The sequence below is a fragment of the Phocoena phocoena genome, chromosome 8 (genome assembly GCF_963924675.1).
Source record: "Phocoena phocoena chromosome 8, mPhoPho1.1, whole genome shotgun sequence".
In the NCBI taxonomy this organism is placed as follows: domain Eukaryota; kingdom Metazoa; phylum Chordata; class Mammalia; order Artiodactyla; family Phocoenidae; genus Phocoena; species Phocoena phocoena.
Window position 1 is genome coordinate 62,091,099 of NC_089226.1, and position 144,179 is coordinate 62,235,277.

Below are 144,179 nucleotides of genomic sequence, written 5' to 3' on the forward strand. Positions count from 1 at the left end.
GAAAAATTCTGAACAGATCAGATATTTTGAAAGAAACTGGTCAAGTTATCAAAGAAATATGACCTTCACAATAACAACCCAAAAGTTTCCTTAAATGAATTCTTTCAGATTTGCAAAGAACAGATTATGTGATTCTATTAAACTATTCCAAGGCATATAAAAGAGTTATCAAAAATTTTAAGAAACTCAGGAAAACACTGAGACAGCAAAATCAGAAAACTACAGATCTATATTACTAATGAATATTGACATAAACTTCAGAAATAAAGTAAAATATAAGGCCAATAAAATGCAGCAACACCTGTGTTTATAATCTACTGCCACACAACTAGTTACTTCAAAACTGAGTGGCTTAAAACAATAATTATTATCTTTCATGGTTTCTCTGGGTCAGAAATTCACAGGTAGCTTGGCTGGGCAGTTCTGGTTTGGATGAGGTGATGTTGAGCTGTCAGCTAGTGCTGTATAAAACTATACATATAAATAAAAAGAAGATTCACTTTATACAAATTTAAGTTATATAAACAAAGAAGTCCTTAAAAGTAAAAGGCAAGTGATAACCTAAAGAAATATTTACAGCATATAACAAATGGCTTCCATATTTTACATACTGAGTACATTCCATCAAATGGAAACAAAAAATTCAGTAGGAAAAAGGTAATTTGAGTCAATTTATCAAAGAAGTAATGCAAATGACCAATAAATATATGTTGAAAGTGGTCAATCTCCACTTTATTTATCTCCCTGATTATCCTTTCATATTATGTCAATATTCATATTGACATAATACAGTCAACAGTAACACAATCATAGTAGGGGACTTTAACACCACACTTTCACCAATGGACAGATCATCCAAAATGAAAATAAATAAGGAAACACAAGCTTTAAATGATACATTAAACAAGATGGACTTAATTGATATTTATAGGACATTCCATCCAAAAACAACAGAATACACATTCTTCTCAAGTGCTCATGGAACATTCTCCAGGACAGATCATATCTTGGGTCACAAATCAAGCCTTGGTAAATTTAAGAAAATTGAAATTGTATCAAGTATCTTTTCCGACCACAACACTATGAGACTAGATATCAATTACAGGAAAAAACCTGTAAGAAATACAAACACATGGAGGCTAAACAACACACTACTTAATAACCAAGAGATCACTGAAGAAATCAAAGGGGAAATCAAAATATACCTAGAAACAAATGACAATGAAAACACAATGACCCAAAACCTATGGGATGCTGCAAAAGCAGTTCTAAGAGGGAAGTTTATAGCTATACAAGCCTACCTTAGGAAACACGAAACATCTCAAATAAACAATCTAATCTTACACCTAAAGCAATTAGAGAAAGAAGAACAAAAAAACCCCAAAGTTAGCAGAAGGAAAGAAATCATAAAGATCAGATCAGAAATAAATGAAAAAGAAATGAAGGAAACGATAGCAAGATCAATAAAACTAAAAGCTGGTTCCTTGAGAAGATAAACAAAATTGATAAACCATTAGCCAGACGTATCAAGAAGAAGAGGGAGAAGACTCATAAATAGAATTAGAAATGAAAAAAGAGAAGTAACAACTGACACTGCAGAAATAGAAAGGATCATGAGAGATTACTACAAGCAACTATATGCCAATAAAATGGAAACCTGAAAGAAATGGACAAATTCTTAGAAATGCACAACCTTCCAAGACTGAACCAGGAAGAAATAGAAAATATGAACAGACCAGTCACAAGCACTGAAATTGAAACTGTGATTAAAAATCTTCCAACAAAAAAAAGTCGAGGACCAGGTGGCTTCACAGGCGAATTCTATCTAACATTAGAGAAGAGCTAACACCTATCCTTCTCAAACTCTTCCAAAATATAGCAGAGGGAGGAACACTCCCAAACTCATTCTACGAGGCCACCATCACTCTGATACCAAAACCAGAGAAAGATGTCACAAAGAAAGAAAACTACAGGCCAATATCACTGAGGAACATAGATGCAAAACTCCTCAACAAAATACTAGCAAACAGAATCCAACAGCACATTAAAAGGATCATACACCATGATCAAGTGGGGTTTATCCCAGGAATGCAAGGATTCTTCAATATACGCAAATCAATCAATGTGATACACCATATTAACAAACTGAAGGAGAAAAACCATATGATCATCTCAATAGATGCAGAGAAAGCTTTTGACGAAATTCAACCCCCATTTATGATAAAAACCCTGCAGAAAGTAGGCATAGAGGGAACTTTCCTCAACATAATAAAGGCCATATATGACAAACCCACAGCCAATATCATTCTCAATGGTGAAAAACTGAAAGCATTTCCACTAAGATCAGGAACAAGACAAGGTTGCCCACTCTCACCACTATTATTCAACATAGTTTTGGAAGTTTTAGCCACAGCAATTAGAGAAGAAAAAGAAATAAAAGGAATCCAAATCACAAAAGAAGAAGTAAAGCTGTCACTGTTTGCAGATGACATGATACTATACATAGAGAATCCTAAAGATGCTACCAGAAAACTACTAGAGCTAATCAATGAATTTGGTAAAGTAGCAGGATACAAAATTGATGCACAGAAATCTCTTGCATTCCTATACACTAATGAAAAATCTGAAAGTGAAATTAAGAAAACACTCCCATTTACCATTGCAACAAAAAGATAAAATATCTAGGAATAAACCTACCTAAGGAGACAAAAGACCTGTATGCAGAAAATTATAAGACACTGATGAAAGAAATTAAAGATGATACAAATAGAAGGAGAGATATACCATGTTCTTGGATTGGAAGAATCAACACTGTGAAAATGACTCTACTACCCAAAGCAATCTACAGATTCAATGCAATCCCTATCAAACTACCAATGGCATTTTTCACGGAACTAGAACAAAAAACTTCACAATTTGTATGGAGTCACAAAAGACCCCGAATAGCCAAAGCAATCTTGAGAAAGAAAGACGGAGCTGGAGGAATCAGGCTCCCTGACTTCAGACTATACTACAAAGCTACAGTAATCAAGACAGTATGGTACTGGCACAGAAACAGAAGTACAGATCAATGGAACAAGATAGAAAGCCCAGAGATAAACCCAAGCACATATGGTCACCTTATCTTTGATAAAGGAAGCAAGAATATACAGTGGAGAAAAGATAGTCTCTTCAATAAGTGGTGCTGGGAAAACTGGACAGAATGAAATTAGAATGAAATTAGAACACTCCCTAACACCATACACAAAAATAAAGTCAAAATGGATTAAAGACATAAATGTAAGGCCAGACACCATCAAACTCTTAGAGGAAAACATAGGCAGAACACTCTGTGACATAAATCACAGCAAGATCCTTTTTGACCCACCTCCTACAGAAATGGAAATAAAAACAAAAATAAACAAATGGGACCTAATGAAACTTCAAAGCTTTTGCACAGCAAAGGAAACCATAAACAAGACGAAAAGACAACCCTCTGAATGGGAGAAAATATTTGCAAATGAAGCAACTGACAAAGGATTAATCTCCAAAACATAAAAGAAACTCATGCAGCTCAATATCAAAAAAACAAACAGGGCTTCCCTGGTGGCACAGTGGTTAAGAATCCATCTGTCAATGCAGGAGACACGGGTTCGAGCCCTGGTCTGGGAAGATGCCACATGTCGCAGAGCAACTAAGCCTGTGTGCCACAACTACTGAGCCTGTGATCTAGAGCCCGTGAGCCACAACTACTGAAGCCCAGGCACCTAGAGCCCCTGCTCCACAAGAAGAGAAGCCACCAGAATGAGAAGCCCACGCACCGCAACAAAGAGTAGCCCCGGCTCACCGCAACTAGAGAAAGCCCAGGCGCAGCAACGAAGACCTAGCACAGCCAAAAGTAAACAAATTTTAAAAATTAAAAAAAAAACAACCCAATCCATAAATTGGCAGAAGACCTAAATAGACATTTCTCCAAAGAAGATATACAGATTGCCAACAGACACATGAACGAATGCTCAACATCATTAATCATTAGAGAAATGTAAATCAAAACTACAATGAGATATCATCTCACACCGGTCAGAACGGCCATCATCAAAAAATATACAAACAATAAATGCTGGAGAGGGTATGGTACTGTTCTCTATGGAGAACAGTATGGAGGTTCCTTAAAAAACTAAAAATAGAAATACCATATGACCCAGCAATCCCACTACTGGGCATATACCCTGAGAAAATCATAATTCTAAAAGAGTCATATACCAAAATATTCATTGCAGCTCTATTTACAGTAGCCAGGACATGGCAGCAACCTAAGTGTCCATCAACAGATGAATGGATAAAGAAGATGTGGCATATATATATATACAATGGAATATTACTCAGCCATAAAAAGGACGAAACTGAGTTATTTGTAGTGATGTGGATGGACCTAGAGACTGTCATACAGAGTGAAGTCAGTCAGAAAGAGAAAAAGAAATACCGTATGCTAACATATATATATGGAATCTAAAAAAAAAGAAAAGAAAATGGTCAGAAGAACCTAGGGGCAAGACTGGAATAAATATGCAGACGTACTAGAGAATGGATTTGGGGATACTGGGAGGGGGAAGGGTAAGCTGGGACAAAGAGAGTGGCATGGACATATATACACTACCAAACGTAAAATAGCTAGTGGGAAGCAGCCGCATAGCACAGGGAGATCAGCTCAGTGCTTTGTGACCACCTAGAGGGGTGGGATAGGGAGGGTGGGGTGGAGGGAGATGCAAGAGGGAAAAGATATGGGGACATATGTATATGTATAACTGATTCACTTTGTTGTAAAGCAGAAACTGATACACCATTGTAAAGCAATTATACTCTAATAAAGATGTTAAAAAAATACTCATGCTATCCAAACATACTTGGAAAAATGTCCATATGTTAAATGAAAAAATTAGACATATAACAGCCATTCATACATTCAACAAATATTCATTGAGTGCTCACTATATGCCAGGCATAGTTCTATATACTAGGAACATTCCCTGCCCTCATGGAGCCTATCTGTAATGATTCAAATTTTTTTATATATACTCATCTCTTTATATATGTATCTTAAATTTATGTTTGCATATTTGTACATATGTGTATGTGTATGTATGCATACATACTAGTATTTGTACGGATTAGTGAGTATGTATGTATATTAAGTATTAAATAAAAGGCTCTAAGTATTGATAAATACATCAAAATGTCAATAATGGCTGTGTCTGGTTGATGTGCCGTGGACTCTGAGTGGTACACAAGAATAAGTAACCAGTTAAACATTAACTGGCCCTCCAGAGTATGGCCTTACCTTACACATTCATACTTACGTCTCTACTGCAACTAGCCCGGTTTCCTTATTTGTCCCCTTATATTCTGCCTGAGACTAAATGATGGTCTTCCTGTCTGGAATGATATCTTCCAATTCATAGTAATTATTCAACTCTGAGTTCCTGTTCCTGTCTTTTACTTAAAAGTGCCACTCATTCCAGCACTGTTTAATGTATGATAACTTTAGAAATTCTTATTAACCTCATGTGGTTTGTTTCCCCAAGGTTAAGGAAAGACATTTTTGTATTTATTCATCTCGGGTCATCAAAAACAGTATGAATTATATAGTAGGCTTGAATGACTGGCTGACTGAATGAGTAATTGCTGGGAAAAGACACTGGGCAGGAGGTAGGGGCTTGCTGCATAGGAGGCTTGAAAGCTTCCCAGGCAAAGAGGAATATGTTCTATTCAGTCTGGTCCATCCATCCCCGTGGCCACCTCCACTACTCCTGCTATCCATGGAGAAGCCGGGGGCATTTTATACATGAGAAAAGACAATCCAACTCACCTGGGATCAGACTGTGAGGGAAATAGTGACCATTCCTTCCTCCTTTGTGCTCCTTTTTGGGGGAAGCGTGGAGTGTTGAGAAGGCTGAGCTGAGGGAGAAGAAAGGAGGAATGAACGACTGGGCATCACTTGAAATTCCCAAACTCACTACAATCCCCACGTACTAACTGAGTGTTAACCCCCAAATCTCCCAGACAGAGGTTAGAAAGAGCCCAAGAACATTTCTGTTCCCTTTCAAGCACCCGAAAGGAGAGCTGTACGAACTGGCACTCAGGACCTTATTTCTGACCATCTAAGAAAAGTACAATTCTAGTTTGGGCATGAAAACAGAATTTGATCTCACAGTTTAGTCCCTCCAGGAATGAAGATGCTTTCTATGTAATTTAACCTCTCTGAGCCTCAAAAATTTCCTAGTTTATTATTAACATGTACAATTTTTTAAAAAGATTGGAAAAACAGCAGCACACTTAAATAGTTCTTTCTAAAAGTATATTTTAAAAGTTTTGTTCAATCAGTTAAGTAGAAAGGTAAATTCCATCACCCTCTCCTACTTCTTACAACATAAATACTGGATTTACTATTAGATCAGAGTACAGAGTCTTAGCAAAAGATCCCAGATCTAGGGCCCCCAGGACATAATCATAGTCTCAACTCTATCACCAACCACTTGTAGAACTTCGAAAAAGACCAAACTTCTAGACCTCGTAGGGCCTCACTTTCCTCACCTGTAAAATGGGGGCATGAGTCTTTGCCACCCTGGTCCTCCGTTGCTGATTACAGGTCCCTGGGGAAAATGATAAACAGTTAAGAGCCCTCTTTCCCTAGAGAGAAAAATGCTTCATGGTGTCCCAGGTGCAGGGCAGGTTTGGGCTCCCCGTACGCACCAAGGGCCGCCAGAGTTTGTACATCTGAAGCTCCGGATTCAGACGTACAAACGGTTCTCGCGGAGCTGGATCCCGGCGGCATCGGCTGCTGTAGCGGAAACACGCGCGGCCTCCGTTCCGCATCCAGGCCTCCGTTCCCCATCCAGACCTCCGCCCCAGCACCTCCCGGCCCCGAGCACCCCGGCCCCAGGACCCAAGCTGCCTCTGCCTCCTCTCTCCTTCCCCTTCTTCAGTTTAAACGTGGGGAGGGCGGCTGTGAAGAACCCACCTACACTGGTGTCCGAGATTTCTAAGCCGGAGCGGCTTCTCGGCCCCCGGCCCTCCCTCTTCTGCCTCTCTTCCTGCCACAGCTCTCCCCACCCTTGTCCGCTTCTGGCTCGGTGCTCCCGAGAGTCCGCGTCACTTACGGAGCCTCTGGAGAGGGATGGGGACCGGCCCAAATACACCGTCTAAATAAACAATGGCCGCAGCCCTGCTAGACCAAAACCGAAGCCCCAGGCCTCGGAGTAGACACTTGGAGCGTTCCCATGGAGACGGGAGGAGGCGGGGCGGGAAAGGAAAACGCCGGAGAACGTGGCTCCTGATTGGCCAGAAAGAACGAGGTGCGACCTGGCCTTAAAGCGTCAGCGTTCCGGGGTGAGAGGACCGTGTACTATGGCCCTCTGAACCGAGGATGGGGCTGAGCCCCCCAAGATACTAACGTTAACGGGACGGTTCTAGGTGTTTTTAGGGCCCCTGGGAAGGGGGGTCAGGGCTGGGGATTCGGGGAAACAGTCACCCTGGGGGGCGAGGGGTGGTAACGCCTGCTGTCTCGCGCACTCGGCGGAATGGGCAACCCACTAGCTCTGGCTGTAGCGTCGTCTCTAAATTCGAGTCACACAGCCGCGAAGAGGGCTTTTCAAATTTCGTTTTATGGGGGCCCGCTTCTCTCCTGCTAACTCGCTGGTCGGGTGGGGCTTTCCTCCCTGATCTCTTCCTGCCAAGACCTAGGCTTCTCTGCTACCATCATTTTCTCTCACCTGGATTATTGTAATAGACTATTAACTGGTCCCTCGCTTCTTCTATTGCTACTCCAATCCCCTTCATGAGGATCCTGGATGATCAAAACATAATTGTGATTATTCACTTTGCTCAAAACCCTTTCTTGGCTCCCTCGCTTATTCCTAAGTGAAAGCCGAAGTTCTCACAGTGACCTATATGGCCCTACATATAGGGCCATACTTTTCTCATCTAATTCCTTACCTCTCTGACTCCATATTTCATTATTCTGCTCCCTTTTGCCGTATTAGCCATTCTGGCCTAATTGTTGTTCTTTCAACTTGTCCTGTTTGTTTCCACATCAGTCCCTTCTTACATTCATGAGGTGTGGATGGACTCATCCACTGTTCTAGGTGCTGGGGATACACAGTGAACTAAATGGATAAAAATCTTTATCCACTATGGAGCCATTCTATTTGGTGGAGTGAAGTGGGATGGGGAGAGAGCATCAATAGCCAACGCACAAAATTATTTGTTGGGTGAGGAATTCAAGATGTGAAAAACAGAAAAATATAATTCAAATTGTGTAACTCAGTGTGTGTGTGTATCTGTTTGTGTATGTTATTGTGAGTATAATTATACAAGCATGGAGAAAAAATGCAAAAGGATACATTCCAGATAGTTGATATTCTTCATGTGGTTCATTTATTGGGAGAGATCACTGTGAGTAAAGATAGGAAGAAAATTGAGGGCCTATAAGTCTCTCAGACTCTTAGTAAAAAAGGAATTTCATGACTTTTACGTGCTTGTGGGAGATAAGGGAAATCACAAGCTTTCTTATTTGACAAACCTCCAAGCATTTTACCTTCTATAACACAGAGATGTCATTCATAATATTATTATCAGAAGAACAAGGACTACAATCACTCAGAATTCATGTTAGATGTTAAAGGTTACTTTCACAAGGCATTGCAATACTTTCAAAAGCCCAGGTATCTTATAGTAGTACTTCATACAACTAACACTTTCAAGTGCAATATAAGGAGAAATACAACAAGATGGTAGCATTATGAATATCTATGCAGATCTCCTTATTGCACAGCAAAACAAGATGGATATTCTATTACTGATTTCCACTTTTCACCTTGTTAGATTAGTTTTATGAAGAAGAATGGTGTCTCTCCTTCCAGTTGCAAGGGCTTGTGGAGACATCTATAAATTTTTTCAGAAATGCCGTTTCCCTAGTAGTTGTTAATTAATAAGACTTGCATTTCAATTTTCTTATTTAGCTTTTCAAGGAAAAAAGGCATGGTGCTTGCTTCAGCAGCTCATATACTAAGGAAAAAAAAAGGAAAGAAGGCATGGAAAATTAAATTTTACCAAAAGTAATAGAGAAAAGGCAAAACAATTTTTTTAATAATGATGCAATAAAGGGCAAACATGTTCTTCACGGGGCTTTTTTTAGTGGGAGAGCTAAGTCAAAAAGAAAAAAGATTGCACTAAAATGAATGATATAAAATGTAAGCATTCACATAAAATCAAATATTGTCAGATATATGTAAATAAAATAAAAATGTCTAATTCATTTTTACTAAGGTACAGTTCTGGGACACTCAGTTTGTAAAACTTCATTTCTTTAACAGTCTCCTCAGTTTTTAATTTTTTCATGAAATAAATGTGTTCTATTTCATGGTTTTTTATGAGCATGTTAGAAATGGTTTCATAAGCAAAACCTCTAACATTCATAGCTTCTCTTAAGATGTATGGACTTGTGAATAAAATATTTAGCACATTACCTGAAGAGCTATTATATAACCAATCCATATAGTAGGCTGGAGCCAAACGAAGAGAGTGTACCTTGTTTTCTCTCACCCTCACGTTGTTGGTTATCCTTTTGAATTAGTTTTTAAATGAATCTTTACAGTCTAAGGCTCTGATTTCTGAGTGATTGAGGTTGTTGGATCCATCTTGCCAACTAGCAGGCCTGCTCCCTTAGTATCTGCTGCCTAGAGTGGACATTTACTCAATGACAATGGATGCTGACTCCTACTTTGCCAATAAGGTTTAAAGCTCTCTGTGAAGATTCCAGCTGGAGAAGTGTTACCTTAAATGAGGCTATGGACAACTCCACAATCTCCCAAATCTTGCTATGTCAAGAGGAAAAAAAAAGGGGGGGGGGTCTTTAGAATGGGTAATCCCCATCCTAAGAGGACACACATTTGCCCATTTAATCTGAGGTCTCTCATCTGAGAGTTAGACGATTCTAATTGCTGAAGCTGCTGGATTTATTAGAGTCTAAGCCAACGTTGAGGGACCAAGGCCATAAATTTACACAAGAGATTTGGGATTTGGACGAAATTCCACTAACTATATGTCAACACAGGGTCGTGATGACCATGATGCCTGATTTACTCAAATGTCCTCATGTCTATCAGGCAGACTCTTGCCGAGGGCCTCTGCACTTAGATATTTCCTCCCCCTGGAATGCTCCATCTGCATCGCTCAGGCCCTCACTTTCTGCAAATGTCACCTTCGCAGAGTGTCTTCCTTTTCCACCCAAAGAGAGATAGGACCCACCTCCTAGCCCTCACCCCCAAGCACTAGGTCCCTTATCCACTGTTTTCCTCCTTAGCAATGATCACCATCTGATACACTGCAGTTGGTTATCTCTACTCCTTCAGTAGAATGTAAGCTCCATGGGAGGTGTGGGGGTCTGGGGGAGGGGGGCGGCAGAAAATTTTGAATGTTTTGTTCCCTGCGAGAGAAGGCCCAGAAAACTGTCAGGCACGAAGTGGGTGCTCAACAGTTATAGGGATTATTGGATGGATGAATAAGGGGACGCAGCTTATTAGAAGTCAGCCTGTCTGGGAAAGGTCATCCGTAGCTAGGGTCCAACTCCCAGACTCTCTCTTCCCCACATGTTACTGGTTATCGGGAAAAGGAGGCTGTGTGCCCCAAGGCGTGCTGCACACAGAAGATCCTGTAATGAACGGTGTATCTTTTCCCGGGAACAGGGCGTGGTAACGCGGGTCTAAGACGCAGGCCAGGAGCGGGAGAGTGGGAGCAGCCCCTTGCCCCGCGAGCCAATGGGAAGAGACTCTCTGGGCCGGGCTGTGAGGGTCCAATCATTCCGGGCGGCCCACCCAGCACTCCGCGCGCGCTAGCTCGGCTCGCAGCGCCTGAGGGAGTTTTGGCGTAAAGGGTCAGAGAGCGAGTTCCCCTTTCGCAACAGACTGCAGGTAACTCTTGAGCCCCTCCCTTCCCTCTTTCTTTTCCCTCCTGGGTTCGTGGCTTTCAGCGCTGGAATTGAACCTTCGCCACCAATGCCCACCGTGTGACCCAAGGTATGGAATGACCGTCCTCTTCTCTGCGTGTATTTTGCCTGCTCTAAAATACAAAGTTAAATCCCGTGAGCGTCTTGCCAGTGCCCGAATTCTGTGTGGAAGACAAGAAAGGGCAGGCAAACTCGGCCCGAGGCCCCGGGGGTGGAGAACGGTGCAGGCTCGAGGGCGCCGGCGGTGACCGGGCGGGAGAGGCCACTTCCCAGGTTCCAGTCCGCTGCACCTGGGGAGGCGGTTAGCCCGGGACCGGGGTGCCCACGTGGGTAATGAGTGCAGTTTGGGTGAAGACCTAGTGTAGCCTTTAACTCGCGGGCAATGCCCGTTTCTTAACTCTCCTGATGTCAGGTGGTATGATTATCCCCACTGTCAAGAGTTCTGATGAATTCAGGCACGGTTCTCTCCCCTCTGCCTGGAGCAGGTGTTTATCCTTCAACCCCAGAATCTTCCCTCCACCTGGGCTCCGCCGTTATTCCTCCACCCTGTGACGCCTCCAACCCCCTCGCCCGACTGGAGACCGCTAGCCTAAAACTTTGCACTCTCTATGCTCCTCGCTACCAATTGCTGTCATTCCTCTTCTAACAGAGTTCTAAGAAGAATAGCGCATATTTGCTCCCTGCGTCAGTCACCCTCTACCCATAGTAGTAGCATCACTCCCACTCCTTCTCCCCCAGCAGAGACCTAAAATTGCTCTCTTGGGCTTCCCTGGTGGCGCAGTGGTTGAGAGTCCGCCTGGCGATGCAGGGGACATGGGTTCGTGCCCCGGTCTGGGAGGATCCCACATGCCACGGAGCGTCTGGGCCCGTGAGCCATGGCCGCTGAGCCTGCGCGTCCGGGGCCTGTGCTCCGCAACGGAAGAGGCCGCGACAGTGAGAGGCCCGCGTACTGAAAAAAAAAAAAAAAATTGCTCTCTTCACAGAGGGTTCCACTGAGCTCCCACCCTCCAAATTCAAGTACAGTTGGCAGGCATTCATAATCTCTTTGAGATTTGACAAATTGATATTGCCCCTCTCACCTTTTTATTTTTCCACGTATTTAAGTAATGTATTCTGGTTAAAGAAAGTTGTTACAAATTGTCCTAAACCCAAAACACAACAGTAGTTAATACTTTGATATATTTCATCCATTTTTTATGCAGAGGTTTCAATTCCTTAGTTGTAATCCTTATGCTCCTACCATTTGCTTTTAACCATGCACGTGTTGCGTATTGCTGTATGAAGAGATCATTTTAATGGCTGAAAAATCAAGTGTGTGCCATATTTTTATGCATTTATTTCACTAATCATCATTAAATTTTAATTTGTTGACAATTATTTACTCTTCTATTATGCACAAAACTTTCTCTTCTGTATTTGGAATTCTTTCCATTGGATAATTTCCCATAGAGAAGTTACTGATTGAACAGTCATGCATATTTTTAAAGTTCTCCAGAGCTGTGAAACCTGCAGCTTTCCAAGAGTGTACAAATTAACATTTACACTAACAATATCTGCTTCATTCCATTCTCATCGTTATATGGTATTGTTTCTTAAAGTTTATTTTTGCCATTTTAATAAGTGTGGAGTGATATCACCTGGTTTGTATTAGTTTTGGTATCTGCTTAAGTTTGAACATTTTCTGAAATACTTGTTAGCTATTTTCCCCCTGTCTGAAAAGGTTATTTACAATAATTTTATTTCAGTGCTTTTCTAATATATTTGTATTATGTCTTTTGGTGATATGAACCTTTTTAAAACCATATTTTAGAGGGGATGTAACTCATATAGAAGACTGCATAAAACATAAATGTGCATCTTAGTGAATGGGTGATCCCCAGTGATCATCCATGTGAACCATCACCAGGTCAAGGAATAGAAGATTACTGTTACCATACTACACTATACTAACGTATTACCATTACTGTAGAGTGCCCAAGAGCCCAGGGGAAGCTTCCTGATGACAAATCCCCCCCTCCCTGCAGAGGTAACACTAAACCGATTTTTATGGTAGTTACTTCCTCACCCCAGCCCATTTTTAAAATATGGCTTTAACACTTACACATACATCCATAAACAGTATACCAGTTTAGTTTTCTATTTTTTAGTTTTGATATTCTTATAAATGGAATTATATGGTATATAATCTTTTGGGGTTTGACTTCTTTCAGTGATGATGTTTGTGTGATTCATCCTAGTGGCATGTAACTACAGATCATATATTTTCATTGCTCCATAGGATTTCATTCTATGAATTTACCAGTTTATTTATTGGTTCTACTATAGGTTTGCTCTTGGATCTTTTCCAGTGCTTAGGAATTACAGACAATGCTGTTATGGCTATTTTCGTATGTCTCTTGGCATATACCTGCACACACACATTTCTGTTAGGTATGATATATTCTGACTGTAATTCCTAGGCCATCGTGTATGCATAAATCCAATTTAAAAACAACCATCTGACTTTAGAATAGTTTTAGATTTATAGAAAAAAGAGTTCTCGTGCACACATCACCCAACTTCCCCTATTTTTAACATCTTGTATTACTAAAGTATATTTGTAACAACTAAAGCAATTAATTAAAACTATTAATTCACACTTAGTTCAGATCTCACTACTTTTTTTTCCTAGTACTCTTTCTGCCCTTGGATCCTTTCTAGGATACCATATCATCAATACTTTTAGGCATCTTGTCTCCTTAGTCTCTGCTGGTCTGTGACAGTTTCTCAGTCTTTCCTTGTTTTTAATGACCTCGACATTTTTGAGAGTTACTGGCCAGGTATTTTGTAGCATTTCATTTAGGTTTGTCTAAAATTTTCCTCGTGGTTAGACTGGGATTATGGATTTGGGGGAAGAATATCACAGTGGTTATATGCCATTCTCATCAAATCACATCAGTGGTACACACTGTCAACAGTGACTTATGGTTGATGATATTAACCTTGCTCACCAGGCTAGGGCAGAGTTTGTCAGGTTTCTCCACTTAGCAAATCACTAAGAATGAGCCACACTCCTGGATGGGCGTGGGCTGGGGTTAAGATCCACCTCCTGGAGGAAGGAATAGCTACATAAAGTATTTGGAATTCTTCTGTAAGTAAGATTTGTCTCTTTCCCCCCATTAATTTATTCATTCAGTCATTTATCTATATCAGTACAGACTTATGAACATTTGCTTTATACTTTAGGTTATAATACTACATTACTCACTTTTGCCATTGGAAGCTCTTTTGGGTTGGTTCTTGTATCTTTTTGACCTACCTCATCCTTTTCTTTTCCTTACTTTCTGGCATAACAAGAAGCTTTAGACTCAGTTTGTATACTCCCAGCTCTAGAATCAGCAGTTTCTCCAAGGAGCCCTCATTCCTCTTATTGGAGAATGGTATTAGAAACCAAGATCTGGGTCTGGGTGCGTATCTCCAATTTTACTAGTTAATGCCAACTGTTCTAAAGTGGTTTTACTAATTTAAAATTCAACTCATTATTTGTCAAATTTCCTAAAAATATTTGCTGTTTTCAGTTTACCTCTCGTGTTTGAATTCCTATGGACAAGGATTTTTAATTTCAACATAGTTAACAATATATCTCCTGATTCTTGATCATTTCCCTTATTGTGTCCAAGCTGGTAAGTTCCTCATTTTCTAAGGCGTAATGAATATGCTCTGCTTTCCGCCCTCTTGTTTGAAGTATTAACAATGTACTGATTTATGTATCTGAGATTTATTCTGAGGATACTAATTTTTGTCTGAATGGTTTACAAGTTGTCCTAATAATCTACACCGAATGCTTCCCTTCCCAATTATGATGTTTCTTCTGTCATACATTACAATCTCATGGGAATGCCTTTTTCTGAGCTATCTACTCTGTTTCTTTGATTTGTTATGGTAATGTCATAGAGAAGGGCTGATGAGTTGTGTACGAAGCAGTAGAGGGTAAGGCTTTGGAATTGGTTTCAACTGGGGCAATTCGCTGCCCTGGGAAGATCTAGCAATGTCTGAAGACATTTTGTTTGTCACAACTGTGGGAGATTGAGGGTCCTAACGGCATATAGTGGGTAGAGGCCAGGAAGGCTGCTGACCATTCTACTATGTACTTACAGTATCCCCCAAATAATTATCTGGCAAAAAATGTTAATAGTGGTGAGGTTGAGAAACTGCTATAGGAGATTACAGTGGCCCAAGAAAGGAAATCAGACAGGAATGTATGAAAAGGGTGGGAATATCCTATTTCCTAAATAAAATGTAACTTCTCCAAGACCTTCTCATCTCTACCCTTTATGGAAAAGAATTCCTCCTTCCTTTGTGTTCTGGAAGTGCTAGAGCTCAGAGGACTGCCATTACATATTTAGAGGTCTTCCCTTTCCCCTAGCCCGGTGTTCAGCACGGGGTCAGATATCAGAGCATAGCCACACAGATTTCATTAAATCTGAATTCCCAGTGTCTGGGAAAATAAAGTGAAATTAGAAGGCAAGTGGTACCTAGTAGAAAGAGAATGAATTTTGTGGTCTGATAAGCTACTTGTCAACTCTGTAACCTGGGCAAGCTTCTTAATTTCTGAGTCCCTGTATCTGTAAAATGTGGATAAAACCAAACTTTTGGGACTAGAGAAAATTTTCATAAAGAACCTGTCACAGTAGATCCTCAACAAACATGGTAATTATTAATATGTGCTGAGTGAATATTATTATAGGTGGTAAAATTACATCAGTAAATTTGCAAATTGAAATAGATCCTCTTAGGCCGTGGGTTCCCATTTTAGTTCAGAACATTTTGGAATTTATGAATGCCATCGCAGAAGAGGAGCCACACCAGACAACATCTGTTTTCCTCTCCCCAAAAATGTAAACAAAGGAAGACCACAAAATTAAAAAAAAAAAAAAATTCCTTCAAGAACAGCATAAAACCTTTGGGAAGGAAGCCAAAGTATAATGTACTCTCTGTCAGAGTTGTAGATATCATATAGTAGAAACCCAGTAGGATTCAGAACGTACAGATCTTGGCTCAAAGTTTCACCTAGAAAGGCAGGAGGAAAATGAAGGAAGTATGGGATATTATGAGAGCCAAGGGGGGACAAAATATCAACAATTAAGGCATTGTTAAAATAGTATTATATGTATGGCACCCTGTAAATTAGGTGCATGTGTTATCTTCCAATCCTTGTGGAGGTAGGTACTGTTATTTTTCCTGCTTACAGATATGAAAATTGAATTTTAAAATGGGTTTTACAAAAGGGTGGTCATTGGTCTGAGCTATCTCAGTGGAATTGTGGTAGCAACAGTTAGATTGCAGGGGACTGAGGAGGTATAATACGTAAAGTATAGAAGACTGAGGACATTTGACTCTGAAGATGAAGGGGATATGAAGTGAAGGAAACATTCGTAAAAGACTAAAGTGGACTTGGGCGTGTTTAAATGCTAATGGGAAGGACTTAGAGGACAGGGAGAAGTTGAGGCTAGAGAAGTGAAGAGAGATTTCTGATGGATTAAGTCCCTTAATAATTCCTGACTCTAATGAGATTCAGGGGTGAAGGAATGAGCTATAGAAAAGGGGCTAGAGCCACCTTCTTTTGTTACAGGAAAGAAGAAGGAAAAGATAGGCTCCCATGCAGTGATAACTGTACATTACATGTCACATTTTCCCTCACCTACTGTATTTTGTATGTTCTGGAGGAATTTCAGTATTCCTTTGAAGTTTCCTCAAATTTTCTCCTTTTTGCTTCTTTAAAAAAAAAAATTACTGGGCTTCCCTGGTGGCGCAGTCGTTGAGAGTCCGCCTGCCAATGCAGGGGATGTGGGTTCGTGCCCCGGTCCGGGAAGATCCCACATGCCGCGGAGCGGCTGGGCCCGTGAGCCATGGCCGCTGAGCCTGCGTGTCTGGAGCCTGTGCTCCGCAACGGGAGAGGCCGCGACAGTGAGAGGCCTGTGTGCCGCAAAAAACAAACAAACAAAAAAATTGCTATGGAACCTGTTTTGGTCAGATCCTAATCTATAATCTAGATTATTTCTGCAGTCCAGTCAAAACAAACGAAACCCTAAAACAGCCGATAGCTCACAGTTTACTGTAGGAGAAAGTCCTGATTTACTTTGTAATTTTCAGATAATTTACCTTCTGTTTAAGAAGTAAAATCTCCCTCTGTACATTTTTACTTGTCCCATCAATCTTATCCAATCCCATTGGCAAGAGTAGGGGGTGGCATATGAAAGGCTGGAAAGGAGAGGGGGTTGGAGAAAGATCTAGGTTGAGTTCTAGCTGTACCACTTACTAGCTCTGTCTCTTTAGGCCAATCACTGAAGAGGAGACGAGGAACTTGAAGATACGGTTTAAATGATTGCAGTACCCGTGCTAAATAAGAAATTGAATAAGGCTCTTAAGATGGCTGATAAATAAGAGGAAAACAGAGGGCTCAAAAGACTAGGATTTGATAGCATTTGAAGAACAGTCACCATGGGAGTGAAGGCATGAAACTGCTCTATTAACTGGAAGGTATTAGTTTAAGAGTTTAATTAATTTAAGGGACTCTGCAGAGTTTGGGTAGCTGCTGATGATAAAGTATAAGTGAGAGCATCAGAGTGAAATGCTAGAGTGGAATGAGGTCATGGGTGTTGAGGTGGGCGAGAATGCTGTTTGGGAAGGGCTTTAACTCTGAGCTCACCCAGAATAATTGTGGTGTTGGGGAGTGGATGTGAAAGTAGCTTGTGAGCTAAGAATGCAGATCTTCAGGGACTAGTATGGATTTGTGACCAGAGATGACATGACAAGAGGTAAATGGTGGTATATGCCAATGGTGACACATGAGCTTCAAGAGTAATGATGGGGGTACAATAACAACGTTTTATAGGCTGAGATGTATGTTGGGTGTTGGTGGGGGAGAGAGAGAATGAAGAAATTTGTCAGTACTTAGTAGGGGCCTGTTCTGAGCCAGTTGATATAGGAACTCTCCCTTATTTAATCCATACCACAGTCCTCTGAGATTGGTTCTGATATCCTTGCTTTGCAGAAGAGTAATGAGAGATGAATTGCCTTTCTTTATTTCTTACAGCTCATAAGTGTGGGACTGGGAGTAACTCTTGGGAAGGTGGAAGAATCATAGATTGGTCTATATTAGAAGAATGTTTTTATGATAGAAAATGTATTACAGTGGACAGGAAGTCAGTACTGAGCCTGATACAGTAGGCTTCAATACAGGTTTGTTGAATTAATATATGTTTTTAGAGGTATTTCATTTTCTAAACTTACTTTTCCATAGGCCCCATTTATTCCACATTCTTTTGATTATCTTTTCCCCACTGAAGCTTGAATACTGATCCCTGGACAAGATGACAGATTTGTCATCTTCCTCCTTCTTTTCTGATTTGGGGCTGCTACTGTATTTGGAGGAGCTAAACAAAGAGGAATTAAATAGATTCAAGTCACTCCTAAGGAATGAGACCACGGAACCTGGATCCTGCAGGATACCCTGGTCTGAAGTGAAGAAGGCCAAGCGGGAGGATTTGGCTAACTTGATGAGCAAGTACCATCCAGGAGAGCAGGCCTGGGGGGTGGCTCTCAAAATCTTTGGCAAGATGAACCTGAAGGATCTGTGTGAGAGAGCAAACGCAGAGATCAACTGTGAGTGATGCTGGACACACTTCTACGGGTGGAAAGAAGGAAGTGGTTCCTGGAGCCCATTGGTTCTATGAGAGGGACTTGGGGATTAAACCATTCTGTGGGACACAGGCTCCATGGTGCTCAAGTACGTTGGATCGTTTGAGGAACACTAAACAGGCTGGAGGGTTCTGAGTACTGTTATTCAGCCTGGCTCCTTAATTGGGGGTAATTCATCCATCTTGTACCAATTAGAATGATTAAAGGAATTGAGTGAAAAGAATTGCCCCATCTAGTGCCCCTTTGCCTAAACTACAAATAAAGTCATAGGTTGGCCTAAATTTTGAGGACACTCAAATATGACCTTGAATCTTTGCTGAAATATGAGGAATGGGCAAACAATTATTAAGGGACATGAGGCAAAACAGTAGTTTTAGTCATTCCCAGTGTGAAATTCTGTAGACATCTAAAATTCCTTATTCGTATACAAGGCTTTAGAGCTCCAAAATGTATATCCATTCTTTCTTTTTTTTTTTTTGAAGTACGCGGGCCTCTCACTGTTGTGGCCTCTCCCGTTGCAGAGCACAGGCTCCGGACGCGCAGGCCCAGCAGCCATGGCTCACAGGAGCAGCCGCTCCGCGGCATGTGGGATCTTCCCAGACTGGGGCACGAACCCGTGTCCCCTGCATCGGCAGGCGGACTCTCAACCACTGCGCCACCAGGGAAACCCCATTATTTCTTTTGAGCCTCACCATATCCTTGTGAGGTCAGTACAGTCGAAGAAACTTAGGCTTAGACTAGACTACTTGCCTTAGAGTTACAGGGTGGGAAGCGTGGCAAGAGGTATCATGCTTCAGTGTTGTTCACACCACATCACTTCACCCTCAGCTGAGCTGGTGGAGTCTGAGGCTTTGTTGGCTCTAGTTTCTTAAACCCAGATGATCATAGAATTGGACACTGAGGAAAATTCTGGCCCCTGTTCTGGCCATCACCAAATTCTCCTTGTTTTTGGTAAATCTCACGATCCTTTTGGAACCTGTTGCAGGGACAGCCCAGACTGACACCAGAGGACACTGGGGCCAGAGAGGTACAAGGTGATCAGGAAGCAGTGCTGGGTAAGTAGATGGGCTTTTTGTCAGATTTGGGAGGTTTGTGCTTTTGAAGCATCATGGGGGGAAAGTTATCTCCCAGGGGACCTTTGTTCAACCCTTGTTAACTTCTTGCAATATCCTACCTGTTCTGTGATTATTGTTCAAAAAGAGTTGACAAAACTGGCTCTCTGGACAAAGTCAGAAACAGAACCATGTTAATTCAGAGCCTCAAAAGAGCAGTATTTGGAAATGGCCAGTCAAAAATTGACAGTGTGATGAACAAAGGTATCTTGATATCTTGTTTTATAGACTGAAGAGTCCCTGAGCTGGCAGTATTTGGCTTTTTGCGTCTCCTCTCTTCCATTAGAAATGATGCTGTAGGGACTTCCCTGGTAGTCCCTAAGACTTTGCCTTCCAATACAGCAGGTATGGGTCTGATCGCTGGTCGGGGAGCTAAGATCCCACATGCCTTGGGGACAAAAAAAACAAAACATAACACAGAAGCAATATTGTAACAAATTCAGTAAAGACTTTAAAAATGGTCCACATCAAAAGAAAAATCTTTATATAAGCAGCTCATGCAGCTCGATATTAAAAAAACAAACAACCCAATCAAAAAATGGGCAGAATACCTAAATAGACATTTCTCCAAAGAAGACATACAGATGGCCAAGAAGCACGTGAAAAGCTGCTCAGCATCATTAATTATTAGAGCAAATCAAATCAGATTAAATTAATGCAAATCAAAACTACAATGAGGTATTACCTCATACCAGTTAGAATGGGCATCATCAGAAAATCTACAAACAACAAATGCTGGAGAGGGTGTGGAGAAAAGGGAACCCTCTTGCACTGTTGGTGGGAGTGTAAATTGATACAGCCACTATGGAGAACAGTATGGAGGTTCCTTAACAAACTAAAAATAAAATTACCATATGACAGAGCAATCCCACTGCTGGGCATACACCCAGAGAAAACCATAATTCAAAAAGACACACGCACCCCAGTGTTCATTGCAGCACTATTAACAATAGCCAGGTCATGGAAGCAACCTAAATGCCCATCAACAGACGAATGGATAAAGAAGATGTGGTACATATATACAATGGAATATTACTCAGCCATAAAAAGGAACAAAATTGGGTCATTTGTAAAGACGTGGATGGATCTAGAGACTATCGTACAGAGTGAAGTAAGTCAGAAAGAGAAAAATATCGTATATTAACACATATATGTGGAATCTAGAAAAATGGCACAGATGAACCGGTTTGCAAGGCAGAAATAGAGACACAGATGTAGAGAACAGACATATGGACACCAAGGGGGGAAAGTGGCAGGGGGTGGTGGTGGTGGTATGATGAATTGGGCTATTGGGATTGACATGTATACACTGATGTGTATAAAATAGATAACTAATAAGAACCTGCTGTGTAAAAAATAAATTAATTAAATTAAATTTTTTTTAAAAAGTAATGATGCTGTAATTGAGTTCCAGGATGGTGACAACTAGTCTGAGTAAAATGTTATTTCTAGGACCAGGTTTTCTCAGTCTTAGTTCAATACCATTTCCAGTCCCCCTACTTTGTTTTGAATTCTATATGGCTGAATTCTATGTTATATAAATGAATTATAATACAAAGAAAACTGGACCAGCTTAGCTCAGCTATGCTGCTTTCTAATGGGCTACATTATTTCATTCAAGAAATAATTGAGGGTTCTCAATTTTATTCTAAGCACTAATAAATAAAAATTTATTATTGTATTAAATGATTTTGAAGACAAGTTCCTGCTTGGACCTTAATTTCTGATACAATATAAGGAAGCTTATTTTTGTGGTATAACTGACCATAAATTTAGGAAGCCAAGGTTCTACCTCCATAATTTACTTTGGAAAATTTGGAAGATAGATAAAAGTATAATGAAGATAGTAAAGATCATCCTTATAATCCCAATTTTTTAAAAGTACAGCACTGTATGATATTATATCATAAAAAGAAAGAGTGTCTGACTTCTAATACCATACCTTCCCCTGGGGGAGAACTAAGCATAATTTAGTGGGATATGAACTTTGTTAGCTGTTTGCACTGAATGCCCTAGTAGAACAAAGAAAAGAATTATATGCTTTAAAAACTAAAGTAATTCCAGCTTGAGATATGTGCTGTGAATGGAAAATATACTGTGTTCTGAGAATGTACAAAAGAGAGAACTATCTGTCTTTGGAGTTCAGAGAAGTCTTCCCGGAGATAGTGACATTTAAATTGAGCTCTAAAGAAGGAATCAGACTGAACTAGGAAAAGATGTAACTATATTTTCATTCTACTTGGACACTTGGGAATTTCTTTTCTTTTCTTTAAAATATTCTTCAGGCTATGCTTCAATGCTCATTTCTTTCTTTCTTTTTCTTTTTTAGTTTGTACCTCTCCCTCACCTATTTCTAAATTCCTCCCATCTCCCACCCCTCTGGCAACCACCTGTTTTTCTCCATATCTATGACTCTGTTTCTGTTTCATTATATTTTTTCATTTGTTTTTTAGATTCCACATATAAGTGAACTTGTACAGTATTTGTCTTTCTCTGTCTGACTTACTTCACTTAGCATAACACCCTCTAGGTCCACCCATGTTGTCACAAATGGCAAGATATCATTCCTTTTTATGGCTAATATTCCATTGTGTATATATACCACAGTTTCTTTATCTGTTCATCTGTTGAAGGGCACTTAGGTTGCTTCCATATCTTGGCTATTGTAAATAATGCTACAGTAAACATAAGGGTGCATATATCTTTTTGAATTAGTGTTTTCATTTTCTTTGGCTAAATACCCAGGAGTAGAATTACTGTATCGTATGGTAGTTCTGTTTTCAATTTTTTGAGGAACCTTCTTACTGTTTTCCATACTGGCTGTACCAACTTACATTCCCACCAGCAGTGCCTGAGGGTTCCATTTTCTCCGTATCCTCGCCAACACCTATCATTTGTTGTCTTTTTGATAATAGCCATTGTGACAGATGTGGGGTGATATCTTATTGTGATTTTGATTTGTATTTTTCTGATGATTAGTGATGTTGAGAATCTTTTCATGTGCTGTTGCCCATCTGAAGTCATCTTTGAAAAAATGTCTATTCAGGTCCTCTGCCCATTTTTCAATAGGGTTTTTTTTTTAATAAATTTATTTATTTTGCTGCATCAGGTCTTTGTTGCTGCACATGGGCTTTTCTCTAGTTGTGGCGAGAGGGGCTACTCTTCGTCGCAGTGCACGGGCTTCTCATTAGGTGGCTTCTCTTGTTGCAGAGCATGGGCTCTAGGCGCGCGGGCTTCAGTACTTGTGGCACTCGGGCTCAGTAGTTGTGGCTCGTGGGCTCTAGAGCACAGGCTCAGTAGTTGCGGTGCACGGGCTTAGTTGCTCCACGGCATGTGGGATCTTCCCGGACCAGGGCTCGAGCCCATGTCCCCTGAATTGGCAGGCGGATTCTTAACCACTGTGCCACCAGGACTTTTTTTTAATGTTGTGTTGTATGAGCTCTTTGTATAGTTTGGATATTAACACATTAATGGATATAGTATTTGCAAATATCTTCTCCCATTCAGTAGATGGCCTTTTTGTTTTGTTGATAGTTTCACCGTGCAAAAGCTTTTTATTTATTTATTTATTTATTGAAGTATAGTTGATGTACAATATTATATGTCACAGGTGTACAATATAAGAATCATAATTTTTAAAAGTCCATTTATTGTTATTATAAAATATTGGCTGTATTCCCCGTGTTGTACAATATATCCTTGTAGCTTATTTTGTATGTAATAGTTTTTACCTCTTAATCCCATACCCCTATAGTGCCCCTCCCCCCCAACTGGTAACCATTAGTTTGTTCTCTGTATCTGTCAGTCTGCTTCTTTTTTGTTATATTCATTAGTTTGTTGCATTTTTTTAGATTCCACATATAAGTGATATTATATCTTTCTCTGTGTGACTTATTTCTCTTAGCATAATACCCTCAAATGCAAAACCTTTTTAAAAAAAAAAGCTTTTTAGTTCGATGTAGTCCTATTTGTTTACTTGTGCTTTCATTTCCCTTGTCTGAGGAGGCATATCCAAAATAATATTGCTAAGACCAGTGTCAAAGAGCACACTGCCTATGTTTTCTTCCAGAAGTTTTATGGTTTTAGGTCTTAACACTTAAGTCTTTTTAAAAAAATTTTTATTGGAGTATAGTTGATTTAAAATGTTGTGTTTCTATTGTACAGCAAAGTGATTCAGTTATACATATACATATATCCACTCTGTTTTAGATTCTTTTCCCATATAGGTCGAGTTCCCTGTGCTCTACAGTAGGTCCTTATTAGTTTTCTATTTTATATACAGTAGTGTGTATATGTCAATCCCAATCTTCCAATTTAATCCTCCCCCACCCTTTCCCCCCTGGTAACCATGAGTTTGTTTTCTACATCTGTGACTCTATTTCTGTTTTATAAATAAGTTCATCTGTACCATTTTTTTAGATTCCACATATAAGCGATATCATATAATATTTGTTTTTCTGTGTCTGACTTACTTCACTCAGTATGGCAATCTCTAGGTCCATCCATGTTGCTGCAAATGACATTGCTTCATTCTTTTTTATGGCTGAGTAATATTCCATTGTATATATGTACCACACCTTCTTTATCCATTCCTTTGTCGATGGACACTTAGGTTGCTTGCATTGCATTTAAGTCTTTAATCCATTTTGAGTTTATTTTTGTATATGGTGTGACAAAGTAGTCTTTTGCATGTCAGCTGTCTACTTTTCCCAACACAATTTATTGAATAGGCTCTCTTTTCTCAATTATATATTCATATTTCCTTTGTTGTAGATTAATTGACCATATAAGTATGGGTTCATTTCTGGGCTCTCTTTTCTGTTCCATTGTTCTGTGTCTGTTTCTGTGTTAGTACCATACTGTTTTGATTACTGTAGTATAGTCTTAAGTCAGGGATTGTGATACCTCCAGCTTTGTTTTTCTTTTTCAAGATTGTTTTTGCTATTTGGGGTCATTTGTGTTTCCATACAAATTTTAGATTGTTCTGGTTCAGTGAAAAATGCCCTTGGTATTTTGATTGGGATTGCATTGAATCCGTAGGTTGCCTTGGGTAGTACGGTCACCTCCACTTTCTGGAGAGTTTTTATCCTAAATGGATGTGAATTTTGTCAGAAGCTTTTTCGGCATCTATTGAAGTGATCGTATGATTTTTATTATTTAATTTGTTAATGTGGTGAATCACATTGATTGATTTGCAGATACTGAACTCTCCTTGGGGATAAATCCCACTTGATCATGGTGTATGATCCTTTTAATGTATTGTTGAATTTGGATTGCTAGTGTTTTGTTGAGGATTTTTGTGTCTGTGTTCATCAGTGATATTGGCCTGTAATTCTCTTTTTTTGTGATATCTTCGTCTGGGTTTGGTAAGAGGGTGATTGTGGCCTCATAGAATGAGTTTGGGAGTATTCCTTCCTCTGCAATTTTTTGGAATACTTTCAGAAGGATAGGTGTTAACTCTTTTCTAAATGTTTGATAGAATTCTCCTATGAAGCTATCTGGTCCTAAACTTCTGTTTGTTGGGAGTTTTTTATCACAGTTTCAATTTCAGTACTTGCAATTGGTCTGTTCATATTTTCTATTTATTCCTGGTTCAGTCTTGGGAGATTGTACCTTTCTAAGAATTTGTCCATTTCTTCCAGATTGTCCATTTTATTGGCATATAGTTGCTCGTGGTAGTCTCTTATTCTTTGTATTTCTGCAGTGTCCATTGTTAACTTCTCCTTTTTCATTTCTAATTTTATTGATTTGAGCCCTCTCCCTGTTTTTTTTTGATGAGTCTGGCTAAAAGTTTATCAATTCTATTTATCTTTTCAAAGAACCAGCTTTTAGTTTCATTGATCTTTGCTGTTGTTTTCTTCATTTCTATTTCATTTATTTCTGCTCTGATCTTTATGATTTCTTTCCTTCTACTAACTTTGGGTTTTGTTTGTTCTTCTTTCTCTAGTTGCTTTAGGTGTGAGGTTAGGTTGTTTATTTGTGATTTTTCTTATTTCCTGAGTTAAGACTGTATTGCTAGAAACTTCCCTCTTAGAACTGCTTTTGCTGCATCCCATAGGTTTTAGATCATCGTGGTTTCATTTTCGTTTGTCTCTAGGTATTTTTTTATTTCCCCTTTGACTTCTTCATTGACCCATTAGTTGTTTAGTAGCATATTGTTTAGCCTCCATGTGTATGTGTTTTTTAGTTTTTTTCTTGTAGTTGTTTCTGTGTCTGTTTCTATGTATTAGGTAGGTCAGTCCTAATCTTGGGGAAGTGGCCTTATTTAGGAGCTGACCTGAGGCCCAGTAGCACACTTCCCTCTGGTCTACAGAGTTATATGCTCTAGTGGTGACTCCTGTCTGGGCTGCATGGGCCCTTCTGTTGTGGCAGGGCTACAACAGGCCACATGCCTACTGTGGACACACAGGTAGGCACGGCTGGCCCCTGGCCTGGTTGCTAGGTCCTGCCTAGTGCAGAGGCTGCTGGCTGCTGGTGGAGCTGGTCCTGGAGCAGCTGGCTGCATGGCCTGGGGGGTCCCTGTCCTGGTGCTGTCCCGCTGGTGAGTGGGGCTGGGCCATGGGTGGCCGGCTGCAGGCCCAGGGTTCCCAGAGCTGGTGATGACCTGCTATTGGGTGGGGTTGGGGCGTGGTGTGACTGGCTGCACAGTCTGGGCTGACCTGTTGGTCAGCGGGGCCGGATCACAAGGTGTCTGGCTTTGGGAGTACAGGGGTGCCAGGACTGGACCAGTCTGTCCTGGCACCCCTGGGTGGAGCCAGGTCCAGAGGTGACTGGCTGTGGAGCTCTGAGGGGTTCCAGGGCTAGTATTGACCCACTAATGGGCAGAGCCAGGTTTGGGGTGGCTGGCTGTGGCCTGGGGGTCCTAGAGCTGGTAGATGAGGGCAGGTTCTGGGGCCAGTGCTGGCCCACTGGTGGTTGAGGCTGGATACCAGGGATGCTGGCTGAGGGGCCTAAGATATCTTGGAGCTGGTGTGTCCACCCGCTGGTAGGCAGGGTCTAGGGACTGGTGTCTTCCCACTGGTGGGGGTCTGGGGGATGGGTCCTGGGCCAGCTGGGATACTCAGGGGGGCCTACGGCTTCTATCGGCTTGCTGGTGGGTGAAGCTGTGTCCCTATGTGGTTGCTGCTTGATCTGGGGTGCCCCAGGACTGGTGCCAACCAGCTGGTGGGCAGGGCTGGGTCCTGGTGCTAATGAGCTAGGGGAGGGACTCCAAAATGGCTCTTGGCAGCACCAGTGTCCTCGTGGTAGAAGGAACTCCCCAAACAGCTGCCACCAGTGTCTGTGTCCCATGGGTGAGTCCCAGTTGCCTCCTGCCTCTCTGGGAGGCTTTCCAAGATCAGATACTAGGTCTTACCTGAGCTCCTTTCAAATTACTGCTTTTACTCTGGGTCTCAACATGTGAGATTTTGTATGTGCCCTTTAAGAGCAGAGTCGTGTTTCCTACAGCCCTGTGGCTCTCCTGAAAGTAAGCCCTGCTGCCTTCGAAGCCAAACGTTCTGTGGGCTCATCTTCCCAGTGCAGGACCCCAAGGGTGGGAAGCTCGATGTGGGGCTTAGCCGTCTTTCTCCTTGGGGAGAATGTCTGCAACTGTTCATGTCCACTCATGGTTTATCTGTATAAAGTGGATGATTTTGATCTGTAGATTCAGATCTGTGTTCAGTTCCTATCTGGGTATTATTGTTAATTGTTGCCTGTGTTCTCCTTTTATCTGGATGATGGCTCTGTTCTCCACATACATCCTCTTTTTTCTCTGTAGAATAGAAGTACAGGGAAGAAAAAAAGTATTTCTGGAACGAATCTAATTTTTATTTTCCATCATTAATTTCTGCATTGTGGGTTCTGTTTTTTCAGTTTATAATGTGGGTTTTAAACCTACAGGAATATTTTTGTTTTATTTACATTCTTTTCTCATTTAAACCAGCTGTACTTTGATTTCAGCATGTATCACTTCTTGGTCCTACTCTAAGTGCAATATTCTCAAGATTGAAAATCATAGAATTAATTCTGATCATGTGTATCTTCTGGCTCCCTTCTAACTGATTTAGGTGGCGGAGCAGAATACAGAGTTCAAATAAGGGAAAAATTTTGCATCATGTTAGATAAGAACCATTTGCTTGGAGAATCTGAAAACTTCTGCCATGAAATTGCTCAGGAAGGCCGAGAACTGTTGGAACGTTTGTTTGATGAGGATGTCAGAACAGGTGAGCAGCCACAGACCGTGATCCTTCAGGGGGCTGCTGGAGTTGTGAAGACAACCTTGGTGAGAATGGTAATGTTAGACTGGGCACAGGGAAGCCCCCACCAGCAGAAATTTACCTATGTTTTTTATCTCAATGCAAGAGAAATGAGCCAGTTGAGAGAGAGAAGCTTTGCTCAAATGATATCAAAGGACTGGCCCCGCACAGAAGGCCCCATGGAAAGGATTCTGTCCCAGCCGAGTAGTCACCTTTTTATTACTGATCGTTTTGATGAACTGAACTTCGCCTTTGAGGAAACTGAGTGTGTGCTGTGTACAGACTGGACCCAGGTACACCCCGTGTCCTTCCTCATGAGTAGTTTGCTGAGAAAAGTGAAGCTCCCTGAGTCGTCCTTATTGGTGACGACAAAACTCACAGCTTGTAAAAAAACATAGGTAAAAAACATAGGTAAATTTCTGCTGGTACGGGTTGCCCTACCTCAGGGTTGCCACACCTCAGATCATCAAACATTAGATTCTCATAAGGAGCTTGAAACCTAGATCCCTCGCATGCGCAGTTCACAGTAGGGTTTGCGCTCCCGTGAGAATCTAATGCCGCAGCTGATCTGACAGGAGGCGGAGCTCAGGCGGTAATACGAGCGATGGGGAGCGGCTGTAAATATAGCTGAAGCTTCGCTCGCTTGCCCACCTGCCGCGCACCTCCTGCTCTGCATCCTGGTTCCTAACAGGCCACGGACCAGTACCAGTCCATGGCCCAGGGGTTGGGGACCCCTGGTTTAAATGTTTAAGCCCTAACTTTTTAAACGTAAATAACATGGGATATAAGACAATACATTGATTTTGCTATTTTAATTTGAATAGTATGAAGAAAAAATGGTAACAGATTGTTGTAAGAATGTAATTTATTTTCTCTCTTTGAAGTTTAATTTCTTTAGATGTCTTTAGATAAACACAAATTACTAATTTTTTTTTTTTTTTGCGATGCACGGGCCTCTCGCTGTTGTGGCCTCTCCCGTTGCGGAGCGCAGGCTCCGGATGCGCAGGCTCAGTGGCCATGGCTCACGGGCCCAGCCGCTCAGCGGCATGTGGGATCTTCCTGGACCGGGGCACGAACCCGTGTCCCCTGCATCGGCAGGTGGACTCTCAACCACTGTGCCACCAGGGAAGCCCCAAATTACTAATTTTTAAAATATTACATTATTCCAAGTTTCCAAAATCAGTAAGTTTAGAAAATATATTCAAGTTAACATTAAGGAGAGTATAGCCACTGTTAGTAACCAAGAATTTAGCAAAACAGTATTATATCTCAAGCTTGACCCAGATAATATAGTGTTTGTAATATTGTCTCATTCCAAGATTTATAAGATCCTAATTTATAAAGATGTTAGTTATTTAACTCATTTAAATTATACACCCAGATTTATATTTATATTCTTTTAAATATTAACATAATTATAAAGCAGAAACTAACACATCATTGTAAAGCAATTATACTCCATTAAAGATGTTTTTAAAAAAACAAACAATAAATATTAACATAAGTAATGATTATTTGACCTATAAGGGAACTGTAAGGGATTTAGGAAATTCTTTAGTTTAGACTTATTGTTAAAGAAATGCAAAGCCTTATGTGATCTAAGAAAACGTGTGCATTTTTATTTCTCACTTTAGTAAAATCAGGGAGAAGTCCCATAGCCATTTTAGGTCTCAAATTTTAGACCACATTGATTTATCTAATGATTTACCTTGCTTTAGAACAGGCCCATGAAGCCTGTCTTACTAATGTAAAAGCTCTTTCTCTTGTGAGCACCATTCCTCTGGCACCTGTGGTGCATTCGGCCCATATGTGGGGAACACATAACTTCTGCAACCATACTGCTTTAGCAACAACTCCATTCTGCCATATCTCAATGTCTAGTTCATATCAGAAAAATAATCTCACACTCAACAACAAGAAGTTCTTGGGCAACCTGAAAATTAAGCAGCAGGCATTTTTAGAAAAGAAAAATATATTCAGACAGCTGTTCTGAATATAATAAGAACAATAAAATCAATCAATAAGAACAACAAAAAAATAATCATTATAATGTGCTTACTTTGAAGGGGCTTTGGAAATGTTCAGCCCAGGGCCTCGTTTTAGTAGCAATATTAAGAGATTATAGGGCTGGTTCTCCAATAGGACCCAAAAGTAAGTTAATGTATCTCCTCCGTTTCGCTGGTTCATATTTAGGGATAAGTATGGAGCCACAAACCTCAGCTTTCATCTTCCCTTTTGACTGAGTCACTGGTGATTGATGTTACGTATTAATATAAATGAGACTGGACCTTCAAACTCTAGGAAAGGAAGAATTATATATATTTTTTATTACCTTAATGCATGTGAGAGGAGAGTACTGATGATCTTTATTTCTGCTTTAACAAAATTCTTTCAATATTTGTAACATGTAGGAATTCCAAAATATCAATTTGAATATTGCAAGAGAGACACATTTTTATATAAGACAATCAAAATTACAGACTTAAAAGCACTTAAGGGTTGTTTTCACAAGACATAGCAACAATTTCTAAGGTCCAGGTATCTTGTAAGATTCCTTTGTTATGATAAAATAAAACACAGCAAAAATGTTCTTACAAAATATTTTCTGACTTGTAATACCATCTGCTTTTCTTTGCAGATGCAAGGGAAAGAGGGAACATTTTCTTTTCATGAGGCTGAGATTTCATTCATAAAGCATTAGGAGGTCCATAGCTGAAGTTCTATTAATTGGCACGAAGAAAAGAAGAGAGTTTGAGAAGCTCAAACTTATAATATGGAAAGGATAAGAGCAAAATAGATTATGAACAAAGGGATTCGGGGGCATGTACTGTTTATATCTCCAGTTAGAAGCATTTTTTAATGTTTTCAGTACCACTTCTATTTCTTGATTCACAAATGAGCTACATTTTGTTTCATTTTTGTTTTGTGTCCAGGTATGTTGGAACATTTGCAAGTTATAGTGCCTGTTTTTAATTGATGATTATTAGTTATTACTCTTCAGGGTTCCCCCCACCAAATATATCTTGATCAAATTCAAAAGGATTAGAGCATTTAAAATACCCTTATGTAAGGCAGTACATTTAGTATACCTCGATCATACAATTTCCAGTATGTTCGTTTAATCTAGGATTACAGGGGCTAAATATTTTACCCTTTGAACTCTTTCGAAACTTTTCTGACTTTTTATCATGGCAACACATGAATACAATTATTTAGACTCAATTCTGTACACTTAATTTTTAATCAGTGTATACTGCTAGTTTTTGGTTTTGTTTTCTTAAACTCACCTTTCCCACTGTATAAAATCTTAGTTTTGATTCATTGCATGATTGGGTGGTACAATTTTAAACTAACGTTTTCATGCAATGTGTGTGAATGATACATTTTGTGACTTCCTTTATGTCCTTTGACTGTCTTCACAGATGAATGACGTGTGTCTTGGTCTTAGGCCTCCACTGTGTTCTTCACACTTTGACTTTGTTACATTACTTTTTTCTAGTGTTCTAAAGAGAAGTCTAAGGATAACCTGACACTTCAACCCCTTAACTCCCTCCCACCTTCCCAGACTTTCTCACTAGTGTTCTCAGGATTTTTTTAAATTACTTTTACATTTTATTACTTTTGATCTGTGGGAAACCTTTCTTTATTCCCCTCAGAAATGATTTCTTTAAATTGGTTTTTTTAAATGACGTCAGGGCTCACTCTGTTGCACGTGCTGTCTCTGTCTCTCTTTTTTAAGAGCATCTAATAGTCATTAGTTGTAGCTCTGTTCCTATATAACTCTTACTTATTTTTTGTCCTCTAAATCTTTTTCCCCCTTCCTTCTTGGGGAGTTTCGCATATTTATTTATATTGATTTTGCTTTTCATTTCTTCACATTCAGATTTCAGTTCTCTATTGTTTGTTTTGTTTTGTTTTGTTTTGACTTTTTTTTTTTTTTTTTTTTTTTTTTGAGGCATGCAGGATCTTAGTTCCCCAACCAGGGATTGAACCTGTGCCCCTTGCTGTGGAAGCGTGGAGTCCTAACCAGTTGACCTCTAGGGAATTCCCCTGAGCTCCACTTTTGATGTGGTATTCTTGTTTCACAGAGTCTTCCTATACATTTAAAATGTAAAGGAAGCATTTCTAAGCACTTTCTTCTGTTTCCTAGTTTTCTGGGTTTTATACATGTGCTTATTTTCTGTCCCTTAGTGTAATGTTTTCTTTCTGTTAAGCTTTAATATTTTATCTACAGGTCCCATAATATTGGAGTCTCTTTTCTGTCTAGAAGAGCTCTATCCAAACATAGTTTATAAGATTTCCCTTGTTTCCCTAGTTGCCTACCTGGCTGCTGATATAAACCCTTTTGTATTAATCTGCTCAGTCTCCCGTAACAGAATACCCAGAATAGCACCGACTTAAACAATATAAATTGATTTCTCACAGTTCTGGAAGCTGGAAGGTCAAGATCAGGGTGCTGGCATGGTTGGTTTCTGGTGAGGCCTCTCTCCCTGGCTTGTAGATGGCTACCTTCTCATTGTGTCCTCACATGGCCTTTTTGTGCGTGTGCTCACTCCTGGTGTCTCTTCCTCCCCTTATGAGGACATCAGTCCTATTGGATTAGGGGTCCACTCTTACAACCTCATTAACCTTAACTACCTCCTTAGAGGCCCTGTCTCTAAATACTGTCACATTGGGCTGGGGGTAGGCCTTCAACATACAAATTTGGGGAACAGTTCAGTCCATAACAACTTTTCAAAGCAAGGTAAGGTTTTCAGCCTTGAGCCATGTTCTAGGTCATCCACTGAGGTCTAATTCTGGACTGAGGAGGGAGTTTCTCCTGTTCCTACCTCTCTATACCCTGATTTTGACGTAGAGAACCAATTCTCAAGGGACTCAAGTTGGTAAGTCCTTGATTAATGGGAGTAAATGGAACAATTCCAAGTTCCAGGAATGCTCCTGCCTGTCTCTTCTTTCAAATAGCTGATATTAGTCCCAGCCATGGTCAAAGCCCAAGTCGTCTCTAAGTATGAGTCTCTGAAAATAGGGGCTCTACATGTACTTCTTATTTTCTTCTTCTGTTTCCCTTCCTCTTTTACTTTATTTTTAGAAACATTTTATTTTATTTCTGATTTACTTCTTGTTTTCACTGTTAAGGACAGGGTTGCTCAGAAAACATAGGTTGGCTCCCATGAAGAAATGAGCTCTTGGCAGACAGTTTTGTGGTTGCCACAGCTTTTACGTCTGATTTCCTGCCCACCTCTATTCTGTTTCAGAAGTCAAAGAATGCAAGGATACAGCCATCCTCCAGTCCACCTTCTTCCAAGTTGTAGTTAAAGGAAATTTCTCCCAGATTAAAAAAAGATTATAATTTGAAGATATTTTTAAATGCTTGCATACATATTTCGTGGGGGAACTGGGGAGGTGGGGATGGAAGAGACAAGCTTCCTCCCCTCCCCTCCCTAACTCTCTATCAGAGCCCTGTGCTTTAGTTAAATCATTCTCATTCTGTGTAGGGAAGCTGGATTTTCAGAACAAATCCCAAAGACTGGGAAACCACGCCCTCTGGCTGGGTGAGTGGGGGTTATCATTATTCTCTGAGGAGTGGTCATTTCTTTTTTTCTGTATTGTTTTCCAGCTTGGAATCAACCCTGCGACCTAACTACGGTTTGTTGCCGAAATATCTCTAAGGCTCTCATCAGAAGCCAAAGCTTGTTATCTCTGAATCCATCAACTAATAATCTCTTGGATGACAGAGTGAAGATGTTGTGCGAGGCCTTAATGCATCCAAAGTGTAACCTAGAGAGATTATCGTGAGTCTTTCTGTACTATTTTCTATAGATTCATTTTGTTCAGTGTTGCGTAGCTTAATTCTGACCTGAATGGGGAAACTGCTTGGGTCCTGACATTAATTGGCTCCTTCATCAATCCTGCAAGACCTCCTCCTTTTCTTTTTCTACCTCCCTTCCTCTTTCACTTGACTTGTAGACATCTCTTTATGATTGGCATCTTATTTTCATTGTTTTTGAGGCTTATCCTCTCTCCTCCTATGTTTTGTTTCATCATACCCTGTCCATAGCTGCAATGGAATTCATGATTTAAGTAGGTTTGATGAGGTTGCTTCTATAGTAGAGATGTAGGGGTTGTGAGTACCAGCTAACTTCCCTGTGAAGGAGAAGAGAAGGATGCACTTTGGGAATTGACCGATCCCTCCCCGTCTGTCTTTCTCCTTCAGCTTGGAAAGCTGTGGGCTCACGGTAGCTGGTTGTGAGGATCTCTCTTTGGCTCTCATCAGCAATAAAAGGCTGACACGTTTATGCTTGGTGGACAGTGTCTTGGGAGATAGCGGAGTAAAGCTTATGAGTGATGCCTTGAAACATCCAGAGTGCACTCTACAGAGCCTTGTGTGAGTGTCTGCTAGTTGTCATCCTTCCAATATAATACACATTTTGAAATATATTTAAACTGGGAAAATATTATGGACCTATTATGTCCCTTGCTTTTTCCCCAGAATCTTTAATGATAATGATGAGGATGATGATATTAATAGTCGCCATTTATTTTGTCCTGACTTTGTGCTGGGCCCTGCGCAAAATTTGTTTAACCTGAACAGAAGTACCTATTGGTGTCAGATTGGCCACCTGAGTTCTAAGTGCCTCACTGAACAGGTAAGGAATGTGAGGCTTAGAAAGGTTATGCAGCTTTCATAATGCTTACAAGAAAATGATGGATTTAGGACTAAAGTCCACCCATCCAACTCTATATTCTGGGCTCCAAACAGGTAAATATATATCAATATGATGAAACAAAAACCATTGAATGCGTTACGTGGTATGGCTGGATCATGGTGTGATTATACTGTTCGTTGCTGTTACGTAACTTCCTAGACATGGAATTGACGAGTCAGAGTTTTTTATTTTGTCGGATATGGTTAAACTGCCTCCAGATAGATTGTGTACATTCCCTCAGCGGTTTAGGGGCTTACATTTCTAATATCTTCACTTTGTATCTATAAGCTTCTTTATCAATATTAATTAGATAGTTGAAAATAACTCTAAAAATGATTTGATGTTGAATATCTTTTCGAATGTTTTTGGCCTCTAGTATTCAAGGAATTGCCTCTTCATAAGGCTCAGTTTTCTCCTGGATGTTTTCTGTTATATATGTTATGGTATTAGTATCACATATACATTGTTACTATTATTTTTTATATATCGTAAACAACTTACCTAGCACGTTGCTGTATTTCTAACTTTCTTTATGGTCATTTTAGGATATAGATGTTTACAACTTTTGTGTAGTCAAATTATGACTCCTCAAGACTTCTAGGAGTTTTTTCATAATTGGAAATACCTTTTTTAAAAAGAAAACCCACTTATGTCATCCTTTGCATATTCTTTATGATGTAATTTTTAACATTTAAATTTTAAATTATTCCAAATTTATTTTGTTATAAGGCTTAAACTTACTTTCCCCTGTATATTAGATCTGTTGTCCCCAAATCATTTATGGCATAATGTATCTTTTCCCTTCTGATTGGAAATGCCACTTTTCTTATGTACGAAAAGTCCTTAGTTAATTATGGTTACTGTCATTCTACTCCATTTGCCTGCTCCTGTGCTCCATAGAGCTACTTCTGCAGTAGGATACTATATTTATATACAGTGTAAGGAAGTTAACATATTATTTATAGTAAGACAGATTCTGAAGAACAAGAATCCAGTTTGTAGCCCAGTTTGGCGCAAACCTAAGGATCCCAAGTGAGCCAGCCAAAGAGGCAATGGGGGAAGAGGGCATTTCATTTGACATGGCGTGCTGTCAAGTAAATATGGGATTGTAACATGAAATCTCTTCAAAGATATAAATCTCTAGGCAGTAGAGCAATGATTCCATCTCTCCTTACACTGTCCTTCCCACAGGCTGAGGCATTGCCATTTCACTTCACCCAGCAGTGAATCTCTCTCAAGCTCCCTCCTACGCAACAAGAGCCTGACGCATCTGGATCTGGGGTCAAACTGCCTACAGGATGATGGAGTAAAGCTACTGTGTGATGTCTTTCGGCATCCAAGCTGCAGTCTCCAAGACCTGGAGTAGGTGTTCTGTGACCTTACTTTTGTGTAGCTTTATGTACTGTGAGGGCAGGGGAGATGCGGAAAGAAAGGCTGGGAGCAGAGTTATTTGTCAGAGAAAAGAATACACAGCTGATTCCCTCTCTCTCATTCTGCCTGAGACAAGCTGGGGAAATCTATTCATCAGATTTTTCTAAAACAATTACCACAGTAATTACAGTCAACTTCCCTCATTCCCTCAGGTAGGGAGGACCAGAGACATCAGGCAGAACGGTAGCCATTTCATTTTTTCCTTGGTTGTGCTCCAGGGAGTCTACTGTGTGTCTTCTACCTTACATCCATGAAGCCGAAACTGTGCTCTACTAGTTTTTCTTTCTTAAACTCAGGTTTATAATTAGGTCAACTTTGAAAGAAACTGGGAATGAAATTTTTAAAAATATCCAACCATCCAGTCATTCTTAAACAGCAACCATTTTTATTCCTATTATGTTCTCCCTTGCTCTGGGAGTGGGTAGACATACATGTGCATGATATGTGTATATGTAATTGTGATTACTGTGTAGACATGACTTTGAGGTTTCCTTTTCACATGATAGTATTTCAGAAACACATTTAAATGCTTACATACAATTATCTGATTCTTTTAATGGCTGCATGATGTTTAATATTTCATTAGGTAAATATTGTGGCTCGAGTGAAGCAAGATAGAAGTGTCGCTTAGAAATCTCACTTTCCCACTAGGGCCTCCCATGGGACTAGTAGCGTGGGTGAGTCATTATGGGTCTAAGCCCAACATTGTTTTTCTAGAATGATAAACTGATGATCCATGGTATACCCAGAAGTGTTTGGCCTGACTGGACTGACTCATGATAACCAAATTTCCAAATGAGTTTAATAGTTGATTGTCACATCTGTAAACACTAAGGTGATTGAACTCTTGGATCCAATAAGCACCTGTACTTCCTCTGGGAAAATGTATATGATATGGGTTACAATGTGATTCTCTGGTTTCCTTGATTATTATTCATGAAGTAAATTATTATTTACTTTACTTATTATTCATGAAGTAAATTATTATTTACTTCATGGTGTTTATCATTAAATCCAGTGCCTTGGGACTTCCCAGGTAGTCCAGTGGCTAGGGCTCCACGCTCCCAGTGCAGGGGGCCCGGGTTCAACCCCTGGTCAGGGAACTAGATCCCACATGCATGCTGCAACTAAGAGTTTGCTTGCCACAGCTAAAGATCCCACATGCTGCAACTAAACATCCTGCATGCTGCAATAAAGATGGAAGATTCCGCATGCTACAGCTGAGACCCGGAGCAGCCGAATAAATAAATAAATAAAAGATCACGCTGTGTATTTAAAAAAAAGATTAAAAAAATAAATCCAGTGCCTTCATTTCAGCTACAGAGATATAATTTCTAAGTGACCTATGCACACAAGATGTTTGCTTAGCCTACTTTTCCTCCTTAGCATTGCTGTAAACACACAGACCAATTTGTACTTCCTTAGCTACTCTCACAGCCTCTCAGGGTGCCACTGCTCTCAAGCCATATTTACAACAAATATGAGCTAGATGCTGAGGGGGCTAAAGGTTATCTCTGAGGTTATGCTCTTGTCCTCAGGTAACTCACAAAGTGCAGACGGCAGGGAAATAAATATAAAGCCAACTATATATAGGTTCCATATGTTGTTAAAAGGATATGGCAGAAGTCCCAAGGAGCAAGGAATGGGACAGAAGACACTGAGTTACTTTAGTCTTGAAAGATAAAGAGGATTTTGTTATGTGCAGATATTCTAAGCAGAAGGAAAGAAGAGAGAAGAAGGGGGGAATGCAGATAGATGTGATATATTTGGGGGAAAAATGGAAGTGTATGGTTGGAAAATAGGGTGGGAACAAAGTATGGAAAGATAACACAAGGCCAGATTGTGAATGCTCTTGAATGCCCTACAAAGGACTTGAAGGAAATACCTTTTTGTATGTAGCTTCTTTCTTCTTCAGAAATATGACTTTTAGATTACTGGACAGAATTTTTATCTCAAAAATATATTAGCAACTGAAGGCATAGAGATCTGTGAGTTCCTCGGGAAAGTTATATCCATTTTTTTTTGGTATTGATAGAAGTAAGTGTTTATACCCTTGATCTGGGAAGCTTACTAGAAAACAACCTATTTGTGAGAGAAGGCAGTTTTACCTGCTGGCTTTTTTCCTGCTCATTAAGAAATCTCATCTGTTTTTACTAGTAGTGTTAGACCTTCCTATGTGCACCCTAGGTTATAGATAGAAAAGGCTCAGAGAAAAGGCTCAAATACCTGGGCATCTCTCCAAAGAATAAACTAATAAGACCTCACAGCTGAAGATCTCACCTCTCTTTTTTGTTTCTCACAGATTGATGGGCTGTGTTCTCATTAGTGCATGTTGTCTGGATCTGTCTTCTGCTATTTTGAACAACCCAAACCTGAAGAGCCTGGACCTTGGGAACAATGACCTGCAGGATGATGGAGTAAGAATTCTGTTTGAGGCTTTGAGACATCCAAACTGCAATATTCAGAGGCTTGGGTGAGTTCAGTTTTCCATTAGGAAAATGATACCTATTTGGTGGCTTATACAGCTAGCAGAAATTTAGCATATGGAGAGACGATGAAAAATAAATGGGGCTAGAAGGTAAGTTATTCTCAGAAATGAGAATCTGAATTTCATATATACGGATCAGTATATTACATGTTATTAGTATAGAAGCCATATTTCACATTTCTTTGTGTCCCCCTTAGTACTTTGGAAAGGGTATGTATTAAGTAAATAGCACTTAATTTAGGTCTTCCATGTTCTGTCATCCTTAGATATTCCATCTGTCCTTGAATTAATTTTTCTTATTAAATCAAAGGTTTTACTAATCATTTTCTATCTGGAAAAATGCTGTCTATGGTCTCAAGGAGCTTGCAATCTAATAAAATCTCATCCTATGTTCTGAGTACTTTTTATGTTCAATGATGTATTGTTTAGATTTTTATTTTCTTTTTAAATCTTGAACTGATTGATATTGGCTAGTACATTTTTACTTATACAGCATGAATTATTGACCTCTGGGTCAAGAATTTTGCTCTACATGTGGGAAGCCTAGACACTATGATACGTCTTCCTGGCTCTTCCAAGAAAGTGCTGCTTTTCTATGTTTCCATTGTCAATTTATATATGTATTTTTCACAATTATGATGTAACCTTGGGGTCTAAATTTTAATTTTATTCTGCTTGTAACCTAATAAGTTAGCCTATTACTGTTGAATGGATGCTGGCAGGAGATGTAGAATCCTATCAGAGACAGAGGACTTCATTACTCAGAGTATAGCCCCATAAGCATTGGGCATGTTTGTGTCAGTTTCCTGAGTGCCTCAGGTCCCACAGGGTCGATGTGGAAGTCTTGGATGGATGCCTCCACATGCAGTGGGTTGCATTCCAGGAGAGGAACACTGAGTTTGGGGAACTCACCATTTTATAGCAAGCAGAGAGCAAGCCTGCCCTTTGTCCTGGAGGGAGACATTTCTCCATCCCTCAAGGTTGCTCACTGCACACACATCCTAGGAAACAGCCAGGTAAAGTATTGTCAGGGCCTTGCATTTTTGTCAGTACAACATGTGGGAGAGTGAAATACCCGTGGAAGAATGTCTCCCCAAAATATCCAACACTTTTCTGACACAATACAGTCTTCGCTTCTGGTGAATTTTCACGTGGATAAGCCACTCCACTGGCCACTCTGATTAGTCTGACCAACAGAAGCTGGGACTAAATTTGTTCAGTTTATCTCATGTGCCATTTCATCAAGGCTACTATCAACAGGACTCCGAGCACAGGATGAGGCCGAATTGTCGTATTGGTTTAAACCATGCCCCAGGGTCCTGGGCTCAGTAGCTGAGTAACACCAGGAGGAACAATGGGTCTGGTTTTCCATTACAACTCATGAAAGGGAATTTAGAATGACCTGCTGCTCTTGGTGTCGTTGGCAGGAAATAGAGGAGGCCAAAGATGGGCCAAAAACAACCCCTTCCCCGTTAAAGAGCCATTCAGTGGTCTACACTTCCCCACACGCAAACACAGAACCTGAAGGTGCACAGGTCGCTCCAGTGTGGGGTTTGTTGTTATATTTGATTTGGGTCACCATTACCTTGATTTGGTTATATCAGGTGGGCAGTGCCACTGAGTAGTTACAACTGCTTTGTTTGCCGTACGTGACATAACCCACAGCTGTTCCCAGCATCAAGAGAATTTTATGAATTTGTATCAGTCAGACTGAAACAAAGTCATACTGTGTCTATACACACGAGAGGGGTCCACATTTGGGATCTGCCATTGATGGCCTCAAGCACAACAGAACAGCTCAGGGCCTGCCATGTCTATGTGAAATTTTCCATTCTCATAGCATGTGGACAGCATGACAACTGGGCAGTGGGTCAGGTTGCCAGCCGCAGCTGCTGCTTGACTCAAGCGGACCACATAATTATTTTACCAGGCAGTCGTGTTGGATCTAGGGTGGAAAAGAGAGCCTTGGCTGTTCTCCCCACTCCCTGAACCTCTCAGGTTCTAAGGTGCTCCTTCCCCAGGTATTAGTGTTGCTAGTCTTCCCCCCAGCCATGAAGTCAGTGTGTCCCACCCCAGTGTCCATAACTTCGCTTTTTCTCTAATCATCTGCCCCTGGCACCGAGGCCTTCAGTCCAGAACACTCAGGTGGGAAAGGGACAAAAGCAATCTTACAGCATTTATAGAAACCCATTGTATTGCACATCTTGGCTTGTAAGGGGAGTTGTCCAGCATTGTACTCAATCAAATGACCATTATCCTCATGACCTAGAGCCTTGTCAATCCAAAAGAGAATCCAGGGGCTTCCCTGGGGGCGCAGTGGTTGAGAGTCCGCCTGCCGATGCAGGGGATGCGGGTTCGTGCCCCGGTCCGGGAAGATCCCACATGCCGCGGAGCGGCTGGGCCCGTGAGCCACGGCCGCTGAGCCTGCGCGTCCGGAGCCTGTGCTCCGCAGCGGGAGAGGCCACAGCAGTGAGAGGCCCACATACCTCCAAACAAACAAACAAACAAGAACAAAAAAACCCAAGAGAATCCAGGTATCTGATCTGAATGAAGTTTGAATCCCAAAGGCCCTTTTTGGCTGGCCTGCCACCTGGAGGGTGTACCGATCAGGGTGACCTGGAGTTGCTGTTAGGGAAAGAAAAGCAGCATGCCGAGGAATGGTCAGGATACAATCCTGAAACTTCAAAATAGTTTTTTATAGAACCTTCTATCCCTTTCATCCTAATCATTACCCAGGAGGTGGCCAAAAAGAGATGAGGCATTTCAGGGGATAGCCACATTTAGTGACCACACTGCCCCACTAAGGAATGTAGACCAGGAGTTGGTGAGGGAGGTACAGTCAGTAATCTTTTTGATTTAATTTTGAGGGGCCAGTCCAGAGATTTTTTGCATATCTGAAACTGTCTTAGTTTTCTATGAACTTGAATCGCAGCTTGGTTGTGTTCATCATATTCTGGTTATCCTCTCAGAGTTCTACAGTCTATTCCCTGCGAGCATTGACTCTAGCTGTAGAAAAGTCTGAAACCAGCTGATTCTTCCCCTTCAATATCCTTACTGGTTAAAAAGAAATTTTTTTTTTTTTTTTTGCCTGTAATGTCCTTAGAATTTCTTCTTTGGCCCAATAATTTGTCTTGTGTTGAATTTTCTTTATCAGTATTTTTTCTCATATGCCATTTAAGTCTGACGATTGTGCTCTTTTTCTGTAGGGTTTCCTATCTTTAGATTCTGCTTATCTATTTGTCTTATTTTTTTCAACATGCTTATGTTGGATCTCTTTTGTCTGTATTCCTTATCCATAATTTTCTTTAATCTTTTAAAACTCATTCTTCTTTTGCTGGATTTTTCTAACTCATCCTACATATTCCTAAGTGTATTTTTAGCAGTTGTGACTTCTTTTTGCTTCTTTTAATGTGACCTTCATTCTATAATTTTTATTTTTCTCTTCTGTTACTTTTAAGCTCTGCCAAATTATATTTTAAACATTTTCTTTATAAAATATAAAATACAGAAAAATAAATAAAACTAATATTTTAAAAAAGCAAACGTGTACCTAATCACACTCAGATTAGGAAATTGAATTTTCCCAGTAAACTAAATCCCCCTCAATCATCCCTCCCAAATCACAGCCTCTCTCCTCTTCAAGCAGTAAACATCATCTTGACTTTTATAGCAGTAATTTATGTGTCTTCCTTTACAGTGAACCATAATATATGTAATCATAAACAATATACTTGAAGTTTGCTTGATTTTGAACTTTATATACAGGGAATCATACTTTATGTATTCTTTTGTGTTATGATTTTCTTTTTGCTTAATGTTATGACTGTAGGAGTCATCCGGTTGTTTCACGTGGCTGTTCTCATTCATTTTTATTGCTGTAAAAGATTCCAATGAATGACCATATGATAAACTATTGCTATCCTAAAACAACTAGACTGCCAGATACTTCTCTGGCAAAAACAGGTTTATTCGGGATCGGCAGAGCATCGTAATTTGGGGACTGTAACCATGATGAGCCATGTGCAAGTCTCCACATGGCAAGGAAAGGAGAATGCGTTTATAGAGAGGAAAAGGAAGCTGGAAGGGCTACAGTAAACTAAGAGTCCATGGCTTTTCACTGGCTAAGTCCTTGCCAGGAAAGTCCTTCTTCCAGTTGGGCTCTGCTATCTTTGCAGGGTGTGAGAGCTCCGTCTTCTGGTCTCCCAATTCTATTTAATTGAGGTTTCTGTTTTATTAGTTCTCCTCTACTATAGAACCATTCCATTGTTGGTGGACTTTTGGGTTGTTTTCATTTTTTTTCTTTAATGATTAGTGCTGCTCTGAGTATTTTAATACATAAATTGTGAGATGTGTACACATTTATCTAGGGTAAATACTTGAGTGGAATTGTTATACCATGGGGAAAATCCCCAAGGATTGTACCAATTTATTCTACCACTGGCAGTGTGTAAGAGTTCCTGTTGCACTCTATTCTTGTCGATTTTGTCAGACTCAATTTTTTACATTTTAGCCAGTCGGGTGTGGTTTTAGCATATGGTTGTGTAGGACTGAATTTATTTCTTCCTTGAACTTTGTAGAAATTTCTGGTGAAGCTATATGATCTGGAGTTCCCTTTTTGTGGAGAGTTTTTTGACTTCTCACTCAATTTTTAAATAATTATATATTTATGTAGGTTTTCTCTTACTGAGTAATTTTTGGTAAGTGATATTATTCCTGTGATTTTATCCATTTCAGCTGAATTTTAAAACTTACTGGCAAGTGTCTAGTATTATTATATTATTAATCTGCTCAATTTCTAAATCATCTCTAGTGTTTAGATAGCTAGTCATGTTTCATATTTCCTTCTTTTCCAACAGGCTTCAGGTTATGATTTTCCTTCACATCACTGCATTAACTTCACCAGACAAGTTTTGATATTATCTGTAGTGTTTTCTTATTTTGAGTCTAAAATAGTTAACTTCCCTTATGACTTCTTCTTCAACCCATGGATTATTCTAAAGTGTACTCCTTAATTTTCAAACGTAAGAGGGGTTTCTTATTATCTTTTTATATTTAATCTCTAGCACTGTAGTTTGAGAACATACTATGCATGATTTCAATTTTAAAAAATTTGTTGACATTTATTTCATGACCCAGTTTTTATATGTGTCCCAAAGTGTGCTTAAAAAGAATATGAAGAGTTGTGGGTTGCAGTATTTTGTATCAGTTAAGATTGTTAATCCTGTTGCTCAAATCATCTGGTAGTTTTAGTGATTTTTTTCCCAGATAATTCGATTATTGTGAAAAATATGTTAAAATCTCTGTTATAATTACAGATTTGTGTATTTCACTTTGTAGTTCTGTTAGTTTTTATTTTCTATATTTTGAGACTTTTATTAGAGACTGCAAATTTAGAATGATTATGTTTCCTGATGAATTCTTGATAACCTTTTATGTCTTATAATGCTTTTAACCTTAAGGTTTATTTTGTGTGATATTTATGTACCTTGTGTCGTAATTAGTGATATTGTTGCTCCACCACATTAATGTGTATTCCATGTGGGCAGTAACTGAAAAATATGTTTATATACTCAGCACTTATATAGGCACTCAAATGTTGAATGGCTAGATAAACAGAAGGTGAAAATTAAAATTAGTTGGTAGGGGGGATCATCAGGTCCGAAAGGCTGAGTTTAACATACTTCATCAGTTCATGGTATTATGTATATATTTTTTCAATTTATTTTTTTATTGAAATATAGTTGATTTGCAGTGTTGTATTAATTTCTGCAGTACAACAACGTGACTCAGTTATACACATATATGCATTCCTTTTTGTGTTCTTTTCCATTATGATTTATCCCAGGATACGGAATATAGTTCCCTGTGCTATACAGTAGGACGTTGTTGTTTATCCATTCTATATGTAATAATTTGCATATACTAACCCAGAACTCCCAGTCCATCCCTCTCCCACCCTCCCTCCCCCTTGGCAACCACAAGTCTGTTCTCTATGTCTGTGAGTCTGTTTCTATTTTGTAGATAGGTTAATTTGTGCCATATTTTAGATTCTGCATGTAAGTGATATCATATGGTACTTGTCTTTCTGACTTACTTCACTTAGTATGACAATCTCTAGGTCCATCCGTGTTGCTTCAAATGGCATTATTTCATTCTCTTTTATGGCTGAGTAGTATTCCATTGTGTATATGTGCCACATCTTCTTTATCCATTCATCTGTCGATGGACATTTAGGTTGCTTCCATGTCTTGGCTATTGTACATAGTGCTACTATGAACATAGGGGTACATGTATCTTTTTGAATTACAGTTTTGTCTGGATATATGCCCAGGAGTGGGATTGCTGGATCATATGGTAATTCTATTTTTAGTTTTCTGAGGACCCTCTCTACTGTTTTTCATAGTAGCTCACCAATTTACACTCCCAAACCAACAGCACAGGAGGCTTCCCTTTTCTCCACACTCTCTTCAGCATTCGTTATTTGTAGAGTTTCTAATGATGGCCATTCTGACTAGTGTGAGGTGGAACCTCACTGTAGTTTTGATTTGCATTTCTCTAATAATTAGCCATGATGAGCATCTTTTCATGTACCTATTGGCCATCTGTATGTCTTCTTTGGACAGATGTCTATTCAGGTCTTCTGCCCATTTTTCGACTGGGTTGTTTATTTTTTTGTTGTTGAGTTGTATGAGCTGTTTGTATATTTTTGAAATTAAGCCCTTGTTGGTCACATCGTTTGCAAATATTTTCTCCCATTCCATAGGTTGTCTTTTCATTTTTTTATGGTTTCCTTTGCTGTGCAAGAGCTTGTAAGTTTGATTAGGTCCCATTTGTTTATTTTTGTTTTTATTTCTATTGCCTTGGGAGATCGACCTAAGAAAACATTGGTACGATTTATGTCAGAGAATGTTTTGCCTATCTATGATCTCTTCTAGGAGTTTTATGATGTCTTTTATATATTTAAGTCTTTAAGCTATTTTGAGTCTATCTTTGTGCATGGTGTGAGGATATGTTCTAACTTCATTGATTTACATACAGCTGTCCAACTTTCCCAGCACCACTTGCTGAAAAGACCATCTTTTTCTCATTTTATATTCTCGCCCCCTTTGTCGAAGATTAATTGACTGTAGGTGTGTGGGTTTATTTCTGGGCTGTCTGTTCTGTTCCATGGATCCAGTTCATGGTATTATATTCTCTTTGGTTTATGCAAGGGCTTTCTGTCAACTATTGGTTGGTTGATTAGTTGGGTAATTTATATCCATTAACCATGTCCCCTTCTCACCTATAGGCAACTTACCTAATGTGTTTGAAATATGCCATAGAACTATATGTACCTTATAAAAGATGCAATGTTATTTTTAGAGGTATGAAATTTTTGCATAAATGGCATGGTGCCATTTATATACCTTACCTTTTTTTCCCTTAATTTCTTTAAAATACACAGGACATTTAAAAAAATATATTAAAAAAATTTCTTTTTCATATTATTTTTCATTGTGGTTTATCACAGTATATTGAATATAGTTCCCTGTGCTATACAGTTAGGACCTTGTTGTTTATCCATTCTATATATAATAGTTTGGACCTGCTAGTCCCAAACTCCCAATCCAACCGTCCCCGACTTCCCCTCCCCCTTGGCAACCAAAGACTGTTCTTCATGTCTGTGAGTCGGTTTCTCTTTTGTAGGTAAGTTCATTTGTGTCATATTTTAGATTCCACATATAAGTGATATCATATGGTATTTCTTTCTCTTTCTGACTTACTTCACTTAGTATGATAATCTCTGGTCCAACCATGTTGCTGCAAATGGCATTATTTCATTCTTTTTTATGGCCAAATAATATTCCATTGTATATATGTACCACATCTTCTTTATCCATTCCTCTGTCGATGGACATTTAGGTTGTTTCCATGTCTTGGTTATTGTATATCTTGCCTTTTAACACTCAATACCATATTTCTAAAATCTACTTATGTTGCTCCATATATATATATATATATATATTTTTTTTTTTTTTTTTTTTTTTTTTTTTTGCAGTACGTGGGCCTCTCACTGTTGTGGCCTCTCCCGTTGTGGAGCACAGGCTCCAGACGTGCAGGCTCAGCGGCCATGGCTCATGGGCCCAACCACTCTGTGGCATGTGGGATCTTCCCAGACCGGGGCACAAACCCATGTCCCCTGCATTGGCAGGCGGACTCTCAACCACTGCGCCACCAGGGAAGCCCGATAAATGCTTCATTTTGTGAGCAGCTTGCGGGATCTTAGTTCCCTGACCAGGGTTGGACCAGCGATTGAACTCCGGCCCATGGCAGTGAAAGCACCAAGTCCTAACCACTGGACTCCCAGGGAATTCCCAATACATGCTTCTTATCAAGGGGATTTCTAACAAATTTTCAGATAAAGGAAAATTCTTTTGCTTTTTAAACTAAATTTCAGAGCATTACAGAGGAAGATAACTTTTCCATTTCATTTTATAAGGTTAAAAAAACTTCGATAATAGAACTTACAAAGATAAATTTACAATTGAATGCCACTTATGAATATATATGCAAAGATCAAATATATTTGAAAATTAATTCTAACAGTTAAAATATACCATGATTCTTATGATTTATAACAGAAGTACAAGAGAGGACAAGTATTAGTTGACTGATGGAGAAAGACCAAATAACCACCTTAATATATTATATGTTGAAAAGGCATTTAATAAAATTTAGTCTTTTTGGTCAGGTACTTCCATAACATAAGGACTGTTTACCCTGAGCTAACAATATACTAGAAGCAATGCCACTTACATTTTGAAAACATGCCTGGTATCACTGCTATCAGTGATGACCAGGATTAGGGTGAGGCAAGTGAGGCACTTATTCTCAGGGTTGTGCAAGTTCAGGGTCAGACACTGTCTTTATTTAAATTTTTAATATTTGGTTATCATGGATATTTTTGCACTAATTTTGATTTTTTAAAATATTCCCTAAAATATTATTTATCTTGATTACTGATTTTTTTTTGGCATCTCCTCAAATTTGTGCATCAGGGAAACCACTCCCCTCACCCTAAACAGAGCTCTGTGTTAGGGGTGGTTTGCAATTTTATCAATAAATAGTGTAGTTAAGGAGTCAAATAGGATAGTCAAAGAATCAAATAGGGTGGTCAAAACAAATGTTGGATTTGTTGATTCTTTACATTTTGTCTGTTTTCATTTTATAAATTTATTTTGTAAATTCTTATTTTATCATTTCTGTTATCTTTGAATTTTTGTCAGTATGCTAACTTCTTTTTTTTTGCGTTACGCGGGTCTCTCACTGTTGTGGCCTCTCCCGCGGCATGTGGGATCTCCAGGACCAGGGCACGAACCCGTGTCCCCTGCATCGGCAGGCAGACTCTCAACCCCTGCGCCACCAGGGAAGCCTGATAACTTCTCAAGTTAGATTCTTATTGACTTCCAACCTTTTCTTTTATTACAAGCATTAAGAATATAAATTCCTTTCTATTTACATTTTAGCTGAATTCCCATGCTTGACCATGGAGTCTTTTTTGTTAATTGAAGTACAGTTGATTTACAACATTATATAAGTTTCAAGTGTACAACATAGTGATTCACTATTTTTAAAGGTTATACTTCATTTATAGTTGTTATAAAATAATTGGCTATATTGTTGTACAATATATCCTTGTAGCTTATTTATTTTATACATAGTAGTTTGTACGTCTTAATCCCCTGCCCCTATATTGCCCCTCCCTTCTTCTCTCTCTCCCCACTGATAACCACTACTTTGTTCGCTGTATCTTTGAGTCTCTTTCTTTTTAGTTATATTCACTAGTTTTATTTTTTAGATTTCACGTATAAGTGATATCATACAGTATCTGTCTTTCTCTCTCTGACTTTTTTCACTAAGCATAATACCCTCCAAGTCCATCCAGTATATGGAATATTTTAATTAGCATTCATGTCCAAATATTTTGATTTACATGAATTTTTTTTTCTGTGACCCACATGTCACATAGAAGTGTGCTTGTACATTTCCAAACTTAGGCATTTTTTTAACATCTTTATTGGAGTATAATTGCTTTACAATGGTGTGTTAGTTTCTGCTTTATAACAAAGTGAATCAGCTATACATATACATATTTCCCCATATCTCCTCCCTCTTGCATCTCCCTCCCTCCCACCCTCCCTAGCCCACCCCTCTAGGTGGTCACAAAGCACTGAGCTGATCTCCCTGTGCTATGCAGCTGCTTCCCACTAGCTAGCTATTTTACATTAGGTAGTGCATATATGTCCATGCCACTCTCTCACTTCATCCCAGCTTACCCTTCCCCCTCCCCGTGTCCTCAAGTCCATTCTCTACATCTGTGTCTTTATTCCTGTCCTGCCCCTAGGTTCTTCATGACCTTTTTTTTTTTTTTTTAAGATTCCATATATATGTGTTAGCGTATGGTATTTGTTTTTCTCTTTCTGACTTACTTCACTCTGTATGACAGACTCTAGGTCCATCCACCTCACTACAAATAACTGAAATTCGTTTCTTTTTATGACTGAGTAATATTCCATTGTATATATGTGCCCCATCTTCTTTGTCCATCCATCTGTTGATGGACATTTAGATTGCTTCCATGTCTTGGCTGTTGTAAATAGTGCTGTAGTGAACACTGTGGTACATGACTCTTTTTGAATTATGGTTTTCTCAGGGTATATGCCCAGTAGTGGGATTTCTGGGTTGAATGGTAGTTCTATTTTTAGTTTTTTAAGGAACCTCCATATTGTTCTCCATAGTGGCTGTATCAATTTATATTCCCAACAACAGTGCAAGAGGGTTCCCTTTTCTCCACACCCTCTCCAGCATTTCTTGTTTGTAGATTTTTTGATGATGGCTACTCTGACCCGTGTGAGGTGACACCTCATTGTAGTTTTGATTTGCATTTCTCTAATGATTGGTGATATTGAGCATCCTTTCATGTGTTTGTTGGCAATCTGTATATCGTCTTTAGAGAAATGTCTATTTAGGTCTTCTGCCCATTTTTGGATGGGGTTGTTCGTTTTCTTTCTATTGAGTTGCATGAGAGGCATTTTTAAAGTTACCTTTTTGTTATTGTTTTTAACCTAATAGAGTTCAGATAATGTGAAAATGTTGTTTGAAATTAGTTAAGATATAATTCATGGCCTAGTATATAATCAATTTTCTATGTGTGCTTGAAAAGAATATGTATTTTCCCATGACTGAGTGTGTGCACATGTGTATATATCCATTGAATCAAGCTTTTTAATTATGCAGTTCAGATCATCTTGTACTAATTTTTGTTGCTCAATCTATAAATTATTGAGAACATTTTCTTTAAATCTTTTAATATGATGGAAAAGTTTTTTTTCTTATAGTTCTTTAAAATTTTCCTTTAGATATTTTGAGGCTATGGTATTGGGTAAATGTGGTAGAGGTATGTCACAGGCAGCTTTGAGCTCACATGCTTTCAGCTTAGCAACCAAGGGGAAAAGATCTCTTTTATTCCCCTGCTTTAGTTTAAAATGTCTTCCAAAGACTCTGATTCGTCCATTGTGGATCCAGTGATAAAGTTAAATAATTTTTGAGGATTTCAAATCATGGCTCTTTCTAAATCATGGCCCTTTGGTTAAACAAATGCAAAATGAACTCTTGTCAAAGAATATTATCAATTCATTAGTAAGGGAACCAGTGAGATGCAGCTTTACAAAGCATTTGACGAACAAGTGTTTATATATCCATCATGAATAGCGTTTAAAAATTTTTAAATTTTATTTTGGAGTATAGTTGATTTACAATGTTGTGTTAATTTCAGGTGTACAGCAAAGTGATTCAGTTATAAATATACATATATCTATTCTTTTTCAGATTCTTTTCCCATATAGGTTATTCCAGAGTATTGAGTAGAGTCTCCTGTCCTATTACAGTAGGTCCTCTTTGATTATCTATTTTATATACAGTAGTGTATATATGTTAATCCCAACCTCCTACTTTATCCCTCCCCTCCACCTTTCCCCTTTGGTAACCATAAGTTTGTTTGCGAAGCCTGTGAGTCTGTTTCTATTTTGTAAATAAGTTCATTTGTATCCATTTTTTTTTTGGTTCCACATATAAGTGATATCATATGATATTTATGTGACTTACTTCACTTAGTATGATAATCTCTAAGTCCATCTATGTTGCTGCAAATGGCATTATTTCATTCTTTTTTATGACTAATATTCCCATGTATATATGTACCACGTCTTCTTTATCTATTCATCTGTTGATGGACATTTAGGTTGCTTCCATGTCTTGGCTACTGTGAATAGTGCTGCACTGAACATTGGAGTACAAGTATCTTTTTGAAGTATAGGTTTCTCTGGATATATGCCCAGGAGTGGGATTGCAGGATCATGTAGTAAATCTATTTTTAGTCTTTTAAGGAACCTACATTCTGTTCTCCATAGTGACTGTATCAATTTACATTCCCACCAACAGTGTAGGAGGGTTCCCTTTTCTCCACACTCTCTCCAGCATTTGTTTGTAGAATGAAAGGCATTTTTTTTTAAAGTTAGAATAACATTGTAAGGTAAATACAAAACTGATTGATGTCCTACAAGGCAATAAATGATAAACTTTGGGATTATCTTTTCCATCACAGAGGAAATTTGCACTGATCGAGGACAAGAATTATTTGCATTGCTATCAGGTCTCTGTAAGATAATCTTTATGCTTACAAAGTTGTGAATCTTCTGATCAATAGAATTGAGAGTCAGAGAACTGTTAAAACATAAGCAGAGGCAAATCAAAAATTTTAAGAGTTTATTTAAAGAAAAAACTAAATAGGGCAGTGCCAAACCAGAAATGTTTAGGAGCACTCCACCGGACAGGAGCTAAGGGAAAGGCTTTTATAGAGAAGAGGCAGACGCAAAACTGGAAAATTATTTGACTGGCTAAAGCTTAAGCGTTTTCCTTATGTGGAAAAGCCTAGTTGGCTGTGATTGGTTGTCCTTAGGTTTCGATTTCTTAACCTTGAGGCATATATAGGTTTCTGTTTTGGTTTGTTTAGTAGGCTGCTAAGGTATTAGAACCACCTCAGTCTATTGGTCTCCTTGTTTAATCTGACATAAAGATACACACCCCTAGAAAATCAGATAATCCCCGGCCTGCTAGACAATGCCTAGAACTACAGTGAAAGGACACTCAGTAATACCAGTAATACCTTTTGCCAATTTTTTTTTTTTTTTGCGATACGCGGGCCTCTCACCGCCGTGGGCTCTCCCGTTGCAGAGCACAGGCTCCGGACGCACAGGCTCAGCGGCCATGGCTCACGGGCCTAGCCGCTCCGCGGCATGTGGGATCTTCCCGGACCGGGACACGAACCTGTGTCCCCTGCATCGGCAGGCGGACTCTCTACCACTGCGCCACCAGGGAAGCCCCTTTTGCCTATTTTTAAGTTTTGGATGATTTTTCTTAACAATGCTCGCCTCTTAGTGGATCTCAACTCTGGTTGGTGATTTGGCCACCAAGGGGACATTTTGGTTGTCACAAGTGAGGGTTGCTCCTGGCATCAAGTTGTGTTCCACACCTCAAGTGGATCTGAAATCAAAGGATTTGGGATTTAGTCCTGTTACTATCAGTTACAGGTTCTGTGATGTTGGCAGATATTTAGTATTTTCACACTTCGATTATCTGTAAAATGGAGGCTAAAAAAATATTTATGTCTCACTAACATTCTTTATTCTTAGCTGGGGAGAAAATGAACTTTGGGTTGAAGGAGGAGGGAGAAGGTCTGAAGGACAACCATCTATACCCTACTGTGATACTGTGATTTATAATAAAATAAATTATAGTCTTTTTCCACAGTTCCTGGCTCAGGGCTCCCAAAACCCTTAGAATTTCCTCATTGATAAGAACAATGGGAGCACCTTTTGTTCTAATATTTCATCTTTTGTCCTCAGTTTCTGAAATAGCTTCAGAGCCATACAGGTGAAAAGGGTAATCCATAACAAGCCCTTTCAGCCACACCTGAGTTGTTTCTGAGGTGACAGTGGGAAACCCCTTATGGATGGTGGAGCTGGTTGCCAGGGGAACCAACCAGTTAAAGGGTTGGAACTTTCAATCACACCTTCTGTAATCAGGGATGAGGGGGTAGGTGTCGAGGTTGACTCAGTCACCAATGGCCAGTGATTTAATCAATCATGCCTATATAAAGGAGCCTCCATAAAAACCCAAAAGGGAGGGATCTGGAGAACTTCCAGGATGGTAACCAGAACGCATACACCTGCCAGGCCTCAAACTCCTTGGGGACAGAAGCTCCTGCTGTGCAGGACTTAAAGCCCTATGTGTCTCTTCATCTGGCTCTTCATTCGTATTCTTTACTGTCGTTTGTAATAAACCAGTAATCTAGTAAGTAAATTACTTTCCTGAGTTCCGTGAGCCACTGCAGAAAATTAACTGAACCTCAGGAAGGGGTCTGAGGTCCTCGGGTTTATAGCCAGTTGGTCAGACACACAGTTGGACTTATGACTGGCATCTGATGTGGGGGCGGTCTTGTGGGACTGAGCCTTTAACCTATTGGACCTGATGCTATCTCCAGGTAGATAGCGTCAGAACTGAGTTAAATTTGTGGGACACCAGGTCATCGTCTGAGGCGAATGGAGTTCATTGCTTCATGGTGTAGGAAAAAAACACATATCATACCTTGTATCATAAGCACATTTAAGAGTGAAAGAGAAAATTATAATGGATAACTAGGTTGAAAAGATTCCTCTTTCTAGTCTCCTGCTACGGTTTCTTTAAGGTCATGATTTCCTGTCTGGTCTCCTGGTTTCTCATACTGCATTCTACTCTATATTGTCTGCACTACTTTCAATGTAGTTTTCTTTAAAAACAAAACAAAAACCATATTGAAGTCTCTTTTCCCTCTCCTTCCACCACTAATGATTACATTCAGCCTCATCTTTTGTCCCCTAAACACAACGTAAACCTTTGACAACAGTACTTTCAAACAGAATAACACCCTAAACTTTCAGTTTATCATTTTGTGTGTTTTCTTATGCATATATCGTTCCTTCTAATATTTTTCTTTTCCTTCCTTAGTCTTCATTTCTTTATTTTGTAGATCATCACAGAACCTCTACCAGAAAATAAATATCCTTCTTTAAGAGCAGAGGAAAGGGTGAAAATGAACAGGTTCCTTTATAGCAACAGAGGGAAGAAAGACTATTGTTAGTACTTTTGTCTTTCAGAAGTAATTAATTTTTTAATTCAACAGCCCCCTTTACTGTTTGTCATCACCTCAGAATCTCTTTCACCTAGTACAATGCCTGCCTTAATATCAGATGTTCAAGAAATATTCTTTGAATGAGAGAGTAAGTGAACGTTACTAGAGCTGGACCAAATTCTTCGTATTCAAAAGGCTACATGATTTGGTTCAGCTTTCCAATATGTCACTCTCCCCTCTCACTAAACAATGTAATTTCTTCCCAGTTCCTTGTGTGCTCCAAGTGTTTCACCCCTGGTCCTTTGTGCAGTTGCCTACTCTGCTCTTCCACTCTTCATAGATCTGGCTGTGGACCATCCTTTAAATATCTCCTCCGGGAGGTTGAGTGCTCTATCGTAAGTACCACCCTCTCCCCTTTTCCTAACAATGCATCGGTGTTCCTTCCTTTCCTAGCACTAACACAAAGATTTCCTTATTTTATTTCTTTCTGTCTGTCTTCCTCACCACAACCTAAGTTCAATAAGTTCTCTGGTTCACTGTTGTCTCATTAACATAAACCCAAGTGTGGTAGAAGGGGGCTTGTTATGAATAACAAGACATTCCTTTCACCTTTATGGCTCTGGAGCTATTTCAGAAACCCATGACAAAAACCAAATATTAAATATTTCCCATTGCTCTCATTGCTTAGGAAATTCCAAGGGTTTTAGGAGCTGTGAGCCAGGAACCATGGGCCAAGACAAAAATATATATTTATTATAAATCACAACATCACATCTATTGAACTGTGTATCTAAAAATGCTTAAGGTGGTAAATTCTATGTTAAGTGTATTTTACCACAATTTTAAAAATTAAGAAGAAAAAGAGAGGGTGCCCAAGCTTCAGACTAACTGGGAAGCTCCCTCCTCACTGTCAAGGAGTTTGTGTCATGGTATAGAGTCGTGAGATCACTCTGTGTGTCCGGATGGTTGGATCAGAACTCAGTCCCTGAAGATACTGGGGACAGATTCAGGGGCCCAGGCTACAGGCGCTGGTGCTGCTTCCAGAGAAATTCCCCTGACCTTCCTAGTAGGAAGGATGGGGATCTCATTCAATTGATTTAGGGATTTCTACCCTGAGGAGATAGGGACCTTCAAGACGATTCCTCGTGTTCTGAAACTCATCCTTGTCAGGGCGTAGCCCTTTGCAGAGATTTTTTTTTGTTTTTAATTTTTAGAGCGAGGAGTGTTATTCTTTTTTATTTTTCTTGAAATGTCATCTCTATTCCCTGATGGTAATACATTTTTTCATCTTGGAGCGCCTCTGCCCCCTAAGTCTCCATCTAGGGTACCCTGGCCCAGTTACTCTCTTGGAGGATACTGGTGCCAGTGTAGCCAGTGAAAGACTCCATAGGGAATGCCCCCACCCCCCTACCTGGTTGTAGCTCGTTTGGTGGACCCTTCCTTGTTCACTGGTATTCGTACCTTCATTCATCATTCAAATCTACTACAGTTTGCTGCCAGTAGTTGTACAAGGATTGAAAAATAGTATGAGACATTCTTTTTCATGGGTACGTGGGGCACAGTGGGTAAACACACAAAATACTCATCTATTTAATGCCTTTTTATAATTTCAGATATTATAATTATTACTTTAAAATATTTCAAAATGAGCGGCCCAGACCACGAGTGTAGAATTTACAAAGACCATGTATGTCAGAACCTCTTCATTGTAGTTGCTCTGTAGTTGGCCAGGCAGAAATTTGGGGACCCATTTGCAGCTGGCCGCTGAAGTGAGAGCAGTTTTGTTGGAACTGAGGCCTTAAGCTGCATGGTCTGTGCTAACTCTAGGTACATAGTGTCAGAAATGAGTTGAATTATGGGACACCCAGTTGGTGTCAGAGACTTGAGGACTGTTGTTGGGAAATGACATACCATCGCTCCCTGATTACCACAATAGATTCCAGGCCAACTACTAACTTGGGAATTCCCACAATCCCCCTCAGGTTCTATAATTCTCTAGTATGACTCACAGAACTAAGGAAAGTGCTATACTTATGATTATAGTTTATTATAAAGGATACAAATGAACAACCAGATGAAGAGCAAGTTGCGAGTGGGGAGGAGTAGATTCACAGAGCTTCCGTTCCCCTTCCAAGTACATGATCCTCCCAGCACATCCTGTGTTCACCAGCCCAGACGTTCCCTGAACTCTGTTGTTTAGGGTTTTTACATGGGGTTTCATTTCATAGGCAGGATTGATTAAATCATTGGCCATTAGTGATTGAATTCAATCTTCAGCCCCCTTCCCAGAGATCAGGTTCTAACCCTCTAATCTCATGGCTGGTTCCTCTGGTGACCAGTCCCCAACCTGAAGCTCTCTAGGTGCCCCGTTAGGAGTTTCCTCAGGTGTGGTGGAAAGGGTCTCATTATGGACAATAAAAGACACTCCTATCACTCAGGAAATTGCAAGGGTTTCAGACAAAGACCAAATAAATGTTTTTTGTTGTACCATAGGCTACCCCCTGGTCTTTGACAACGGATCCCTTATAGCAAAAAGATCATATCTGTCTGACCTAAACAGATACGGCAACATTTGGAGGAGTCAGTGTGGAATAGAAATAGGAGGCTTTTGGGGCTTCCCTGGTGGTGCAGTGGTTGAGAGTCTGCCTGCCGATGCAGGGGACATGGGTTCGTGCCCCGGTCCGGGAAGATCCCACATGCCGCGGAGTGGCTGGGCCTGTGAGCCATGGTCACTGAGCCTGTGCGTCCGGAGCCTGTGCTCCGCAACGGGAGAGGCCACAACAGTGAGAGGCCTGGATACTGCAAAAAAAAAAAAAAAATTTTAATAAAAAATAAAAAAGAAATAGGAGACTTTTAACTCAATTTCCAAGTACATTTGACTATCAATATCAGTATTATCATTTTAACAACAATGTAAGTGTAAGACCATATTGCATTATGGTAGATATAACTTGGAAAATGAAAGTCAAAAGAGACTGGCACATTCCCAGAGTCCCATTCAGTCCAGTCCGTCTTCATATTGTATGAAAGATCTCCCAGGATGAGGCCACCCAGGTTTGCAGGCTTCCATTTGATCTTGGCAGGTTCCAAAAGCAGGAGTGGCCTCTGCACTGTGTAGCTCCATTCTTTCAGGCATGTGGTCTCATCGAGCTAAGAGATAATATCATCTCTTGCTTTGAGCCGCTTTCAGAGTGTTAATGTAATTTTGGGTGTCCCTCTTCATGTAACCCATTTATTCATTCCTTTACCCTCCCTCTCTCCATTTATACCCAAACTTTTCCACATTTGGAAGGGAGCGTGGCACCCGCTATGCTGCTCTAGGTTGCAGACAGCAGTACTCCTGTAGAAAGTACCTCCCATTCATTTAGAGTAGGGTCATGTAGACACAGAAGCCATGGCCGTTTTTACCATTAGACAATATAGCTGCATTCACTGTTAATCCCAGTTTTGCCAAAAAGGGTAAAGGGACAATCCACTCCATCAGGTCCTTAGGAATTCTGACATAAAAATTTATAGTTTCTTGCTTGGGTATCACCCCTCCTTCTGGGACTTGTAGTGGCAGCCCTGATTCTGTGACCATTACGTAAGGAAAAGAAAGGTGAGGTGAGGTGGGAAGGAAAGAAAAAGTTATGGTCATCAGTCATCTTCCATGTGGGAAGGACTGCACAGTCATACTAGTATCCTCCTCCACCCCATATCCATAAGAGAGAAAAGAAAAAGAGGACGCTAGTTAGTGAGGACACTCCCTTAGCCCCGCTCATGTTGAGTGTGAGCACACACTCATGAAGGTAAGAGAGCCCCTCATGCCTGTATCTACCTGCCTTTTAGACAACTAATGCTTTAATTCCCAATTCCAACTGTCTATCAAACTATTACTCTGAGCAGGATATCTCTCTGTCCATCTCTTTGCACTATGGGGTGTGAAGTATGTACCTTGGTCTGAAGAAATGTCACTTGGTGATCCACATTGGTATAATATTTTCTGTATTCTTCTTTTATAGTACTCTGAGCATTTGCATCTATCTCTGAGTAAGCAAAGTCTACACCAGAGTCAGGATCTATTCTTGTCAAGACCCATTGGATACCAGCATCTGACTCACTTGCCACTTGCTATGTTCACGGTCTTTCCGCCTCCAAGGTATCTGAAACATCCCATCTGCAGGCTCTGTCTTTTTTTCTTTTTCTTTTGGCAAACAAAACAGTTCTTAGTGGCAGTTTATGCTTCAGAGGTGCAAGGGAGTATGTCTAGACTGAGTCCATCTCTGTATTGCTGTAGTCCCTCAGTGCCACTCATTTTATGCACCCAGGTGGCCTCCTCAACCAAGCACACCAGGATATCCATTAGTCAGTTCCAACCACCTTGTGAACCTGCTAGTCACTTCTTCCTACGGGCATCACCATGTCCTACTGTAATGCATCCCTCAGATTCTCATAGTGATTTCAATATGGCCATGCCTCATAGGGGCATCCCTTTATGAGGCCAGTTTTCCATTTCCTTAAGGCCAGGCCATTGGACACCACCGATGAGTCAGTAAAAGCTCAAACACAGGGGCTTTTTATCATCATTCATTTCTTCTGTCATTGCTAGGTAAACAGAATATAATTCAGCTCACTGAACTGACTGGGTTTTTTTTTCATTATTACATTGGATTCCTACTCAAAAGGAGGACCCAAAAGTCCTGCTGAACTAATTGGTTTTTACCTTCTTTGAACAATATGGTAACCTTCCCAACAGGATGCGGTCCGTTCACCTTGGAACTGCCATCCATAAATGAAGTAGCTCTTTTTTGGTCAGCTGAAAAGCTGTTTACAGGGCACCATCCATAGAATAGACCCTGGCGGTTCCCTCATGTGTTTCCATAGTCAGTCCTTGGAGAAAAGAGTACACCTGCTTGTGAATCCACTGAGTAACTCTGCATTCCTCTGATAACATATTCCTATACAAACCATTTCCATTTTATTATGGAACTCTACTGGCCACTGCCCTCCCCATGAACATGTTTTTCTGACCTCACCCAAGATGTCACTGATACTTCAGGTTTTAAGATTATGATTTATTTTTTATTTACAAAATGTTTAGTTGTGCTTAAATACACATAACATGAAGTTTGCCATCTTAACTATTCTTAAATGTGAAATTCAGTGGTGTTAAGTATATTCACATTGTTGTGTGACAAATCCCTAGAACTTTTTCATCTGGAAGAACTGAAATTCTATACCAGTTAAACAATAGCTCCTCATTTCTCCCTCCCTCCACCCCTGTCAACCGCTGCTCCACTTTCTGTTTCTATGAACTTGACTATTCTAGGACACCTTTTGTAAGTGAAATCACCATACGGTATTTGTCTTTTTTGTGAATGGCTTATTTTAAATAATTAGCATAATGTCCTCCAAGTTCATCCATATTGTAGCAGGCGTCAGCATTTCCTTCCCTTTTAAGTCTGAATAATATTACACTGTACATACATACTACGTTTTGTTTATCCACTAATCTGGCAATGGACACGAGTTGCTTCCACCTCTTGGCTATTGTGAATAATGTGGCTATGAACATGGGTATAAAATATCTGAGACCCTGCTTTCAATTCTTTTTTATACATACCTAGAAGTAGACTGCTGGATCATCTGGTAATTCTGTTTTTAATTTTTTGAAAAACCACCACCCTGTTTCCCATAGTGGCTGCACCATTTTACATTCCTACCAGTAGGTGCACAAGTGTTCCAGTTTCTAAACATCCTCCCCAACATGTTATTTTCTGTTTTTTTCTTTCGATAGTAACCATACTAATAGGTGTGAGGTGAGAAGATTATTTTTTTTGTCCTTCAGTCATAGGGACAGTTTCAATTAATGTTCAATAGCAAGCTAGTAATTGCCCCTCAAATGGAAATTCTCTAGTCCAAGTCTCAGGAGTCATTACTGTGGAGTGTTCACAAGCTTTTGCTATAAACCTGTTTATACTCCACATAGGTCTCTGGTACAGAGGATTCACTCATACCAGCATTCAAGGTTTTATTCTATACTGTGTGGGCTCAGGCAATCTTTTGTGAAAAGAAATTTTAATTGAAGTATAGTTGATTTACAGTGTTGTGTTAGTTTCAGGTGTACAGCAAAGTAAATCAGATATATATGTGTGTGTGTGTGTGTGTGTGTGTATATATATATATATATATATATATTCTTTTTCAGATTCTTTTCTATTATAGGTTATTACAAGATATTGATAGTTCCCTGTGCTGCATAGTGGGTCCTTGTTGTTTATTTTATATATAGTAGTGTGTATCTGTTAATCCCAAACTCCTAGTTTATCCCTCCCCCTTTTCCCCTTTGGTAACCATAAGTTTGTTTTCTATGTCTGTGAGTCTGTTTCTGTTTTGTAAATAGTTCATTTTATCATTTTTTAAGATTCCACATATAAGTGATGTCATATGATATTTGTCTTTCTCTGTCTGACTTACTTCACTTAGTATGATAATCCCTAGGTCCATCCATGTTGCTGCAAATGGCATTATTTCATTCTTTTTATGGCTGAGTAATATTCCAGTGTGTGTGTGTGTGTGTGTGTGTGTATGTGTGTGTGTGTGTGTGTGTGTGTGTATGAAGATATGCCACATCCATTCATCTGTCAATGGACATTTAGACTGCTTCCATGTCTTGGCTATTGTAAAGAGTGCTGCAATGAACATTGGGGTGCACATATCTTTTTTAATTAGAGTTTTCTCTGGATATATGCCCAGGAGTGGGATAGCTGGATCATATGGTAACCTTAGTTTTTTAAGGAACCTCCATACTGTTTTCCATATTGGCTGCACCAATTTACATTCCCACCATCAGTGTAGGAGGGTTCCCTTTTCTCCACACCCTCTCCAGCATTTATTATTTGTAGAATTTTGAAGATGGCTATTCTTCTGGTTTGAGGTGGTACCTCATTGTAGTTTTGATTTACATTTCTCTAATAATTAGGGATGTTGAGCATCTTTTCATGTGCCTGTTGGCCATTGTATGTCTGCTTTGGAGAAATGTCTCTTTAGGTCTTCTGTCCATTTTTTGATTTGGTTGTTTATCTTCTTTATATTAAGCTGTATGAGCTGTTTTTATATTTTGGAAATTAATTCCTTGTTGGTCGCATCGTTTGTGTTCAGGCACTCTTACTTGTTCCCATTTAGCTTGTCCTATTAATGCTGCTTAAGGAGCAATTTCTGTCTTGTGTTTTACAACAGTAGGTAGGGGAAACATTCCTCAGTCAGATACAATATCCATCCACATAATACACTCAGGTAAAAGAGACAAAGAGACCCAATCATTTCACGTAAAGCCTGTTTAAACATTCCAATTCTCATCCAAACCTCCACTAAAATTCTATCAACCCTTACATTTCTATATTCTCTCAATCTAATTGCAGCTCCGGGTACAGATCACCAATGGGTCTTGATATTTGACAAGGGACATGAGGCTCCCTTGTCAAGGAGTCCCAGACCCTTGGGACTGTTGACCATTTTACCCACTCATAAGACTTTGTGTCCCCAGCAGGTGTCCAGCTAAGGGACATAGGTAGTTGGTATGAAGGTAATTGTAGTGCAGAAGTAGTTAAGTGAATGGATTCTGGATGTATTGTGGGATCTGGGACTGATTATATGGGGAGAGGGCATTGTGGTAACTGGAGGAAAAAGGAATCATTCCCCAACAAGCTCCTATGTCCATCAACAGAAAAATGGAAAAAAAAATATTTTGGTATAGTCATACAATGACTAAAAAAATCAAAGAAAAAGTGCAATTACTGGTGTGTACAATACATGGATGAATCTCAAAAATATACTGAGTGCCATAAGCCAGACACAGAAGAGTTCATTCTATATGATTCCGTTTATGTAAAGTCAAAGAACAAGCAAAACAAAATGATGCTTATGGAAGTCAGAAAAGTGGTTACCTCTGAGCAGAAGGTATTATTTTGAAAGGGGCATGAGGGAACAATTGGGGGTGATGGAAATGTTATAGATCTTGATGTGGGTCATCCATGTTTACATGGATGTACACATATGTAAAAATTAATTAAGCAGTAAATTTAAGATTTTATACATAAACTTGTAAATTTTGTGTTTATAAGTTAGCCCTCAATAAAAACATTAAAGGTAATCATTCAAGGAATAGATATAGAAAACATAACTTCTTCCATATTGTTAGAGGAAAAAGAAAGGAATAGTCAAATCATGTGATACCAGAGATGGCAGGAAAGATGGAAAAAAGAGGCAAGAAAGACATGGTTAACAGACGGCACACAATAAGCTAGCAGAAAAAATTCTGAAAAATATTGAGCTACATAAGTGTCAGACAAAACAAACTAAGGTAAAAAACATATTATAAATAATGAGGATCATTACATAATAAAATCATTCACCAGAAATACATAGCAATTCTCAATCTTCATGCATTTAAGAATATAATCTTAAGTTACATGAGGCAAAAATGGACATAAAAATAAAGAGAAATTAATAAATCCACAATTATGGGAGTTTAAAACAGTTCTCAACAACTCTATCAAATAAAAAATAAGTTAGGATGAGGAAGACTTGAACATCACTATATAAGGAAAGAATTCTACCCCAATATTTAGAGAATATACTTTCTTCTCAAGCATACGTGGACTATTAGACACACAACACACACACAAGCACACATATACTTCAGGTCGTAAAGCAAGTTTCATCAAATACCAACGTATGGATATCATATAGAGCATGTTAGAAAACCAAAAATATCCATATGTTTGAAATTTTTAAAACATACTTCTTTATAATTCATGAGTCAAGAAATGATGAAAATGAGAAAATGTTAGGAACTGAACAACAGTGAAAATAACCACGTACCACAGCTCAGGGCATGCTGTTAACTAGTACATGGAGAGTAAAATTTAAACTTAGATATAACAATCAGAAGAAATGTTTTTTGAAACTCTTAATGCACTAAGTGTCTTACCTAAAAATCTAGAATAAAAATAATACAAATTGTAAATCCAAAGAATTATGGAAAGGAAAAAAGACAATAGCAGCAAATAAAATCAAAACAGAGGATCAGCAAAGAAAAAGTGTAGTTCTTTGAAAAGGTAAAAAACTTCTGGCAAGACTGGTCACAAAAAAAGAAAGCAAAACCGGACAGGCTATTGATAAAATAAATTTTCAAATTAAACAAAGATGGATAACTTTTAGAAAAAAGTATATCTTACAAAGACCAAGTCAAGAAGAAATTTTTAAAAATCTGAATAGACTGAAAACTAAAAGAAATTTGGGCAAAAATCTCCCCAGCTAGGTATGGGGAAGAAAATTATTGGCTAATACCCTTTATGCCCAGAAATGTAAAATTTCTAAGTATGAGCAAACAAAATTCGTTAATATATTTAAAAATGAATACATCCCAACAGGTAAGTTTACCTTAGAAATATAATAATGATTTTAATAATAAAAATTTGTTACTGCAATTCCTCACATGAACTGATGGGATGCATTTATACTTTAACTTCCATTTATGCATGCTAAAAAACTCTCAAAGCCTTAAAAGAATACCCATTAAAAATCAGAAAAATCATAAAAATGCCTTCTTGCAGTACCCTTTTCAAGATTATATGGCTATTGCAATAAAAAAATGTAACACATAATATATATATACACCCACACAAAGTAAATATTTTTTTAAAAAGTGACTTTAGACATTACTATCTTGGGTGAAGATAGTTCACCAATTTACTTTTCATACTTATTTCCATTCAGAGAATATCGTGAGGAACAAATCTGAACTGTGTAATTCGTTAGAATGAACCCAAAATGTTTTGTTTTCCTGAGGTGCGCCTTTCTTTCGCGATGAAGCGGTAAAGGCTTTAGTGTCCTATGCTTGCTTAGGTGCTACTTTGGCGAGTGTCCTAGTGCTGTCACATTTGCCTTTATTTTGTCCCTCAGGTGACTTTCCGTTCAATATTTATCTTAAAGGGCAGTTTCAATACTACATAACTGAGTCCTTTGAAGGTTGAAAAATGCAAGAAAACGGTGCAGGAGGGAAAGATGGCACATCCAAAGAATGACTCCCTCTTCTTCCTATACCACCAAAGAACCCTCCACGTATCATTTTCTCTCCTTCCCCTTGGCAACGCAAAAAATCGTATTCTTAACACATTTTACGTACAAACTGCATTTTAAAACTTTAAAATTATTATTCCATTTTTTTCAACTACTTTTTCTGTTTGAATATGGTTTTGGGTAACGTGCATTGGAATGCATTAAAATTCCGCTCATTAAGAGCAATGGGAAAAACTTTTTTTCAGGAGTGACTTAAAGAATTCAGGCCAAGGATAGGTTACTCAGTCGTAATTAAACGACTGTGAAAAAAGTCACGAAACCGCCAACTTGCCTCGTTGCCGGCGGGACGGCCCTCCCCGCACCACCAACCAATCACAACCAGCAAGAGCCAGCCAGGCTGCGGGAACTAGACCCGAGAGGCACAAACCGGAGCATTCCGCCTGCGCAGCCGACTTGTGGTTCCGGGGGTTTCCGCGACGACGCACCGCCCAACCGGTAGGAGCCGCCCTCGGCCAGCGGGCTCGGAAGCGAAGACCGGTGCCTCGACTTCGCCGCCCACGCCACCCGACCCGCAGCCCACGCCACCCGAGCCGCAGACATGGTGGAAGTGGATCGCCCGGGGAAGCTCTTCATTGGCGGGCTCAACCTCGAAACCGACGAGAAAATCCTCGAGGCCACGTTTGGCAAGTATGGCTGCCTCACCGAGGTGCTCCTGATGAAAGATCGAGAAACCAACAAGTCCCGGGGCTTCGCGTTCGTCACCTTCGAAAGCCCGGCAGATGCCAAAGCCGCCGCCAGAGACATGAACGGCAAGTCCCTGGATGGTAAGGCCATAAAGGTGGCCCAGGCCACCAAGCCGGCGTTCGAGAGCAGCCGGCGGGGCCCGCCGCCGTCCCATAGCCGCCCGAGGGGCCTGCTCGGGGACCGCGGCAGCGGCCCACGGCGCCCCGAGTCCCGGGGCGGGCCGGCCGACGACGGCGGCTACGCGGGCGACTTCTACCTGCGGTCCTCCCGGGCCCCGCTGCCTGTGAAGCGCGGGCCGCCACCGCCGCGCAGGGCCGGCCCGCCCCCGAAGAGGGCCGCGCCGTCGGGCCCGGCCCGCAGCGGAAACGGTGGAATACACGGGCGGCCCCCGGCCACGCGGGGGCGAGACGGCTATGCCGGCCCGCTGCGCCGGGAGCCGCCGCCCCCGCGCCGTGACCCCTACCTGGGCCCCCGGGAGGAGGGCTACTCGCCCCGAGACAGCTACTCGTCGAGCCGCGACTACTCGAGCGCCCGCGACCCCCGGGGTTTTGCTCCCTCGCCCAGAGAGTACACCTACCGCGACTACGGCCACTCCAGCGCCCGGGACGACTGTCCATCGAGAGGCTACGGTGACCGAGACGGCTACGGGGGGCGCGACCGCGACTACCTGTATCACCCGAGCGGAGGCTCCTACCGAGACCCCTTCGAGAGCTACGGGGACCCGCGCAGCGCCGCCCCTTCACGGGGGCCCCCGCCATCTTACAGCGGCGGCCGCTACGACGAGTACCGCGGCTGCCCGCCCGATGCTTACGGTGGCGGCCGGAGCGAGCGCTATTGGAGGGGCCGCGACCGGGCAGGCAGAGCTGATCGCGGGAGGCCGCGGTCCATGGAGAGGGGGTGCCCGCCCCCGCGCGAGTCCTACAGCGGGTCCGGCCGCAGGGCCCCACTAGGCGGAGGCCGCTTGGGAAGCTGTGCCGAGAGAGGGGGAGACCGGAGCAGATACTAAGCACCAAGAGACTTGGGACCAAAATCTGCCTTCAAAGAAGCTGCCGAAAAGTAGGGACTGTTCCATGGTAACTACTCAAGGACTAGCGCAAGGAAGAGTTGTTTTCACGTTTTAAGAATTTCCTGTTAACTTTCTCTCCACAATTTTTGTTTTTTGTACACTTGAGAGGAAAAAGTTAAAACTTGTTTTGATTTCGTTTTGGAATTGTTAACGTTTCTTTCAACAAGTTCATTTAAAAATACACGACTTGAACCTGCGTACTAGTTTTCTTATATTTCCAAGTAGAAATTCTCCTAAAGGCTTCCTTCCTTCTAAATTCACCTGATAAATGAGGCCTAAAGTTCTAAGATCTTTTACAAAGATCTTTCTGCACACCTAAAATGGAAAATTCGGTCAGTTCTGTCCATTCAAACCAACTAGGTTTTTGGGAGAGTGGGAGGGATTGGTGTGTTTTACTCCTAAGATTTCTAAGTGTCTTTCAAAGTGAATCTCAGTGTTAACCGTATTAAAAACCAAACAGCCGACAGCAACAACAAAAACCACTTAGATCAGTCGTATATGTAACGAAAGAAAGTTCTATTCACTCAGTAAGTCTAAAATAACAAATGGAGAATGCTGGCCACATTTTGCCTGTTTTCTTATTCTTTGGAAATCTGCAGAATCTCCTGTTCCCTTACTCCTCAAAATACCATTCTTGTGTTGAACTAGGATGGAATACTATGTTAAAAATTTGGCCAACCAGCCACAAAACTGCAAAGCGCCCCCCATAAAATCAATTAATACCATTCCCTTTCACCACCAACAAATTTTAAAAAACAAGTAGAAAATATACCAATGGTGGATTTGGGTATCCAGATAGCTTCGATTCCTAACTGCAAGCTACTTGCCCTTGGCTCTAGAGAATTGGAGAATTGGGATTCTTCCCCCAGGGGTGGAAGAAACAAAAGTAAGCATCATTAGAGCTCAGAAACTCAGGGGATCTCTGAGAGCTTGGCATTTCAACATCTGAGGATCTCAGCCTGTTATGAGGTCCTCTTGTCCACAAAAGGCAAGGGCATGGGTTGAGTGGTCTACACTCTTATGGTGGGGAGAAGGGCTTGAGCAAAGATCACAGAGGCTTCCTCCAAAGTGGCTCAAGAATATGAGAATCTCCTTTTTTCACCCCAAGCACAAGGTAAGAAACACCTTTTCCATTTAGCTCCTGTGAATTCCTCTGTTTATCTGAAAGAAAGGTAATTGTACAGTCAAGGATCTCTAAGGAGCAAAGACGGATCGGGTCAAAATATTGGGATCCATGTTCAGTGTTATAATTGCTAGAGAAACAGATGAACACCTGAACAACAACAAAAAGTCCTTAAAGAGACCTGAATGTAACACACTCACATATATGACTCTAAAAACATGATTTTTTGACAAAATAATAAAGTAGGTGAATTACAGGAGAGGCTGCAATAGTGGCCCAGAAGATCAAATGCAAGAAATAGCTCAACCAAAAAAAAAAAGATCCAGGAGTTAACCTGGCAAAAATGTGTAAGACCTTAATGGAAGAATTGCTAATTTTTGTTAAAGGACATAAAAGAAGCCTAAATAAATGGAGATTCATGTCTTGTCATGGTTCAGAAGAATTTATCATAACCGTTCTCAACCTTGCCAGATTAATTTGGAAAATCAGTACAACTTCAAGTGTAATTACAACATGATTTTTTTTTGCCACACAGCACCCCTCCCCTCTTCCCCAGTAATATCAAATATTTGTGTTGATCAGCGATGGAATACTAAATAAAAGATTTGGCCAATCAACCACAAAACTGAAAAAAAAATTAATAGTTCCCATTCACTACCAACAAATTATTAAGAAATAGATTTTTTAAAAGACACTAATGGGAGATTTAGCTAATCCTAAAATTTATACGGTAGAATAAAGAGCAAGAAGAGCAAAGTAATTCTGAAAAAAAAAATTAGAACTTACCCTACTGGATATCAAGACTTATTAGAAAATTATAGTAATTTAGTAAAGCTGTGTGACATCAACAAGCAAATAGAGACAGATCAATAGACCAAAACAGCCTAGAAACAGGCCAAGCTGTATATGAAAACATGGTATTATGACAGATAGCTTTAAAGCAATGGTGAAAGGATGGACTTTTTTTAATGGCTATCTCTGCAAAAAGAGATTCCCTAATACTATACGCAAAAATACATTCTAGCTGGTTTGAAGATAAATGTGATGTGAAGAGGAAAAATATTTAAACACTTAGAAGAAAATAAATATGTCACACTGAGGTATAGAGTTTCTTTTTAAGATAAAAAGCACAAACCTAGGAGGAAAATGTTACAATTTTCCACATTAAGATTTTTTTTGTGATAAAAGACACTGGTAAAGGGAAGTATTAAACCATAGATTGGAACAATTTATTTGCATTGAAAAAATTTCCAAAAGAATACTTAGAAAACAATAAGAAAGAAAAAATACCAAGAAAAAAGTGGGCAAAAGAACTCATACCTTTCTGATAGATGTGTAAATTGACACAATCACTTTGGAAATAATCTTGGCAATGCCTAATAAAGTTGGAGGGAACATACCTTAATGACCCAGAAAATCTGCTTCAAGGAGAGGACCTAGAGAAATTTGCACAAGTACACAAGGAGATATGCACAGGATTGGTCTTTACAGCACTTTTTGAATGTTAAAAGGGTAGAAAGACCCTACTGGAGAGGATCAACTGAGATTCATTCTTCGGTGAAGTTCCATGTAGAAGCTAATGTGAATCAACCAGATCCACATGTATCAACATAGGTAAATATCAAAATATTTGCTGGGTGAAAAAGGCAAATTCTGTAAATATAGGTGTGCTAAAAATAAAAAAACAAAAATATGATTGGAGTGATACACAAGAAGCTTTAGCTGAATTTGTAATGTTTTATCGCTTTAAAAGATGGATTTTAAGCAAAAATGACAATGTTACCTTAAATTTCTATGGTCTGCACATTGGCATCTCTTATTGTATAATTTCTAAATACTTTATAATACAAATTTTAATATGAAAAATAGAGCTCAGTAAGCACCAGAATATAATGGCTACTCAAAAAAATGTTAACTATTACTCTGAAACTGTCTTACCTTGACAGTGATTCTCCCTCCCAGATTTGTTCCCTCTGGGTGGATGACGCCTTATTCTGACTCAATTCATAGAACCCTCCTATTCTAGACTGTGCTCATGGCTAGCTCACGATAACCGCAAGGGTAGAACTTTTATATCTGAGAACCAAATCTTAGCTGATAGTACAGTTTTCCCTTTGATATTCTTTTTGAAGTGTAATAGCGATGAAAACCTTTTTCCAGTTAACAGAATTGTTATTTCTAAGGAGTAATCTCATGGCTATTGAAACTACTAATAATTTTTTTAAAAGTGAGATGCAAACATTTGGAAATAAAGACTTAGCCAGAGCTTAAATGAGCTCAAGAGATCATAGCTTACAATGGCTGTGGATTTCTCATGTACGTATATAACAGACCCAATATTTCCTCAATGGAAATTAATGTATTAGACCTATCTTTGTAGGAAAATAAGCAAGAGAGCTAGTCAGTTGAGATCTTGTTTATAATCACTTTCATGAGAGAGAGAGAGAGAGAGAGAGAGAGAGAGAGAGAGAGAGAGAGAGCGCGCGAGCGAGCGCGTATCAAGTGTTTTGCAGGACTGACTCCCTGGGTATAATTTAAGGAATGTGCATCTCATAACCAAAACCTTTATGTTCTCTATCTTGAGCTTGTCTCAGCCTATTCCTAAGACCCCTTCTCCACATTCCTTCTGTCCAAAACAGGGTTCCAGAAGCAACCAAACTGTCCATGTGGCAACTGACAGCATTGCTGAATATTTCCCCATCAGGTGAGGCCTTAACATCTTCCATCTCTGATTGCAACCTGAATTCTGGGGTTCTCCTTGAGTGTTGGAGGGAGACTTGTGTCCTATAGGTCAATAGCTCCCCTTTTCCCATCGCCTCAGGACAGGTAAGATGGCAAAGAATTTTCTGCCTGTATTTCTCCAACCTGGGACCTCTCTAACATTTCTCAGCCTTAAGATTATGTGGGGTCCATGCTGCCTCCCATTTAACCTTTACCTCAAAGGTTATGTGATTATCCTTCTATTCCCCCAGAGAAGTTTCCTTTTTGGGGACAGTTAACTGTGTCCTCCTCTTTGGGGCATATTCCCAAACTCACCAAGCAGAGTTAGCCTGTATTGCTTTTGCTGTGCACACATGAAATCCAGTGATGGTGGAATTCCTTTCAGAACCTCTATGTTCTCTTTGCAGTGATATTGCTTGTGAAGCTAATTTCTCTCACAGTGTAGCACATCTAAATTCTTTAAAGATGATTCTGAGTCCAAATATTTTGTGGGTGACATTGAACATGGGTATCAAGCACAAAAGTAAACTAACTCTAGAGGATAACTACAGAGCAATGTTGACCCTGTGGAATGTATTCAACTATCATATTTACAAAATACTCAAGAATAATGAAAAATCTGAGGATGTGTTATGAATTTTTAGGGAAGAAATCAGGGAAAACTAATATAGCTTCCTCATAATGTTTGGAGGCTTCTTGTTACAGTAGAAAGGTAATCTTTTTGTCATATGTATGAGTCCACATTCTGTTATTTTATGTGGCTTGGGCAATTATCTTTAAAAATTTTGACCTTTGGTTTTTTCATATGCAAATGATGATAATCATCTCATAAAATTGAGAGTTTAAAATAAGGCATATAAACACACAACGCAGTGCTGGGAATGAACGGGGTTCATTAAGTGGTAGCACCACAGCATTCTACACACAGCAGTAGCACGACTTTCCTTTGGAGTTTATCTTTGCCATTGACTGGTAAAATTGCTCATGTACTAGAAGTCTTCAGAAAAGTTCAACTTGAGAGTTTTATTGTATTTATTCAGGCTGTATTCACCCAACTTGAAATCTAGAAGATGTATTTGACTCTTTACAGCCCTGATTTATATTCTGTAGCCTCTGCCTTCTCAACTTCTTGACAGCTAAGGTGACCAAGAACCTCCATCAGCAGGCTCAATGTCCCATTCCTAACCAGTTTGAAGTGACATGTTATTATCAAGACCTTGATTCCTTCAGGGAAGGCAGGCAGTCGGGGAAGGGGGATAAAGTAGGTAAAGAGGATTAAGAGGTACAAACCTCTGTTTATAAAATAAATAAGCCACAGGGATGCAACATGCAGCATAAAGAATATGGTCAATAATACTATACTAATGTCGTATGGGGACACATTAAGTTATTAGACTTAATCTTGGTGATCATTTCATAATTTATGCAAATGTCAAATCATTATGTAGTATACCTGAAACTAACATAATATTATACATCAAAATATTTCAATTTTTAAAAAGTGAGAGGTTAAAAAAGAAAGACCTTGATTCCTTCAAATCTAGTAGGATTTAGAATTATTACTCTCTGGCATAATTAGCTTAGACTTTATCTCATAAATCAGGTAGCTAGTGCGATGCCTGGAGTTTGAAAAGTGTGGCTGTTACCGTTACTTACAGTTGACACAGAGCTTGGTGCACCGAAGGAAGTCCGTGAGTTGCAGTAGAGTATAGTGATTCAGAGTAAGTCGTATGGAATCTGGTAGACCTGAACTCACATCCTATACCCACCATTCACTAACTGTGTGATATGGGCCTGGTTACCTCTGCTTTGTTTGGCTTACCTGTAAAATAGAGATAGGAGTGCTCACCTTATGAGGTGGTTTGTTCACCTCTCTGTTTACTTATTAGATCAAATGTTGAGCCAGTATTTATGCAGTATCCACTATATATCAATCACTTACAATTTTATGTGAACGAGGCACACAGCACAGCAGCAAATATACATGGCTGTTGAATTAAGGAGGATTCACAGAAACAGAGCAGTAGCAATTGGTGGTTGCCTAGATGCATTCTAGGGGAATGCACAGAGATCCAGCAGGATTAGACATTAGCTTTGGGAGAGAACTCCTACATTTGGGCTCTGGGGCTTTTGGGTTGCACAATATAGGAAGTTACCAGTCCCTACCCAGGAATAGTTAGGGGTTAGGGTCCAATAGCAATATGTCATGACAGAACCTTCACTTTAACCTCTTGTCACTCATTGCTTATGGTTGGGATTTGAAGAAGTTGAGGCCTTGATAATAAAATCTATCTACCTTACTTCAGACTGGTTAAGAAGAGGACACAGACCCCTGGTGGGGATTTTTAGCCAGCCCAGCTGTCAAGGTCTAGAGAAAGCAGAGACAGTAGAATATAAATAAGGACTGCAAAGGTGCAGCTGTGACGAACACTTCTTCTAAGGTGTTAGTGGGCTGGGGTGAAAGTCTTGGAATTGAAGCTGTATGACAGCAAACTAGTGGCAGGATTTGCTACATCAGCGTTCATGATTGTGGGACTGTTGTGGCAACTGTTGTCCAGGCTGTGCACCTGACCAGGATTGATTGCCTTAAAAACTGGGCCTTAACGAGCTTCCACTGAACTTGCATAAGGCCAGTCCTTTGTGTGAGGCCACTCTGCTGGGGTTTACTTCTGGACAAGGTGATCCTTATGGCTTAGCTGGCAATGGAGACACTGTGGTGAACAAAAGTAGATATTGTTAAGCCTCAAAGGGACTTAATGTTCAAAAGGGAAGATAGACTTTGGTTAAAAAATGTAAAATTTTAACTGCGGTAAGCATTATGAAAGAGATGCATAGTGCTATAAGATGCTATAGTTAATAAAGGTTTGGTGTAGTGAAGGACATCAGAGGATGCATCCTTAAGGAAGTGATGATTGAATTAAGCTGTGACAGATGAGTAAAAACTAGATTGCTGTGAAATTTAAACGAGACAATATAACCCTGTTATTCTTTTTTTTAATTGAAGTATAGTTGATTTACAATGTTGTGTTAATTTCTGCTGTATGCAAAGTGATTCAATTATACATATGTATAAACATTCCTTTTCATATTCTTTTCCACTGTGGTTTATCACAGGATATTGAATATAGTTCCCTGTGCTCTACAGTAGGACCTTGTTGTTTATCCATTCTTTCTATAATAGTTTGCATCTACTAATTCAAAACTCCCCCTCTGGGCTTCCCTGGTGGCGCAGTGGTTGAGAGTCCGCCTGCCGATGCAGGGGACGCGGGTTCGTGCCCCGGTCCGGGAAGATCCCACATGCTGCGGAGTGGCTGGGCCCGTGAGCCATGGCCGCTGAGCCTGCGCGTCCGGAGCCTGTGCTCCACAACGGGAGAGGCCGCAGCAGTGAGAGGCCCACGTACCGCAAAAAAAAAAAAACCTCCCCCTCCATCCCTTCCCCACCCTCCTTCCCCCTTGGCAACCACAAGTCTGTTCTCTATGTCTGTGAGTCTGTTTCGTAGGTAAGTTCATTTGTGTCATATTTTAGATTCCACCTATAAGTGGTATCATATAATATTTGTCTTTCTCTCTCTGACTTATTTCACTTGGTATAATAATCTCTAGGTCCATCCATGTTGCTGCAAATGGCATTATTTCATTCTTTTTTATGGCTGAGTAATATTCCATTGTATGGATGTACCACATCTTCTTTATCTATTCCTCTGTTGATGGACATTTGGGTTGCTTCCATGTCTTGGCTGTTGTGAATAGTGCTGCTTTGAACATAGGGGTGCATGTAATTTTTTGAATTACAGTTTTTTCCAGATATATGCCCAGGAGGGGGATTGTAAGATCATATGGTAGCTCTATTTTTAGTTTTTTGAGGAACCTCCATACTGTTTTCCGTAGTAGCTGCACCAATTTACATTCCCACAAACAGTGTAGGAGCGTTCCCTTTGCTCCATACCCTTTCCAGCATTTGTTATTCGTAGACATTTTAGTGATGGTCATTCTGATGGGTGTGAGGTGGTACCTCATTCTAGTTTTTGATTTGTGTTTCTCTAATAATTATATTGCTGTTTTTTTGACATCAGGATAGTTTTTGCTGAAGTTTAAGCTGTACAGATGAGTGATGATGCACAAATGAATCACTAACATTAATTTAAGAAGACATACCTTAAGGTTGATTAACAGGGGAGCAGAAATGAGGAATACCAAAATGTGAATCCACAAATAAAAAAGGCAGGAAATATGAGATCAGTTCGAGCTCAAACAAATAAGAAAAAAATGAAAGGTAAAATGTAGGAACTGGGAGATAGGCCTGGATCATCTGGATTAATACCCTGGAATGAACTGGCTATGCAACAATACCCCTTTAAAAATCCCAGCATCACCTTCAACACTCACCTTCAACAGAGAAAGTCACTCTTCTTAAAGGTATCAGGGCTATTTAAATCTGAGATGAACCAGATGCTGTCTTTATCCTTAAGGCATTCACAGTCTAATGTGGGTGACAGGTTGTCCTGCATCTAACTACCTAGAATGCGAAAGAGAGAGATAAGTGCTATGAGATAGGCACGGGCAACGTGCTAAGGGAGCAAATGAATTCTGATTAGAGGAAGGCTGTCTAGAGGATGCGAATTTCAGTTTTCCTTGAAACAAAGAAAGTCTTCTTTACTGTGTGTATGTTACCCACTTTAAATACTGCTAGGTTCATTTGTAGTAAATTTTAGGATTTTCCTCATCTTTGATTTTGTTTCCTTCCCTGCTGATTTACATGTAGTGTATTCTGTTGCCCATTGGAAGCCATTGAAACTTCTGAAAACAGGAGTGGTGATCTGAGCTTCACTTGACTGTTATATCCCTGGCATCTCTGAAAGATGGACTGCAGAGAAAGGTTGGAGGCAGAGGGCCATCCTGTACATGGTAAGGCTTAATTTTTTTATATTTAAAATTGCCCTAGTGGGTTGAGAAGGGGAAAGGTGTTTTCCTAGGGGAGGTGTCTGACTCTGAACAGAGGTTAACCCATGAAAACACTCCTCTAGATGGCACCAAAAGCTTAAGGATTGTGGCTTCATGTTTCCTTCCTTATACCTGCCCTAAGCTCCAGGGCCCATGGCCTTATGGCTAGGTGGTGTCTTTCTTCTGGATAAGATGAAAATGAAATAGAGGCAATTGGAAATCTTCATCTAATCAGATAATGAGCATTATATACAGTTGAAAAGACCAGAAGTATATCCAAGGGTATACAAGTATGCATATTTGTAGGAACAAATTAATAATTCAGTAAGTAATGCTGATTCAATTGGCTGTAGACTTCGGAAAAAAAATTATATATCCTATCATTACACTCCAAAACAAGTTTTTTCTTAAAACATTTTTAAAGTCGTGGTAAAATACACGTAAAATTTACCATCCTGATCCTTTTTAAGTGCACGGTTCAGTGACATTAAGTACGTTGACACTGTTGTGCTGCTGTCATTATCATCCATCCACAGACCTTTTTTCATCCTGTTCGTTGGTGGATTAACTTTTAAATGTAAAAAATGGAAACTGCAAAAAGCTTAGAAGATATAGGTATGTTTTTATATAATCTTGAGGTTGGGAAGATTTTTTAGGCTCACAAGCAGAGGTGTCAAAGTTATATATTTATTCATTTGATTGCATAAAGATTAAAACTTTGTTTCTATTTAAAGAAATAAATTTACTGGTTTATCGTATATATTTATACATATGTATATTCCTTCTGTTGGCAGAATTCATCTTCCTATTGTTAGAGGACTATAAGACTGACATCCCTGTTTCCTTGCTGGCTGTCAGCCAGGGGCTGCTCTCAGCTTCTAGAGGCCACCCCCAATTCCCTGCCACATGAGCCTCTCACAGACCCTCTTGTAACATGGCAACTTATTTCTTCAAAGCTTGAAAAAGAGTCCCCAGGTCTGCTAATGCAGACTCTTATATAACAACAGAACAGAACATTGGTCTTATACAGTATCTACATAGCGTCTCCATAATCACGGAGATCCCCTATCCCATGATCCATAATCATGGACATCCCATCACCTTTGCCTTATAAGGCATTATAATGTAACATAATACAGGGAGTACCCCTACCATGTATGTTTATCAGATGGAGAAAACATGAAATATGAGTTTTAAGAAGATACTAAAAAATTGGATGAGAATAGGAATTTTGTGGTGCTTTGTTAAGTAATATATAGACCACAGTTGTATTTTATTTTTAAAATAAATTTAAAGTCTAAATTCATCTTGGAAATTATCACTATAAAGAAAATATAAAGGTTTTTAAAAAGAGGTTTTATATACTTAGGATAATACTAGAATATTGGTAGAGATTATGCAATCATTTAGTCTGTTTAGCCTAGTATTCTTCAAATTCAAAAATAAAAGATTGAGAGAGGTTAAGATAATTTTGACCTATGTGATCTCTAAGTTTCCTTTTTGGCTCTCATGATAGTAACAGAAATAACTCAGATTTTTTATTGATTCCTCTGAGCAGATGTTGAGATAATTTACCTCATTTAGTCTTCACAATGACCCTATGAATTAGATGCCTTTTTAATACCCATATTGCAGATGAGGAAACTGAGGCCTAGAGAAGGTAAGTAATTTGCCCAAGGTTACAGAGATAGAAATTTGGTAGAGTAATAATTTTAATGCAGTTAAGTGGCCTCTAGAGCCCAAAGTTATACTGCCTTGAAACAAGTCACCTGTGCCAGGCAGGCCAAAGCGTAAGAGCCCAGGTCTCCATGATGTCAATCCACATGACTCAGTTCTAGGAAAAAATGCTAAATGGGGTATGTTTTTCCCCTATTTAATAAGCATTCCTATTTCAGAATTATAGAAAATACTTATTGAGAAGAAATATATTAAAAATTATTATGTAGATTACTTAACAGAGATGAAGCTCTACACCATCCCTAGTTTCACCCAGTCTCTTATCTTTTTATAACTCATACTTCATACTTCTTCCTTGGAAAAGATATAAGGAGAGCACAGGAGGACATCTTGGGTGGCTGTTGTGGCATTCTGCTGGCTACTGCCTATTCTTAATTACTTTATCATTAACTGCTTTACAATTAGCATTTTACCCCTCAATCATATTCAGTCTTGGGTTGTTTTTTTTTTTGCGGTACACGGACCTCTCACTGTTGCAGCCTCTCCTGTTGCGGAGCACAGGCTCCAGATGCGCAGGCTCAGCGGCCATGGCTCACGGGCCCAGCCGCTCCGCAGCATGGGGGATCTTCCCGGACCGGGGCACGAACCCGTGTCCCCTGCATCGGCAGGCGGGCCCTCAACCACTGCGCCACCAGGGAAGCCCCAGTCTTGGTTTTGAACTAAGAAATCTCGCAATGAATCTTGAATTGGAATTGATTATGTATGTTTTTTAAAATCCTATAGTGACTTTTGGTATCAAATGCAGAGTTAAGCTCAGCTTTGTCAGAATCTTGGGAGACATACTACTTTCACATTGACCACTTTCTGGTGGCAGTTGTCTGGATGTAACTTGAGACAAATCCTTAGTATTTGATTCCTTTGTTCAATCATTCCCTCACCTGAATCCTCCAACTACCTCACAGGCAGCAACTCGTTGACCCTTTTCTGTTTTGAGATTGTAAATTCATAAATGTCCCAATTCTTCCATTATATTATGGTACCACCTGTTTTTACTTTTCCAATAGTATCAAGATACATAATAGGATTCCGCTGCCAATCTCAAATTTATAACAGACAACTCAGTCATTGTAACATTCTTGTTTTCACTTGTGCTTTATTTTGTTACTGAGGCCACATGCAGCAGTGTTTGGTTTTAGCCTTCCTTTTTAGTCTGGAAATTTGTTTGTTTTTAATTTAATATTTATTTTATATATATTTTATTTTATTTTTACAATGTTGTGTTTCAGGTATACAGCAAAGTGATTCAATTATGCATATACATATATCTGTTCTTTTTCAGTCTGGAAATTTGTTATAAGCCTTTTTCTCCAGACCTTATTATGTGAGATTCTAAACCTTCTACAGTTGATATTATGGTGGGTGTTTCCACCAAAATTAGAGACCTGGGAAAACAAAACATTTGTATAATATTTAATTAGGGGGAAATATTCTTGGGATAATAATCAGCCTGGGCATTTAGACAGACTGGAAGTTCAGTCCCACTTTTCAGATGCTCGGTGGTTTTCAAGAAAACGTCCAATCCACAGGAGAGGAACGAAGGGGCACGGGGCTTGTGAAAGGGGACCACTTTGTGTTTGCAGTTGTCCTCAGCCTTCCATTCACTCATTTTCTAAAGATGAATTCAACACTTCTGACCGAGCATGGTTCTGAAAGGTGGAAATGCAGACATGTGACACCAATTATAGCCTCTAACTTTGAATATTTCTCTCTCAGCCCAGTGGGGAAGAAGAACACAAACTAGAAATTGTAACCCAGTTCACATGTAAGAGTACAAATATTGATAAAAACACTTCACATTAGCAGTGGAAAACAAGCTTTTGCTTTGGAATAGAAGGAAAATTTGAAGACCAGAAATGAACCTAAATAAAAGGCTGAAGTGAAGGAGGGTTTGGATAAAGCCATTGTGTTTCCTCTTTTAGGTCCAGTGAAATATTTTTGACAGCAGAACTCCAAAAGTACATCACAACAGTGAATTGAAAAATTGCTTTCTAGAAGCTTTGAAGAAACACCATTTTCTCTGATGTAAGAAAGTCATAAATATTATGAATGTTTTGATATACTAAAATAACAAAATAAGACTAGTTTTCACCATATGGATTTTGTGGCATCAGTAATAACACTGTTTTTTTATTTTCATTATTTCCAGTGGAGTAAACACTCCACATGTAACTAGTATATTTGGATTAGCTCCTCCATGCTTCATTTGTTCTGGGAAGGATTAGCAACAAAGCTAGATTTATGAACCTTGGGGGAGGGATGTGCTTCGTTGAAACACTTATCTGATTTTAGATGTGTTCTTTTTTTTTTTTTAATTAATTAATTTATTACTTTTGGCTGTGTTGGGTCTTCGTTTCTGTGCGAGGGCTTTCTCTAGTTGCGGCGAGTGGGGGCCACTCTTCATCGCGGTGAGCGGGCCTCTCAGTATCGCGGCCTCTCTTGTTGCGGAGCACAGGCTCCAGACGCACAGGCTCAGTAGTTGTGGCTCACGGGCCCAGGTGCTCCGCGGCATGTGGGATCTTCCCGGACCAGGGCTCGAACCCGTGTCCCCTGCATCGGCAGGCAGATTCTCAACCACTGCGCCACCAGGGAAGCCGTAGATGTGTTCTTAAACTATGTTTTTAGAGGCCCAGAATGATACCTGATACCCAGGAGAGTTGAAATTAACCAGGCCTCAGCTCGTTCAGGGTGTAAGTGCTGGCTAAGCAGCAGAACAGCTACAAAATGAGGAAAAGCAGTGGAGTAGTGCTCACGCCAGGGCTGACCCACTGTCGTGGCAACCAGCTCCACTATTCCTTGTTCCAGTGTGAGGACCTGGTACTGTTCTTTCCTAAGCCTTTTGCATGGTGCTTTCCCCAGACTCAGATACTTTCCTTATACACATGCACTGATCAGGATGTGGCTGGATACTCTCGGTGGATCTTCTGCAGATGTTCAGGGTTTGTTTTTTGTGTGTGTGTGCTACACTCTTCTCTCTGATACTCTGGTCTACATATGACTGTGGCCTTGTTCCCCTCTGGACTCTTGTCCCTATATCCTCTACTAAGGGTTTCTTAGTTAAAGTCAGGCTTGGCCTGGGTTCCCCCTTCCTGCTCTCAGTAAAATAGACATTTTAGTAGAAAAATAGAAATTATAAAATAGGTTGAAGAATACATAGAATATATAAATAAGGTAATAACTATGGAAGCAATTTAAAATCTGTGAAAGAGTTAATTCTAAAAGCACACTTGTTTTGTTCAAATTTTAAAGAAATAATTCCCATGCTGTGTAAATCATTGAATAATATTTTAGAAGATAGATAATGTCCAAGTTCATTTTGTAAGCCAGTATAAACTTGCTACCAGAGCATGACAAAGGTACAAAAATGTGAAGATTATAGGTACTTTTCATCCATAGAGATAAAACATATTCTCAATAATGTAAGAGTAAGTTGAACCACTCAACATTTAAAGAATAATACACCATGAACAAATAAGAATGTAGCTTGATAAATCTATCAATACCTTTTCTATCAGTAGGCCAAAAGAAAAAAAAGTTGTGATTATCTTTATAGATTATAATGAAGCATTAGTAAAAATTCAATATCTGTTTTTGATACAAACTCTTAGTAAACTAAAAGTATAGCATGATAAAAGGTACCTATCTCAAGGTATCAGCTGACAGCATTTTAACAGTAAAGCAGAAGGAATCTGATTCAATTAAGAAATAAGATATTGCATTATAATTATTCAATATTGGCATATGGAAAAAGGCATATTAAAAGGAACTGAAGAAGATGAAATGTAATTATGTGCTGATAACATGATTGTTTACATCCAACTGTTTATAAATGAGGAAGGAGCTATACTTTAAATGTCAAGAATGAAACAGTATTTTTGACACACCCCGCCATTTTTCAAAAAAGAGAAAATGAGAATGTTTCTACTCCCTAGTTTCCTCCTGTCTTCCTTTGCCGTTTTGAATAAAATCATGGGGATTTTAGAATTTAATAATTATTTAGTGTAGCTGCTTTGTCAAAAATAGTGACAACTGCGTTCAATTCCATTGGAATATTTAAAAACTATGTAGTCTGTTTTGTTTGTTTTCAGTACTTACTGCCAGTTTTTATACTATCTTTTATTAAATTGTTAAAAAATTTTAAATTTGTTTTGTGGCCAGCTAAAGTAGAACCTGGAATAGCTTTTAAGGATGGAAATGTGGTTGGTAGAATTTCTAAGTTCTTATATGGATGTGAATGTCTTTCAGTCGATCCTCAAATGAATGCTTGCAAAACCACATAGAAAATGTTGGTTATGTCTACTGTTTTCAAGATTCTGTAGATAATGCTAAATTGTTTTCTGGCCTTTATTTTTATGGAGGAGAGATCTGAGGCCAACAGGCTTTATTTTCCTTTGTGGTGCATCTTATCTTTTCACTTAATGCTAGTTTGAATTTATTTAATCCTTAAAATTCACAAGTTTTATAAGGATATACCTTTTATTTTCATTGCATTTGCTTGTGAGTAAAATGGAACATTTCAACTTGAAAATTCAGGCAGTTCTTTAGTTCAAGGCATGTTTTTCTTTTATTTCTTTGGTTTTGAACCATACAACATATTTAAAGAATAATATTACCATGAATAAATAGGAATGTGGCTTTATAAAATCTATTGATATAATCTTTTATATCAGTATATCAAAAGAAAAAAGTCACACGATCATATCCAGAGATTCCAATGAAGCATTAATGAATATTCAGTATCCATTTTTGATACAAGCTATTAGTAAACCAAAACCAGACCATGGTTCTATTTCTCTTTTGAGAATGCTTTTTATATGCATATTTCATGTGCTTGATTTGTTTTCCACATCCCTTATTTTCTCTCCTCCGTTCTATCTATATTGGGCCATTTCTTTTGAGTTTTGCTGAGCATGTATTTACTTTGTCATCTCAGTTCTCATAGCAAATCTCTTTTTGTAAATTTATTTATTTATTTTTGGCTGCATTGGGTCTTCGTTGCTGTGCACGGGCTTTCTCTAGTTGTGGTGAGTGGGGGCTACTCTTTGTTGTGGTGTGCAGGCTTCTCATTGCAGTGTCTTCTCTTGTTGCAGAGCATGGGCTCTAGGGCGCCCAGGCTTCAGTAGTTGTGGCACGTGGGCTCAGTAGTTGTGGCTCACGGGTTCTAGAGTGCAGGCTCAGTAGTTGTAGCGCACGGGCTTAGTTGCTCCGTGGCATGTGGGATCTTCCTGGACCAGGGCTCAAACCTGTGTCCCCTGCATTGACAGGCGGATTCTTAACCACTGAACCAACAGGGAAGTCCCTCATAGCAAATCTTTTGTTTGCTGACCCCATTAAAAAAATTCAGTCATACCTTTCAGACCTCAAAAAAAATCTCTCTTAATCTCAGATTCTTTTCTCATAAGTTTCTACTCTATTTTCATAAAACAAAATGTACCCCCAAATCTTGTGAACTCTAGATTTTTAATGATTCTTACTTTTTCAAGCAAGAAGTCAGTTTACTTGAGGTGCTAGGGGCTGAGACATTGCATGGATTTGTCAGTTCAGTCCCTCTTTTTCACTGCTGAGTAATTTCATAATCCAGTTATTTTTGTTCTTTTCATTATGTTATCTGAGAGGTGTCTCTGTTTTACCAGTGGGGAAGCAATGATGGTGGCTTTTGTCAGAGACCATGTTGGTTCCTTTCAAACACTTGAAACACTGACAAACAGAAGACATTTTAGATTCTCTAGTTTTACTTTGCTATTTTAGAGATCCAGAAACCGAGAAGGAAAATGAAAACTGCAGAGCTAGGAGCAGCCAAAGCAGGGAGCCTTGTCTTGATGCTCAAAAACTAGGTTTCCAAGTTTATTGTGACAATTCAAGTTAGAGAGCTGTGTGCCTCCATCTTTCCTCCTTTTCTTCCTCCTCCTCTGCTGTCATCCTCCTTCTCTTAGTTTTATTTATTTTTTGTCTTGGTTCCCTTTTGAATGTTTATTGCAAAATACATGCAGAAAAGAGAATATAATTATCTGGGCAGTTTAGAGAAAAATTGTAAAGTGAACGTGTATGTCATCACTAACTAGGTCAAGCCAGCACACGAGAGGTTCCCATTGCCTCTCTTCAAGCGAAACTCCTCTCGCTCTCCTGGAGGTAACCACTTTCCTAACTTTTGTATAATCATGCTGTTGCTTTTCTTTATCTATATATACTTTAAAATTTTATGTTTTAATAACCTAACTATTTTCTTACACAATAGGAGAAGTTTTGCTGGATTTTATAATTTTATATGAAAGAAATTATACTGTTTTCTTTTGTGACTTTCTTCTTTCACTCAGTATTGGATTTGTGAGATCCATTTCTTTTTTTTGTTTGTTTTTTTTTTTTTTTTTTTTTTTTATGCGTTACGCGGGCCTCTCACTGTTGTGGCCCCTCCCGCTGCGGAGGACAGGCTCCGGACGCGCAGGCCCAGCGGCCATGGCCCACGGGCCCAGCCGCTCCGCGGCACGTGGGATCCTCCCAGACCGGGGCACGAACCCGCGTCCCCTGCATCGGCAGGCGGACCCCCAACCACTGCGCCACCAGGGAAGCCCTGTTTTTTTAATAATTAACTTTTATTATATTCACAGGTGGTGTCTTTTTTTGTTTTGTTTTTTTCATTTGTTTTTTTAACATCTTCGTTGGAGTATATTTGCTTTACAATGGTGTGTTAGTTTCTGCTTCATAACAAAGTGAATCAGTTATACATATACATATGTTCCCATCTCTCTTCCCTCTTGCATCTCTCTCTCCCACCCTCCCTATCCCACCCCTCTAGGTGGTCACAAAACACGGAGCTGATCTCCCTGTGCTGTGCGGCTGCTTCCCACTAGCTATCTATTTTACGTTTGGTAGTGTATATATGCCCATGCCACTCTCTCACTTTGTCCCAGCTTACCCTTCCCCCTCCCCGAGATCCATTTGTTGAATGAGGTAGTAGTTTCTTAATTTTCATTGCTTTTCAAATGTGGTGGCCTTAATATGCAGTTCAGCTAGTCATACTTGTGAATATCTGTTGTTTCACCTCCGTGTAACTCTTGATATCATCACCCATTTATTTACCAGTCAGTTTGATGGATGCTCAGTTCAGTATCAAAGCAACTCCCTGGGTCTGTGGGGTAGGGAAGGCACTGAGGATAGAGCTCTTTGGAGGGATGCTCTCCTTTTAGAATCCTCACCCAGATGTACCCTTGATTTGGTCTTTTGACTCCCAATTGAAAGCATGCCTTGAAAACTACAGTTAAAGTTCAGAGATTTGGCAAATGTTCACCTAGCAAAAGTTTCTTCACTTACATTTTGGCCTGATAAATTCTTATTATTTTGGCAGATATCTGAGGCATTTAAGATTTATTTTTGTTATATATATTTTATCCAAAATTTTAGTGTGTGTTTGTTTTAATCTCTCCAGAGCAGATCAATTTGTCCAAATAGGCTTAAGCCTACATTTTTTTCCTTTTGTAATTGGTGTGATTGCCTTTTTTTTTTAAAAGATGATGATACTGTTCAATATTTTATTATGGCAGTGTTCACACGACTATATAATGAACGAAATGCATCATGCCTTTTTTAGGTATCACCACAGCAGGACCCTTACCTTAATTAGCTAGTAATCTGTGCTGTGGGGCTAGATTATTTCTTTGGACAATGTCATTTCCCCTAGGTTCAAATAGGATTTAGATAGGCCTCTTCTCCTGCAAATGCTCCAGTTTGTCCTCCTTTCAGCATCAAATAAAGGCACAGTGAAGGTGACGAGGGGGTTAGCTTTGATTAATTAGGAATTACCTTGGCATTACTTTTTTCATATTCCCAGAAAGGCTTTTCTGTCTCTTGTAGGAAATTACAGTTTAGTGTTCCTTTTTCCTATCTTATATCCCTTATATCTTTCAATATATTCTCAATGTAACTACAGGTAAAACCTTCTGTAGTCCCCTCACTGGTTGATTTTTCCCTTTCATTAGATCCTTTTGGTCCTTTCAGTGAGAACTTGGAAGGAATTGAAGGTAGAAGTTAACTAACATGTTCATTATGCCACCCTAAGCAAGAGTTCTGTTTTGTATATTCTGAAACAGTGTTATTCAGATTGTAAATGTTCTTTTTGTTATAGCTTTATTGTGAGTGTACTATGCCCTTCAGCCATTTAGGAAACCTGTGCTATTATTTTTTTCAGTTTCAACTTCTTCCCCTCTACTAGCTTTTCCCCATCAGCATTTAAACATACTCAAGTCTCTTAAAAATAAAACCTCCTCATCATTAAACCCTCTCTAGCTATTGCCCTATGACTCTCCTTCCCTTCATAGTCAAAGTTGTCTCTATTTCCTTATCTCCTAAGTCTTGTGGGGTTTTTCCCTGAATGATAAGATTGGAAATCAACTTGTCAAGTTCCTTAAAAAAATTATTTTATATTTTAATTGGGAATACACCAAAATTATAGATAACTTTGTATTAATCGATATTTTTAAAATACTGAGTTTTCTCATCCAATAATACAGTTTGCTTTTCTATTTAATAAAGTTTCTATCATGTTTTTAGGTAAAATTGAGTCATTTTCTTCGTATCGATTTTGTTAGGTTTATTCTAACGTATTTAACAATTTTTCATCCTGCAGTGAATGCTTTTCCTTCTCACTCTTTTCTAGTTATTATGGCTGGTTGATATAGGAGACTATTGACCTTTGTAGACTTCCCTCATATAGGGCCAGCTTACTGAACACTCATTACTTCTAATAGTTTTTCAGTTGATTTTATTGTGTATTCTAAGGAGACAATCATATAGTTTGCAAAATAGCACTTTTTGTCTCTTTTTTCCTAATGTATGTATCTCGTTACGTTTTTCATGTCTTAGTGAAATGGGTACAACTCCCAAACAAATTTTTACTAGTAGCAGTGGTAATGAGAATACTCATTAACTTTACTCTTGTTGTTTAGTGGGCTGGCTTCTGGTATCTAATGTAAGGCATGGTATTTGCTGTGGGGTGTTTTTAAGGAGTTTTACTGAATTCCTAGTTTCTAAAAGTACTGGTACTTTTATTCGTTCATTTTAACCAGGATTGGTTGTTGGACATTAGCAACCACTTGTGGGATATCTATCAATCAGGTAGTATGTTTTCCTTTACATCATCAGATAAACCCTACATAGTCACGATGTATTATTATTCGTTTAATGCACTGCTGGATTTGGTTTTCCAACATTGATTTGTAATTTTTTCATTTATGTTCAAAAGTGAGTCTAGTCCGTAGTTTGTGTTTATGTTTGTTTTTCTTTTCTAGTTTAGGTATCAGGGTTAGGTTAGCCTGGTATAATGCTACTCTTCTACTGTAAGGCTGTGCATTAGTTGCAGATAATATGGTAATATCCGTGTAATACTCTAAAGAATAAATAGACAAAGTATTAGAACTAATAAGGGAAATATGCAAGATTGTTGAATATCAACTTACAAAAATATATACCATCTCTTCATGGGCAATTACTATTTGTAGAAAACAGAAAATGAGATAACATTACAGTAATGGTATGGAAACTAACCTAACAAAGTCTTCATAAGACCTTTAAGTCAAAAAACATTAAAAGCTATATGAAGACCTAAAGAAAACTTCATATGCCATGTTTAAAGACAGATGGACTTAATATTATGGTGGTTCAAATCCTTTATATGTTAACATATAAATAAAATGAGATTTGAACAAATATTCTAACAGATTTTTTGAGAAACTCAACATATATAGTCTATGTATATTATATATATTAATCTCTTCTCAGTTTTAGATGTTGCAGATATCTTCTTCCAGATCCTAGTCATCTGTTACCTTTGTGGCAGTCTTCACTAAAAAAGAATCCTTAATTTTGATGTAGTAAAAGCCATCAATGCTTTTTTGACTAACTACAAAAAGTATTTTCCACCTCAGAGTTATGAAGATATTCTCCTATATCTTCTTAGAAAATACAATATATGTGAGATAATAAATAAATGTGAAATAATAAAGATCCACAAGTATCTAAGAAACTTTTGAAAAAGAGTGGAAGAGGAGACCTATTAGATCTCCAAGGAAGATGGGAATGGCAAAAGAACAATGGAACAGAGTAGACAGCCCAGAAATAGGTATAGGTTTGTGTGTATATAACTTCATATATGGTAGAGTTGAGGAAAAGAAGGATTGTTCAGTATATCTTATTGGGGAAACTGGTTCATTCTATTGAGAAAAATAGAATTAGATCACTGCCTTGTATCATAAACAAAGATAAATTTAAGACCACATAAATTAAAGACCAACATGTAAATAGTTACACTACAAAATGAATGGATAAGGGATTAATACCTATAATATATGTAGAATTCAATATAAATCAAACTAAATAGAGAAATGGGCAAAGGAGAGCAATTTACAGAAGGCAACACTGATGAATAACATGTATGTGATATGTTATAAATCATTAATAACAATAGTAATTAGAGAAAAATTAAAACCATGAGATACCACTGTATACTCATTAGACTAACAGAAGTTAGAAGTTGAATGTGAGAGAAGGGGAACATTTATGCTCTGCTGGGGGGAGTATAACATAGTACAGTCATTCTGGAGAGATATGTGGCAACATTTGGAGAGATTAGAAAGGCTTGTACCATATGATTGAACAATTCTGATCCTGGGAATAAACTAAAGAAACCCTTTCATGGAGCTAACAAGGAGACATGTATAAGAATATACATCACTGCATTTGGAGGAGAGGTGATGAAATTGTAAGTACATGTCATACTTTGAATCTAGTCGTTGCCTTTATTTTTTATTTAAAATAATTTTTTTTACTGAAAGCATAGTTGATATACAATATTAGTTTCAGGTATACAGCAAAGTGATTCAGTGTTTTTATAGATTATACTTCATTAGAAGTTATTATAATATAATGGCTGTAATTCCCTGTGCTGTACAATATATGCTTATTGCTTATCTATTTTATCCATAGTAGTTTGTATCTCTTAATCCCATACCCCTATCCTGCCCCTCCCACCTTCCCTCTCCCCATTGATAATGGCTAGTTTGTTTTCTATATCTGAGTCTGTTTCTGTTTTGCTATATACATTTGTTTGTTTTATTTTTTAGACTCCACAAATAATATCATATAGTATTTGTCTTTCTCTGTCTGACTTATTTCACTAGGCACGATATTCTCCTTGTCCATCACATTGCTGCAAATGGCAGAATTTCATTCTTTTTTATGGCTGAGTAATAGTCCATTGTATGTGTATATAGCACATATTCTTTTTCCGTTTGTTCATTGATGGACACTTAGGTTGCTGCCATATGTTGGCTATTTTGATAGTGTTGCTATGAACATTGGGGTGCATGTATCTTTAAATTCTTTAAATGTACTCCCTCTGTAATCTCAGTTATTACTTGTTGTTCTCAGAAGACTGTCCTACCACCTTACATTTCATCCTTCTAGACTCCAATGATTCTTCACCTTCACTACAACCAGAATACATTTTTTAAATAAAACCTTATTTCCTTCATGTCCTCATTTCCTTCCTTACCCAGCTTAGATTCCATGGTCCAACACTTAATTACTCTCTTAATTCCCTTGCCCCACTCTTGCCCTGACATTCTCATGTGGCAAAACCCCAACCTTGTTAGATGTAACTTTCCTCACGCTCCACAACTGCACCAAGGGAGCTGAATATAGCTAGATAAAATCTCAAAACCATGTTGGCTAGTATCACTTAAGGTCTGTGGTCATACATCTCAAGTAGAGTCTTAGTGCTGCCAGCAAACAGGCAGTGTGTCACCATTCTATTCTTCTTACTCTTCTAAATAACTCTTCCATATATTCTCTCTCTCATACCACCAACATCTGTGCTTCCACCTTACTCATGAATATTGATCTTGCTTCCTCTTTCACTGAGAAAACAAGCTCCATGAGAGCAGGGACTTGACTTTGTCTGTTTTGTTCATTGGGCCTAGAACATCTGGCACATAGTAGATGCTTAATGAATAAATATATGTTGAATAAATGAATGATAGATATGTGTGGTAGAAGACTATACTAGAATCAATGAATGTGTTGTGTAAAGAGTGACATGGGTAGATAATTAAAACAATACTGATTGACAAAATAAGGAAGAGAGTGATATCTACAATAAAAGATCCTTTAACTTTAAATTTAAAACAGATATTGTAAAATAGCACTAGAGTATATGTAAGATATTCTATTTTTCATGAATACATACATGTCAAGGCCTTATGGAATACATTTGACTGGGTGCCCATGAAGGAAAGTGGAATAGGAGGGTGGATAGGGAATTTAGAGAAAAATACGATAGAATAAACCATACCAAGGGAATGGCCTTGCACAAACTGATAATGACCTGTGGAGCATGATCAACTCAATTCCCTGCACCTGGGGCTTAATTTTTTTATTTAAAAAAAATAAACAAATGATCTGTCTAGGAAAGACAGTGGCAGCTAGTGTGGTCTGATGCTTCAGAATAAAGTCCTCTTTATCCTAGTATGTAAGGATTCTCCAGCAGAAATTCCAGCCTCCTGCTTGCTTGCTGTCAAATAGATATCCTAAGTTCCAATGTCAGTATGAACCAGATAGGTCACATATACACACATGTTTAAAATGGACTGCAGGAGAATAGCCACCAACTCTCAGCCAACTGGCATTTGTGAATGTGGACCAAGTGTTGCTAGATAGTCTGTTTTTCAAAAGAAGCCAGAAATATAATTTTTATGTAAAAGCTCCCAATTTTTAATTATTTACAATCTAAATTATAAAGTTTAAATCACTATGTGAGATATAATTAGGCTCATGGGCCAATGATTTAATACATCTGAACAGATATGAAGCCTGTCAGTTGCTAAATTCCACCCACATATACAGAACTTCTAGTCAGTCTTATTCCCTTATTATTAAATATGAATGGACCACTGTGAATCACCAGATATTTAAGGAATGCCTGCAGCATGACCAAGGTTGACAGACTGAAAACCCATCTCTTGAGAAAGAGGTAATTCTGGAAACAGAAGACAAGTTTAACTGTATCACACATAGTAACCTCCCTTGCAAGTCTAATACCTATTTCTCATTTCCTACTCTAAGTTTTAGAAGAGCAGAATCCTTATTGGCTTGCTGGGCTTATGGGAAATTAGATACCTAATCTAGAATGTAATTCACATTGCAAACTCGTATTGTGTTGATGGATTGACCACCTCTGACCCTTCAGACTGTCTGCAGAATAAGAGAACTGTCACCACACCACCACAGAGTGCTCAGGTGAACTAAAATTCATGACAAATTTCATTGTTGTGAGAAACCACCACGTTGGTGCTGTACGTTGTTCTTGAGGAGACGCGTCAGGCGTCTCAGGCCTACTGCAGGATTTGATGACAGGACGCTTTCTTTGTTGCTTTTGCTTTATATTATCCTGGGATATTTTTAGAGCTATATTAAAAGAAAGTGTCAATTCCTTCATATCTTCTTCCATTTTTTAGAGTCATAAGACAGAATAAGGCCGAGAGCAAATATTTTATTATAATAGGCTATATGCTTTTAAGGAATAATTGGAGCAAATCACAGATTCCTTAGTTTGAACTAGAGTCTTACCAAGGATTTGTGCTTTAAGATTGATGAATTCTGAGCTTTTAATGCAAGAGTTGAATGGAAGAATTTACTTGATTATCTTGGTCATTTATCATGTAGATGAAATTTTGTGCCTATAATGATTCTTTTAGTGACCAAGGCCTACATTTCTCCGTTCAAAACTATTTGCCAGTTATGATAGAGTCTTGTTTTCTTTTTTGCTTGACTAAAATACACTGAGCAATCCCAAAGCACAAGGCTGGGGTAGGATGTGGAGAGATACAAAATGAATCTGATGTAAGCTTCGCACTCAAAATGCTCACGCTCACCATGCAGAAAATTGCTGGTTGTTTGCATTAGGTCCAGAAAGAATGCTATATTATAGTTTGCCAGAAGTAGAATAATATAGTCATTAAAAAGTGTAGGCTCTGGAGTCAGACTGCCTGAATTCTAATTAGCTCCACAATCTAGTAGCTATGTGACCTTGGATAAATTACTAAATCTTTCTGTCTCTCTGTTTTCTCAACTGTAAAGTTGTAGTAAGAGATAGTACCCATCACATAGATTGTTGTGAAGAGTTAATGTAATACTATTTTGTAAAGGGTTGGGAGCTGCTTCTGGATTTTCACATTATATGGAAATTTGGGATTTAACTCTTATAATCACCCTTGAAACAGATTTTATTATGCCTTTTAATGATTAGAAAAACAAGGCTTGAGAAGATCAAATAACTTTTTATTTATTTATTTATTTATTTATTTATTTTGCAGTACGTGGGCCTCTCACTATTGTGGCCTCTCGCGTTGCGGAGCACAGGCTCCGGACGTGCAGGCTCAGCGTCCATGGCTCACGGGCCCAGCCGCTCCGTGGCATGTGGGATCTTCCCAGACCGGGGCACAAACCCGCGTCCCCTGCATCAGCAGGCGGACTCTCAACCTCTGCGCCACCAGGGAAGCCCTCAAATAACTTTTTAATGAATCCACAGGTACAGGAGCTGGGTCTGAACCCCTGTTCAACTTTCACATTGCAAACAACGTTCTAGAATTTTCTGAGGGAGTCACATTTTCAGATGTTCTGTTTCATTATGACACTGTGTCCCACTTTTGGGTTTGTAAACGGTAATCTCAATAATCCTCACTTGCCTCTTTTTGAATAACCGGGATTTTCAAGGCTCAAGTCCCAGAAAGTGATTAGAGCAGGGGAAATTTGAAAAACAGAGCAATGCTTCCCTTTTCAGGGAAGGTTCTTCCTTTTATCCCATAGACCTGGTCTTGTGAAGTGATGCCAGTTGGTGTGACTTAAGGAAAACCTCCCTACACCAAATTTCTTTCCTGAGAGATTGAATGAACAAACACCCAAGAGGGACATAAGTTGGCTCAGAAACGAAGACCCTTGTGTGACTTGATTTAATCAATTTGCTTTTCTAATGCAAAGTTGAGCCAAACTGATGGAACGAGTAGAAATTTTGTTGGGATAAAAATAAAATGAGGACGACAGTGGCATTATTGAATGCCATAATAAATGTAATGGAGGCATAGTGGATCAGAGAAAGGAGGAGAGAACATAGGGAGGTTGAAACAGGCAGCAGCAGGGTAATAAAATGGACAGAGACTGAGGGGAGAGTATACAGGAAGATGTGGTATATACAGGTAGAGATATGAGAGAAGGCACAGAGTACTCTAAACCCTTGCTGCTCAGTGTGGTCCTTGGATCAGCTGTACTACGTCACCTGTTAGAAATGCAGAATCTCGGACTCCACCCACAATCAGGACCTGCATTTTAACAAAATCCCCGAATGACTTGAATGCGCATTAAAGTTTGAGAAGAGAGCATTAAAGGCACACAGGTGGAGTGATGAAAGAAACATGCAGGTGGGTGGTGGAAAGGTGCGGTCTAATGGACGAGATGAAGATGCCTATAAGGGGATCCAAAAACCTTCCAGGCAAGAAGTGTTCATAGAGTATTTTGTGAGTAGTTGAGCTGATTGTGAATTATGTATTAGTCTCCACTCAGGCTTTCAGAGCCTCAGTAGTATAAGATGAGGCCTGGAAGCTTCTTGAGGAATAAAGTTATTAGAGATTCCTAAAAGATTCTGATATTATTAGGTGTTGGCTTTAATTTTCAGCTTTTGGTGCTGAATGTACATTTTTTGTTCCCTTTTTGTTTGTTTAGTTATTTACTTGGGGACGCCGTATTATAGGGAGCTATCCAGAAGTAATTTGAAGTGAAAAGTAACTCCCGTCAGCTTAGCTCTGAACATTTTTGCTTCTCAGCCTCATTCTCAAACCATTCCTTTAAAGGCCCTCTTGCAAGTCCTACTTCCTTTGAGCATCCCTTGGATGTTTTCGTTTACAGGCTCTGTCATTGGCTATCTCTTCTCTCTTTTTACAGAGCAAACTTCTCTAGGTTGTGTCATCTGTTGTTGTGGATTCCACTATTACCATTATACCGGTGACTCTCAGAAATCTATCTTCGGTCTTGTGCAATCTTCAGGGCCCCAGACCTGCTGCTCAGTTTCTTGCTGGATATTCATTAGGCAACGTAGACTCAACAGATCACAAACGGAATTCATCATCTTCTCCCTAAAACACTGTCTCTTTTCTCTATTCTCAGTGAGTATCACTGCCATGAACTTAGTCTCCTGTGTGAGAATCGTCGATATCCCTCTACGTTTCAGCTTTTCCCACACTCCCCACCTCTATCACCAGTAAAACTTTGATTTTATCTCGTTAACATGTCTTTCGTCCACCTTTATGGTCTCTTCCCTGGAGTATTACAAGTCTCTTCACTGTTTCTCATCGTGAGTCTAGCCTCATTTCAATTGTAATCTCAGTGCTGCAGACAGAGTGACATTTCTAAAATGTTAAGGATGTCCTGGTTCTCCCATGTTGAAACTAGAAACTAGTTTCTAGTGTCTAGACACTAGTTTCTAGTCTCACTCCCTATTAAATAATTTTGAAACTTCTTTGTAGATCATGTAAAAAACCTGTATCCTGCCTACCTGTAGAGCTTTTTATCTCACTGTAGCTATCTCTACAGACATTGTCTTCTTACAATTTCCTGAATAGAAAAATCTCTTTCATACCTCCATACCTTTGCACACATGCTGTGCACTCTACCTGCCCCCTCCCCTTCTCTGCCAAATACAATTTTGAGGGGCTGATCAGTGGTCATATTACACATAAAGTCTTTCTTGGTCACCTCCTCTATATTTTGTATGTACACTGAACCTTGCATTGTCTTGGATCATAGCTCACAGATTCCACCAACATGCAGTTCTAAGGCCCTGATCTATTTACATAATTATACTTACTTTCAGTGCTTCACTGTAAAAATATATACTCCTGTGAGGACTGCGTGTCCTGGGCTGAGGAGGTGTCCTGGGCTAATGAGTCCTGTGGGGCTGGGGTGGAAGAGGCATTGTTTGTAAGTGGGGAAAATGACCAGTATATAATGACCAGAATATATATTAAGAGAAATGGGAGCCACATTTCTCATTGTCAGAGAAAGGATATTCAAACACTGAAAGGGTGAAAGAAGGAACAGTGTTGTTCAATTGGAAATGGAGGTATTACATGAACGCTCTGTGGATCTATCTATCTAGAGAAACATGGATATAGCTCTGTGTGTGTGTGTGTGTGTGTGTGTGTGTGTATAGATGTGTGTGTGTTGTATATGTATGTGTACATTTTCTAGCTCTGTCTGCTCATGTAACCCTAGTAGCAAAGAGCACATCTAGGACCCAGATCTTGGTTTCTAATATCTTTATCAAATAAGAGAAAACTTCTTAAAGAAATTTTTAACTCCAGGCCTTTTTAGGGAAATGTTTATTTCCAGGACTAAGACGGGAAGGTACAAGATGAGTCCAGAGTATCTTGATTTGTCATAAAGCAAGGAAATAATAAAAAATTATGAGGACTTGTCAAAAGGACACAGCAGCCAGCTTGAAGGACAGTTGGGACAGTTTGAGCATCAAAATAAATAATGACTAACATATTATAACCAATTGATTAAAATAAGGATCAATGAGTCTGTAAATGAATGAATGAAGATAGGAAAAGGAAAAGCTCTTTCTTATAGTGTAATACCAATGAATAAATGTAGAAGAAATGATAGTATTAGAAAGTCATCATAAGCAAACATCATAGTAATTATTTAGTCAAAAAGCATCAATAGAGTATAAAGCTAGTGGGTGAAAGTTTCATGATGGATAGGATAGTTATGTAATCTCAGAGGATCTCCCTGTAAGATACTTATTAATTACAAAGAGAAAGTCATAACTTCATAGTGAAGAAATTTGATAGGCATCCCCTTAACCCAGTGATGAAAGTTAACATCACAAGGAATGGTACAAATCAACATTGTGTTCTTGATAAGATACCCTGAGAAGAACACAGCATTACTTCTGTGACATTCCTGCCAAAAGTGCATAACCTGAGTCTAATATTGAGGAAACATAAGTAAAATAAAATTGGGCTTCCCTGGTGGCGCAGTGGTTGAGAGTCCGCCTGCCGATGCAGGGGACACGGGTTCGTGCCCTGGTCCAGGAAGATCCCACATGCCGCGGAGCGGCTGGGCCCGTGAGCCATGGCCGCTGAGCCTGTGCGTCCAGAGCCTGTGCTCCGCAACGGGAGAGGCCACAACAGTGAGAGGCCCGCGTACTGCAAAAAAAAAATTAAAGTAAAAAAATAAAATTGATAGGAATTCTTAAAAAAATAGCTATCTTGTACTCTTCAAAAATGTCAAGATCATGAACCAGGAAAGACTGAGGAACTGTGCCAGACTGAAAAAGAATGAAAAGAGATGACAGTGAAATGTAATTCTTGATCCCCAGATGAATCTTGAACTTTCCTTTGCTATAAAATACATTGTTGGAACAATTCATGAAATTTAAATGACATTTGTGGATTACATGGTCTCAACCTTAATCTTCTCAATTTTGTGGTTATGTAGGAGAGTTTCCTTTTCTTTAGGGAATAGCAGTACTGGGTCATCATGCCTGAAACCTATTCTCAACTAATTTGGAGAGAAAAAAGTGTACACATACACGTACATATATATATGTAGACAGAGAGAGGGAGGTGCGAGGGAGGGAGAGAGAATGATGAAGACAGTGTGTCAGAGTTAACCATTGGGAAACCTGGCTGAAGGCATACTAAAGTTCTTACTATTCTTGCAGGCTTTGTGTAACTTTGGAATTATTGAAAAATAAAAAAGTTTTTAAAAAAATAATTTCTCTGACACTTTCTTCGCTTCCGTTTTCTCTCCTGACTTCAACTTCCTTCTAGTGATCCCTGAAGGCACATGGAAGAAAATTAGTAGAATGTATCAATATAAGTAAATTCATTAAAAGAAGAAGTAGTAAAACATTATGGTTAAGCTTCTGGGCTCGTGATCAGACTGCCTGTGTTCAAAATTCCATCTCTTGTGTGGTTTGAGGCAAGCCATTGAACCTTTCCGTGTCTGTTTTCTTATCTGTAGAATGAAAATGTAAGAATGCCCACTTCATGAAGGTTTGGGGAGGATTAAATCATTTAACACATTTAAAACAGCACAGTGCCCAACACATGGCAAAAATCAAATTAATGTATATTCAGTTTCTTCCACGGGACTTACTGGGAGATATTACTGCTGAAGAATAGCTGGTCTGTGTGGCGTTTTGTTTACTGGAATCTTTATAGAGCCCTGTGTGGCTGACAATTCTAAAAAATTGTTCTGTGGTATCCATGCAATATTGAATTAATTTATTATCTCCAAGCCATGAAGACGCAAGATGTTTGTATCACAGGCTGAGGAATCACCCCAAGTGAGGTTTTTGGTTAATTATGATAATGAATGGATTTTCTTAATATAACTTAAAAACCACTGCCACACTGGCCAGAATCATCAGAGAATAGGTAGGATGCAGGGAAGGGTGAGGCAGTTACTTTTACTGAGAGATTCAGAAGGACTGAACAAACTCTGGGTGCTGCAGGCAGTGCCTGACAATGATTCCATGAGCTATTTAGAAGCTTATTTTGAGAAATATTGGATTTTATCAGGTCAGTCAGTGAAGCAGAAAAAGCTCAGCTTGCCTGTGATGCTTCTGGAATGCAAGAAATATATCGTCACTAGAGCATAGAGGAGCAGTGTAGGGAAGGAGCTACAAGGAAAAACAACTGGATGAGGGGAAAGCACAATTAAAATCTCACGCTCCTAGCTCTCAGTCCAAAATAAAGTACTGCCAAGTGATGCTCAACATGGATTGTCTTTGAAGGATATTATGGCATTAAGAGCACCAGTTTTAGCGCCAGGCAGGTCTGCAGGTGAATCTTGATTTTGACACTTGATAACCAACCATGTGATCTTGGATAAGTTATTTAAACTCTCTAAGCCTTATGTACTATAAATATAAAATAGGGATAATATTACTTGCCTCCCACAGTGTTATGTGAGCATCAAATGAGGTAATATTAAAATACCTGTCACATACCACGTTCAATCAGTATTTATTGTTCCTATTCTGACAGGAAGCATAAAGCAATGACAAAATAAAGAGAACATTTGAAAGAAGATGTTTCTACTCATCTTTGAAGATTAATTTGAGATGATTGTAGATTCCAATGTAATCGTAAGAAATAACACAGAAGGATACCACTTTCAAGTACCTTTACCCAGTCTACTCAGTTCAGAGTACTCTTTCCTTAACCTCTGGCAATCACTACTTGGTTCTCCAGTTCCATAATTTTATAAGTTTAAGAATATTGTATAAATGGAATCATCCAGTAGGTAGCCTTTTGGAATTAGCTTTTTTCAATCGACATAATTCTCTGGAGATTCATCCAGGAGGTAGCCTTTTGGAATTAGCTTTTTTCAATCGACATAATTCTCTGGAGATTCATCCAGGAGGTAGCCTTTTGGAATTAGCTTTTTTCAATCGACATAATTCTCTGGAGATTCATCCAGGAGGTAGCCTTTTGGAATTAGCTTTTTTCAATCGACATAATTCTCTGGAGATTCATCCAGGTTTCTCTGCGTCAGTTGTTTGTTTCCTTTTATTGCTGAGTAGTATTCCAAGGTACAGATGTACTGCCGTTTGTTTAACCACTCACCCACTGAAGGACTTTGGGGTTGTTTGACTGCTGTGAATAAAGCAGCTATAAACATTGTTTACAGATTTTGGTGTGAACCTAAGTCTTTATTTCTCTGGGATAAATGCCCAAGAGTGCAACTGTTGGATCATATCGTAGTTGCATGTTAGCTTTTTGAAACACTACCACCTTGTCTTCCATACGGACTGTACCATTTATATTCACACCAGCAATGTATGAGTGTGATTCAGTTTGGGTGTCTATTTTTCATTTTAGCCATTCTGATAGGTGTGTGATGACATCTCATTTGTTGTTTTAATTTGCATTTCCCAAATGGCTAATGATGTTGAATATCTTTTCACGTGCTTATTTGCTGTCTGCTTTATCCTCTTTGGTGAAGTCTCTTCATGTCCTCTTCCAAATTTCGAATTGGATTCTTGGTTTTATTACCGATGAGTTTTGAGAATTCTTTACGTGTTCTAGATACTAGTCCTTTGTCAGATACGTGCTTTACAAAGAAATTTTTTTTTTTTTTTTTTGCTCTGTAGCTTGCTTATTCTCCTAACAGTTTTTCTAAGAGAAAAAGTTTTCATTTTGATTAAGTACAACCTACTTTTCCGTTTATGGATCATGGTGACAAGTCTAGGAAATCGTTGCCTAGCCAATGGTTCCTTAACATTTTCTTATAAGATATTAGTTTTTAAATAAAACATTATAGTTTTACACTTTACGTTTAAGTCCATGACCATTTTGAGTTAATTTTGTTTAAGGTGTGAAACTTAGGTCAAGGTTTTTGCCTGTGGATGTCCAGTTGCTCCAGCACCATTTGTTAAAAAGGTTGTCTTTCCTCCACTGAATTTCTTGTATGACAACCCTTGAACCTTTGTCAACAATCCATCAGGCATATCTGTTTGGGTCAATTTCTGGGTTCTCTGTTGTGTTCCATTGTTCTGTTTGTCCATCGCTCTTCCAATATCACACAGTTTTGTTACGTTTTTCCTCCTTTTTGATTTGGGTTTATATTGCTTTTCTTTTTCTGAGTTCTTGAGGTGACATCTTAGATTATTGATTTGAGACTTAACTCTTTTCTACTATGTAAATCATCAAGGGTATATTTATCATATTTATCCATATTTTTGCTTACTACCCTCTTTCTTCCTTCTTAATGTGCCCCTGTTATTTCCTTTCTGTTTAGAGACTTCTTTTAGCCATTGTTTTAAGGTAGGTTTGTTGGCAACAAAATTTTCATTTTCCTTCATCTGAGAATGTTTTGATTTTTCCCTTTATTCCTGAAGGATGTTTTCGTTGGCTATAGGATTCTGGGTTGACAGTTCTTCTAGCACTTGACAAATGTTGCGCTACTACTTCCTTTTGGCCTCAGCAGTTTCTGATGAGAAATCTACTGTTATCCAAATTGATTTTCCTGTCTTATAAGTAAGGTGTCATTTTCCTTTGGCTGCTTTCAAGGTTTTCCCTTATTTTTAGTCGTCAGAAGTTTATTTAAGTTTGGGTGGGTTGGGGGATTTATCCTGTTTGGGATTCACTTAGCTTCTTAGTTCTGTAGATAAATGTCTCTTGCTAAATTTGGGAAGATATCATCTATTGCTTCTTTGAGTACTTTTTCAGTCCCTCCCTCTTTCTCCTCTCTTCCTGGGACACCGGAAGTTTTTTGTTTGTTTTGTTTTTTAGTGTATTTTTTCTCTTTTATTCCAATTAGGTAATTTTTATTGTTCTTTCCTCACTGATTATTTCCTCTGTCTTCTCCGGCAGAAAGGGAGAGAGGCAACTCTTCAGTGCCAGGTGGAGGTAGAAGTTCAGGCTTTCCATGTGAATTGTTGCAGTTTTAATGCAAAATAACTTAGAGAAAAGCTTGGTATCCCGTTGGAAAGTTGGCTGACTATTCAGGTAGATCCCTTTGGGTGGGCATTTCCTTGGAAAATTCATGACAAGCCAGAATATGGCTCTCAAACCATCAGCCTGAAAACATGACTGTCAGCATGGTGAGAGCTAGATCCGTTTCTCAAAGTGGACTCCCTTTAAAAAAGCTCATAGAGGCCAATAAATGCCAATTAATTAATTTAAAATATGAAGTTTATAGTGATTATCAACGGGGAGGGGGAAGAAGGGAAGGGGGCAAGATAGGGTAAGGGATTAAAAGGTACAAACTACTATATATAAAATAAATAAGCTACAAGGATATATCGTACAACACAGGGAGTATAGCCTGTATTTTTATAATAAATATACATGGAATATAACCTTTAAAAATTGTGAACCACTATGTTGTACAACTGAAACTTACATAATATTGTATATCAACTGTACCACAATTAAAAAAAAAAAAGTTTAGCCATTAGGTAGACTTAAAGTAAATGCCTTCTCTGGAGGCAAATGAAAATGGAACAGTTAATTATAACTAGAAGGCTGCTTAGTGAGCCTGCAATTTAGAAAAAGGGAAGCTAATTGGGGATTTTAGTGCCTGGTGTCAAAGAGCCCCGAAAATTGCCAAGTGCACAGGGTCATACCTGCCATAGCACCTGGTTGGTCATCGTACTGAGCCAGGACACCCTCTCTCCTGACCGTGAATAAAACACTACCAATGTCTGACTTTTGCCTTTTCTAAACTTACTTTGCCAGCTAAATCTCTTAAAAATTCTCATGTTTTTACCCTATGTATGTTAGTATATTAAATAGTATAGTTTTGTTTGAGTCTTGGCCAGAACTTATTCTGTCTCTGTTTTGTGACTTTACATATCTCTAGTTCAATCCATCATTAAAAAAATAGTTTAAAACTCAGTGTGCAACATTCTTCCCAAGTTCTTGAAAACAATCTTATTGTCCCTATGAGCTACCTACTAAAATTAGAAACATTATTTTACAACAGAGACTAAGCTAGAGTTGGTCCTTTTCTTTTCCCTGAAAAAGCCTCTTCCTCTTAAGGGAGTAAAAGCTGACAAGCATATGTCTCCTCTATGACATCAACTTTAGGAAATACAAAGAAAGAGAAGTTAGGGAATTCCCTGGTTGTCCAGTGGTTAGGACTCTGCGCTTCTACTGCTGGGGGCACGGGTTCAACCCCTGGTCGGGGAACTAAGATCCAGCATGCTGCATGGCGCGGCCAAAAAAAAAAAAGAAAGGAAACGAGAGAGAGAGAAGTTAGCGATCTTAGAAGGTGGGAGAGAGTAAGTTTGGTTCCATGTCTGTATCTCTGATTTTAGGATCTTGGGGAAAAGAGCGTTTGGAGGGGGCAGAAGTTGGGTTATGAGGTATAAGCTCCCCGTCTCCATATAGACATTCTCTTTCAGGTGCTGTCTTTAAAGAATTATGGGTTGCCTTTAAGGGAGCTGGGAGGTTTCCTTTAGTATATGTTGAAGAACTGGTTCGTCTGGTTGGATGGTCATCATGCTTAGTTATAATACAACAAACTGATTTTTTACCATCTATCTAATAATTTAGCCCAAGTTCATTTCCATTTAGGGAGAGAATTAAAATTTTCTCATGTTTAGGGAGGAAATTCAAATTCTCTCCTGTTTAATTGTTCAGTGACAACTTGTTTGCTCCTAATAGACAGAGTTCCTGACCTTAGGGAACATGTGTCTAGTGTGGAAGATAGACTTTGGTCAAACAATCACACAAGTAGAAGAAATACCACAAGTGTGACAAATGCTATGAAAGAGAAAATCATGTTACTATAAGAACATAAAGTAAGATATATTTTATGTTATCAAGGACATAAGGGAGATCAAGAAAGTCTTCTCTGAGGAAATGATGATTGAGTTGAGATCTGAAGGAAGAGGTAGGGTTAACAAGGCAAAGGGGGAAGGGAAGATATTGAAGTCAGGAGGGAATGATACATTCAGAAACCTGTAGCAAGAATGCAGACTGTAGTGTACAAAATAATATTGCAGCTTGAGTAACGTGAGTAATGGAGGTACATGTTCTGTTCAGATGTAACTAGAAAGATAGGTATAGGATGAATTATGTTACAGAATTTATCCTTATTATAAGGGCCTTGGGAAGCTGCTGAAATGCTTTAAACAGAAAAGTTACAGAAAAGTTATCTGTTGTGTCTGCATCTTTTGCATATCTGTTGTCTACTTTTTCAATTCTGGTTTTTAGTCTGAAAAAATGGGCTTATTCTTCATGTGACTGACACAAGGAATAAGTTTCAGGTGAGACTTTGACTTAGTTCCCTCTCTGAGGCTTTATATTGCAGGCTGAGAAGTTTAACCGTCTCAATTCAAATGGCAAACACACTACCTGACAACTGGGTTACACACATACAGTAACAGGTGAGTTGTCCCCTCATACAGAGGTCAGTTTTATATATATATATATGTAAAGCAGGATGGTCATTCTGTTTCATGGGAAGTAAAGGGGTTTAAGAAGAGTTCCTCTACTCTTTTACTTATTGGGAGGAGGAGAAGTTCCCAGAGAGAAGGGAGGAAATACTACAGATAGAAAATCTGAAAGTACAGGATTCTAATGACCTGGAGAAGAATTAAAACCTGATCATGTGTTAGGAGTGTGGAGAAAGGTGTCTAGAGGAGGCAAAGATGCAGAAGAAACTCTGAACACATGAAATTGCACGATCAGGATGTGTCCCACGGAAGCAAAACAGATTCTGAAGGAGGAAGCTCAGAATAAGGAATGTGTCCTTGTCAGGAAAAATAATGGTTTCATTTGGTGGGCTATAGGTGTTGATATTTTCAGGAGACTGAGGAATAACTGAATTGTACACCAGACGATAGCCACACATCCCTATGAAATATCTACCCACAAGGAATAATGAAAAGTAGGAAGCAGACTTCTCTGGTGGCGCAGTGGTTAAGAATCTGCCTGCCAATGCAGGGGACCTGGGTTCGAGCCCTGGTCCGGGAAGATCCCACATGCTGCGGAGCAACGAAGCCCGTGTGCCACAACTACTGTGCCTGCACTCTAGAGCCCGCGAGCCATAACTACTGAGCCCACGCGCCGCAACTACTGAAGCCTGCACACTCTAGGTAGGGCCCGCGTGCCGCAACTACTGAGCCTGCATGCTGCAATATTGCAGCCCGTGCGCCTAGAGCCTGTGCTCTGCAACAAGAGAAGCCACTGCAATGAGAAGCCCATGCATCGCAAGGAAGAGTAGCCCCCGCTTGCCACAACTAGAAAAAGCCCGCGCACAGCAACGAAGACCCAACACAGCCAAAAAAAAAAAAGTAGGAGGCAAAATATGACTTGTTTCCCAGGCTTGGGCCCTGGGCCCTAATGCGGAGAATTCTTGTAAGTTGTGCTGGAGGACACAGTTTAAGAAGAAGCACTAATTAAAGCTCCTTCTTGGAAGCCCAAAGCCTCAACCTCAGAATTGTCCACATACCAGAATAGAGTGGCCCTAAGGCCACTTGCTATTTTGTTGAAGTGGTAAAGAGAGGAGAGAGAACCAGTATATGGACCATCTTTAAATCTACAGTGAACCTTTATTAAATGTGGCCCAATTAATGGTCTGGATCCAGTTATTCAAAACAATATTTGTCCTTAGTAAGAAAAATTAAGAGAACTCATAGGTGTTACGAGAGAAGTTTTGAAAATTTTACAGTTCTCCTTAAGGTTCTATTCCTGGCCTAGCGAGAGGCACGGATAAAAAAGATGTTCTGGTGAACGCTCATTTTTAATCATCTCACTCTAAACTATGCTAGGTCTCTTGGTAATACTTCACTTGACTGCTCACTGATTCTTCTTTGTTTCCTACAGAGCTGTTTCTTTGTTTCTGCCTCTTCTGTTATTGCTGATTTTTTTTCTCTGCTTGACCTTTTGTCTTAGAGTTAGATTAAAATCTCCCCTTGTGATTAGTGGACTTGTTGATTTTTCCCTTGTAGTTTCTTCATTTTTTTTTTTTTTTTTTTTTTTATTTTGCGGTACGTGGGCCTCTCACTGTTGTGGATTCTCCCGTTGCGGAGCACAGGCTCCGGATGCGCAGGCTCAGCGGCCATGGCTCCCGGGCCCAGCTGCTCCGCGGCATGTGGGATCCTCCTGGACCGGGGCACGAACCCGTGTCCCCTGCATCGGCAGGCGGACTCCCAACCACTGCGCCACCAGGGAAGCCCTCCCTTGTAGTTTCAATAAATTTTGCTGTATATATTTTAAAGCTGTGTTATTCAGTACCTGCAGTTTAAAATGTTATGTTTTCCCAGTGACTTGAAACTTTTATTAATTAACAAGTCGCAATAAAAATGAAAGATCACAGGTACATGCATCAACCAAAGACAATGCTGAGAAAAACATGCAAATTACAGAAGCATACAAGCAGTTTGATTCCATACATATAAAATTCAAAGCCCTGAAAAACTGTATTGTGTGTTGTTTAGGGACATATGGTACAAGCAGTAAAAATCTGTAAGAAAATCCAAGATAGTGATAACTTATGGGGGAATGGAAAGGGTTATGATTAGGGAAGAGTACATGGGGAGCTTCAAAGATTCTGGTAATGTTTTGTAATTTATGTTGGTTGGTGGATATACAGGTGTATGTTTTATTATTAGTCTATACGTATGTCATATATGCTTTTGTATATGATATATTTCATAATGAAAATGACTAAATCATAGTATGGAAAAAGAAGGCAAACACAATTTCAAGACTGCCCTGCATGAATCCCCAAAGCTGGAGATTTCCTCCTCATCTGAGATTCTGAGACATCTGCTCATAAGGTCAGGCACATCTATAAGGCCATATTCTCAGCTGAGCCGGTTCTGGCCTGGCCAAGTGTACCAGGGTGACTTTTCACTCCCACATTTATGTCCATATTGCAGTTGTTCAATGCCCTGTTTTGTTTTGTTTTTTTTTTTTTTGCGGTACGTGGGCCTCTCACTGTTGTGGCCTCTCCCGTTGCGGAGCACAGGCTCCGGACACGCAGGCTCAGCGGCCATGGCTCACGGACCCAGCCGCTCCGCGGCACGTGGGATCTTCCCAGACCGGGGCACAAACCCGTGTCCCCTGCATCGGCAGGCGGACTCTCAACCACTGCGCCACCAGGGAAGCTCTCAATGCCCTATTCTGACAGAAACATTCTTTATTAAATTTTCAAAACTGAAAACACTCCCAATTCTCACCCCCATTTACTTTCTATAATTAGTATTCTGCATTAGTTCCTATTTAGACAACCTGTAAAATTGCAAGAATAAATTGAAATCCTTAATTTGTGCTAAGCTTTAGGTATTCTAATTTACATATATTCGTTTAAACTTCACAACAGTCCTGTGAAGTGAGTACTGTTAGTTTTTCCACTTTACAGATCAAAAAGCCAGGGTAAGGAGAGATTAATTTTCTCAAGACTTTTCAGCTCTCAAGTGGATCTAAAACCAGGCGCTCTGGCCTCAAAATCTGTGCTGTGAACCACCAAGGTCAGGCCTTGTTCTTGCCACTTCTTATGGTCTTGTTCCTGAGCTTCAATCCAGCCAACTAAACACAAATACCCTGGGTGCCGGCAGCCTCTCTCCCAGTCCTTCAGAGTTCTGCCCACTGCAGATTCTCCATACTGCATTCCACCTATGTTGGTTCGGCAGTTCTTTCAGTCATGTCCTTTTGCCCAAAACTCAGTATTTCCAAGACACCATGAATTGTGGACATCTCTTGACAACCACTGTCAGCGAAGAGGGTGTCACTGTGTCTCTCTAGCCTGTTCAGGTGGGTGAATCTATTTCCAGGTTGTGACTCCCTTTGCTCCATGCGTTTATCTTGCTGTGAGTAAACCACTAGCTTTGCCTGTGAATTATAAGCCACAGTGTGCAAATAAATAAATAATTAATCTGACCAGGAAGTGAGAAAAATACTGCTTATATATGAAGTTATGTGCTTGCAAGAAAAGACAGAGACTGAGAGTGGGCCTTCTCCTCAGAGCATGTGGGTGAAGCCATCAGGAGAGCAGAACTGAAATGAAATAATCACTGATGCCCATAGACCACTGGGTGCGATGAAAGGAGCAAATGATTCCTGGCACAATGCCTGCTGCAAAAAAAGGTGATCAGTACAGATTTTTTTCTTGTGGAATAAATGACTGAATGATGCACACATCGTGCAAAGCATAAACCTGGCAGAGACAGGATGTCGTCATGAAAGGGAATAAGAATTAACTAGATATCTGGAGGAAACCTCTGGTTGAAATCAGAGTCTGGAAAGACCTTGATTCCTCTCTGAAATTTTATTTTCCAGAAGTAAAGAAAGAACAAAGGGCCCTGGCAACTAAGGGCCTGTAATGGCTAATTTTATGTGTCAGTTTGGCCATGGGATGCCCAGACACTTGATCAGACATAACTCTGGGTGTACCTAGGAGGCTGTGTTTGGATGAGATTAACATTCGAATTAGTAGCCTGAGTAAAGCAGATTGCCCTCCCTAATGTAGGGGGGGCCTTCAACTTCTCCAGTCAGTTGAAGGCCTGAATAGAACAAAAAGGCTCACCCTCCCCTGAGTAAGAGGGAAGTCCTCCGGCCTAACTGTTTGAGCTGGGACATTGGTCTTTTCTCTACCTTCAGATTCAAACTGAAACATGGCTCTTCTTGAGTCTCAGCCTACTGGCTTTTGGACTGCGGCTACACCACCGGCTCTCCTAGATCGTCAGCTTGCTGCCTGCAGATCTTAGGACTTCTCAGTCTCCATAGTCACTTGAGCCAATTTCTTATAATCAGTCGCTATCTCTCTCTCTATCCTGTTGCTTCTGTTCCCCTGGAGAACCCTGACAGAGACCTAAGTCTAACCAATAAGGAGGAATTTGTTGGTGGTGTAGAAATTGAGAAAAAATGAAAGGGTAGTATTAGATTCGAAAATGGTAGATATTCTAAAAATAAGGAAAAAACAATCATAGTTCTGCAATGTGAAACTTTAAGTGGGAAGTTGGCTTTAAGAGAATTAGAAAATTCTGATTTATAAAACACAATATACTACCAAAGAAAAAGGAAGAGGTACGTGAAAATGTCAAGGAGACTGTAGAGAAAGCTGTCTGATCAGCTCAGATACTAAAGGACAATTCAATGAGGAAAGAAGAACACATGACGGAAGACTGCCTCACATGCACTATTGACTGAGAATTAATTAACGTTAGTATGAATAAAATTGAATGAAGAACAGTGATAAGACATACAAGAATTGTGTCCAGAAAATTGACATCCAGATATGCTAGAATTGCAAAAAAGTGCTTTGGGGTAAAGAAGTGGAGGGGCATTATTTTTAGCCACAGGCTCTAATGGAGCAAATCCTGATTTGAGAAAGAACAGACCCTGCTTGAAGATCATGCTCTAATACTTATGGGGACAAATAGAAAGTAGATGTCTCAGTCCTGATTTCGTTCTGTCTTGTATTTCAAGGTATACTATTAGGCTGAGAAGGGTTACAAGGACTCTGGAGAGAGGAACGAGAGTGCAGAGTGAAGGTGGAGCATCAGAGAGCGCCAGCCCATCTCCAGAGTCAGGACTTAACATCCCACCTTCCAAAGTTTACAGAGGGGATTCCTGACGTACTCACAGTTCAGTCATTTCAACAATCATTTATCAAGCATGTGTACTATGCCTGGTACCAGGTCTGACACTCAAAACGCAGAAATGAAGGAGGTCTCTCTGGGAGCTTGAGGATTTCCAGAGAATGGAACAGGTGCTGGGGATCAGGAAATGTTCTGATTTCCCCAAGAGGAATGAACTGGATTCCTCAAACTACCAGCTTCCTGGTTCTCATACAATCAGGCTTCAAATCAAGTTGACTTACTCCATATGATGCATCTAGTGAGCAGTAAAGGTGAGATTCGGCCTTCTGAACCTTCCTAATGGACCCTTCGGAATGGACCCAGCCTTCCGAATGGACCCAGCCTTCTGAATGGACCCAGCCTTCCGAATAGACCCTTCTGAATGGACCCAGCCTTCTGTTCTCTTGGCTTCCAGTCCTTAACTTTGTCTCTTGGTTATAATTCTGTCCTTTCTCTCTGAATAAAGTGCCAAATGTGACTTTCATTCATTCATTTATGAAACAAATATTGATTGTCTCTTATGTGCCAGCCTCTGTTCTGGGTGCTGGGGATACACCAATGAGTAGAACAAGGTTCTGCCCTAGTGGAATTTGCCTTCTGGTAATGATTGTCATGGTGGAGACAAAATATAAACAAATATTTACCTTTATGGATTCATAGATATGGTGTACAGTAGTGCTATGAAGGAAAATAAAATACATCAGGCCAAGAGGGACAGGGAGTCCTGGGAGTTACTGTTTTATGTAGTGTGATCAGGGAAGTCTCCTCAAATAAGGTGACACTTGGACAGAGACTGGAAGGAATTCAGAGTGAGAGGGTGCTTGTGTCTGGTATGTAGGACATCACTAGAGGGAAATGCTAGTATAAAGGCTGGAACAGAGTGAGTGGAACGAGAGTGGTAAGAGGTAAGATCATAGTACTAGTGAGGGCAAGGGGAGCACAGGATATGGGCTCTTCTAATCCATGGTCAAGACCTTGCCTTTAATCTGAGGCTATAACTCTTGAAGGGTTTTGAGCAAGGAAATGCCATCATCTGATGCGCTTTAAAAGGATAACTTGGACTTTCATATGGAGAATAGGCTTGGGGCTGGGCAGATAAAATTAGAAGAGAGAGCAGTTAGGAGTCTATCAGAATTACCTGGGAAAGAGTTGATGATGGCTTGGACCAGAATGTAATGGTAGAGGCAGGAAGCAGTGATGTATTGATAATTCTGAATACATTTTGAAGGTAGAGCCAAAAGGATTTGCTGTTGGATTGGCTGTAAGGTATGTGGAGTATTGAGATGGGATATTCGGTTTGGCCATTAGTGTTTCTAAGGTGGCTTATTCTCACCTTCTGATGTTACCCACTTCTAGGCACTTTGGTAGCTGACTATTTCTACCCCGATTCAAAACCCCAGCACCCAGTCTGCCAATGCCCTTCCTAGGCTTGCTCTAACCCCTAGAGAACAGGTGTATTCTTCCCTTAAGTTAAAAAACAAAAACAAGGGGCTTCCCTGGTGGCACAGTGGTTGAGAGTCTGCCTGCTGATGCAGGAGACGCGGGTTCGTGTCCCGGTCCGGGAGGATCCCACATGCCGCGGAGCGGCTGGGCATGTGAGCCATGGCCGCTGAGCCTGTGCGTCCGGAGCCTGTGCTCCGCAACGGGAGAGGCCACAGCAGTGAGAGGCCCACGTACTGCAAAAACAAACAAACAAACAAAACAGACTAATTGAAATGGCTTCCTTTGTGTCCTGAAAACGTATATCAGTATAAGGAAAAGTAAGATTACCTATGTATGAAAATGTAGCATTTTATTTATTTAGTTTTTCTTCTTGACTGAGGAATCAATGCTTAGGCACTTAGGTGCTCATAAAATGAAAATGGACACATAAATCCTGACTAAGGAGGAAGATGTCCTAGGAAAATGAACCTGTGTTTCTGTGTCAAGTCAAAAAAGACACACGTTTCAGAAGCAATCTTTTCTGTCATGGTGTGGTAATGAATTTATCCCAGAAACTTTTGATTCTAGGAGTAGTCTAATGACTACACGAGAAACTAAGTGTTGATGCCTGTTCTGTTTTTTCATAGTAGAAGTGCGTATCATCTGTGCTATCACTGTTTTCTCTGCTTGTACGTTAATCAGAACCCAGGCCAGTGTCTTTGTAATAGGAGCCGAAGGTGGCATTACTGCATCCGTGGGTCAGACTGAGGGAATCCAGCTTTGCTTCTCTGTTTCGGCAGCTACACAGATGGCTTGCCATTCCCACACACGAACAGGAGCTGAGTAGCACTCCAGTGCCCTATTTAAGCTTTCTGGCTCTGGAGAGAAGCTATTTTGAAAAGTGAAAAGATTACACTCTGATAATAGACCAGAGGCCTTACACATGTGGATGGCTCACAGAAGATTAAAAGAGCAGACCCGGAATAAATGCAGCTTTCACCTGATAGAACAATGAGGGTGACTTGCTGTCACACGGACTGCAGGGGCTGTTTGAAGGAAGTTCTCTGCTTAGATCATTGATGCCTCTGTGAGCCAACACAACGGCGATTGGTTTAGGGTGCCAGTGTCTGCCAACTGCTGTCTTCTTGAGGAACCAATTAGACCACTTTGTACTCCTTTGGTGTTTCAGGGATCTTAGGTCCTAATTGGTAGACTTGTATCTCTAAAATTTGATCTTTTTCTGAATGTTCCTGCATGGAAACTTTTTCCCAGGGTTACTAATCGTCTGAAGAAGTAGATGACTGAGAAAACTTCACACTTTTTCTAATTCATTTTAAACAAAAATAATGCAGGTTAGAATTTTGTGAATTTCAGGCCAAGATCTAAAAGCTGTTCGTAAGAGGAGCTCATGGTTGGACAGGGACCTTAAGTCGTTTACGTCGGATTCAAGTAGTTCAAGGCTTTGGGAAGACTGGCTCACTCAACTGTGATAATACCCACATTTTAAAGTGCTATTTCTGTTCAATTTTGATATTAGTGTTATATCAGCTCCATAACCTTACTCTAAGCTCTGGAACAGTTTAAGTGGGATGGGAATTATTTACTTACTGGTATGAAAGAACTGACCTGTGAAATTGTATAGTCTTGGTACGATTTGGGGGAAGTTACATCCACTGAGGCAATGGCCGAGGGAGGAGCATTAGTGTACTAGCCAGGCCCCAAACTCCAGTGTGATCCCCAGATGAGATATGCTGGAGCACTTGGAGAACTCTCACCTATACTAGGTTGACCTGTATGTCCTTGTAGAAAGCAGGCTGAAGTGCCCACCTAGCCTCTTTCCCTTGAGCCCACACAAGAACCTGGGATTTTATATCCCTTTGGTAAGGAACAGCCATGCCAGAGCCCTGTAATTGCTGAGAAAATAACAGAACAAAAACAAAAGAGTCAGAGTTTGACCTAATGCTCAGAGAGCCTACTCTTAACCCTTTCAGGCTCAGGCTCATTCCCAGAATTCTGGTTCAGTCTAAAATGGGGCTGGGATTTTACACTTTAAACAAGTTCTCAGGTGGTGCTGCTGGTCCGGGGACAACACTTTGAGGAACACTGCCTTAAGGTATAGTTTGTATAGAAAAACCAGAATAAATGCTCATTTCTATTGATTTCCCATTTTTCTGGTTAATAATTCAGTTCCCTGACAGCTTCCAGAGGTGATCAGCGATTTTTATTTTCATAACATTATGAACACAAATATTGTTTCTAACGTATTTAACATGTTTAACGTGTTTTAATGATTTGCAGTATGTGTTTTCTTTTTGAAACACAAGTCGTATCGTGTTTGGCCTATGGAAGCCTCTCTAGGTTGACTCTATGTTCTTTTAACATGATCCATTTCAACAGTCTTTGAAAGTTTCCTTGTTTTCAGGCACCAACACAATGCTGCAGGTTCATCTTATAAATTTCATACCCCAAACTTGAATTCAGCCACTTTTCCAGAGAATCTCGGTTCCTTTTCATGTGAATCTATATTATTTTTTGCTATTTCTTTCTAATTATAAAAGCATATTCTCATTACAGAAGGTGTGAAGATAGCACAACATTATAAAGAAGTAGAAAAATAATCCAGCCATTTAAAGCCACTACTGATAACATTTTAATATGTTCCTTTCTGGATCTTTTTGCAATGAAATTATATATAAAGTAATATCTTATATTTTTCATTTAAAAAAGAACATTCATAAAAATTTTCCTGTATCATTAAAATGTTTAAAATGTTTCATGAGCATCATTTCAAGAGTAGTATTATGTCCCACTATGTGAACCATAATTTCCTTAATCATTCTCCAAATATTGGACATCTGGCTTATTTTTATAAATTATGCTTCAGAGGATAACTGTGTGCTTAAATCTTTGTTCCCATTTTATTTTTATTTTTTTCTTAAGAATCTATTCCAGAAGTAGAATCCATGGATCAGAGGATATGAACATATCTCAAGTTCTGAAAATCTATTCCCAAATTGCTATCCAGAAACCATTATACTATACCCTTGCCAGCACTGAACATTCTCATTTTAAAATGTTTAGTGTGATAGATGAAAAATTGCTATCATTTTTGTCATCTGAGTGTTTATTCTACATAGATTAACACTTGATCTGTTAGGATACTGCAGATATTTTTCCCAGTTTATCATTTGCCTTTCGGTTTTGGTTTTGACACACAGAAACCTTCTGTACTTATGTGCTGATATATTCAATTGAAACTTCTTCTATTGGGTTTATAATGTCTACATTGATAACAGAAATAAAAAGGAAATTGACATCCAGTTTATGTAAATTAGCTATAAAACTGATTTTCCTAGAGCACATATGTTCTATAAGGCAAGAAATAAGGGCAGCAAAGGAGGCTTGTGATTCCTCCATGTGGTCACATATGAGTGGAGCCCCGGCCTCATACTGTAATCTGTGTGCAGCAGGTCCTTCCCAGCTCTGCTCATCTCTGACAGGCAGTTGGGTCTCCCATGTTTGGAGGGGGCAATCTTTGTGGAGATAGTCACTGCTAGAAACCAGTTGTCATTTAATAATCCACATGGGCCAAAGCCCTTCAAAGATGTCTCAACCAGACCGCCAACAAAAGTGTTCTCTGGCCACTCTGCCAGAGCCTCTCTGTTCTCCATCAGAAGAACAGGCAGAGCTATAATAATAGAAGGAAAGGATGAAGTCATCTCAGTGTAGGAGCACAGTGTGGGAGGGACAAGCTCAGAACTCAGTCTAGTTTGTGTCATGAAAGCCATACTTCATCCTCTGCACGGATGTGCCCCAGTGGACATTCCCTCTCCTTGACTCTACTTTCTCTCTCTCTCTCTGCCTCAGCTTCCCCCTTTCCTTCTGCAACTCTCTCTCCTGAAGTCGTTCAGTACCATTTCCGCACCCTCCCTCTTCTCTCAGGGAACTCCTTGCATACTTTAGGATTAAGAGTTTCATCCTTTGCATTTTGCAGACTCCAGTAGTGTCTGGAGTTTCTCCAGTGTGCTCACTGCAGTTTCCTTCTGCTCGATTCCTTGCTAGGCTGGGAGGGGTGAGGTGGTGTGAGGCTTAACTTTAGTTTCCTATTTAACCGAACATGTAAACACATCGCATCAAGGTCAGTATTATTTTTGTTAAGGACGATGCAATTTAAGATACGCCAAGAGAGAAATAATTTGTATCAGCATGACTCCGGGCCTTGCCCATCTTGGAACAATAAACCTCACTATTATTGTGTTAAGGAGCATTTGGCAGTCTCAGAGCCTGTCCTGCTTTACAGAAGGAACCATATTCCTTTCATAGGCCCTTTCCTTGCTGTGCAGGGCGGGTGCTGCCGGCTCCAGTTAATTTGAGCATCAGTTCATCTCACCTCAAAATGGCATCCTCCCCACCTGCCACCAAGATAAATTATGTTCTTAGAGGATTGTCAGTCTCTGTATTTACTTTGGCTCATCTACTACTTGTATTTTTCAGAATAATGCTACTTGTGTTTTATACACACACTTTTTTAGAGGAGAAATATGTTTAATTTTGCTTGTATAAATAGGTAACTTATGAGGTAGAAAACGGGGCTTTATGGCAGTCTTCTGTTTCTACTGATGAAGATAGCAATTGAGAAAATTTTCCTAATTGTGAGCAAAACATTTGAGTGGTTATTTATTTAAATGTACAACCTGTAGGCTTACCTTGCCCTGGAACTAGGTTTAATGAACATTTCTCTCTCTTTATGTAGCTAAGCAGAAGCTATGGTCCTGTCTTCATGGTGTGCTGAGCTCAGAGGAAGACGTGAAATGATTTGCATAAGGAGATTCATTGACAAGAAAACTGCTAGAGTCCAAACTTGAGGCCCAGGACTGGAAATGAGACAAAGGGCCCCCCAACAGGAGCTCTCCATGGGTGAGTCTGGGCTACAGCCAAGAGTGCAGCACATGCGCCTTGAGTGGGCTGGGGGCTCTGCTTCAATCTGTGGCTGAGGCTGGCTAGTGCAGCAGGCATAGCCACCCCAGCAGCCTGGGGAACTTTAGCAGAAAAGGCTAAGCATGTGTTTTTGAGCTGCCCGAGTTATAAGCTTGGGATCCGAGGATGCGGTATTGCTGTGGATGTGCAGGATCTTTATAGAGATTATTGCTGCAGCTGTAGACAAGTACCCCTGTGTTTTTATGAAACCAGTGAGATATATGAGATAGCGGTGGATGAGTAGAGGCTGTGGAGTTTATGAGAATAGCGGTGGGTGAGTAGAGGCTGTGGAATATATGAGATAGCAGTGGATGAATAGAGGCTGTGGGATGATCGTGATTTTCTTCGTATATTTGTGGAAGCAGGATGGATCCCTTCAAACTGAGCGAGCCCCCGGTGTTCTTCCACATTTGGGCATGGTGGGGGATTCAGTGGGGAGAGACTAGATCTCTTAAAGTTGCTCAAGCCAGAAATCTTGGATTTCTGCTTTCCCTTCCCCTATTTCCAATCTATCAATCAGCCCTAATGATTCTACCTGTAAAATCTAAATGAATTCATCTGCTTTTCTTTAATTCTGCTTCTGTGCTGCTAGATAGATCACTGGCATTGCTTTCCTGGTTTACTCACCTCCTGATGGCTGTTTCAGCTCTCTTCCCTGTTATATTTATTCTTTATACAGAGTTAACTTTTAAAAATATAAATCAACCTTGTCATTCCCTTCCTAAAACCCACCAGTGACTTAACATCCTGCTCATTATAAAGCCAAATATCCTTACACTGGCCTACAAGCCCCTAATGGCCTGACCCCCTCCAGTCCCTTCTCTTCCCACTCTTCCCCTTGCCCTCTGCACTGGAGCCACATGACTTTCTGTTTCAGGAACAGGAAAGTTCATTCCCACCTCAGGGCCTGGGCACCAGCTGTTCCCTTTGCCTGCACTGCACTTCTCCTGGCTCCTCAGCTTCCACGTCACAGCATCAGAGAGGCCTTTCTTAGACACGCAACTTAAGGTAGCCCCCTCTCCCATCATTCTGATATTTTCAAGTTAACATTTACAACCACCTAATATTTTCTTAATTATTTTTATCTACCTACCTATCTTTCTATCATCTCTCTAATCTAAGCTAGCTACCAGTTTATGGTATAGTTTGTGGGGGCAGAGAGGGAGTGTTGACAGATGGGTGAATAACTGAATGAGTGGCTAGCTATGAATTAATTCATTTAGTATTTCTTCCAGTATTAGACTGCAAGTTCCATGGGAGTGGGGATTTTGAATGGATCTGCAGCTCCCAGAACAATGCTTAGTGCATAGTAGTCATTCAATAAGTATTTGTTGAATGAATGAAACAGCTGAAGTGAGTAACTGAAAAAAAATAAAGGGGATAGACTCACCTTTATTCCCTGAGGGTATGAAATTCATCTCACCTGTCACACATAGTTAAAATGTTTTAGTGTTTCCCAGGAGGTGAGTAATGTGCCAAGTGCTTATGCAGTGCCTCATTTAATACTTACAACAACTTTCTGAGTTACATGCTATGTTATTTCCATTTTATAGATGGAGAAACTGAGGCTTAGAGAGATTAAGTAACTGCTATTTAAGTCAAAGAGCAGTATCTCCAATCACTTGATGCTATCTAGTTATCTGTTAATACGGTTTCATTCCAGTAGTTTATTGAAGTTGTAATTTTTTAAATAAGATTTTATACATCTTATAACAATAGAAATAATCATAATAATAGCAACAATAAATGGTAACAAGCATCCTTTCTTGCTTTTTTCCTGTTCTGCGGGGAAGTGCTACCTTTTGGCAGAAACAGTTATCAGCAAAGGACCAGGTTATAAATGATCAAATATGGAAACAAGGCTCTGTCTGCTCCGTTACAGATTGTTTTTTCAGCTTGCAGGAAAGGAAGAAATAGAGTGAAATAATCTCAAATTAAAGGGTATGTGAAAGAGACCTAAAATAATTAGCAATCTCTTCCTCTCACGTAGGAAAAACACTCTGTATTTTGGGTTTTTTTTTTTTTTTTTTTGGAATATCTGGGCCCCTTTTGGAGGCAGAGTTTGCTTTTCCTAACTCTGTAAGATGCCCGGCTCCCAAGAGCGGACTGCTTTGGAAGGTAGCCCCACCGCCAGCTTTCAGTAGGCCTTGCGTTTGTCTCCTTGTGTCCATCCCACGGGGTTCCATGACAGACGTATGGAGTTGATTCTAAACGACCTGCTGAGCTTGGGTGTGATGCTTTCAGACATGAAAGCTTGATTAATGGCAAATGTTAATTGAAGCAGTGAATTATTAAAGTGTTTTTCCATAAATGATAAATGCTGCTGCTGGCTCTTTTGCCTCTTGTGACATCATGAAACTTTCCAAGAAGTTGCTAGCTTTGTTCAGGGAAAATGGGAAGAGGTGGCTGCATTTGATGGCATTCGTGGTAACCTGTTTACGCTCTGTGGCCAGGCTTCACTGGGGATGACACCACCTTTTCTCCTGGAACCCCACATAATCTCAACCAAACAAGGAAATCGTCTTTCCCTTAAATGCAGAACTCTATCCAAATGATCTCATCCAGCTTCCTAGCTTCGGTGCCCATCAGTAGCTGATGACTCCCATTCTTTACCTGAGACTCAGATTTTCCCCTGAGCTCCAGACTTATAAACACAGTTATTATTTGACAACTCCACCTGATCCCCCATGGGATCTCAAACTCATATTCATTCATTTAACAAATAATTATCTAGTACCTACTGTATATCCCCAGTGCCACTTTGTTCTAAGCACTGGGGAAACAGTAATGAACAAAATAGATATAGCTCCTTGTGGAACTTACATTGTAGTGGGGAGGGGAGGAGACAAATAAACTAAGGCAACAAAAGGGGAGCAGGGAGTGCTGAGTATTGGAGGTGGTGGTAGCAGGGGTAGAGGTTTTTATAAAGTGCTCAGGCAATGTCCCATTAGACGATATTTGAGCAGAGACTTAGAAGAAATTCTAGATGGAGCTAAGATTTAAACATAAAAAATGAAACTATAACATATTGCAAATTGTCTTTCCTTTCAAATTTTTCCCCTTGTCCTGCATTCACAATCCCTGGGAATGTTGCATACAATCACTAGAGTCACATACATGGGGTCATCTTCCTCCCCAACCTCTATTTTATAGACGAAATCATCCTCTCACCCATTCTGAATTCCTGGAACTTACACCTTCACAGAGACATCAGGTAGAATCTTCAGCCACCTTTCACTGGCTCCTCCCATGGGAGAAGGAAGGATGGATCAAATAGACCAGATGGAGAGAGTCTCTCATCTATTCGTCCAGTTTCTTTAGTGCTCTCTGACAGCATTTCTCAAAATTTAATGTTCAAAGGAGTGAGTTAGAGAATCTTATGCAAATGCAGGCTCTGATCCAGCAGGTCTTTGCCATAGGCCTGAAGTTCTGCATTTCTGTTAAACTCTCAGGTAATGCTGTTGCCGCTGGTCTGTGGACCATGCTCTAACGGTCTACCAGAGTCCATAAGGGTGTGAGAAGGCTTCAGTCCTTCTTGCTAAGTACTTTTTCAGCAGCTCCAACTCTCCTCATGTGTAGGATCCAATATATGGTTTTGAGAGCAAGTATTAGAAAGCCCATTTTCACTCTAAATCCAAGCCAAATACTCCAATCCAGATTTACCAGATTAAAGCCTTTTGGTTGATTTCTATTTGACACCTATTACTCCGTTCAGAAGTCAGGAGAGAGAGAGAAAGAAGGTTTTGTTTGTTGTTATCATTTCCATTTTATAGATGAGGAAATAGAGGCTTAATATAGTTGAAGGACTGATTTAAAGCCAAACAGGGAGGAAGCGCAGACTGGGATTTGAAGCCTATCGGTTTGACCCTAGCATTTACCGTCTTACCTGCTGTTTTATACTGCCGCCAGTGAAACTGCCCTGCCCCAGGGGATCTGGTCCCTCTCTACCGTGTGATTGCCGTCTCTGTCCCCTGCTTTGTATGCCTACACACTAGTCACAGTTTCCTTACCCATTTTTGCTTCTTGGCCATCTTCTTACCTATCAATATGCAGATCAATGTCTAACTCCCTTATGAAGCTTTTCTTTGATGCTTCAGCAGGAAATAATCCCTTCCTGTTTGTCTCTTGGTTTACTGTGCACAGAATTCCATCATTTCCCTTGCCATAGTTATTTCGTTTGTTACACGACAATTTCCTCTGCTATTTTGAAAGATTGGAATAGTGTTTGATTCATCTTTTCTTCCCAGCACCCTGCTCAGAGCTTACACTTATAAAAAGCTACATATATATTGAATGAATGTTCAATGCTTACCTTGGAACTTAGTGTCTGAATGCTTCTGTGCTTAGTCTTCCTTTTTCTTTCTCCTCTTTATTCCCTTGCATTTTGTTTGAAGTGTTTGTTTTCTTCTTTACTGTGTGGGCAGAAATAGGGAGGGCAGGAGCAATGCCTTTTTACGTTAGGGACCTGCTCAGCATTTGGTGAGGGACCTTGCACAAACTTGTGGTAAAATGAAAGCTTGATAATAAAGTATTTTTGTATCCTAAGAAGAGCAGAATACAACTTAAAGTCAAAGTGAAAAGAACCAGCTCTTCCATTAACAGGTATATGATCGTGAGCTAGTTACCTAAATTTTATGAACTTTACTGTCCTCATCTGTAAGATGGTGGTGTTGACATCTATATCACAGAGTTATTGAAGGATCAGAGGAAATAATACATCTTAAAGAATAGCAGGGGCTCAATAACTGTCAATCTCCCAGCTTCCTCTTGTCTGTTTTTGCTGCCAACATGAGGTTTAGGCCCTCATCAGACTTGTTTCTTTCTACTTCCTGTCTCTCCCTCTTTTGTCCATTTTACATATGCTACCATGGCCCTCTCCCTAAACACAATATTTGTCCTCACCCTCTTCTGCTCTAAGATTCAATCGCCAGCAAGATAAAATTCAAGCAGCCTTATTCCAAGGTGCCCCTTCAGCCTTCCACTGTGCGCCGGCGTCAGCTCCAGTTCCAGGCGAAGCAGGCAGCCACTGCTTCTTTGAACATATGCAGTTTTACATTTTTATCCCTTTCTTTGAACATATGCAGTTGTACTTTTTTATCCCTGGGCCATTTCTCCTATTGTTCCATCTACTAATTATGCCCAACTATTACTTAAGAATCCAAATCTTATCCTTAAAGCATAGTGCTGGCCTTAACTTCTTAATTACCAGATGTAATGCGTGCTTGCTCTCTGACTTGTGTATCCCAGTTACGGTAATTAGTTTTGCATTTCCTTGTTGGAATGGTACGTTTTCTATTGTTTGAAACGGCGCTTTTACTCTCGCCTCACCATTTTCCCTCTTCTACCAGATGTTAAAATCCTTTGGAGCAGGCACTGTCTTGCATCCCACAAATCTTGGTATTCCAACCACTGCCCAACATGCAACCTAATGTTTATCCAACACCATGTGGAGCAGTTTGCTCTGTTCCGGCACTCAGTACACGAAAATAAATATCAAGACAAGGCATATAAAGATTTCTCAGCCTAATTATGGAAACAGACAGTACATAGGTGGAATACAGTGGATGTAGCAGATAAAAATATCCATGGATTCTTTGTAACTCCTTTCATCAAACGGTGAGGTCTATGCTCTTGTCCCTTGAATCTGGGTGTTCTTATGATATGCTTTTCCAGAAGAATGCAGCAGAGCTGACATCATGTGAGTTTTTGCAGCCTGTGCTCTCATTCTCTTAGGAGATTGCAACGATAAGAACAAGTCAAGGGCAGACTCATTGAGGATGAGGGGCCATGCAGAGAGAGGGAGGCCCAGCCTTCCCAGCCATGTCTCCATGAGTGAATCCAGACAACCATGTAGAGCAGAGATGAGCTGTCCCAGCTGAAAACCCAAATTGCTGACCCACTGAATCATGAGAAATAAATGATTGTTATTTTAAGCAGCTGAGGTTTGGGGATTTTTTTTTTTTATGAACCAGAAACTGATACAGTGGAATAAGTGCTGTTATAGATTGATATAATAAAGCCCAGCCTATTAGGGGCAGAGGCCAGGCAGGGAAAATCTTCTAGAAGTGACGTTTGACCTTAACATTTCATGTACAGAAGTTTCCAGAATTAATAGTTGTAGGGGGAACATATGGTAGGTGTTTAGCAAAGTTATATTGCTTTAATTATCTAATATACATTAAATAAAACCTAAGAAAAATTATGATTGTATCATTATCTCACATTTAACAAAGAGGTAAGTTATCAGACCAGTATATGGGGAAAAAATTATTAGACCATTTACTGTTATGAAACAGCTAACACTGACTGAAATATAGTGTACTTAAGGCAAAAACAAGACAAGCATTCAAAACATGTATAATAAATGGAACAGGTAGTGGAATTAGCAGATGGGAAAAGGGAAGAATATTAAAGAACTGGGTTTCAGGAGAGCTTCATTTAAGAGGAAGGGTAGGGAGTAAATTATAAAGGGTAGGGAATGCCTAAAACTCAGAGAAAATCAGGTTCCATTCAAAATAGAACTAAGAGGAGAGGGCGTTCCAGAAGGAAAAATGGCGAGAGCAAAATAACATGGAGGCAAGCAATGGCCCATCTGGAGAATGAGTGGACACTTGGAAGTAGTAATAGTAATGGGTGGGGGGTGGTTTTGGAAAGGTATATGGACCTTATAGTAGTGGATCTTGAATGCTGGAGTAAGGATGTTTTATTTTATTTTGTGGCAATGAGAGCTGTTGAAGATTTTTAGTAAGACCACAACATTATCAGGGTTCTGTGAAAAATCATCCTGTGTGAAACTGTTCTACCTAATGGCAAAACTAAGATTTTTCTCCTGAAGCCCAGAGGCAATTCTCCTAATATCCAGTTTGCTTTATATCCCCAAACTTTTGTGATCAAACCGAGTTTAGGAAAATACTGGGAAAATCTCCAAATATGTAGATCTGGGGTTTGGGCATATTACAATGTAGAAAGTGGTTAATAAGCACACACTTCTCATTGGAGAAGCAACTGACTTAAGTATAAAAGATCTAAGTTCCCATTGCTCTCCTGGTCCATACGCCAGCTTTTCAGGCTCACCTACTTGCTTCTCAGTATAAGCAAAGTGTGTCAATTCAGTAACAGGCCCAGTAATGCCCCATATTTTCCATGGACCTTAGTAGCAAAACAATAGGAGATGGTAAGGAATTATTCTTTACTGCCCAAATAACTATTGATACTTCTTCTTGGCTAAACATCTGGGATTAGAAAAGTCAAATAAGACATTGTTGCTCCCCCTTATGAGCTATTAATGAAAGCAGATACATCAAAATACAGCCTTCAAGGTTCTGTGGTAGGTGATATGAATTGACCTACTCAGCTTCAGTTTTCTTCCTTCTGGTGAGCCTTGCTGTTTGCAAAGACTGGAAAGCTAAAAACTTTTATTTCCTGGACTCCCTTTCAGCTAGGGTTCTGGATAGATTAGGTTCACCAGTTTGATGCATTGGAAGGGCAAATTCCTGCCCCTTTGGTTATTTTCTGTTGGCAAGCAAGGTCCTGGGGCACTGTGGTTATTCTGCTGCAAATGGGCTGCAAAGGCCCATTTGCCAACTTTGTGGCAGGCAAGAGGCAGTTTCAGTTGAAGTATTGGCAACTTTCCAACTCTGATTTTCTGATCCCTGGATCATTGGTATGGTGTGTGCTCTTGTACTCAGTTCTGTGGCGCTCTGAGAGTCAGTTTCAGAGCACCATGCAGACCTAGCCTAGAACCCTTACAACAGTGTGTGAGCATCTAATTTCCTGTATTAAATCTCCTGCTTAAAGCACTTCGTGTGGTTTCTGTTCCACGCGCTGAGTATTTACACATGGTATAAAAGGTGTATAAACAAAGCAATGAAGAATACAGCCAAGTGCATGGCTAATTCTGCTTGGGAGATTTGGAGAAGTTTCCATGGAGGAAGTGATAATATTATGTACCTTGAAGGATGACTAGTAATTATTATTCAATAGGCAGCTAAGGGGTGGAAGGGGCAATCTAGGCATTGAACAGAACTTGTATAGAAGCACAAAGGTGTCAAAGATAATAGTGTTCGGGGAATAATAAGTAGACTACTGAATATCTACTGCCATTGCCAGCCCATCTTTTAGTACATTCTTTTAATAATGGAGTTACACCTCAGTTAATGTTTCCCCATAGAGTGCCAGTTCTTTACAGTGCTTTTCACGTCACAAATATATATATTAGTATATGTCTTTCTCACGTCTAGTCAACCAGTATAGTAGAGAGGGTCAGGGAGCAGGTTAGTAAACTGAGTTAGGGTATGGACTTGGGAGTCAGACTGCCTTGATGTTGACCACTCTCTCCATTTTCTTCTCCATAAATATAGAGACAATAATAGTACCTTCTCACTATAGAATTGTTTCGAGGACTAGAATTAACACATGTAAAATGCCCAGAACATAGTAGACATGCAGAAAGTCCTCAATACATGTTAGTATGGGAATTCATTATTCTTAGGGTTGTGCTATCTCAGCCAGTGAGTGCTAGTGTGCTAGCCTGTACTCTTTGCAGTTGAAATCACCTGAAACATAAATCTATTTATTTGCTGCCCTGTGGTATTTCTTTATACTGTTATTAACTTGTTTTGAGAACTATTTTGACATTTTCTGGCTATTAAAAGATATGCCATGAGTGTACTTGTAGTACCAAAAAATTGCCAAGAAAGATTTTCATGCTGGATGTTAAAATGCAAAGTTTATGGTGGTTCAGGGCATTCGATGTAATGGGCAAGGCAACAGAAGGTAAATATCAATAGAAATTGGTGGAGATCCTTTGACATTTCAAAGGGTATTGTAAAGATTACAACAGAACAACAGTTGTTTGACAGATCCTGAAAGGAAGTATGGAAGTGGTACAGAGATTCTGCTAAAACAACTCTGAAACTTTTTTAAGTTAACACTCTCACTTCCAAGGAAATATTCCCTACATTAAAAAGGCTATACCAGGGCTTCCTTGGTGGCGCAGTGGTTGGGAATCTGCCTGCCAATGCAGGGGACACGGGTTCGAGCCCTGGCCCGGGAAGATCCCACATGCCGCGGAGCAACTAAGCCCGTGCGCCACAACTACTGAGCCTGTGCACCAGAGCCCATGAGTCACAGCTACTGAAGCCCGTGTGCCTCAGTAGAGCCTGTGCTCTGCAATAAGAGAAGCCACCGCAATGAGAAGCCCGTGCGCCACAACGAAGAGTAGCCCCCGCTCGCTGCAACTAGAGAAAGCCCGCGTGCAGCAACGAAGACCCAACGCAGCCAAAAATAAATAAGTAAATTAAAAAAAAAAAAGGCTATACCTATATCTTCTTTTTAAATCTATGCTATGTATTTGTATTGTCCTCTTTCATCCTCTTCGGTATTTCTTGAGATCTTTGGGACTTCACTTTTTGTTGTCTATTTCACAGACTTTCCTGCCTACGCTCAGAAAAACTTCAACTGACAAGTTTCAGCTCTGTCCAGTGGCAGTTTAATAAAACTACAACATGGGCCCCTGTTGTCCAGCAATTTTGACCTTCTCTTTACATTAGGAGAGACCAGAAGTCTCCCCTCCCATATCCCCCGTAGAGTACTGCTCTACTCTAGAGAACTTGATACCTTGTTTTCATCCCCCATCCTTGGATTTGCTTCATCACATTACACTTGTTAAAAGTTTTGCAATCTTTTCCTAATCTAAAATAAAACTCTTCCCTTTCTTGTTATTATTAATACAATTATTTCTTCACATTCTTTCTTTTAGCCAACATTTACTAAAGAATCTACTATGTATGTTCTAGGCTTTTGGGATTCAGAACAGAAAGATGCCATCCCTGTTCCCAAGAAACATTCAGTGTGATGGAAGAGATAAAGTAGTGAGACTTACAACAGCAGGTGATTCAAGCTGTGAAATAAGCAGCTTCAGAATTCTGGGACACAGAACCAAGACTTCCTTGAGGAGAAAAACTAGAATTCGATATTGGAAGACATCTAGAGATGGCAGAGATTTTGGTTTTCTGGTTTTTGATGGTTTATTTATCTTTAACAGCTTTCTTGAAATATAATTCACATCTCATACAATTCACCCATTTAAAGTATACAATTCAGTGGCTTTTATAGTATTCACAGATGTGTGAATCTTTTACCACATTCAATTTTAGAATATTTCATTACCCCCAAAAGAAATATTCCATACCCCTTAGTCATCATGCCAACCACCCCCTGCCCACCTCTTCCCTAGTTATAGGCAACCACTAATCTACTTTCTGTCTCTCTATATTTGCCTGTTCTGAACATTTCATAAAATAGAATCATATCATATATGGTACTTTGTGACTTCCTTCTTTCACAGAGCGTAAAGTTTTCAAGATTTATCTATGCTGTAGCATGTATCAGTATCTCATTTCTTATTATTGCCAAATAATAATCTGTTGTATATACACTACATTTTATTTATTTATTCACAATTCTATGGACACCTGAGTTGTTTCCACTTTTCTGGCCACTAAATAATGCTCCTGTGAGTATTTATGTATGAGTTTTTGTGTAGACGCATGTTTTTAACTGTTTATGGAACTGCCAAACTGTGTTTTTAAATGGCTGCATCATTTTACCTTTTGACCTGCAGGGTATGAGGTCCTAAATTCTTCACACCCTTGCCACATTTGTTATTGTCTGTCTTTTAATTATAGCCATGCTGGTGGGTATGAAGTGGTAACTCATTGTGGTAGAAACTTTGTTTTACTTAACTTGATATTCCTAATAACACAGTGCCTGACACATAGTGGGTACTTTAAATTTTAGAACTGAGGAAGAAGAAAAAGATATATGTTGGCAGAAGGAACAGAAAATTCAAAGGTACAGGATCAAGAGAAAATAGGTTGTATTTTGTGAATTGTTAGCAACTCAGTATGTTGAAGCATAGACTTTATTTGGAGAAGTTGCAGGAAATAAAATTGAAGAATGCCATCAGGTACCAGGCAATTATTTTTGTACTACGATTCAGCAATGAGCAAATAGTTGAAGTCTCTGCCCATGAGGAAGACTGAAGATAAAAATCTTATAAAGTAAGCAAATCAGAATATTTCAGAAATTAAATTCTTTGAAGAAAATTACATAGCCTAACATGATGGAGAGTAACCTAGGAAGGAGTAAGTCTACAGTAGCTTGAGTGAAAAAGAATTGACATTTAAGCAGAGAACTGAAAAATAAAACAAGAAAACAAATGCAACAAAGCAGAAACAGACTCACAGATAAAGAGAACAAGCTAGTGGTTACCAGATGGAGAGGGGTGGGAGGAGGGGCAAAATAGTGAAGGGGATTAAGAGGTACAAACTACTACATATAGAATAAATGTTACAAGGATGTAATGTACCGCACAAGGAATATAGTCAATATTTTATAACATTATATGGAGTGTAACCTATAAAAATATTGAATTACTATGTCATACACCTGAAACTAATATAATATTACAAGTCAACTAACTATACTTCAGTAAAGACAACAAAACTGATCAGTTATATAAAGCCCTGGTGTAAGAGCACTCCAGTCAGAATGAATAGCAAGGGCAAAGACCCTGAGCCAGTGTACACATTAGAATGTACTGGGCAGAAAGTAAAAAGAAAGCCCAGTGCAAAGTGGCTTAAAAATACGGATTTACCATTTTGTACAGTAAGAATCTGGTGATAGGTGATCCCAGGTTTGGTTAATTCAGCAGCACAACCATGACATCAAGGACCCAAGTACTTTCTATTTTCCCACTCTGTCACCTTTAGAATGTTTCCCTTATTACAGTGTAATATGTGTATGACAGTGGACTTCCATTTGGTCTGCCAGACAATCAAATGTGGCATAGGTTGTATCCAATAAAAACGTGGTAGGGTTCATGAGGCTGTATCCAGTGAAAAAGTGGTAGGGTTTCTTTCAGATTTTAGTAATGTTTTGTAGTTTATGAGGCAGTTAAGTGGGTTAATTTTTTTTAGATAGGGGAGTCTTCACAATACTTATTTATGAAGTGGGAAATGATTATGAAAATCTTTTAAGCTCCACATGTTATTTTATGACAAGGTGTATTAAAACAGTGAAACTTAAAGCTGAACTACACATATTTCTCTTTAAAAAAAGTAAACATTCCACATTTGCTGACCTTTTCTGCAATAAGCATGTCATTAGCATACTACCTAGCAGGTAGTTTTGATAAAATAGACTCATTTAATTTCTTCTTCAAGGGAAATGTGATGTTTTATTAATGAAATAAATTTAAAACGTGGAGTGAACACTTTTTTTTTTTTTGCGGTACGCGGGCCTCTCGCTGCTGTGGCCTCTCCCGTTGCGGAGCACAGGCTCCGGACGCGCAGGCTCAGCGGCCATGGCTCACGGGCCCAGCCGCTCCGCGGCATGTGGGGTCTTCCCGGACCGGGGCACAAACCCGTGTCCCCTGCATCGGCAGGCAGACCCTCAACCACTGCTCCACCAGGGAAGCCTGGAGTGAACATTTTGAAAATGATTTTTTGGAAACATTTCTGTTGTGATTTTATTGCTGAAAATGTTGCGTGTCACCCATAAAACTCTCCTGTATGCATATCTTAAAAAGGTAGAAACAATTTTCTAACATTCAAAAAAAATCTAAAGGGTTTCAGTAGGTTTTAAATTCAGCTGTTTAAAATATATAAACATAGCATTTTCTCATTCATTTCTAAGACCAACTGAGGGTATTTCCTCTCAAATTTATATGAAAGCCTCTGTTGGATAGTGGAGAGGATTGAAAAATTAATTTTATTATTTAGTAAGTGTAGCCAAAGAAACTTGTTCTCTTTGAAACAGTTATGCCACTTAGATCTCTATTATTGAGTATAATTTTCATTTATGAATGCCATTAAGAACTAAAGATCAAAATAGTTGGAACTTAGAACCAAATTGTTGATTCAGTGTATTACAAAGTGTTAAAGGCTTTTAGAAAGCTATTACTCTCACTACAATTTACTAATGACATTAATACAGTATCATTAAGATAACATTATATTAAAATATGATTAATTTTATAAGAGAAAAAATACCTTGTATCTTAAGGAACAAAATAAAATAGTTGGAAATTGTGCTTTATTTCATGTTTATTGCATATTTTTGTAAGCAGCTTTATCGAGATATAATTCACATACCATACAGTTCATTCATTTAAAGTGTACACTTCAGTCTTTTTAGCTGAGTCATAGATACGTGCAACCGCCACCACCTTCAGTTTTAGGACATTTTCATCACCCCCAAAAGAAACTCTATATCCATTAGCAGCCATTCCCCATTTCTCCCAAACCCCCCCGTTCTAAGCAACCACTAATCTACTTTCTACCTCTGTAGATTTGCCTATTTTGGACATTTCCTATAAATGGAATCATATAATATGTGGTCTTTTGTGACTGGCTTTTTTCACACAGCATAATGTTTTCAAGGTTCATCTGTGTTGTAACATGATCAGTACTTCATTAGTTTTAATGCCCAAATAATATTCCATTGTGATGGGTATAGCACGTTTTGTTTATCCATTCTTCCATTTGGTATTTGTTTGGATTGTTTCTACCTTATGGCTATTGTAAATAGTGCTGCTATGAACATTCATATGTAAGTCTTTGTTTGAACACCTGTTTTCAATACTTTTGGTTATGTACCTAGGAGTAGAATTGCTGGATCTTACGGTGATTAACTTTTTGAGGAACTGCCAAACTTTCCATAGTAACTGCAACATTTTAAATTCCCACCAGCATTGAATGAGGGCTTCAACTAATCTACATCCTTGCCAATACTTCTTATATTCTGGGGGGGTGTTTTAGTATTACTATTGTAGTCATCCTACTGGCTATGAAGTGGTATTTCATTGTGGTTTTGATTTACATTTCCCTAATGACTAAGGATGTTGAGCATCTAATCATGTGCTTATTGGTTGTTTGTAAATCTTCCTGTCCAAAGGACAAATTCTGTCCTTCATCCATTTTTCAATTGGGCTGTTTATCTTTTTGTCATTGAGTTCTAAGAGTTTTTTATATATTCTGGATACTAGACCCTTATTGGATATATGATTCACAAATATTTTCTCCCATTCTGAAGGTTGTTTTTTTCACTTATTTTATCGTATCCTTTGATGCACAAGAGTTTTTAATTTTGATGAATCAGTTTATCTATTTTTTCTTTTGTTATATGTGCTTTTGGTGTCGTATCTAAGAAATCATTGCCAAATCTGAGGTCATGAAGCCTTACTCCATGATTTCCTTCTAAGAGTTTTATTATTTTATCTCTTACATTTAGGTCTTTAAGCCATTTTGAGTTAATTTTTATTAATGGTATAAGGTAAGATCCAATATCATTCTTTTGCATATGATATCCAGTTGTCCCAGCATTCTTTGTTGAAAAGACTATTCTTGTTCTTTTCCCATTGGATTGTCTTGGCACCATTGTCAAAATTTAGTTGACCTTAGATACATAAGATTATTTCTAGACTCTCAGTTCCATTCCATTGATCTATATGTCCATCCTTATGCCAATACCACACTGTCTTGATTACTGTTACTTTGTATAAGTTTTGAAATCTGGAAGTATGAGTCTTCTAACTTTGTTCTTCTTTTCCAAAATTGTTTTGGCTTTTTGAAAAGGCTACATATTGTATGATTCCATTTATATGAAATTCTGGAAATGGCAGAACTATAGAGACAGTAAGAAGATTGCCAGGGGAGATTCAAATAAGTGACACAGAGGGGATTTTTTTAGGATGATTAAACTATTCTGTATGAAATTGTATTGATGGATACGTAACACTGTGCATTTATCAAAATCCATAGAACTTTAGAGCAGTAGAATGAACCTTAATGTATGCAGATTTTAAAAGTAATATTGGAGGTAGGGGATACCAAGACAGAATGCAGACTTTGACAAAATAATATAATTGTTTTACAATCTAATTATATTACAGTTGCATTACAAAGGTTATATAGGGGCTCCTTATAAAATTCTCCTTATTTTGTGAATATTAGAAAATTTTATTATACTTTGTAAGGATAAATGAAAGTTTAAAAATAACATGTATTTGGAATATACAATGCAGGATGCTTACTAAGGAGTGTCCTTGGAATCAACACCTGGGGAAGAGAAGCAAAGGAAGCAGGAAGGTATAGAGGGAAAAGTCAAGCTACAGTGTAGGCCCAATCACAAAGGGATCTCAGGAGCTAGAATGGCCCTTTAGAGTTGTCCCAAGTTAGGCCTAGGTGGCCAGGACTTTGTACTTCAGTGCGTTACTGGATATGGGACAGCCCAGGAATGGGTGAGACATTAGGCAAGGCAGCTCTCTGCAATCTCTAAAGGGGCTGACAGTTGGAGCCTGTGTACTGACAGCACTCCAGGCAGCTGGTGCAGCAAGTCATTCCTTGAAATGGGATCTGAGCAGCGCATCATTGGATCCACCACAGATGGTAGCCAGATCACACAGATACAAGAGGTCAGGGTGAGCCAGGATCTATAACCTGATGTCAAGAGAAGGGCAATAGGATGGATTCAAGATCGGGCAGGCTTTCAGAGTCCAGGGAGGTGTGCAAGAGTATGGTTCACGCCATAACCAGAGATAGAGGAAAGGAGCAGTCAAAGCCAGAGGCAAACAAGAAAGGCTTCACAATGCCTCAGAATGAGAGGGCTTTGAAAGTAGCCAATTTATGACCTAGCGAGTTTCTCACCCCAAAGGCCAAGAGCCAGCAATTGACTATGGCAATAGGAAGGAGGAACGAAGAAGCAGTAACTAAGAGCTTTGAATGACATGAGCTTAGAGTTCCATAACTTGGAGAAAAATCTATGCTTATCCTGCTTAGTAATAATACTGAACCATCGCCTGACAAGGGGGAGAAAATTCTTTAATTGGTGGAGAAGCCTCTTTAAGTCTGAATCTTTAAGTAGACCTAGAATACCCCTCACAGATATGTGGAGGGGCACATAATCAAATTCTCCTGTTCATTATGCCTTCTTGTTCTTTGCCAGTGAAAGCCAGCGCTGACTCCTGAAGTCCATCTCTTATTCCTGGGCTCATATAGGCATGTGGTATGACTGGCCAGTTGAGCTCTTCCATTTTTCTCTGTATTGCTGTATATGAAACTCCCATTTCCAATGTAAACCTGGAACATTCATAATTTGTTTTCTGGATCTTTCCCCGTTCCCAGAGTTATTTTGTTGCTACAAGTGAGGGACAGTCAGATCCCTTCCTTCATGGACGCTACTAGACATTCCATGCTGTATACCTGGTTTCTATCTATCAGTCTCCTTACCTTTTGCATCTTTCACTGGAACACTCTGCCTTTCAGAAACAGATATCTCAGATAACCCAGTAGATCCCAGTGCCTGAGCTAATAAGAGCTGAGTCTTCGGCTCCTTGTGTCAAATGACCCATTTGGATTGTCTGGCCTGCTGACTTGTGAGTAGCATCTCTCAGTGTCAGGACATTGTGTCTAGCTGAATAGAATCTTGCACAAGATCGGTGGAGAAGACTTCACTCATAACCGTAGGGGCCTCATACCTTTTCTAGTATCGTGAAATGTTCCCTGTTACCTGCTGGTGAGGCATGGATGCCAACTCTCTTTCTTTTACATTGTTATCAGTTGGAAAAACTTTACCTGGGCTAGTTTTTCTTCCAGGTATCTGCACTGGGTCTTTCAGGCTACTTTGCCTGGAATGTCCTGCTTTGTCTCCGAAGTCTGTGGCTCAGCAGTGACTTGTATTTCTCAATTGCCAACCACCTCTTCTCTTCTCATTCTTATCTTAGTTTTCCACCCTATACTTTATTTTTTATCAAGGAAACATATTTTAAAAGAAATATTCCAAAGAAATACCTGCTGACTTCCTTAATTTTTCAGTTCAGTTAATAGAGGTTTGTAGAAAGATACTCTACAGAATGCTTCTCCACAGAAGTCTACCTCTGACTGAGAAGTCTTTCTACTTCACATTTCCATAACTTCAGCATATAATTTGCATAGATAGAGAGGTAGATAGACTGGCTCGTTCAAATGCACAGTCCTTTGTAAGAATGGAGTCTTCCTTAATGTAGATAGGATGTTTCATCCTATTTCTTCCATATCTAAAGGCAGTCTTTCTCCATGTAATTTCTGTTATCTAGGCTATGTGACAAGTTGGGATGGGGAGTGGTAACTTGGAGAATGATGAGTGTGTGTTCCAGGCAGCAGAACACTGAGATCCAAGTCTCTGAGGCAGTAGGGGACAGGAATATTCAGGAGATTGGGATGGCTAGAACACAGTGAGTGAGAGGAAAATTGTTAGGAACTGAGGTTGCCGTGCTGGGGAGGGGTGGGGGCAGAAAGGATAGGTCCTTTGGAATCTTAGAGACCATGGTAAGCACATGGGATTTTTCTCTGAGGAACATGGGAAATTATCTGTTCTCCCTCATCTTTTCTTCCTCTTCTTTTTTTTTTTTTCCAGAAACATCTTTTATTTTTAGTTTTTCCAATTCTTAAAATCGGGATAAAATACATATAACATAAAACTTACTATCTTAACCATTTTTAAGTGTACAGTTCAGTGGTATTAAGTGCATTCATGTTGTTATACAACCATCACCACCATCCGTCTCGAGAACTCTTTTCATCTTGCAAAATGGAAACTCTAGACCCATTAAACAACTCTCCATGATCCCCTCCCCCCGGCCCTTGAAAACCACCATTCTACTTTCTTTCTCTTTTTAAAATCTCCCCCTTTCCCCAATGCCCCAGATCTGGTAACTATTCTATTCTCTGTTTCTATGAGTTCAACATTTTTGTTTTAATTCCGAATATAAATGATTTGTCTTTCTGTATCTGGTTTATTTTGCTTAGCATAATGTCTTCCAGTTTCATGCACTTTGTCACAAATAGTAAGATCTCCTTTGTTAAGGCTGAATAATAGTCAAGTGTGTATGTGTGTGTGTGTGTATCACATCTTATTTATCCATTCATCCACCAACGAACATTTAGGTTGTTTTCCTATCTTGGCTACTGTGAATAATGCTGCAGTGAATGTGGGAGTGCAGATATCTCTTCAAGAAAGTGGTTTTATTTCCTTTGGATATATAGCCAGAAGTAGAATTGCTGGATCATATGGTAGTTCTATTTTTAATATGTTAAGGAACTTTCATATTGTTTCCACAGTGGCTGCGCCAATTTACATTCTCACCCACAGTGCGCAAAGGTTCCCTTTTCTCCACATCCTCGCCAACACTTTTCTCTTGTCTTATTGATAGCAGCCATTCTAACAGGTGTGAGGTGGTATCCCATAGTGGCTTTGATTTGCATTTCCCTGATGATTAGTGATGTTGAGCATCTTTTCATTTCCCTTTTGGCCATTTGTATGTCTCATTTAGAAAAATGCCTTTTCAGGTCCTCTGCCCATTTAAAAATTGAATTTTTAAAATATTGAGTTGCATGGGTTCCTTATAGATTTTGGATATTAACCCTTTTTCGGATACATAGTGTACAAATAATTTCTCCCATTCCATTGGTTACCTTTTCATTTTGTTAATTGTTTACTTTGCCGTGTAGAGGCTTCTTAGTTTGATGTAGTCCCATTGTTTATTTTTGCTATTATTGCTTATGCTTTTGGTGTCATATCCCAAAAGTCTTTGCCAACACCAATGTCAAGGAGTTTTCCCTATGTTTTATTCTAGGAGTTTTATGGTTTGGGGGTCTTATATGTAAGTCTTTAATCCATTTTGAGTTAATTTTTATGAGTGGTATAAGATAAAGGTCCAACTTCGTTCTTTTGCAGATGAATATCCAATTTTTCTAGCACCATTTATTGAAGAGATTATCATTTCCCCATTGAGTATTCTTGACTGCCTTGTCAAATATTAGGTGGCCAGATATTCATGGGTTATTTCCCCCCGATCAGTAGGTTGTCTTTTAATTTTGTTGATTGCTTTCTTTGCTGTGCCTTCCCTCTGTTGTTTCTGCCCCAGCCAGGGAAAAGAGATTCCCTTTTCATGTTCATGGCTAAATCCTGTCTAGGCTCTGAGCCTCACTTCTTCCTTGTTCCATGAATTGTCTTTATGATATTGACATTTTATTTAATTATTAGTATATTGAAATTTTACCTCTCACATAGTCTTATTTTTCATCTTAAAGCCCAGATTTTCCGTTAACTTTCATTTCCTTGTTTAACTGATATCCTATTTTGTTCTAGATCTTCATAACTGAATTTCTTAAAGCAGTGGTTCTACTTATCCTTTTCTACTTCATCTTGTATTCATGATATAAATCGCAATAATGGGTTATCCACAGTATCTACTCTGCTGAAATGACTGTTTCTAATTTCACAAACCTCCATTGAATGGCTAAAGCCAATAAATCCATTTCAGTCCTTTCCATACTCGTGCTTTCTGCTGACCGTTCCTTCTATCTTGAGATCCTATCCTTGTTTGGCTTTCCCAAACCACTTTCTTTCTTTTCTTACCTCTGTTAGTTCTTTGCTAGCTCCTCTTTTTCCATTCAGCTCTGTGTTTTGGCATTAACCAGCATCCTGTTTTTGGATTCATTCTCATTCTAAACACTAAACTTGAAAGATTTCATTCACACTCATAGTTTCAGTTACTACATAATGAATTGTCAACTTCCAAACAAGTCTCTAGCCTTTTGAGTTTAAATATATATATTAATATGTGTTTACCTGACACTTTTCATATTAACTTACCACAGACATCTTAAACTCAACATCTCTCAAACCATAATGTTTGCTTCTCAATTTATATTCCCAACTCAGTTCATAACTGTATACAGATGGTTCCCAACTTACTATGGTTTGACTTAGGCTTTTTCAGCTTTATGATGGCGTAAAAGCAATATGCATTCAGTAGAAACTGTACTTCAGATTTTGAATTTTGACCTTTTCCTGGGTAATGATATGTGGAACGATGCTCTCTCGCAATGCTGGGCAGTGGCAGTGATTAGAGCTCCCAGTCAGCCACATGATCAGGAGGGTAACCAGCCAATATTTATAACCATTCCATATCCGTACAAACATTACATTTTTACTTTCAGTACAATATTCAAGAAATTACATGAGTTCTTCAATACAATGCTTTATTTTAAAATAGGCTTTGTGTTAGATGATTTTGCCCACCTATAGACTAATGTAGGTGTTCTGAGCACGTTTAAGGTAGGCTATGCTATGCTATGACATTTGGTAGTTTAGGTACATTAAATTCATTTCTTAATATACCTTTATTGGAGTGTAATTGCTTCACAATGCTGTGTTAGTTTCTGTTGTACAACAAAGTGAATCAGCCATATGCATACATATATCCCCATATCCCCTCCATCTTGCATCTCCCTCCCACCCTCCCTATCCCACCCCTCTAGGTGGACACAAAGCACCGAGCTGATCTCCCTGTGCTATGTGGCTGCTTCCCACTAGCTAGCTATTTTATATTTGGTAGTGTATATACGACAATGCTACTCTCACTTCACCCCAGCTTCCGCCTCCCCTCCCATGTCCTCAAGTCCATTCTCTATGTCTATGTCTGTATTCCTGCCCTGCCACTAGGTTCATCCGTACCATTTTTTTTTTTTAGATTTCATATATATGCATTAGCATATGGTATTGGTTTTTCTCTTTCTGACTTACTTCACTCTGTATGACAGGCTCTAGGTCCATCCACCTCACTACAAATAACTCAATTTCGTTTCTTTTTATGGCTGAGTAATATTCCATTGTATATATGTGGCACGTCTTCTTTATCCATTCATCTGATGATGGACACTTAGGTAGCTTCCATCTCCTGGCTATTGTAAATAGGGCTGCAGTGAACATTTTGGTACATGACTCTTTTTGAATTATGGTTTTCTCAGGGTAATGCCCACTAGTGGGATTGCTGGGTCATATGGTAGTTTTATTTTTAGTTTTTTAAGGAACCTCCATACTGTTCTCCATATTGGTTTTATCAATTTACATTCCCACCAAGAGTGCAGGAGGGTTCCCTTTTCACCACACCCTTTCCAGCATATATTATTTCTAGATTTTTTGATAATGGCCATTCTGACTGGTGTGAGGTGATACCTCATTGCAGTTTTGATTTGCATTTCTCTAATAATTAGTGATGTTGAGCATCTTTTCATGTGCCTCTTGGCCATCTGTATGTCTTCTTTGGTGAAATGTCTATTTAGGTCTTCTGCCCATTTTTTAATTGGGTTGTTTGTTTTTTTGATATTGAGCTGCATGAGCGGTTTGTATATTTTGCAGATTAATCCTTTGTCCATTGTTTCATTTGCAAATATTTTCTCCCATTCTGAGGGTTGTCTTTTCATCTTGTTTATGGTTTCTTTTTTCTGTGCAAAAGCTTTTAAGTTTAATTAGGTCCCATTTGTTTCTTTTGTTTTTATTTTCATTACTCTAGGAGGTAAGTCAAAAAGACCTTGCTGTGGTTTATGTCAAAGAGTGTTTTCCCTATGTTTTCCTCAAAGAGTTTTATAGTGTCTGGTCTTACGTTTAGGTCTTTAATCCATTTGGTGTTTATTTTTGTGTATGGTGTTAGGTAGTGTTGTAATTTCATTCTTTTACATGTAGCTTCCAGTTTTCCCAGCACCACTTATCGAAGAGGCTGTCTTTCTCCATTCTATGTTCTTGCCTCCTTTGTTGTAAATTAGGTGACTATATGTGCGTGGGTTTATCTCTGGGCTTTCTATCCTGTACCATTGATCTATATTACTTTTTTTGTGCCAGTACCATCTGTCTTTTTTTAAAAAAATAAATTTATTTATTTATTTTCACTGCGTTGGGTCTTCCTTGCTGCACTCGGGATTTCTTAAGTTGCGGGGAGCGGGGGCTACTCTTCATTACGGTGCGCGGGCTTCTTACTGCAGAGGCTTCTCTTGTTGCGGAGCATGGGCTCTAGGCGCATAGGCTCAGTAGTTGTGGCTCACGGGCTCTAGAGCACAGGCTCAGTAGTTGTGGCGCATGGGCTTAGTTGCTCTGCAGCACGTGGGGTCTTCCCGGACCAGGGCTCGAACCCGTGTCCTCTGCATTGGCAGGCAGATTCTTAACCACTGTGGCAGCCAAGAAGTCCCCCACACTGTCTTGATTACTGTAGCTTTGTAGTATAGTTTGAAGTCAGGGAGCCTGATTCCTCCAGCTCCATTTTTCTTTCTCAAGATTGCTTTGGCTATTTGGGGTCTTTTGTGTTTCCATACAAATTGTAAAAATTTTTGTTCTAATTCTGTGAAGAATGCCATTGGTAGTGTGATAGGGATTGCATTGAATCTGTAGATTGCTTTAGGTATTACAGTTATTTTCACAATATTGACTCTTCCAATCCAAGAACATGGTATATTTCTCCATCTATTTATGTCATCTTTTCTTTCTTTCGTCAGTGGTTTATAGTTTTCTGAGTACAAGTCTTTCTTCTCCTTAGGTACGTTTATTCCTAGGTATATTATTCTTTTTGTTGCAGTGGTCAATGGGAGTGTTTCCTTAATTTCTCTTTCTGATGTTTCATTGTTAGTGTATAGAAATGCCAGAGATTTCTGTGCATTAATTTTGTATTCTGCAACCTTACCCAATTCATTAATTAGTTCTAGTAGTTTTCTGGTGGCATCTTTAGGATTTTCTATGTATAGCATCATGTCATCTGCAAACAGTGACAGTTTTACTTCTTCTTTTCCAATTTGTATTCCTTTTATTTCTCCTTCTTCTCTGATTGCCATGGCTAAGACTTCCAAAACTCTATTGAATAAGACTGGTGAGAGTGGACATCCTTGTCTTGTTCCTGATCTTAGTGGAAAAAGCCTTCAGTTTTTCACCATTGAGTATGATGTTCACTGTGGGTTTGTCATCTATGACGTTTATTATGTTGAGGTAGGTTCCTTCTATGCCCATTTTCTGGAGAGTTTTATCATAAATGGGTGTTGAATTTTGTCAAAAGCTTTTCCTGCATCTATTGAGATGATCATATAGTTTTAATTCCTTACTTTGTTAATATGGTGTGTCACATTGATTGATTTACATATATTGAAGAATCCTTGCAATCATGGGATAAACCCCACTTGATCATGGTGTGTGATTCTTTTAATGTGTTGTTGGATTCTGTTTGGTAGTATTTTGTTGAGGATTTTTACATCTATGTTCATCAGGGATATTGGTCTATAATTTTCTTTTTTTGTGATATCTTTTTCTGGTTTTGGTATCAGGGTGATGGTGGCTTTGTAGAATGAATTTGGGAGTGTTCCTTCCTCTGCAGTTATTTGGAAGAGTTTGAGAAGGATGGGTGTTAGCTCCTCTCTAAATGTTTGGTAGAATTCACCTGTGAAACCATCTGGTCCTGGACATTTGTTTGCTGGAAGATTTTTAATTATAGTTTCAATTTCATTACTTGTGATAGGTCTGTTTATATTTTCTAATTCTTCCTAGTTCAGTCTTGGAAAGTTGTAGCTTTCTAAGAATTTGTCCATTTCTTCTTGATTGTCCATTTTATTGGCATATAGTTGTTTGTAGTAGTCTCTTATAATTCTTTGTATTTCTGCGGTGTCAGTTGTGATTTCTCCTTTTTCATTTCTAATTTTATTGATTTGTGTCCACTCCCTTTTTTTCTTGATGAGTCTGGCTGAGGGTTTATCAATTTTGTTTAATTTCTCAAAGAACCAGCTTTTAGTTTTATTGATATTTGCTATTGTTTTCTTCATTGCTATTTCATTTATTTCTGCTCTGATCTTTATGATTTCTTTCCTTCTACTGACTTTGGGGCTTTTTTGTTCTTCCTTCTCTAGTTGCTTTACGTGTAAGGTTAGGTTGTTTATTTGAGATTTTTCTTATTTCTTGTGGTGAGATTGAATTGCTATAAACTTTCCTCTTAGAACTGCCTTTGCTGTGTGTCATAGGTTTGGGGTCATTGTGTTTTCATTGTCATTTGTTTCTATGTATTTTTAAATTTCTTCTTTGATTTCTTCAGTGATCTCTTGGTTATTTAGTAGTACACTGTTTAGCCTCCGTGTATTTGTGTTTTTTACAGTTTTTTTCCTGTAATTGATTACCGATCTCATAGTGTTGTGGTCAGAAAAGATGCTTGATGTAATTTCAATTTTCATAAATGATCTGAGGCCTGATTTGTGACCCAAGATGTGCTCTGTGTTGGAGAATGTTCCATAGGCACTTGAGAAGAAAGTATATTCTGCCACTTTCGAGTGGACTGTTCTATAAATATCAATTAAATCTTTCTGGTCTATTGTGTCATTTAAAGCTTGTGTTTCCTTATTTATTTTCTGTTTGGATGATCTGTCCATTGGTGTAAGTGGGGTGTTAAGGTCCCCTACTATTATTGTGTTACTGTTGATTTCCCCTTTCATGGTTGTTAGAATTTGCCTTATGTATTGAGGTGCTACTATGTTGGGTGCATAAACATTTATAATTGTTATATCTTCTTCTTGGATTCATCCCTTGATCATTATGTAGTGTTCTTCCTTATCTCTTGTAACAGTCTTTATTTTAAAGTCTATTTTATCTGATACAAGTATTGTTACTCCAGCTTGCTTTTGATTTCAATTTTCATGGGATATCTTCTTCCATCCCTTCACTTTCAGTCTGTATGTGTCCCTAGGTCTGAAGTGGGTCTCTTTTAGACAGCATATATATAGATCTTGTTTTTGTATCCATTCAGCGAGCCTGTGTCTTTTGGTTGGAGCATTTAATCCATTCACGTTTAAGGTAATTATCGATATGTATGTTCCTATTACCATTTTCTTAATTGTTATGAATTAAGGTCCTTTTGTAGGTCCTTTTCTTCCCTTGTGTTTCCCACTTAGAGAACTTCCTTTAGCATTTGTTTTAGAGCTGGTTTGGTGATGCTGAATTGTCTTAGCTTTTGCTTGTCTGTAAAGCTTTTGCTTTCTCTGTCTGTAATATCCAAAGCAATCTACAGATTCAGTGCAGTTGCTATCAAACTACCAATGGCATTCTTCAGAGAATTAGAACAAAAGTTTTACAATTTGTATGGAAACACAGAAGACCCTGAACAGCCAAAGCAATCTTGAGAAAGGAAAATGGAGCTAGAGGAATTTTGCTCCCTGACTTCAAACTATACTACAAAGCTACAGTAATCAAGACAGTATGATACTGGCATGAAAACAGAAATATAGATCAATGGTGTAGGATAGAAATCCCAGAGATAAACCCACACACATATGGTCACCTAATTTAAGACAAAGGAGGCAAGAATATACAATGGAGAAAAGATAGCCTCTTCGGTAAGTGGTGCTGGGAAAACTGGACAGCTACATGTGAAAGAATGAAATTAGAACACTCCCTAACACCATACACAAAAATAAACTCAAAATGGATTGAGACCTAAATGTAAGGCCAGACACTATAAAACTCTTTGAGGAAAACATAGGAAAAATAGTCTTTCACATAAACCACAGCAAGATCTCTTTAGACCCACCTCCTAGAGTAATGAAAATAAAAACAAAAATAAACAAATGGAACCTAATTAAACTTAAAAGCTTTTGCACAGCAAAGGAAACCATAAATAAGATGAAATGGCAACCCTCGGAATGGGAGAAAATATTTGCACATGAAACAAAGGACAAAGGATTAATCTCCAAAATACACAAACAGCTTATGGAGCTCAATATCAAAAAAGACAAACAATCCAATTAAAAAATGGGCAGAAGATCTAAATAGACATTTCACCAAAGAAGACATACAAATGGCCAAGAGGCACATGAAAAGATGCTCAACATCACTAATTATTAGAGAAATGCAAATCAAAACTGCATTCTCACACCAGTCAGAATGGCCATTATCAAAAAATCTAGAAATAATATATGCTGGAAAGGGTGTGGTGAAAAGGGAACCCTCCTGCACTCTTGGTGGGAATGTAAATTGATACAACCAATATGAAGAACAGTATGGAGGTTCCTTAAAAAACTAAAAATAGAACTACCATATGACCCAGGAATCCCACTACTGGGCATATACCCTGAGAAAACCATAATTCAGAAAGAGACATGTACCACAGTGTTCACTGCAGCACTATTTACAATAGTCAGGGTGTGGAACCAACCGAAGTGTCCATCGACAGATGAATGGATAAAGAAGATGTGGCACATATATACAATGGAATATTACTCAGCCATAAAAAGAAACGAAATTGAGTTATATGTTGTGAGGTGGATGAGCCAGCAATCTGTCATACAGAGTGAAGTAATTTAGAAAGAGAAAAACAAATACCGTATGGTAACACATATATATGGAATCTGAAAAAAAAAAATCGTACTGATGAACCTAGTGACAGGGCAGGAATAAAGATGTAGACGTAGAGAATGAACTTGAGGACACAGGAGGGGAAGTGGAAGTTGGGGCAAAGTGAGCTTAGCATCAACGTATATACACTACCGAATGTAAAATGGTTAGCCAGTGGGAAGCAGCTGCATAGCACGGGGAGATCAGCTCGGTGCTTTGCGAAGAACTAGAGAGGTGGAATAGGGAAGGTGGGAGGGAGGGGATGTGGGGACATATGTATGCATATGGCTGATTCAGTTTGTTGTACAACAGAAACTAACACAGTATCGTGAAGCAATTATACTCCAATAAAGATCTATTAAAAGAAAAGAATTATTCGTTCATACTAATATTTACCACTAAGATTAACATTTTAAACAGCTTATTATATCTGTTTATATCATATTTTGTTTCTTTTTTCTTACAATGAAAATCTTGGTACCTACATATTCTCTTTATTCAACAAGATACATAAAACTGCTACAGAATTACAATACTAATATTCTACTAAAAATAAGCTACTATAAATTGCTCAAGAGTTCTTTGCAATTCATTTTTACCTCAGCATATATGCCACTAGAGTTGTAAAGCCACAGTGCTGTATTCAAAAGTCATTTGAAAAAATTCTATTTCCCTGTGTTGTATCCTCAACTTAATATACAGTTAGATTTTTTTCTTTAATTTTATATTCAGTTGTAGGTGTTTCCTTTTTAGACTGCTATTTAATTTTATTTTTTGAAATTATAAAGCATTCACATTATTCAAAAATCAAAACTATATGAAAATATACTCAGATCAAGGTAAATTATATGAAAAGGTATATTAAAACATAGATACACTTAGATACTAGCTCCTATCCTTATCTCCTCCATTCTACTCCCACATACTATGTTATAATACGAAACAACCACTCAGTTTAAGTAATCACTGTCATTAGTTTCTGATTTATTCTTCTTATGTTTCCTTTTGTAAATATAGGCATACATCTCTATTCTTAATTCCCCGTTTCTTATACAAAAGAAAGCATTCTCTCTGTATATTCTTTTGCACTTTTTTTCTGCTTAATTTTGGAAAGTAAAATGGAAATTACTCCATATCAATTCACAGTATAGTATTCCATTAGGTGGGTGTAGTTTGTTTAACCATGCTCCTACTAACAGGAATTTGTTTTCTCTCACATTTCAATAGACTTTACTATTATTAAAATGTTTTAATGAATAACCTTGTGCTTATGTTGTATAATATTTGTGGAGATGTATCTGGAAGGTAAATTCTAGAACTGAGATTACTCAATCAAAGAGTAAATGCATAAATATTTCTTTAGTCTTCTCCACAGAGCGCTAATCAGCTGTAGAAAACATCTAAGCTTCATACTTTACCTTTATTTAATTTTGATGTCTGTTTATAAATAGTTTAAAAATATTTGCATTAACTGAAAATGAATCATAGACCTATGGGTTGGTCATAAACTTTGTTTGGGTTTTTCCATAAGATGTTACGGAAAAACCCGAACGATCTTTTTGACCAACCCAATAAAAGTAAAACACAAAGCTATAAAACTCCTAGAAGATAGCCTAGGAGCAAACGTGGATGATCTTGGGTATGGAGATGACTTTTTAGATACAACAACAAATGCACAATCCATGAAAGAAATAATTGATAAGCTGGACTTGAGTAAAATTAAAAGCTTCTGCTCTGCATAAGACAATATCAAGAGAATGCGAAGACAGGCCACCAACTGAGAGTAAATATTTGCAAAACACACATGTGATAAAGGACTGTTATCCAAAATATACAAAGAAGTCTTAAAATTCAATAAGAAAACAAACAGCCCGATTAAAAATGTGCCAAAGACCTTAATAGATGCCTCATCAACAAAAAGGTATACAGATGGCAAATAAACATATGAAAAGATGCTCCATGTCATGTCATCAGAGTGCAAATGAAAACAATGAGATATCACTATACACCTATTAGAATAGCTGAAATCTGGAATACTGAGAATACCAAAGAAGACGTGAGCAACAGGAATTCTTATTTGTTGCTGGTGAGAACGCAAAATGATGCACCCACTCTGGAAAACAGTTTTGTGGTTTCTTACAAAAGTAAACATACTCTTACTAAATGATCCACAATTGCACTCCCTGGTATTTACCCAAAGAAGTTGAAAAGGTATGTCCACACCTAAACCTGCACAGTAGGTGTTTATAACAGCTTTATTCACAATTGTCAAAACTTGGAAGCAACTAAGATGGCCTCCAGTAGGTGAAAGGATAAATAAACTGTGGTACATCCAGACCATGGAATATTTTTCGGTTTTAAAAAGAAATGAGCTATCAAGCTGTGAAAAGACATGGAGGAGCCTTAAATGTATACTACCAAGTAAAGAAGCCAGTCTGAAAAGGCTCCATGCTGTGTGATTCCAGCTATATAACGTTCTGGAAAAGGCAAAACTATGCAGACAGTAAAATGGTCAGTGGTTGGCAGGGGTTGGGGGGATAAATAGGCAGAGCACAGAGTATTTTTAGGGCAGTGAAAGTACTCTCTGTGATCCTATAATGATGGATAACATGTCATCATACATTTTGTCCAGACCTGTAGAATGTAAACACCAAGAGTGGACTATAATGTAAAGTATGGACTTCTGGTGATTATGATGTGTCAGTGTAGGTTCATCAGTTGTAACAAATGTACCACTCTGTTGGGGGATATTGATAATGGGAAGTGGGGTGGGTATGCATGTGTGGGGGCAGAGGGTATATGAGAAATCCCCTCAGTGTTTCTGTGAACCTTATATGACCTCCTGGAGAACTAGAGTTTTGTTTTACTTTGTTTTACTGTTTAGCCCTTTTTCCTTTACTGCACTGATACCCACCTGTACCTAACCTTCCTTATAATTTCTCAATAATCTTAAATCCTTTTAAGGTTCCATTTCTGAAATGGAGTTTCCATATAGTAAGCAAGTATATTTTGCTTCCATATAGTTAGCAAAGTATATTTTGTACTTCACAGTTGTCTCTTGTTAGACCACCCATGTTAAGATGTTGGCCACTTGTCCTTTCAGTGTGCATCTCCCTGTAAAACCAGCTCAGTGAATCATTATAGTATTCACCAGAGGCAGGGAATTTCTGCTACTGTGATTTGGGAGATGTTTTCTTTCTTCCTGCAAAGAGAACAGCAACTTAGCAAGATAATTGATCTGTGGTGAGAAAACAAATCCCATAAGTGTTCTTTAAGTTTTTTCCTAGTCTCTTCAGTCCTCTAATCTTTAAGTTATGAAAGTAAAGATTCTCTTTTCTTCCCATCATTGAATGTTAGGACTCCTTTCATCTTAGGTACATGTATTTCAAGTTCTTTGAATTTGTAATCTGAAAAATTAAGTAAGGAATTGGTAACTCTCTATCTTCCTTCATGTTAATGATAGAAGAAATGTTAAATCCCTGTCACTGTCCAGGACACACACTTTTTATCAATTCAAGAAAATTATTTTAGATTGGTGTCTTAGCTTCATAATTGTGATTTATTTTATTTTAATTTTTCCCCACATCTCCTTTGGTACCACAGTTGTGCACAGATTAGATTTATATCTGTGATATACTTCAGGTTTTATTTTCAGCTGACTGTATGTTCATGTCCATTCTAGTGGTGACATCAATTCTCATTGGTTAGTTGTAAAATATTTACAACTAACGCATTCCATAAAAAGGAAGGAAAAAAACAATTTATGAAATTCAAAAGTCTGGGAACACTAAACCTCTGTCATTGTTTTCTAAGTTAATGTCTATACCTATTAGTTGTTCTTTATGCCATTTCTGTAGGATTGAGATTTGAGATTTAACTTTATCCCTTGAGTTACTGACTCTTTTTGCCTTCTTCTTTGCTATTTCCAGGAATTTTTATAAAATTTTTAGTTTTCATTGAAACTGTTCAGTTCTTGTATACTTTCGTAGTTGATGTTGTCTACCTCATATTCCTCTGGTCACAAAAGGCCAAGGGGCATATCAGTAGTAATAAATAGGAGCTGGGAATAAAGTAGGTTTTGGGGGCTCTGGTCTTCACCTACCATTACATATTTCTCACACTGAAAATTCTCCTTCTGTTGTTTCTAGAAGTCTCCATGAGCATCTAACATGTGTGCATTAAGTCTCTTAGGTCTGCTGATTGCATGTACCTCTGTAGCCTACATCAGCAGTGAAGGTGCTTTGTCATCATCAGTGGCACCAAAGCTTGCTCTTGTGGATATGATGTCTGGCCAGTGATGTTATGTTCCCTTATTCCCTTAGATGAGGACAATAAATATTGGAAAGAATGAAACAATATTTTATTATCTATATATTGTAACTGTATGATTAGAACATTTCTAAGAATTGGTAAAAACTAATAGCATTGATTTTTTTTTTTTAATTTTTATTTATTTATTTATTTTTGGCTATGTTGGCTCTTCGTTTCTCTGCGAGGGCTTTCTCTAATTGCGGCAAGTGGGGGCCACTCCTCATTGCGGTGCGCGGGCCTCTCACTATCGTGGCCTCTCCCATTGCGGAGCACAGGCTCCAGACGCGCAGGCTCAGTAATTGTGACTCACGGGGCTAGTTGCTCTGCGGCATGTGGGATCTTCCCAGACCAGGGCTCGAACCCGTGTCCTCTGCATTGGCAGGCGGATTCTTAACCACTGCGCCACCAGGTAAGCCCTAGCATTGATTTTTTTTTTTTTTTTTTTTTTAGCATTGATTTTTTAATGGAGAAGATATGTCAGTTTCAAGGCAAAAGAAATCAGTAATATGTTAATGTATTCATAATAAATAGAGAGACTAAACAGGAGGGGCCTTCCCTCAAGATAACACACACACACACACACACACATACACACACACACACAGCACACATATAAACACACACACAAAGACATTGGGATAAAATAACAATATATAGCTTCATAATGAAAATAATAAAACCTTGATAAATATAAATAAAAGTTTTGAGCAAGTATAGCAAGGTACATTGTTACATGGCAGAATAAACATCTGCTACCTCTGGTTGGAGTTCTAGGATCTACAGCTGGAAGAGGAAAACAGGAGAGACTAGCAAGTAGTCTAAGATAATAGAATCAAAGCAATAGGAGAAAA

General features: G+C 39.2%; 2 protein-coding genes across 2 annotated transcripts; both read left to right on the top strand.

Annotated features, from left to right (window-relative positions):
* Nucleotides 1-18,333: 18,333 nt before the first annotated feature.
* Nucleotides 18,334-39,973, top strand: NLRP14 (NLR family pyrin domain containing 14). The gene is given in 9 exon segments (XM_065882400.1): nt 18,334-18,625; nt 19,647-19,659; nt 19,661-19,716; nt 27,819-28,391; nt 33,625-33,799; nt 34,222-34,392; nt 35,906-36,076; nt 38,448-38,618; nt 39,880-39,973. Coding segments are annotated over 9 exon segments (1,716 nt in total).
* A 24,528-nt stretch (nt 39,974-64,501) lies between these two features.
* On the top strand, nt 64,502-65,653 carry RBMXL2 (RBMX like 2). The gene has a single exon (XM_065882669.1). The coding sequence runs from the start codon at nt 64,502-64,504 to the stop codon at nt 65,651-65,653; it is 1,152 nt and encodes a 383-aa protein (XP_065738741.1).
* Nucleotides 65,654-144,179: the final 78,526 nt, after the last annotated feature.

Bases quoted from the DNA above. Each gene is read 5' to 3' on its own strand.
- RBMXL2 (XM_065882669.1), top strand. From the start codon at position 64,502: ATGGTGGAAGTGGATCGCCCGGGGAAGCTCTTCATTGGCGGGCTCAAC.